Here is a 144,179-nt window from a genome sequence, read left to right as displayed (position 1 = left end):
ATTGAAATAAAAAACCGAATATACAGTAGTCTAATCGTGTAACAAATTTTATTGAAATCAGACCAAAATCTGTAGGAGGAGTACTGTTTTGACAGTTACAATTTTAAGTAATCATGGCAACACCGTTCGTTAGAAGCAAAAATACACAGAATCATTTAACTTAGTAGTCTACTTGTGTAGAAAATAGGATTAAAATCAGACGAAAACTGTCGGAGCAGTAGTGATTTGAAAGATTTTTCACAGAAATTTCTCTTTTTTTTCGCAAAATAGACTACATCAAGCAGTCAAACTGTTGGAATGATTGTAATAAGCGTTGAGCCCTCTACCAAAATTGTGAAATTCATAGCCCCAGGGTCAGGGGTTCTGGTGCTAGGGCGGGACTATATAGATCATATAGTGAAAGTGTATTATTTCTTTGAAAATCGTCTTCTCTTCTCGTGAATATTAAAGAAGCTTATAAGAGCATAGTTATGATGAAGAAGGGTTCCTCTTCCAAAATTGTGAATTTCATGGCCCCTGGGTCGGGGTTCTTGTGTTAGGGTGAGGCTCTATTGATTATATAGTGAAAATGCATTTACTAGTATTCTTTAAAAATCTTCTTCTCTGCTCCTGGGTATGAGGCCGACGAATTAAGTACATAGTTATGGTGAGGAAGGGTGCATCTTCCAAAATTGTGAATTTCATGGCCTCTGGGTCAGAGGTTCTGGTGTTAGGGCGGGGATCCATGTATTATATAGTGAAAATGCATTTATTCTTTGAAAACCTTCTCTGCTCCTGGGTATGAAGCCCATGAACGGCTCGTTGTTGCTCAGCACACTCGCCGCACAGTTTCCGGGGGCATGTGGAATGAAATACAGAAATCCAAGCACTGTAAATTTTCGTGGAATTAGACTATCAGAAGGAAGATTGCACCCACCAGGCGGAGTTTTGGGAAATTTTGTTTACATTGTTGTGACAATGGCAACAATTCATCAAAATCAACAACCGATGGATAGAAATATACATTTTAGTATTGTCTACTTGTGTACCAAGTTTTATTAACATCGGACCAAATAGCCTAGAGTAGCATTTAAAAAAAAATGTTTACAGACAGACGAACACGACTGACCACAGGGTTTTTTTTTTGGGGGGGGGGGGGGTCCTCTCCTGAAGCGCTTGTGTGACGGACTATCGCGTTTTCTTTTCTGGTCTGACCAGTAGAGGTAAAAATGGCACAGGTTATTGTACATTTACATGAAGTACTAAAGAACGAGGGCGCATATTTGATTGACATTCAGCCAGAATTTGAACGCACTTGAAAATATAATTAACCACTTCTGTGCCACAGGGCCGATTTTGGGCCGATCACACAGTTGCGTAGAGTGCCACTGGGCCGATTTTATTGAACTGAGTTGTGACCATGTACTTCTTTTACTTTTATTCAACGTAAATAATTGTTAAACGTTTGCACCTTTTTATTGCATAACATTAAAGTTTTTCATGACTTATTTGTAGAATATCATGAAAATTTCAGGCAAATATATGGATAAACGAAGTAAAATTCATACCACTGATGACGTCATGAAATTTTTCAGATAAATGAGTTGTTATTCATAATTGTTACTATTGAATATGCTCAATGAGATGTATATTGAACACTATTTCATTTCAAATGTATTTTTTTTCATACTATTATAAATTCAATTTATGAGGTACTCTCGTCTATTTTGCAGCAACGGTTAGAATCAACGTCATTTTACGTAATTGACGTCATAATAACGAGTACGTGTAAGCCAAACCTTGAGAAAGGTTCCGAGTTTATCGTTTACCAGTAATTCAGGCCGTTAGATTGTCAAGATTGATTGATTGTTTGTTGTTTAACGCCGAGTCGGTAATATTTTAACCGTATTTCGGCGGCAGACCCGTAGAATATTCCACAAATACGACTAGGCGAGGAGGGGTGGTTCGGACCCCCTTTACTTACTTAATTTATATAAATAAATGGCGTCGGACCCTTCAAGAAGCACAGACCATATACGGGAGTGTAAGATATATAATAAAAGTGACTCCCACCTCTCTCTCTCTCTTCATAAAATAGGATTTTGTGATAAGAGGATTTTTCCCCTAGTTAAAAAATCTAATACGGGTATAATAGGACATAAGTGATGTAATATTGTCATGTTTATTTATTTAATTTTATTATATATGTAGAAATTGCACATGTAATATTTTATAAATAACAAATTAAATATTGTTCTATATATTGTCTTGTTTCCTGTTTTCAATTACATTGTATGTTCAATCTATTTTTTCTGGGTGTTCTGTATGCCTATATGCAGATATTACACGCGGCTGCTTAACTAAAACACTTAATAATTAAATATATTGTAAAGATAATCAAAGTTAATAAGTTCATAGGTTTGTTTTTGCTGTAATTTTCATCTGAAATTCTCATCTTTACCAATACTTGTTTTTTTTCCGTATTAACTTTATATTATATATAACTTTTAATGTATAATAGTGAAAGGGGTAATCAGATGATTTTGATATCCATGCTTGATGATATGCCTGATATGATCCTTTTTCTTCCAGAATTTTAATGAAAAATAACAACGTAATTTTATTGAAATCTCTATCGAGGAAATACATGTACGGCCAATGAATGAAATTGTTCTTATGACAAAATGTTTTGGTTTTTGTTTGTTTATTTGTTTGTTTGTTTTGTTTATTCTTTTTATTTTATTTATTTTGTTATTAGGCAAATGATCTTTTTTTTTCTTTGTGTAGGATATCCTAAATGTATCCCTATCAATTTGACCGGAAGTACAAATTATTTAGATTTTTGCAAAGGAAATTGCACCTCCCTCTGATGATGACTTACAGATCAAGTTAACACGTGTACAAAATACAAAGTGTGGTTATATATTTTGCTGATTTTTTCTTTTGAATTAATGCTAATCATGCATCAGGTAATGCTATTTTTGGGACTATGAAAATTAAAAAAAAAAACAAAAAAAAAAAAAAACAAAAGAAAAACAAAACAATTCAATTATTTGAAAATCTAATTAAATCTGTGGTAGAAACTTTTCTTAAGCGCACTCTGGTGAAAACGGAGGGGGGGGGGGGGGGGGAGAGAGAAGAAAATGAAAAACAAGAAACAAAACCAATAAAATACAAACTGAAAAAAAAAAAAACTACAAACGTCTTTCATTTTGAGGTGATTATTCTGATCATTCTCACTCTTGTTTTTGGCCTCAACACAAAAAAGGGGGGGGGGCATCTTTGAATTAAAAAACAATAAATATCAATTTAATATATAGCAAATGACTATTACTTAAAAATTATATATACCTCGATCGAACCTACTCCCCCCACCCGTTAGTACGTACCTGCAACGAAATACGCGTTTTTAAAAATCGCCCTTCTCCTCACAAACACATGTGAGTTCCACATGCATTCGTATCGCTCGTTTAAGTTCAGTGTTGTATTTTATTTCATTGTTATTACTTTTTTTGCATTTCGTTGAACGAATTCTTTCCAACTTCTATCCCTTTCAATCCAGTTTTCTATAATTCTGCCTCCACTACACAATACTGATCATGATATAGTCGACATGATTTTCAATATGATATTTTGTTCAAAGTACTAAAAAGTGTTTAAGATTTTTAATTTTTTAACCGCAAGTGAAATTCTTAGATTACCATTCTCTTTGAGTGTTTTTCAAATATATCCGGAAATGCAAATTAAAGGTTGAGAAAACATGAATGGAATATGCACATGTACATGTGTGTACGTGTACCTATGAAAACGAATAAACAACGACAATTTCAGAGAGAGAGAGAGAGAGAGAGAGAATATAAACACAGTTAATAAAACATTATACAGTTAACACTTGTCGAAGCGTACCTAGGTTTTTTATAACCAAGCTTACAATCTTTTTATAATTAATTGTGTTACCATACATAATTATTTTTTTTTTAGATACAAAGTACGAAAATATGTCGACTTTTGTTTTAGTTTGTGTGTGTGTGTGTGTGTGTTAGAAATGTTTACATTTATTTGAAATATTGATTACGCCCAATATTCGGTCTCTCGGAATAGGGTTGAGCCGCACCAATTAAGAACCGGGTCCAAAAAAATTAATGTAATTTTTTCTCTCCTATTAAAAGATCGCAAGTGGTGTAAGCGATTGAAAAATAAATTAAGAGATGATTTGGCTTCGTTCGAGTATTGTAAGTTGATAATAAATCCAGAAAAGGTTTTTTTTTTTTTACTTTATTGTACTAATGGAGGGCGATTTACATGACTTGTTGTTGATCTACACTTGACCATCCATTAAAAATGCAGTTTTTGTTTAATCTTATAACAATAGTAGCATGAAATCGGATACGAAGCTTACGGATTGCAGGTAACTTGGGATGTAAAATACTAAAAACGTATGTTGGATTCATGGAGCGAGGGTGGGGAGTGTCGCCTCCTTTTGAAATTTTCCATTGCATGCAGTTATTAACTTTCTATGTAAAAATAACGAAAAAAAACCACCCCTAGAAATACAGAGCCCGCTTAAGAGGTAAGGGGGAGAGAGTCATGTATTTAAAAAAATGACTTAAGAAAGCCCCCCCCCCCTTTCCCCATCACACATATACGCAAAATATATTTTTCAGCTTTGAGCAGGTTGCTTCTTTTTCTTCTTTTATGCTTGTCAAAAATTTCCGAGACTGACACGTTGTATCCCCCTCTAGAGAAAAAAAAATTGAACCTGCCCCTGATTTCTGAGAATATTGTAAATTGTATACAAGGGCAGGTCGCTGTTTGAGGCCAGAAAAGCGCCGTTTTAAAGCTAGGCGTTTATTTATTTTTTTTTTTTAAAGGAAGTTACGCTTTAATCATTTATTTTTTCAAGTTAAAAAAAAAGAACATCGGACACTGCACACGTTAAATTTAGTGTGCACATCCAATTCGTTTAATAATTGTTGCATAATGCTTTAATATTGACATTTCTAGCAAAAATCTATGTATATTAATTAATTTACGTTTATGTACTCTATTCAGATTGAAAATAAAGTAACAAAACTTAAAAAGGTTGAGGTAGGACTCGCACAATTTACTTTGGAAAAAAATAGAGGCATACAATGCGAGGACTATTCTATTTCCCACTCTCAATTTTCAAAGTTCGTACTAGAAAACAAGTTTTAAAAAAATATGTAGTCAAAAATGTCTTTGACACATTTGATTTTTATTATTATATGGCATAAGTTATTGATAAAAATTTTATTTTTAAGTTATTTTAAGGTATGGTGATTCATGAAGACAACAAATAAAATCCTAACAGTATTTGATCTCTCTTAAACACAATTTTTAGCAAATTAAATACACGCGTTTTGTTTTAGGTTTTTAATTTTTTGATAAAGGCGTTAACCTCTCTACGTCTTCTTATCAGTGTAGGGTGTCAAACTGGTTTATAAGTAAACGAGTTTGTTGAAGCATATTTTTCTTTAGAATAAAAAATCAATTTTCATACAGAATATGTTCAGATTCCTTTTATTTTTAAACAGCAGGTATATTTTACATTCGTTTTTCCGTCATTTACATGTAAATACATATGCAAATTGGAAACTTAACCCATTCATATTCCGAAATAATCTTTATGGCTTTAACATAACCCATTTTCCACTAAATATACTTAACAGTAACTTTACCAAATTATCAATCATTAAGTAATTTAATATAAAAAACAAAACAAAAAACGACGAAGAGAGCGTGCATTCGCGTACGTATTGGAGATGACATTACAGACAACACAATTGTTTGGAAAATATATCTTTCCTTTAAAAAAATAAAATTACTTTGTATCAGATCATGTTCTAATATATACATTTGTGGTATCTCTCTATTATATAAACATGCAGAGAGCAAATATCTTCATACCTGTATGAAGTTTTTCGAAGGTCATAGGTCATTACGTGACCTAATCACACAGCGCAGTAATATCTCTATTAAAAAGACTTGCTCCACTAAGCAATATAGCATGTTTTTCATGCATAAAAATGTACAAAATACGCAAGTAAAATAATAATCATTTTATTTACAATGTAAACGAGTATTTAATACAGTTCTTGATCGATTTTACATAGAGAAAAGAAAACTACGTGTTATAAGTTTCATGTCTGAGCTGCATAGTCTCAACATTTACCCTTATTTTTCTCGCAGACCTCTGAATGCTATAATTTTTTTTCATTAAACTTTACTCACAATAAATTTGAAAATCTGTTGAAAAATATCAATGTAATGCAATCACGCCACAAACAGCTGACAAACACTGCACTTTGGAAGTTCAGTAGGCACACCTCCATCATCGAGATCGTTGTGACGTTGTCTTAACAATGTAAGCTGTCGCCAGTGTCTCCATGTCAACATCATAAATTAATAAATATGCCTTACTGAAATCGTAGAATTTATGTTTTTGATCAAATTTTGTACTTGATTTCAAGTTATCTGGTCCGGACAAGTGTCTCCATCCATCCCTTTCCGATCGAAATTCCTCCAACTTTCTAGTATCAAACATCGGACGTGTTTCTTGTGTTTTTTTAACATCGAATATGGGTTCTCATGAATACAAAAATTTCCAGACACCAATATGCTCACTATAATTGATCACAAGTAGCCTTTCACAGAATATTCCCTTCAAAACAATCCTTTGCCAGATGAATTTGAAGCGTAACCGCTTTTCAAGCCGATTTACACCTAGCGTAATTTGTCAAATTCTACGACGTACAGTTAGTGCAATATTTATATTCGATTACATTCGATTGTCCGTCTCAAATGTATATATAAGTAATAAATAACAAGTTTAAAAACTTCAATGGGAATTGAAGTGGGTCGGTACGTGATCAAATCTTCTGAGAAGGCCTTCGGCCTTCACAGGCTTTGATCACGTGACCGACCCACTTCAATTCCCATTGAAGTTTTTAAACTTGTTATTTATTTCTTAAAAACAAGGGATTTTCCTTGCCTTGTACGCCTTCATTTGTTAAGAATTATACATAACGCAGGTGCGATTTACGTCATGGATACAACGTAAACCCGCAATATTTTTAATAACGTCATAACTATTGTAACGTCATGTACGTATGACGTTACTTTTTTGGCAATTCAAACATTTACGTTGGCAGCTAAAGGGTTAAACAAGAATAATTATAAATATAATTAATTAATATAATTTAAAATTAATGTAACAATGATTATTATTATTATTGATGTTTTATTATATACCCAAGTGTGTATCACTCAATTTTACTGTAGATTTCGTACAATCACGTGACGGTGTGATCCGACTTTCCGGATCACCACACTGTGGTTTTCTGAATCCATATCACCCCTCTCTGAAACTGATGACGTAGTACACAGAAACATGACGTTATTTTTCATGCGCATCAAAAAGTTCCTTGAAAAATGCTTTGTTTAATGGAAAAATCTTATATAATTGATCTCAAAAGTTTTTTTAAAACTATATTTTGCTAGTTGTAAGGGAGGGTATATAATAAATTTATCATTATAACAGTAACTTGATCCGAAGAGCCGTATCACGTCTCGTTGACAGGCGCGGATCATCAGATCAAACTCGACGCTTCGCGTCTCGTTTGATCTGATGATCCGCGCCTGTCAACGAGACGTGATACGACTCTTCGGATCAAGTTACTGTTATAATAATGTATATTTATTTGGCTGCACCTTATTTCATCATTTGGTAGAAAGACTTGTTTTAGCACAATTTTATACCATATTGATGTTAAATACTACATGTAATTTCATATGATCTGTAACATAAAATTTTAGCATTATTTTGATAAATACGATTCCTGTGAAATAGGAATGGGATATTTTCTCGATATTGTGTTGTGATTGGCTAAAAAAAAAATTGAAATATGAATAGATGAGTCATTTGGTACAAAATGTTACATTTTGAAAAAATTTCTATCTATGGGTCATCTCTTAAAGTTATTTGTGTGCATTTTAATTCAAAGGAACAAGCAAACGTTTGTAAAAAAAATTGAGAAAAGACCCAAAGACCATAAAAAACTTTTTTGAACTATTTTCAAATGGGTAAATGCGACGGTGCCTCATTGTCGTTTTAAAATTCATATTATTCGTGAAGGGATGATAACACATGCGTTACGAGACCAGAGCATTTAGGAATCGAGAAGATTTTGGTTCGATCCTCTTATAGAGCGTTAATTATTTTCAGGCAAAGAATCAAGTCGTTTGTCATTTTAATTTCTTAATTTATTAAATATATAATTTTTAATTCGGTTGCACCGAGAGCGAAAACAATTCTTCCAACCTATCGACTTATATACACGTAATTGCAATGAACTATTACCTATTATCTTATAAGTGTTTATCATTTTATGTGAATTGTTACTATGCTATCGTAACTATTAAGATCCTCGGACTTGTAATCAAATATTATTATATTATCAACTATCAAACCAAATATCACAATATTACAATTTGACAAGGTATTGCAATGTAATGTAACATTTTATGTTACCAGGGACCTATATACTTAGTATATAGGTCCCTGATGTTACTCTGTGAAGTCTGTCCAGCTGTGGTCAGTTGACCATATTGTGGACATTTAAACTATAAATGATTTGTACACACGATTCCTGCAGAACACACACCAAATATGCCCATCTTCTTTATTTCATTGTTCAAAATGGCGTTTTGTAGCTGCATCCCAAGAAACATTGTAACCCCCCCCCCCCGAAAAAAACTCACATTTACCTTACCATCTCTAAAGAAGTTGTTCACTGTGGTGAATCACACAAATGATACCTTTCCCCTTGTAAATGATTTGTTTATATGTAATAGAGATTTATGCGTACATTTATTGTTTATGCAAGTCGATACCAGGATGTACAAACAAGACAAATCAAACACGTTTCGAACAAAATTAAACATTGGTACAACACTGAAGATTGAACAAAACAAATTACAAAAAATGTGCTCGGCTTCATCTTTGATAATTTCAAGGTATATTTTGTAATGAATGTTACAAAACACGCCCAAATGTCTCTCCTTAGTGGATCAACAGCTTACTTGGCCGTCATCATTGTGACGAATTCTGAAAGAAAACAAAGATACTAGTACTTATTCAGTAAAAATGTTTAGGTCACACATCACTTTTAAAAATTTATTTTTGGTAAATAAAGAAGTGGAACCCTCTCTCTCTCAAAAAAAATTGTAAATTAATTTGCAATGGCCATATTGAATGTGAAAAACTACCATATTAAGAAAGGGTATGTTTATTAATTGCAAGAATGACTATTAACATAACTTATAACAATAAGAGTGCTTGCTTCGAACAACACCAAAGCGAATTGATACACTTTAGAATACACAAAAATGGCCAATAATAGTGCTCGACTCATGCGAAATATGCTTCTCTTTTTAGGATTTAGAAACTACAACAATTTACATGCAAGGTCTTTTATTTTGTATTTTACACCATTGACATATATATAATCCAAAAACTGCTGTTCAGAAATCTATCCTCATTTTTTGCTGTTGATTCTGATTGTACGTAAGTATTGTTCATTAATATGAAAAGTTTTCTGCATTCATTCCGAAAGTTGATGGCCAAGAAACCCACAAGGGTAGTAACTCTTCTGCGTTGTTGTATGATAACTTTATCATTTTTTTTAACTTGTTTATTTTTATAACAATCTGTTTGGGATACATTTGTCAGAATGGTTTTTTTTCATCAAGAGGCCTTGATGGTCCCCAGAGTATAATGAGTTTTATGGGGCTGTGACCAACTATGACCACCAGCAGGGATTGGGTCTCTTGACTCTTGTGCTAAAAATTTCACAAATATTGGTTGACTCCATTTACATCACTATAATTCATGAAGCTTTTCAAAGAGATGCTCAAAAGTCCTTTTTAACAAAAAAATATTTTAATGCATTTAAAATACATGACCAACATATCCCCCCCCCCCCCCCCGAGACTGAAACCTAGACATGCATTTCACAATTTGTCCAGAAGTGTAAAAGAAGGTTCAAGAAGACTACATTTAAATCCACCTTTCCTGAGGGAGGGGGCATGAATTTCTCATTTATTTTTCCTATTCATACATAGAATTGGTTGAAATTGATAGACGCTGAAAATGTTCAAAAGTTTACGAACAACTGACGGAACCTGATAGCAATAAGTTACGATCTAAAAAATAACAACCTTTCTTTATTAACGTATGTATGATTCTATTTATAAAACTAAAAGACGAAAAGTTCCATTCTTTTTAATCAAATTGCATTAGTAAACAAAGTTCTTACCAGGAGATAAAATTCCTTTGGTGTAAGGGGGAGGGGGTAGTTAATGCAAGTACTCACACTGACGTCGGCAAATTCACATAAATACATGAACATTCATATGAATAATCATAGGATAAAGTTCCTAATCATTTCTGTTTCTTTCATTTTTGCTAGAATTTTGGTTTCAGAAACTCAAAACCACGTTATTATCATGATCTGATGGGTAGGACGAGAAAAGGAATTACTAGTATTTTAATTTTTTCCTATAATTTTAACAACAGTATATTGTAATATATGGTAATTATTTCAGTGCAAAACTTAGCACTCGAATGAAATATATCATGTCGCATTATCATGTATTAAAGACGATAAATTCTAGCATTGTGATTTTTACAAGTTTTGACATATATCCAGACCTATGCGTTCTACAATAATGAGAGGAAATTTGTTATATTACATTAAAGAATCGATTATTTCTTGACCAAATTGAAACATTTTCATGTTTTACATCCTTGCGTGCATTTATTGGTGCTCCGCACGGATACTAAAATTAAGCAAAACTCATTTCAAATACTGAGAGATTCGTTTGGAGGAATTTTATTTGGTTAGGGCGGACTAGATTTATGACATAATTTTTTTTATTGGTCTAAATTGCAATAAAGCTTGTATGTAAAACCATCTTTGAATGATGATTGATGCAAGATCAATGTAAATCAAGATTTACTTAAAACGAACTTGTTACTATTAGATTGGGAAATGCATTCTATATCTACTGAAAAAAAATTGAACCTTTAGTTAATAATTTGAAACGTACTCAGTAATACAACTTCCATTTCAACTTGAAAACAAACTTCTAAAGTTGAATTTGAGTGAAAGAAAAATAACTGGCATTCCTTGCAGACAACAGTCCAGTGCGTTGTATTGACCCATAAGCATGCGCGTGCTGGTCAATTGTTAGTGTGCTTGAACCAAGTTAAGATATCCGTTCGCCTAAGCAGATATAGCATCTGATGACGTCATGATAAAAGGGAAAGGAATGGTGGCCAAAGGAAACGTCATTTTGACTGATTGGAAAACAAACCGGAAGCATACGTCCGGAAATCTGAAAAAGACAAGAATGAACGCACGTGCATGCATGTTATCAAAGTACATCTTCATAAAGAAGAAAGAGAATGAACAACAAAAATAAGAGACATTTGCATGAAACATAAGAGGGAGATAAGATTAAACAATTTTTTTTCCTTCAAAACAAAAGATACTTTATTGTGCTATATATAGAATTTCATCATACAGGAATATGTGATCAACTTTGCAATTATAAAATTCACAAAAGAGGCGTCATTTAAAGATACGAATCCATTCCAAATGAAAGAAGTGCATTTATTGCTGTCAAACGATACAAGCCAAGATGCAACATGACACAACTGTTTTTTGTTATTTTAAGATTTAATTTGCACTGTATGTGGTCATGATCTACGTTGTTCCTTGAAAGCATGTTTACTGTTTCGTGAAAATTGAAGAAGCAAGATGCAATGTCGAGAACATGCTTCATGCCGTACCTTCATAGTTGACCATCCCGTCCCCGTCAAGATCCGCCTCCCGAATCATTTCATCCACCTCTTCATCTGTCAGTTTTTCCCCTAAGTTGGTCATGACATGACGAAGTTCGGCAGCACTAATAAAACCGTTACCGTCCTTATCGAACACTCTGAAGGCTTCTCGAAGTTCTTCCTCACTATCTGTATCTTTCATTTTTCTTGCCATCATTAGGAGGAATTCTTCGAAGTCTATCGTGCCATTTCCTGCAGAAATATCAATCACTGCACACCAAGCACTAAGCATTTTCCTTAAAACTAATGTTCAATGCATTTAATATAGGATCTAAGATATAGATATCCGCTATACAACCTAATGGTGAAATTTCCACCATTTAAAAAATTAAAAATCTTGGGATAGAAAGAAAAAAAAACACAAATGAAGACAGATGCACTTTTATGAGCATTAGTTACTATAAGGACAAGGTCATTTTTTCTCTAATCCTTTTCTTCAAAACTGTGATCTCTTCATAATGAATTCTACGAAACTAAAGTTGTCCACGAAACAGTTTGTGTTTTAGAAAATCATACTAAAATTTGCGTTATGACAGTTCTATAATACGATATATCTCTGTTGCCTAATTCATTTGCATCAGAAATACATGTGCTTACAGTATTAAGACATGTGAAAATGTTAATCTATTCTTTTTAATGAAGAAACTGCAATAAATAAATAAATGAACAAATAATAAATAAAGAGTTGCTCATATGATTATAACAAACTCAGATTCAAGCATTATTTCAAGGAGATAAGTGACCATGTTATATATCGTGTGATCCATGTATAATCCTCCACAAGAAACAACGAAAAGCCATAAATCAACTTAAAGAAAGAATGTTACAGCTACGTGATGTTTATTCGTTGAAAAGACAATCGGAGGAAAAAATCCCTGTGGCTAATGAAAAGTCGAAGCTCTATAATTCTGAATTTACGTGGATCACACGATTGCGCAACAATCCTCCTTGTACACTACTCATTCGCAGCTAGTGAAACAATTTATCTCTTGAAGCCATGTTAATGTAAAAAAAAATGCTAACAAATTAACTTTTCCAGTCATTTCACTCTGAAATATGCCTTTTGAAAGCACTTACCGATCCCGCAGCAATTCGTTTGTATTGGTCCAAAATAAGCAATCGCTTGATTCGAAAAAGAAATGCATTTTAATTTATCTTCTTAATTAACTGAACGAACGAAGGAGGAATAGAGCAGAGAACAGCTAGTAACCAAAAAGTCAGTCCCTGGGATTTAACAGTATACTCTAGCAATACAGTTCTTATATTTACACAACAGAGCTGAGATTTTTTTTTATTATGGAATACATTTAAAAAAAGTACTTGAAAAGAAAAGAACTATTTTAAATTTGAAGATTTCCCTTGCAAAGACTGATCTCTTCAAGAAATAATAAACATATTCAAAATACAAATTGGATAATGATAAGGTTTTATGTAGACGTTCAGCATGACCCAATATCCAACAAGTGTTTGAAATTTTTCCGCGGCTTTAGGGGGAAAAGTTTCTCTTTTTTCTTTTCTAATTTATTTTAAAAATTTGTGGTACGTTCATACGGAAGCCGGTAGGTGCCAGGTAGAAAAATATTTTATCTGGCGGCCGCCAGAAAAATAACTGGCGGCCGCCAGAAAGTTATCTGGCGGCCGCCACATAATTTTCTGGCGGCCGCCAGATAAAAAGATCTGGCGGCCGCCACATAATTTCTTGCGGCCGCCAGATAATTATTTGGCGACCGCCAGATAACTTTCTGGCGGCCGCCAGATAAGTTTCTGGCGGCCGCCAGTTATTTTTCTGGCGGCCGCCAGATAATTATTTGGCGGCCGCCAGAAAGTTATCTGGCGGCCGCCAGATAAAATATTTTTTTTACCTGGCACCAACCGGCTTCCGTACGTTCAAGGGTAGCACGAAGCAAACATTATAATAACAAGTAATAGCTTTTGAAAAGCTTGCCTGACTAATCAATCAATATCTATGGAACGTTTATGCAGGAGAGGTGCTAAACGTTTCCGTCATCAAGGAGCGACATAGTTGCGATACTTCATTATACAAGATGTACAGTTGACTTTCTCAAATTTCATAACCAAATACTACAAATTAACGAATATCTGAGACATGCCACTATTTGGTCATTTATTAGTTAGCCCACGGGCTGACTAGTTACGTTGGGATGAAACTGCAAGTGCGCTATAGCGTAGATTATAATCAAAGGCGGATCCAGCACAGGCGCGCCGGGCGTGCGCCCCCCCCCCCCCCCCCCGTTTGAATTTTTTGTATGTAGAACTTATATGTTCATTATCCTAAAATCAAGGAAAAAACACCTCTTATTTGTAAGAATTCGTCATCTTCCGGGGGCGAATCAGAGCTTTGCTCTGGACCCACTGGGGTTTCAATACAGCCCCCCAGACCCCATGCCTTCTACTGCGCCCTCCCGTTATGAAATTCCTGGATCCGCCACTGATAATTCTGGGAAAATAGTTAGATGATTCGTTTTAAAGAAATTCATATTACATGTTCTCTCTCACTAGATGGCGCACTTCTTCATGGTCAGTGATAGATTGATGAGACGGCCTCTATTTATAGACTGGTCTGTTTTCCGTCGTAGTAAATTATGAACAGTTTTAACTGGGAAAGTTGTCTTGAAGTGTTTGAGACAAAAATGCTTCAATGCTACTCTAGAAATCAAAGTAAATAACCTTTACACTTTATCATGTTTATAGCTAGCGCAAAACAAGATACTAATAACCCCCCCCCCGGACAAAACTCACGCGATGATGTTCTTACTATATACATGTATTATAAATGAGCTTAAAATACATCTTTATATACAGTTTTGAAATTGTAAGTTTTTCTTTTCATTCGATTTCAGGACCTTTCTCATAATTAAAATAATGTGCTTTTTTATGAAATGAAAACCAGTACAGATATTGATGTCTTCTTCATTTTGCCGATTCTTTACTTAGAACCTCACGGGATTGAAGCCCATTCCGCTACGGGTACTGACCTACACTCTTGTCACTGTATTAAAAGGAAACCCTTGTTCCTCACAAAGCATGAAATAATATGCTACTCGCTGACTTTCTACGCTTTTTTAAAAAACCCTTACCTTGTAACGTACATTATTAATAAATGTAATGTTGAAAGGTGGAAAACAGAATCAAGAAGGGATGTCCCATTTACTGGGTGGAGGGAGTTTGTTTATGATTAGACTAGTCCACTTATGGAATAAATAGTAAGAATAATCAGCAAATTCATTGCTTTAGTGTTGCTTGTCCATATACAATGTGTTCTCTTAAAAAATGAGATAAAATTTACTGTTAATAAAAAATCTGGAGCTTAAGAATCATGTTAAAAGAATAAACTTTATTTCCATAGAAGTTATCACACCCATTCAATAGAACAACCCAAGAAAAAGGCGCGAAGATAATTTACATGTGACACTTGGCGCGAAATGATTGTGTCACCCCTTTTGTAGAAGGCAAATGGACTGATCCAGTAGTTTAGAAACGCAGAAAAAATGTTACACGGACATGTTCGTACAAAGAATCGCAAAGAATAAATATGTGCATGCAAAAAAATTGAAGGAATTAAACACATCATTATTTTGCATCAGTTATATGATTCTTTCTTCTACAAACTGTATTTGTTTAAATGCAGGTAACAAATTCCGACGTAAATCAGCTTGCAGAAAATCTAGTTCATTAAGAATGATCGCTTAGTTTCGGATCCCTGAAATATTAATCCTTATACTGCCTGACGCACGTGGCGTCAGGCAATAAACGAAGTAAATCTATTTTAAGAACCTGTTGCGATTGATAGTTTGTGTGGGAGTGTAATTTCGAAGTTAAAGGAGGACATGTCTATTTTGTATACTACATACATTTAATACAGTACATTTTAGACATTATAATATTAAAATATAGATATAAATTATAATGTTTGGCACCCTTCCCCCCAAAAAAGTAATAATCAAAAAAATATTTTAATCAGTCAATTTTAGAAAGACCTAAATATTAGGTGTATAGTACTTGTTTGTATTCCAAGGGTAACCCATGAAAGCCAACTAGTAGTTGTAGACTAGATGTTAAGGAAATATATACATACATATGAACTTAAAAATGTGGGATTAAGTTGACAACACAGGTACCTGAAATGTGGATCGATACACCCCCCCGACACACTTTAATAAAAAAAAATTAAGAGCGTATATTTTCTCAAAAATATAAAAAATTTCCCCGTCAATCACATCTGTATGTCGGTCTATGCAAGCAGATTGTACTTTTTCTTCGTTTAAAGAATGGCCTTGTAAAGTATAATGAAAATACATTGTACACGTGTATTTTAATTACCGGTATACCTTACAAGGCCATTCTCTAATCGTAAGAAAAAGAACCATCTGCTTGCATAGAACGACATACGGATGTAACTGACAGGGAAATTTGATATTTTTGAGAAAATATACGCTCTAACAGTTTTTTTTATTAAAGGGATGGGGGGTATCAATTCACACTTCAGGCACCTGTGGTTGACAACTCAGTGATCATAAAAATTAATTGCTCTCATGAAGAAAAGACACGTATCTATCTCTTGTCTGTATTCTACTGTATCTTTTTAGAATTTTAGACCTTGCGAAGATGGGAATAATATTGAAACTTTACCGGAGCTTTTTTGCTATCATGATGAAAATATAGAAATTAACAAAATATTGCAATGCAAAACATCTCACAGCATGCTAGAGACAAAATATCGTTAGGGACAAAATATCGTTACACATCTAGTTACTTTTTTTAGCTAAATTCTCTGCAGTTGCGAGGTTATAACAATTAAGCAGCAAATTTCATGAGACAGATCACTCAATATGTTTACTAGTATAAAATATGTCTGACAGCTCTTATTGCTTAAAAAAAAGAAAACTCTGCAGAATTGATAAGTGTTGTTGGTCTTCGAGCCAACAGAACACTATTTTTTTTTAAACTACTCTATCTTCTGAATCATATGGGATGTTTTGATTCCCACAGAAAAACATCTAAAACGGTACAGATCAAATCTCAATTAAAAATCCAAACATAACCTAAATTATTTGGAGGGTAGGACTGGTCGTAAGATGTTAAGAAGGAAAATTCACTATAGATCTGTCCCAGGAGGACTAATGCCCCCGCAAGGCACACATTAAAATAGCTTTTAAAAAGGTAGCTACCATTTTGTCAAAAATTATACTGCAAATTCCTATGTCCTGAATCTTGTGGAAATGTAATGATGGGAAGACGGCTGTAACACCTCTGGTCGTGAGCACTGGTTGTAATACCGTACTACTAAAATTCATCTTCCGTCAAAGCATCAAACTGACATGGCCCAAAAAAAATAACTTCTCAGTCATGTGACCATGACTTTATGCTACTCCTCCAATAAAAAAGTTTGCCTTTAGGATTTTACATTTTTGAGATACTTCTCTAAACTCTTTGATTTTGACTTTTGTCTTAATGACGCTTGATCAGAGTCATATCATATCATATCGAGTAATCACAATCAACCCTAAGGGCAATATGACCTTTGGAAATTATTCCATTTCTGGTCACAAGCTACCTTTCTATCAGATACAAACCTCCGAAGTTTCTGTGCTACAAAGCTATGCCAAGACAAGAATTTCACTCCTCTTGCCTTGTTCTTGTTTAAGAAGTTAAGCACAATGAAATCTTTAAAAAGTCATCACGTTGTCTCTAAATTTTTGACAAATCAATAAAAATACCAAGTGCACAAATTCAAAAGATATATATTAACTCTACAAAGTTTGAAAAAAAACTGAGTAGTTTCAAAGTCATCTCTGGACAAAAGTGCATACAGACAGACGGGCTTGGTGATTCCAGTATACCCTCCAAACTTCGTTTGCAGGGATATAAACTGTAGCTGTCATCGTTGTGACTTTTATTAATGAGATTCATATACTTATTGTAAATTACAACATAGAAGATGAATAGTGCAAGAAAAATGTATAATAAAAAGAAAAAAAAGGCTGCTTGAACAGTCATCTCTTTCTACGTGCATTCTTCTTGTATCATTCATCTTTATTGCATGCTTTTGAGGCAAGACATCTCATATTGCAGCCAAGCCACAGCGACTCATATAATTGAATAATGCGAGGATGGTTACAGCTTTCTTTCAGCAGAAACCTTTCTGATTTTGAAATGCTTAATTTTTAAATTCAATTCATAAACGAATTTTGCAATCTAAAATAATTTTACAATATCTGGAGATTTTTATTTAAATTCAAACAATATTTTATTAACTAAAGTAAATAGAATTCGGCACATTCTATTTTAGTCCTCTCCGTAGAGAATTTCTGCATATTTATTTCATCCCTCTCCCAAATGGAGAAAAAATGTTAAACTTTAAAGTTTTTTTTTAAAGTTAAATGGGCTGTAATTCTGCAACATACTGTTTTCGCCATACTAAGGTGCTATTAGTATTATAATTTTAAAGTGTGCAGTAAGAGCCAAAGAAAGAAATCGGGCACGATATCCTTACCATCTGCATCAACTTCGTTGATCATATCCTGCAGCTCAGCCTCGGTTGGATTTTGACCCAGACTGCGCATGACAGTACCTAGTTCACTGGTCGTGATGGTCCCATCGCCATCTTTGTCAAATAATGAAAACGCTTCTTTGAACTCTGCAATTTATAAGAATTGTATACAGATTAAAAGTTATGAACATAAATGTTAACATTATGATTTTTTTCCTAATTTTTTTGAAGTAATATTTTGTTGAATGCATTCAAATCTTCAGAATCATGATTGGAATATATATGATTTCTCACTTCAGGTCTTTCAAAGAGAAAGAGCTTTATATTTTTGCTTATTATAATAATTGTTGAGTTTTTGGAATGTACAGTTTTTAAAACGCTTCTTTTTTGGGGGGGAGGGGGGTTCTTGGTTGCAGATTATATCAATGACAAACAAGTTCAGAATCCATGGGCCATGGTAAGTCAAGACTTTTACAGTATAGGTTTAACCCAAGAAATTCATTTATGATTAAAATAAAATCAATACTGTAAAACAGGTCTAAATTTAATGCACCAGTGTACATTAAGAATGAACGATATTAAGCAAACACAATGGCAGTCTAAGTCTCGAAAGAAAAAGAAAATTGCACTATAAGAAGAGTACACGTATATTTTCAATACAAGTCTGCGGTCGGTTGTTTCTGTTTGGTTAATGAGTAGAATATATAATTTCTTCTCTACAAGAAGTATGTCTGAAATGTATTCATCAGACTGCGTACTGACCTACTCCGACGGTTTTTAAATTTGCTCTAAGCCTCTTGGCAATGTTTGAAATTTGGCAGCTTGCCGACCCAAAATAGACTTAATAGCAACAATAAAAGCTCCGTCATTCTATTTTTGAAATCCCTGTGTACTATGATATCATTTTCTATTTAACGCGGGCGAAAATGATAAAATCTAAAATAATTGATTTAAATAAAATTATGCCGGATCGAATAAGCAAATACTACGAGCTGTGATTCCAGGTTTTACCCTGCGTGCTAAACAGATACATGTAATTTGGTTTATCATAAAAAAAAATCGTTAATTTTCACGATTTTCTACAATTAATGGCCACATATAATATTTACTTATTGTTACTTGTGGAATGGGATGACTTCATTAAACGGCATATTGTTGCTCTAATGGCTCAGGCGTTTTACCAAGCTCATTAGCTTTTATACGAGGAACAAAAAAATGGCTGACTCTATTACCGGTGCTTCTCTGCACCTACTCTACATGTACCTGCTATTTGTTCGTCTGTCAAGGTAATAATCTGCTCCGTCTGAAAAGAGAAAACAAGGCGTTTATGAACCATTAGATTTACAACCTATAACCTGTTCTAAGAGACAATCTGACATTCTTAAAAGAATACACTGACAGCTTTAATAATACACAATAATTGATACTCTTTAAAAAAGAGTTTGACAATAAAAAAGAATGAAAAATAACAATAAATGCTATTTGAAAAAAAAAGTCTGACAAAAAAAATGCACAGAGGCATCACGTTGGTTGAAAGGGAGTTGTGAAAACTGCAATTTAATGAGAGCTGTTATTTGATCAAGTTTTACTTTATTTCTTTTTTGACGATGCCATGAAAGCATCAATAAGGCATCTTGAAAAAAAAAACGTAAAATAAGATTAACTTTGATTAAAAATACAATTTTTCACAACGTAGACTTTAAATGATAGAAATCAGCGAGTATTTCTCAATGTTTGATTCTTTCTCTATTCTACAGCATACATAATTAAACAGTGAATAAAATCTTTCGTGTGATTAGCTGTTTTCCGAAAATATAAAGCATTATTGATCAACACTTTATGCGTGTTCCTCTTTGGGAACCTTGTGGTTAGTGCCACTTCATAGAAAATGAGCTAAGAGCAGACACGAAGGCTTAAACCAAATACATGTGTGGTCATCGCTTTGAAATACCAACTTTTGAAATATGATTTGTACATAAAGAAAACAATATATACCAGTTTATCATTCTCAATTTGTTCCCTCCTCGGACTTTTTCTATAGAATACATTATTTCTTGAGACTACCCATAAAACTAATCGAACACAATTACATGCATTTCTTTACTTTAAAGTAGTATTCTTTTGATGTAGCTAATCCAGTCTGCTTGCTCAGATATGTTATACGAGTGTGTGTTCTGATTAATGAGAGAAGATTGACTACAAGCTGCTGAAGATTACCAACATACCAGAGGTATCGAATTACATTCTAATGATTGTATGTTTTGCTCACTTCGTGCATGATCACACCCTCTTAATCACGACTTAAATAAATAAAAAATGTTGAAGAGTCGAAAAGAAGTATATTATTTTTGAATTTTAATCTAAGTCATCGGTTTCTTCTTTAAGATAAGCTGAAATTACTGTGAATTAGATTAAATTTTCAAATGGGGTCGAGGACACTAATAAAAGCATAGGGGGAGACGGGAAGTATTGCGTATTTCAAATACTCACCATGTCAACGGCTGACGGAACAAAACTCCGTTCTTTCTACTTCGATGATGTAGTCTATATTTAATAATTATATAAACAAAAATTTCTTCTCCGACGATCGGTCACACATAGGGTACATTCCCAGTCCTCCTTAGTCAAAGCAGTGTTCTATAGGGGAAAAAAATCCAAGAAAGATAACTCTTTATCTTCAATTTTTTTTCTCACAAGTCTAATAATGATGATAGGCAATTTTCATCAAAAAGCACTGAAAATCCCAAGCTCTCTACACAAGAAGAGAAGAAGCGGCGTTAGTGATCACCTACATGAGGGATACCGTGAAGAACCCCTATATCAGATTGCGTCCTCGTTGCCACCAAAATCTCCCTCGTGTAGCATTGCGGCACTCACCATCTGAAAGATATTATCGCCAGTACCTATCTACAAATGGCGCCCAGTAATTACACGAGTAATATCTGTACTACGGGAAATCTGTCCTTGCGATGGTTCTAATTTGTTGAAAAAGAAGAGTATTTAACACACGTCGTCAGTGAATCTAGATATTTAAATAGAATCAACCAATGGAGTGAAGGAAAATCGATGATACTTTCTTTTTACTCTCTTTTTCTCTAACATTCCTCAAATATTACAATAACAAGATAAACAGACAGTGGTATGAAAACCTTCCTGTTTTATGGTATTACTCACTTTCCTACAATGATTATTACGTATAACTAACTGTAAAATGCGTTATTTTTTTCTACCCATTAAATTTTTCATTTTCTTGAGATATTAATTTTTTACATTATAATGCAAGATGTTTTCGATCTTGATCTCATTTTTTAAAGCAAACCCTACATTGAATGTCAAATACAAGTGCATTGCTCTATTTTTAATGTCAAACAAGACGTGGATATTTCATCAGATTCAAGAAAAGTTTTACTAATATTACTCACATTGTAACATCTACATGCTGCACCTAAAGTCATCCGCATGCAACCGCTTTAAGATACTTTTGGCTGCTTCTACTGAAAGCTAGAATAAATCTACGTTGGATCAATTTAAAAACATTCATTTGTCATTATGCATTTGATGAGGGGCCAATATCTGTTTCAATTAATTCATAAAACATATCATGGACATTTTTTTTTTCAAATATTTGAAATAAAATCTTATACATTATTTCTATTCATTTTAAAAGCTATATCAATTTTGGATATCATTTTTTCCTTTTCTTTTTGTCTCTAACAGACTTTTTTTTCTCCAGATTTTCGAGACCTTGATATTTCAATTATTTTTTATTTCAAAAAAGGACGGACGGACATATTTTTCTATAAATATGATATATTTCTAGGTAGATATATGCGTACATATGTTTCATATTATCTTTTGACAACTGCGAGTGTTAACATCTCAAAATTTCCGTTTATCAAATTAACCCCGATGAATGAAAAAGCATCCTGACACGTAAAATTATATAATTATTGCTTATTTATGGCCACCAAGGATATTTGTAATCTGCCGCAGCTGTTCTATAAATATGATCGAGACACTCACGTGATCTGCGATCCGTAAATGGCATATGGGAAGAAGAAGAGATCGGGTTCCAAGACAACTCGGCTACGCATGCGTATTTTCTTTCGCAGCAGACGATTTCCAGTGAGAAAGAAAAATAAAAATTTGCTAATCTGAGCTCGGAGATATTAGAATCAAGATGGTGAGTAGAAGTCTTATTTTCAAGAGTTATATTTAGTTTTCCGAACGGTTCGTTAATTTGAAAAAAAAAAAATTAAGTATAGAGTAACTAATAACATATCATATATTTTTTACAGTCGGAATTCAAGATATCTGAAAAGCAATATACTGGTAAGTTAATTAATCATACGTGCCTAAACTGCATCAGCCTCCTTCTATATCTGATAAACTTGTCGAGATGTAGACGTATATCACCTTTTTAATATGTCTACATTCTTCAAAATTAAACTGAACATTGTGATATTTTACATACTTTAAGTCTTTATAAAAGTTCTTTTTTTTGTAGTATAAAATTATCGTAACTTTATTAATTACAATCATGAATGATCTCGAAATTCATCTATCTACATGCGCAGCCAAATATGGCGACTGCACGTACTCACGGTGTACAAGTCAATCAGAGTGCTATCCGCACAGACTTGCTGCCTCATCCTGTTTAGATCTGTTTCTCTGCAAGTGAATAAACATTCATCTGGCGCAAGATTATTTGCAAAGTTTATTAATCGAGCATCCTTTTAATTCAAATTTCAGTGTAGGTGCCATATGTTAGGGTGAACATTTTTTTTTCTGCAGCAGAGAATGTCTTAAAAAAGTAAAGAAAAATAAATCACGTCCAGCGATCATGTAGATAAACTTCATCTTCACTTAGTACCTGTAATTAACTTAGAACGCATCGATAGGTTAATGTAGAACATGTGCTGCATGTGTACAAAATGCACGTGAAATTGAACGAGTCAGAAAGACTTCTCAAATTGTAACGCAAATAAAGCAAACAATATCCTATCGTGGTTTCAATTTTTCCTGCACGAATGAATATGTATATCTGGTGATACTGGTTTTACTGTGTGTTTAATTAGATAAGCAAATGGTTTAAATTGTACTATACATTGTATTTACAAAGCCAGATTGGTACCATCACTAAAATTAGTTACGAAAGCACTTGTTCTTATAAAACCTTGCCAAAGCTCAAATATAACAAAAAGCAAATTCTCTAAACATGTTGGAATGTTCCTATTGCAGATGCACACAATACTTTTAACCTTTTCGACAAAAAGGGCGATGGTCGGGTATCAACAAAAGAGCTGGAAAAAGTCTTCAAAAGTTTAGCCCTTCAAATTAATGACGAACAGCTGAAAGAATGGGCTGACGAAATGGACGAGGAAGGTACGGCTATTGGTATATTTTCAATGTGAGAAATATCACTGTTTTCAATGTCGTTTGCGTATGGTTTAGAAAAAAAATAGTTATCCATCAAAGAGTACCGTAAATGATAATTATTTTTGTAACTTTGAACGAAATCAATTCGATGTTTATTTCACCCCATGTGTTTCGAAATTTCATAATCTCCAAACAAGTTCTTATCAATATAAAGAATTCTGGATTTGTTGTGAGTCCAGACCACTCGAATCACCGCATGACGTTTCGCGGTTTATTAACAAAATTATGTTAATCAACAGTAGTGACTTTGTGCGATATTATAAGATTTGACGTTAGGCTGCGATTGGTTCTATGTAGATAAGATCAAAACACTGACCGAATTTTTGAAAGAGTACACTCCGTATACAAATTGAAACATTTTTGATATACATCCACACTGAAGTCAAACACTATGCCTTCACAGACTTGGTTTCATACAAGTCGATCTACAAATCAATCTTACCTTCCTCGATAGTTTATCATCTTCTTATCATCTGATCAAGACAAAGCTCTAGTTATCCTTTACTTTCCAAAGAAAGTAATCGAGTCCCAGTTACATACAATGATACTGATTTTTTTCCTTGTTTTTGAGTATATTAATGGTATGTGAACTTTCAGGTGAAGTTATTTTAAGTAAAAATACAGAGCAGATTTAACAACTTACTATTATAATAACTTAAATGTGGTCTGTTGTAAATAAATACTAATTTATAGAAATAATTACTGACAGAAACCTCCTTCAGACGGTTTGGCTTTGATACCAATTCATTGTTTAAAAGATATAAAAACTACAAGTCTCGGAAGAGAATAAGCTCTACTGATTTAAGTAATGAAATATAAGTCTCAGAGAAAATGTATATTTATATTTCAATTAACATCTCTATAATATTTACATTTTACCCTGAAAAATTTAAAAAAAAACTTTCTTTAAATTCAATAGAAAAAGCAGAAGGTAAATTTTTATTACCTTTCCCTTCAAAATATTTTTAGCGATTTTTTTTCTCTCTACATTTTGTAACCCCAACGCAAAATTCGAATTAAACAAATATTAATAGTGTTAGCATACTAGTAATAGTGAGCATTATATATTTAATGCAGTCTTCATTCTACAAGATAAATTCCGATCTGACAGAAGTAATATTGAGAAATAATTACTAGTACATTTACATTCTCACTTTGAATAAGCTCCTTAGTGAGTCCTTTGACCAGTGCAGCAATACCACTCCGAAAAGATGTTGATTGATCAGTGAGAAAGTCCTAGGAATCTGGTTTTTATATTTATTGCTTATACTCCAAATCATTACCTATGTTTGTTTTACTTCATTGTATTTCCGAAAAAAGATAAGCTTCTGCATATGGATTATATATTGTGATAATTAATCGTTCAATATGATTTTAAAAGATTTCATTTAGATTGAATTATATTTTCCAAAATGGTGTGTTCTATTTTGCATAATATGTAATTTTTACAAACATAAGATTAACAAAAATATTTTTTTTTCCAGCTGAAGGATATCTGAATTGGGATCAGTTCAAAGTTTTGTTCGAACGTAAAATAAGGATGGACGAGGACGAGAGAGAACTTCGAGAAGCGTTTAGGGTACTAGACAAGGGAAATAAGGGAACAATTCCGGTAGAAGATCTACGATGGATTTTAAAATCAATAGGAGACGATTTCACGGAAGAGGAATTAGATGATATGATTGCAGAAACCGACACAGATGGTTCCGGAACTGTTGATTATGAAGGTATATATTTTATTGAATTCAACAGACAAATGAGTTTTAAAAAAATAAGACGAATACGTTTACGGTATTGCGCTAATTTTCAGTATTGATTAGTGGATTGCTAGTTGTGTTCCGTTGCATTTAAAGACTGCTGTGTTTGTAGTTCAGACTCTAAGCCTACTATCTAGAAAGAGATTAAGTGATTCTTGTATCCGTCATCTTTATATGTAATATCCTTTGGTAGAGTAGACAAATTGTTGGTGTACTTGAACCCTCAAAACTTTCGAACAACCTTATTGCACATGGTGATGTTCCTATTTTATTTTTTGTACAGATTTGTTTTGGAATGTAACTTAGTGTCGTAATGCATGACTATTATGTAGTATATGAGTTTTTGTTTTTTCCAGAATTCAAAGCCTTGATGACCTCTGAATGAGAGTTGGATACAGTTTTCGTCCTTTTTGCATCAGGCAACACAAATCTATCGTACGCTCGCGTCCCATTCGTCAGCTTGCTGTTTGCAATATTTTTGAAGGAATTTACATCCATATGAATAAAAAACAAAAATACACGTCCAGCTCCTGACGAATTTGGATCATTTTTGGCAAGAAATTGCGGCGTACCCTAGCCTTTTCATTTTTGCAGTTTTATTGTGAACTGATCATAAACGTCTTCCTATCATTCCATATTGTTTTAACACATGCGCACTAACCTGCTTGTAAAGATAAAAAAGATAATAAATATATGCAGAGGAGTAGTTCTAACATTTGTGTGTTTTATGTATCTTTTTGTTGCTGTTACGCTCGATGATTTTGCGCATTGCTATTGTTACGAATTATTTCAGCTTTTTTATGATAACTCTTCTTATATCATTTCCAGAATTCTTAAAACTGATGATGGGCGATTAAATATGCTGATTAAAGACTTTATTTTGACCGACTAATCACCACCGTTGTGCAGGGGAACACGCCTCTAGGAATTGCACTTTCCTTACCAACACTTGCAGTTGAAATATCAACTTTCCAATTGTCACTCACATTTCTTTCTCTCATTGCGTCATGCACAATGCTTGTTTTCGATCTATTTGACAACTTGTTTTTAAACCCTAATGGCAGTGATATTTCAACTGATGTAAATACCATTGTAAGCACGCTTGTTTGCTTTGCACCTTTTTTTGCTTTGATTTCACAGGTAGTTTGGTTTTTTTTTAAATAAATTGTTGACCTTTACGTTGAAAGGTCAAACCGGACTTCCCCGCCATGTATCTGGAATCCATATTCACATCATGCATGATTGGTTTCAAAGTGACAAGTGAAACCTCTGGAACCTTCCATTGTGAAATACTAACTTAACGTTCAAATAGTTCACGATCCCATTATACTTGAATATGTGTAAAAAATTATTAAATATAGATCTTTGAATGGTTTTTCAATTGAAGTGTATATATGTGTAGTTTTTGTATGAATGAAAATCGTTATGCAAACATACTTAATTTTCCACTAATAAAAATTGTTACTTCCTTCAAAATGTCAGTGTTATTCATTTGCTTCATTTTTTCAGCCTTATAAACTAACTTTTAATTCATACTTAACATCTTTCAAAAATCAAATTTGTAATTTCCATTCCAGTCACCTCAAACTTTCAATTTTTGAAATGTGTTTTTTTCTCCAAAGAGAGTATAGCAATTGACTTGATCTGAACTTTTGACATCAAGTGAGATTAAAATTAAATCTATAATTCGAAATCCACGTTCCTTTTTTAAGAAACTTTATTTCATGAAAGAAACAATATGATTTCAGTAATTAACATATCCAATTTTTGTTTCAAGTATATTGTTTAATGATTTACTATGAATTCCATATTAAATAACATCGGGATAAACTTAAGGTATTCAATGTATAACGAAGGGATATTGAACAGTTTTGAATCACTTTAAACTTTAGTTAAATATGCAATGCTAGATAACGATGAAAGTGAAATGAACCAAATTCACATGACTGATAATATATAAGAAGCAGGCCATTTTGCACCTTAAACGTTTTTTGAAGAGTAATATACCCTTGATGAAAAGAAGAAATTTTTAATTTTGTCAAAATACCAGTGGTTAAATTAATTTTTTACAATATCTTGATAAACACTTGCGCTGCCCATAGACTTCAATGTAAATTTCAAGGTGCAATTAATTGGACAATGATCAAAATTTTGTAAATTCCTTTTGTGGAGTATCTTTATTTAATAACACCTTCAAAATGCTACCATGATTAAAAAATCGGACCATTCATTGATTAGGTACAAATTACCTTAAATGTAAAGAAAATTCTTATTGCAAGTGATCAAACCGTCTCAAGATTAACCCTGTACCTCTGAATGTAGTGTTTATAAAGTGTATCAATGTAGAACAACTAAAATATTGACATAACGTGTCCAGGGGCTTCTTTATTTGCCAATTATATCATTTGGAGAGTCTGGTGATGCAACTGAAAAATGATAGACAGAATGTATCTATTCTTTACTTACCCAAGATATTATCGATTATTAATTTTCAAACAGGAGTTAAAACGGACATTAATCATTTCCAACTTCTGATTGAAAATTAATAAACGATAATACCAATGGAAGTGTCTGATTTTATTGGACATGATAAACAATCTTCAACAACGGAGAACTCGGTCGTCATATTTCCAACAAAAAAAAAAATCTGCTGCCTCAAACTGTGTAATAAATCGGTCAGATGTAATTTAGTGTACATGCACAGTCAAAATATTTGTTTTTTGTTTTTGTCGAACAAATTATAGTTTGTTTATCATTCATTAAGCTTATTTCATAGATGATGATAATATAATGTTATCCCTAACATCATCGTGTGAGCGTATCCATTGATCCTCTTCTTGGTGTAGAAAATATACCAAAAATTCATTTACATCACTTTAAAATTGACAATGGAACGCTTATAGGATTCTACAAATAGAGATACAATCTATAATGTGATCATTCTAGATAATAGTAAATTACTTCGTGGCAGCAATAAAGTGTACGAGTATTCAGAATAAAGAAGCTTGGTGAACATGATGAGCGAAAAGCCTATAGTGTGACAAACATGAAGGTGAAAAATTTAATCTCAATTATATCAAAATTTTCCTTGATATTTCATCTAACATTGAAATATACTTTATGTAAAATCTCTACAATTGGCAAAAATCTGACACAAATTGAAATTATTTGCCTACGAAATAGCATACACACACTAAAGAGGGCAAAAAGAGTAATTTCCTCATACTATAACACTATTTTTCGATATGAGTTGGTCTTCGCTCCATTTTTTTGAAAGTTAATCCTCAACGTTTGCATAAAAATATACATTTTTTGGTTACCAAAAATATGGAGCAAAGACCCACTTTACCTTAAAAATGTACTTTTATGACAAAACATTCGCATCCTTACGAGAAATACTTGAAGTCCATTAAATCAAGGGTCATATCACAAACATGATTTAAATGTCCCTATTCATCAGAACTTGTGTCGTCTGGTGGTTACATGTAGCAGGCTAGTCTGGAAAGAAAATGATACTCAGAATTTTTACTGCTAGGGTTCGAACCCCACGAATACCACATTATTTTTTAATAAAAGAATAAATTTTGCCGAGAAAATTTTCTTCAGAAAAGTTTTGTTTATCATAATTTCATAAATTCCAATAATGAGAACTTTACTTTAAATACTAAATTCACAAATTGAACATGATTTTTATATATCTGAAGTTAGGCTTTCTGCACGCTATGTTCGCCCATCTCCTTACAAATCAAATTACGATTGTAAAATTGTTCGCATAATTTGCAAAAAAACAAAAAACAAAAAACATTTTTTGTTTCATGAAACATTTTAAATGCTGATTAAATTTCTGAAAGTTTATAAATAAAAAATCTGAGATGTGTGCAAAATCAAGGCTAAAAAGAGGACTTAAAACTATTGAAAGAATAAATGTATATAAAGTAGAGGTAAAGAAGATATACATGTTATCTTGGTCTTTTTTTTTTAATATAACATATCTTGCTGTATATATATCCTATAAATATAATCAGCTGTATTTACTAATTCATGCCCGGTATATTCTTTTGATTGGCACAATCTGACAATTTGTAGAGACGGTTTTTCACCGTTTGAGCCAAGGTGAAAACAGCAGTATCAAATCTATCTTTCCCTCCTGGTAGTTTTTTCTCTTCATATACCGAGAACAAATTCATTTCATCAGCCATGAATACGTACATTTTTTTTTTTTTCATATTTAGGCCTATATCATTATAGAATTTAAATATTTTACAACTTTTTTGAAACTTGATGTCATAGGTATACGGCACACTGTCGATGAAAGTCTTAAAATATAGTGTCTCCAGAATGTTGGATATCAGTGTTCTTTATAACTTAATTATGTTCGTCAAGAAGAAATAAATTAATATTATTTATTATAAATAAATCATTAATATTATCTATTAGCCAAAACATGATTAAAGAAACAAATAAAATATGTAAACAAATGAATAAATAAATTTGAAAAATAAAAATAAACAAAAAGGGTCATGAGGTGAAATGAAATTGTCCACCTGGTCATTAAATTCAGATTGAATGCAAGGAATATCTCTGTTTCGCAAAGAAACAAGCGAATATGCAATGACTAACCGAAACAATGATAGAAAATATCGTTCTAACACTCACACTTATTCTGATAATTTCCATTGCAAGTTGCTGTGACTAGATAAAAGGTCAAAGTTGAGAACCTGTATACATAAAGTGTCTTTAGCTTGAACAGTATGCGCAATCTCACATGCCAAGAAAATGGAATTGTAGAGAAAGACCGTTTCCTCTGGACTGTATTCTTTTTCCAAGCATACGGGCATGAAATCGTTGAATCATTTGTGGAAAGAAAGAGATAAAAAGCCAAAGTGAAAAGGGGAAAAAAGCTTCATTATATTTTTTACAGTCTTTGTGATGATTTTTATTTCCTTCACTCGAGTGTAAAATTTCTCTCTAACCACGTGCGTTTTAAATGATCAAAAGTGGCCAAAACGTATATCGTGAATCTCTCAAAGAGATTTTAATATGCGGTTGTGATAATTGTGTGATTTGAGATAGAAGGCATGTGCGCCCGAACTCATTTTTATCTACAATTATTTATATTACACACAGCTGGTTCAATACAGCAAAAAGCTTTGCCAAGGACACTCTGAAATCGAGGGCTGCCGAGCTCTGACATCAGTTTACGAGATCCTTCTGTAGGATGAACGGGTGCATCAATATTTAAATGTAATTCCAGAGAGACAGGGGCTTCATTATGGATTTAGGCTTGTGTTGTGTATTTTTTGTCATTTTCTTTGGTTCTGCGTGGTCTGATGTCATTTCCAGCGGCCAATATGCGGATCCAAGCAAAGCAGGTTTGATATTTTCAATTTTTATTTATTTATTGTATTGTATACAAAAGCTTTAATTTTTAATTTTTCTTTTTGGGGGGGGGGGTGACAAAAAGAAAAGAATATTTAGAGAATTTGATTATTGATATTTGGCTTTTAAAGTGATTTTACTAAATTATTCTGAGCCGTTTTAAACGTCAGCTATATACTTAATATTTACTTCCTTCTTTCATTTCCACTTGAATTTTTTTTCTCGATGAATAACAATGTTTTAAACTGTAATTAAAAACTGATCAAAGTTTGAATCCAGGAAATATTATTATAAAATATTTTACAATTCTAAAGAGAAGTCAAATATTTTTTAATTAGAAAAGAGGATTATTCGGTACTTTATTCCTACCTATCAAACTTGACAATAATACAACAGAAATGTTTTGTATTTCTGACTCTTATTGCTATAAAAAAACATGCATCTTTTATTAATATTTCATCACAGAGATATTTCTAACGACACAGCAGGTGTGTTAATACTTCAAAACAAAAAAAGATATTGAGTATTCGTGCTATAAGAAAACATCCTCACAAGAAAACAGCAGCATACATTGACCAGTTTTAATAAAATGGTATTTTTGTAATATTTTTTCAATACTTTTCTTTTTTCAAGAATACCGTGTTACGGACATTGCCTGCAATTCTGGAGGCCTAGCCTATTACAGAAACTTGCTGCGTTCCCGCCAAAGTCAAAGCAGACGACCGATTCCGTAAGACTTAACAGAACACTCCCTGTTGTTTCACACTAATTGAAATACTAATCAAACAATGTCCATTTTGCTGAAAAGAATTTTAAGGTTTTCTAAGGAAGCTTTTTAATTTGAAAGGGAAAGAGAACCAGACACTATTACCCCTGTTTTTTCGCATGAGTCAGTGAGGGCTTGTATAGTTTTCAGAGCATTAAACTGTATGAACTGGGTTTTAATAGAGGCATGTTTTCTGTTTTGAAGTACAAATGTATTAATTGTTGTGCAGTCCATGTGGAGTTGAGATCAACAGTTCTTGAAATTTGGGGATAGGTCTTTCACAGAATAGTTTTTTGTAGCTGGCATTGATATCATTTTTGTCTAATCTACGAAGAAGCCCATCCCCTCAACTGAATGTATCTTGAAACATACAACGTATAAAATCTTTTGTTACAATATCACAAAAAGTGTTCCCATACGTATTAATCAGGGTCTTAGAAATGTTTGTAGTCTAAACCTTTTGAACATTTCAACATAAATTGTTCAGATCTTCCTTCAGTCTTTATAAACTTTATTATCACTTTTCAACTTCAATCAGAAAAAAATGCTTTGAATGCACATACCAATGTATTACAGGAAAAGACGTCTTGAAAACGTTCTATATGCATACTACAGTGTTAGGCAGAATGGAAATAGCTCTGTAGATTGGAATATTGTTTTTGTAGATATATACCCTCACACCGGATGTACCCGCGAAACTTCCGGAGACGTCGAGCAGCAACAGCCGACCCAGCCCGTCTTTGGCAACATGGCGTCATTCCGTATGAAATAGACTCAAACTTCACTGGTATATCATAGTATTGTGTATATCGTGCATGTGTAAAAAGGAATATCAAAGGAGATGGGCGAACATAGCGTGCAGAAAGCCTATAGCTTCAGATATATAATAATGATGATCAATTTATGAATTCAGTATTTAGAATAAAGTTCTCATAATTGAAATTTATGAAATTATGATAAACAAAACTTTTCTGAGGAAAATTTTCCTCTAGACTACGCAAGTCCTGATGATTAGTGGCATTTAAATCATGTTTGTGATATGACCCTTGACTTAATGGACTTCAAGTATTTCTCGAAAAGATGCGAATGATATATCATAAAAGTATATTTTTAAGGTATAGTGGGTCCTTGCTCCATATTTTAGGAAACCAAAAAAATGTATATTTTTATGCAAACTTCGAGGATTAACTTTCGAAAAAATGGAGCGAAGACCCACTCATATCGAAAAATAGTGTTATAGTATGAGAAAATGACTCTTTTTGCCCTCTTCAGTGTGTGTACAATATTCCATAAGCAAATAATTTCAATCTTTGGGAGATTTTTGCAAATTGTAGAGATTTTACATAATGTATGTTTTAAGTTAGATGAAATATCAAGGAAAATTTTGAGATTTAAATTTTCACCTTCATGTTTGTCACACTATAGGCTTTTCGCTCGTCATGTTCACCCATCTTCTTAACGTACAAATATTAATATTTTCGTCTATGATGTGATAAGGGTTAAATAAATCTAACCCATTAAGCATGAAGTGTACATGTACCGCCCTTTCATAAATGTTTTCATTCCATAATTCTGTGTTAACAGCTAGTTTTTGGAATTTATTATAACTATTCAAATTAATACTAGGAGATCTGTCAAATTTGTCAAGAGTCAACCAGTAATTAGAATGAAATTGATATGATAGTACCAACCAACATTGATAAATAGCTTAAATGTCTTTTTGTCCTTGTCAAGTCCCGATTAATGAAAGTTCTGTACATTAAAACTTAGCTTTCCAAAAGGTCATCTTTATATCTGCTATGCGCCACTGGGAAAATTATACTTGCATCACCTTCGTAGAACGAACAACAGAACCCGATTTCATCGTATTCACAAAAAGACCATGTGGGTGAGAAATTGTATTTTCTTACTTTGATATTTCTATTCAACTTTACAGTATGATCTCTTTCAATGATAAATTTGTCTTTGGAAGGTGTTGCTCATTTGTTGGGAGAGAATTGCGAGGAGCGCAAGCAATTTCCATTGGGAAGAATTGTGATAAACTTGGCATTGTTGTTCATGAATTGGGTCATGTGATTGGATTCTGGCACGAACACACGCGCCCGGATAGAGATAAATACATACAAATTTTGACACAGAATATCCAAGAAAGTAAGTCATGTACCTCGTTCCTGAATGTGCTTAATCTGATATTTTATATATATATATATATATATATATATATATATATATATATATATATATATATATATATATATATATATATATATATATATATATTTATATATATATATAGGCATTTGTCCTTTCAGATCATGAAAATAATTTTGCAAAGATGTCAACATCCCAGATTAACTCACTCGGCGAGGAATATGATTTCTCTAGCATAATGCATTATGCCAGGAACACATTTGCAAGAACAACTGACTTAGATACAATAAAACCTATACCACAACAAAACCAAACAGTTCCTGAAATTGGTCAAAGGCAGCGTCTAAGTATTGGAGATATCATACAAACTAATAAGCTCTATAAATGTCCATGTAAGTGTTCCCGGGATACATGAGATGACGAACAACCTAAAGCTATCTCTGTTCATCAATTTTATTAATGACATGTGTTTGATTTTATGCGATTTTCCTCTTTCTATATGGGTCTTAAACATCATTTCTTACAACTTATTAAACCGTTAGATCAAACATATGCATTTGATAAACAATAGCAATTAATTCTAAGAGTATGCTATGGTTTCTTTTAAATATTGAAGCTTGTGGAGCTACCCACCTAGAATCTTCGGGAACCATATCGTTTAACTCAACTCGAGGTGTAGTCAAACAGTGTCAGTGGCGGATAACGGCGGCATATGGCGAAGTAATCATCCTGAACATAACCTCACTTGTTACAGTGGACACCTCAGACGTGTGTTCGAACAGCTTTCTCGAAATTAGAGACGGACACTACAAGATGTCGCCTTTACTTGGTAGACTTCACTCCTAGAACATATTTTTCAAATTTATTTAATTACTTTGTTAAGTATTCTTTCTGTAATTTACTCAGAGTAACATGCATTATTAATTAAATAAATCCATTTGCATGCCAGGCCGCTATTGCGGAACAACGGTTCCTCCACCCGTTGAATCCACAGGGAACAGACTGTGGTTAGAATTCCACTCAAGTTATTACCAAGATTCAGGATTTGTAGCAAAGTTTGAAGGTAAAAAAAATCACGCGATAGGTACCTGATAAACCTTCCTCATCGTAAAAGGTACATGTACTATTACGTCAAACTTTTTTTTTGCCTCTGCAGCAAAATGTGGCGGTTTGATCAACAAGGATTCCGGCCATTTGACCAGCCCTAATTACCCTGACGAATACCTTGCTAACAAAATATGCGAATGGGTGATTACAGTGTCCGAAGGGTATAAAGTAGCTCTTCAATTTGATTATTTAGATGTGAGCACATTTTTCCATGTTAAGATGAAACTTCTTTTTTTCTCGTGAAGATTCTGATGTTTTTCTCTACGTTTCCTTTATCACTTTCCATACAAGTCCATGGTTAAATAGTTCTTATTTCCCCAGGATCTTACCTTACACTATTTTAATTCTCATCCCCATGAAATCTTTATTTTCAAGATTGAAAACCACGACGACTGTGTATATGATCACTTGGAAGTACGAGATGGCACCGACAAGAGTGCTCCTATTTTGGCACTACTTTGTGGATATTCTGCACCTAAAGAAATCTTGTCCACATCTAACCAAATTTATATAAAATTCTTTTCTGATGATAGTGTAATGAAAAGAGGATTTTCCTTGAAATTTTTTAAAGGTAATATTACTCATTCTAATTTTATTAAATTTAGATCCTTTGATCCGCTCACCTACACAGAGGTGAGCGGATTGAATTAGATTGCGTAACTTCCATACTATATTGTCACTGTTTTCGCAGAGTAGATAATTTGCTATTTTTGTAAATATGCTGTGGTTAGTGAATAAATTGAAAATGCATATTAAAAATGTCTCCTTTTTTGCAAAAAAGAAATTGATGAGTGTGCTTTGGGGACTCATGGATGTGAACAGATCTGTATCAATACTATGGGAAGCTATAAATGCGACTGTAAACTGGGATTCGAACTTCACTCTGATGGCAAAAAATGTGAAGGTCAGTAATTTTTCATGATATTTGCATGAGCTTATCCTCAGAGAGGATTGGACATTAAGTTGCATGGAGGATATTTTCAAATGGGAAAACAAACTTTTACAAATGTTGCTCGCTATGACACAATCAAAGAAAAAAAAGTAGCGGAATAAATGCACATACAGCTCTGTTCTTGTATATATTAACTACTAAGGAGCAGTGGGACAAATTATTAGCAGATTGGTCACGTCTATTTTCAAACAATGTAATGGGAAAACATTTCGCAGACTCTTTACTTTTGTAGATGCTTGTGGTGGTTACCTGGAAAAGGCTGCAGGGACAATCTTCAGTCCTTCTTTTCCGGATACATATCCTCCCTCCAAGACGTGCATTTGGCAAGTGATGGCCCCAGACCAGTATAAGATCTCACTCAACTTCACTCATTTTGATGTTGAAGGAACAAATGTATGATGTCTCCTTGAGTCACAAAAGTTGTTCACAAATATAATGTCTGCTCAATTTTTTTGTTGTAGTGGATGGTAAGAAAAACTAGCATGCCTTAAACTAAACAGAAATAAGCCGAACATCACTATTAAATTTTGTACATGTATGTCCAGATGATGATTTTGAATATATGTGGATTCATATTTTTAAATTTAATCTTTGTCAATAATTTGTAATGCAGTAATATATTGATATAACGTAGGTGTTTCATTTTCTAGCAAGAATGTGAGTACGATTATGTTGAAATCACCAGTGGAGATGGCTACAATAAACCTTATGGCCGATTCTGTGGGAAACAGCTTCCGGACACTATCACATCCGAGTCCAATTCACTCCAAATCAAGTTCAACTCCGACGACTCCGTCCAGAACACTGGTTTCCAGGCAGAATATTTCATTGGTTTGACATCCTCCATTTTCTTAATAAAAAAAATTTGCTCCGACTTTTTTGAAATTTCATGTTCAATTTAATGGAAATTGAATTTAGATGAATCGTGTAATGTATGCAATCATGTGTATCGCCGTTTTCTGATTGACAGTTGTTGATGCAAATTTAGGATGGATAGCTATACGTTATCGTTTTATTTGTAGATAAGGACGAATGTGCCATACGTAAGGGTGGCTGCCAACACCTCTGTATAAATACAATAGGAAGTTACATGTGCGCATGTCATAACGGTTACACACTTCATGAAAATAAACATGATTGCAAGGAAGGTTAGATTACTATTACTTTCTGGACAAAAGGAACAGCATGTAACAAGAGCCAAAGACAATCATTTTTACAATCAAGATTTTGATTTTTAAAATAAAAATCGTTAATATAGATTGATGTATTTCTGAAAGATTACAGGTACCTAGAATCGATTCCGACTAGTAATAGAAATAAAAAATTGACACCTGGACATACTTTTTTTTCAGACGCTGAAGGTTGTAGACATTATCTCCGCAATCATAAAGGTGTAGTAGTAAGCCCCTTGTGGCCCAAATTCTATCCCAGCAAATCCAACTGCGAGTGGAACTTTAAGACAGCCCCAGGTCATCGGGTCAAGGTCACATTCGATGAATTCTCCATAGAACCCCATGATCAATGTCTTTACGATTATATTGAAGTTTTCACCACACCTACGAATCTTTTTGGAAAATTCTGCGGGGGCATATCTGATGTTCCTGCTTACATCTTATCGGAGGAAGAGGAGATGATCATTAAATTCAAATCAGATGGATCGGTCCAAAGAAAAGGATTTCAAGCGAGCTATTCTTCGGGTAAAATGAGAGAAAATCAATGAATGTAATTGTTCTCGGTGTCAATTTTAACATTAAACTAGAAGTATATATAATCAACAGTAAATAAATAGAATCAGAGACGTATGAAAGAATATGATAGAACACGTATTAAATTTTTTTTTCTGTCAAGTACTGATTTTGGCTACACAATTACATTTCGTATTACTGGTGTATTAAATAAAACTTTACGCTCCTGTCGAAGTATAGTCTTCTTGGTCGAGCAGAACATAATCTTTGCATTTGATTTCTTTAATCAAGTCTGTGGAGGGAACCTGAACGCGACCTCAAAGGCGAAGGTCTTTTATTCCCACGCCAAATATGGTGATCAAAACTACCCCAACAATGAAAAGTGTCAGTGGAGTATCCAGGCTTCCCCAGGGGCCAAAGTCAGTCTCGAGTTTACCGTGTTCGATCTAGAAGATGGCAAGGAAGAATGCGGGTAAAGAATTAATTACGTTTTCTTTTATCATCCGATTTCACTGAATTTTACATTCTAAAAATAATTATTAAAATGAAAACGTATTTTAACAACACACTTGCATAATAGGTACGATTCTAAAAATAATTATTAAAATGAAAACGTATTTTAATAACACACTTGCATTATAGGTACGATGTTGTTGAATTGTATGACGGTATAAAGGAAAAATCCAAGCTTTTAGGAGCTTATTGTGATGTAGAGGTAACTCATTTGTCTTCTTTTTTTTTCGTTGTGGGAGTATTATTGATAATTACTACAACAATATTTTGTACATTACGTTGCATTTGAACTTAAAGAAAATTGTCATACACTTTGGATGGGTTTGGAACTGGTAATGTTTTTTTTTTTGGCGGAAATTTGTTCCAGGTGTTAGGTAAAATTGTTATTGGTGGAAAAAAATTGTTATTGTAGATCCCAGCCAAAACTGTGACGTCATCGGACACTTTGATAATGGTTTTCAAGACTGATAGCACAGTGGCGTGGAAAGGATTCGCTGCAGAATACAAGGAAGTCCCATAAGTTATGATGATCAAGTCTTGCTTTGTAAATACGTGTACCCTGAGACACAGTGTGTTTCTGACATCCATAAAAAAAACAATGCCTTTACATAAGAACATATCTTAGCAACACTCACTGCAGGTGTTACTGAATATAATACTTTTTCAGTATGCCTTTATGGTGAGACTTGTACTGATCTCAATTCAGTCACCACTGATTCCTAATTTTGATTTTTATTAAATCTGTATTTTAAGACAGAAAAGCAGGAAAATCACTATTTTTTAAATTACTGTTTGAACTATCCTAAATATTTGGCATGTACCACTAAACCTGTTTAGGATAAGAAACAAATTTAAACAAAAATATTCTTTTTTTGTTATGTAACATTATTTCACAACAATAACACAAGTATTTGTATTATCACAGATACAAAAATGATATTTATAGCTTAACTTTTTTTTTCACTTTTCCACAGAGTACTGAACCATTTATTACTTCAACTAAATAAATCTTCAGTTATCGTGGATTTCTGAAGATCGTTGTAACTGAAATCATTCACTTGCTTATTTTCAGTAAATATCTAAGTGCAATTTTTTTTGTTGTTTTTGTCAAGTTAACAATATTTCATTTCAATCATATCCAGTTTTCCTGTGGATATTTTTAGCTCTGTCTGGTGGGTGACTCCACTTTTATTTCTTTATTTTCCACTTTGAGTTGGTCCTCTGATGCATTAGGGGTGGGGTTCTTCCAGTCTGGCATCTTTTTGTCCCAGAATTCACTGACTCGCTGGTTGATATTGTCGTTTTCCTCTCTCCACTCTCGCTGCCACTGTCGTAATTCTTGAACCTCAGGATCTTTTCTTACCTATACAGTACAAATAATAAAGAAATGTGCACATTAAAGTTTCTGTAATGCCTATTTTGTAATAAGCTCTTTCTATAGAAGTCTGTTGACAGAACAACTTCTTCAATGTGTTGATAAACAATATTGACATGGTTTCATATTGTAAACCAACTATTACTGGAAATGTACTTCTTTCCACTGGGCCATATTTCTGCAGAATCACAATTTCTGTTCAATCTACTGGTAGGAAAGTACACAGATTTCTTGGTTTACAGTTCTTTATCTTAAATGCACTTTAAGTACACTGTGACAAATTTCTGCAGAAAATTTGTGACTGTGTCCATAGCATAAATTAACCCAACATTGAAAAAAGTACAGAATTCGTGATAACTTTTTTTTTTACCATTTCATGACCAAGGAGACATTCTACATTAAAAAAAACACACAATTAAATAAATGTTTCATGGCAAGAAATATTTCCAAGTAAAAGAAGGTTGTGAAACTCACTGATAGATCTTGCTCTTGAATAAATGTTAACGATATTAAAAGTGTATTGTTAGAATGATAGCTACAATAACTGACCAGATATCCCCTCCACTGTGACTGAATGACCAAAGCTGCCTCCTCCTCGGTCCAAATGAGGGAAAGTGGGAGTGGAGGCCTGGGGCTGCCAAGTGAGAAATCAATTGTAGTAAATATTCCAAATCAAGTATTACAAGAAATAAATTTCACTTGTACAAACAAAAACAAACAAACACCCCCTTAAAAAAAGAAAGACAAGCAACAAAAACTTGTATCATCCTATTAAAATACTGTATGCAGGGAAATTTTCGCCCCCGTTTTATTTTCCCCCCTTCTCACTACTCACAGGTGGGTGAATTTAAAACGGGGCGAATTAAATATAACATTTTATAATTTCTTAAACAGAACTGTGACAGAGCGAATTTGAAACGGGGCAAAATTGTTTGCAAGTGAGAGAGGGCAAAAATAACACAGGGCGAAAATAATCCTGTATACAGTAAATTAAATTTGAATGAATGCTGTGAAAAAGAATTTATCATTGCATAATTCTCTGAGTTTTAATAATAAAACTGTATGATTCCTATTTCAAAATCATATATTTAATTTTTTTAACTGTTCTGGCATGAAGCCTTTTTTTCCTTCAAAATTTCACATCATGTGAACATGACACTTACTGAGTTTCCCAATGCTTTGCAACAAAAGGAATCTTCTCAAACTTGATGTCTTGTCTGTCATCATACTTAGGATTATTTCTAAAAATAGACAAAAATGTGCTCATCAAACTAAGAATTCTGAAATACAAAAAAAAATGTAAAAATAAATGAACAATATCTAATTCCAAAGTCAATGATAAATTTAAAAATGCTCACCTGTACAAATGTTCTGTGATGTAGTCTAATGCATTAAAAGCTGTTCTTTTTCTCTGGAAATTTAAAGACAATAATCATTTTGAAATACTGATACAAGTTTCAATAAAACATTACAATCATTATGCAATTTAAGAAAATTACAGTAATACTTTTATAATATTAAAAAAAAAATCCATTGACAACTTTCACAAAATTTAGGTAAGTAAGTTTATTTTTTAAATTCTTACTTCTAAACACTTTTCTTTCTTTGCCTGTCTTAGCATATCCTCTAATGCAGGCAATAGCCAAGGAAAAACATAATGTTCTAAATACTCCCTTGGTGTACCTGAGAAATAATTAAAATATCAGACATAAAAAAAACTATCAGCGAAAATGGGACTTGAACCTGTAACCTCAAGCTAACAGTGTGGTTTTATTGCCTGAGCTGCCAGGTTAGTGTGCTTTAACATTTAACATTTTTTGTGAGGTTTTTCAAGCTGAAAACTTTATAAAATCTTCCATACAACCTTTTCATTTTAATTAAGCAAGTAAATGTATCATGTAGAGAAAAGATGAGCCAGACTTGAACTTAAACCCAGCAATTTCTGCCAACCATAAGGTACTCAGGATTCAAGTATCGTAATCAAACAGCGGCGTTGGAACCAGGGGGAGGGGGCTTACCCCCCCCCTTTTTTTGCAAAGATAGACATAATATAGGCATTGAAAATTGGGGCTTAGCCCCTCCCAAAAATTTTTTGCTGGTTTAGTCCCCCCTACCATATTGCTTCCAACGCCTATGTGAGTATACATTATCAATTATATAATGATAAACCAATGAAATCAATGCAGTTTCAATCTTAGTAAACCAAAAGTTCAAAGTAAGATTTTTTGAAGAGCAATTCTCTCTTATTTCTTAAAATATTGGGTAAACATTTTTAAAGAAAAAGAAAGATCATTTTCTCTACATAACCTTACCAATACTATACCACATCAGTATTCTTTACTTACATGTATCTTTATGAGGTGGTGATGGGGGAGGTGATTGAGGAGTTTCAGGAGGTTTATCAGTGAATGTGTACCCCACGCATGACGGGTGACTGGCAGAGACATCTGCATCTTTCATCACATCAGCGTCAACTTGTACTCGTTCATGCATCTTTCCATAGAAAACAGGATTATGTTTGGCAGGATCAAAATCCTGATACTCTGTTTTGACTGACATTTCATCTTCAGACCGTGCTGGAGCTGATCTTGCAGCGAATTCTAGGTTTCAACAACATTCAATATGATCAAATGGTGGATAATATAACAGAAAAATTGGTTGTGCTTGATTCACTTCAATTCAATTGTTCGAAATATAATAGACAAGTCTAAAATTTTTACCTTTACATATTTCTTCCCAAAGATTTTTCTCAGGAACCCGCGTTATGACCGCCATGTTGTTTACATTAGATGCGAAGATCTGCCTATAAATTAACAAAGTTTATCAAAGAAACCAAACACAGAGAGATTATTAACTTTCTTAACACGGCAACAAATGTCATATATTTACAAAACATTCACAACAGCAAAAGGTCTTTTATTTGAATGAATACACTAAAATGAAAATATTTTTTTTTCATTTATTGGTTACCAAGGACTGTCGTATGTGCAGGCCGATCCCGATCAAATTATGTCGAGTTACCAGCATTCTGTAAATTGAGGGCGCGTCATTAAGCTAACACTGACCTCTAATCTAAGGAACAAATTACATCAAAATTCTGATTTTGTTGTTGTTGTTAATGTGGGTAGCACGTGACCTGTGTGTACACACTGAGTTATCAGCTCACCGCTGAAAAAAGCCAAGGTCTTCCAGGATTCGAATAAAAATAACAAATACGGATGAAATATCACTTTAAGAAAATGATACACATGCATGTGATCTTGGCTCTTATAAATTAGTATTTTAGACAGGGAACGCATCACTAACCAAGTGTCCACTCCTCGAGGACCTAGGGGCTTGTTTCAGCGAGGATAGTCCGAAATATCTGACGTTTTCCGGGCGTTTTTCACGATTTTGATATTTGACGTGCCAAGTTCCTGTGTATTTTGTGTAAATACATTGATTAGAATAAGAGATATATGTCTCTGTTAAAATTTGAAAACATGATATTATCACTTTTTTTTTCAATGTACATATAAAAGAAAATTAATGTAGAAATATTTTTTTTTTAATTTCGAATAATCAATGTATTTAGATAGACACAGAAAACTTACAATACAATTAATACGCTTGCACCTTCCTGGAGTGGAGCTGATCAAAACAATTGGTTGAAGATGACAGCTTAAAGTTCCTGCTGTTTGAGATAGACGTGTTTTTTAACCTAGCAAGTAAGTTTATAATTTAATAAAAATAAACATCTTTCATACCCCAACATCCTGTCGGGGGGGGGGGGGGGGTAGGAATCCCAAAGACGAATATACAGATGTTTCGGGAAAAATGTACCGCCTGCAACATAATGTCTTGATTCACATCTCCTCGTCACTTATACACCCTCTGAGATTTTTAAGTTCCTAAAATATTAAAATTTACATCCACTGAATATAATCTCCTTTATTTTATAACATCTCTAAGTAAACCGCCTTTTTAGATTTCTCGTGCAGTGGCTACATACAATGAGGTACATATCAATAATAAGATATTCTACTTTATATGATTATTTATACAGGCATAGATATAATCAATAAAATGTTTTTCTTTGTTTGTTAGTATGCTAATGCACGTTGTAACTAAAATGTTCTTTGGCAAGAATCTTCCCAGCAGGCACACAACGTTGTTTAAACGTTGAATATTAGTTGAAAATGTGTTTAGACGTTGATAAATCTAGATTCAATCTTGATTCAACGTTGACTTTTCAACGTTGAAAATGTAACGTTGATTCGACATTGAATTCAAATTGAGTTGAATTGCCAACATTGATTTAACGTCGGATCTTCGTTGAGCGGGAATCCTATTTTTCTCTGATAAGTAATTCGGACTATAATAATGTCGGACTATAACATTGTCGGACCATAACGAGGTCGGACTTAACAAAGTCGCACTACCGACTTTAATAACTATTACAACAAACAAGAATGGTAAATATATGTATTTTACAAATTCAGTGATTAATATGAATTCAGTACGAATTTGCCAATGTACGAATTAAGAGCATGCGCAGTAGGACATCAGGAAAATATTCAAAAAGACAGGATAACAGTTACTGGTAAGTTTTGATAATTTTAAGATTTTATATATACAGCTGTTTTAAGATTTTAAAAATATAACTCGATTTGGCATTTATCTTAATTGCTCGTGATTATGGATGTTTTCGAATTCCAACTGACGCCAATTTCAGTTCAATATTTTTTTTTTTAAAGAATGCATGAAGACCATATTGAAAACTATTCCATTGTATAGTTTGGTTAATTGCTCTTCATAGTTTGAGAGTATTACATATTGTGTATGTTATGTGTTAGGATATATAGCATAAACGGATCAAAGATTCTGTAAAAAAAAAAAGGGGGGGGGGGTGGCCACTTGAACATGTTGAACAGTGTTGAAAGGGGAAGTCTACCATCTCCACCGAAAGCTTTCGGGCAGTTTTCACGGCACACCGAGTCCCGTTTACATCCCATTCTCACATCTGTAACATCTTAAGGAACCCTGAATTTTTTATTTTCAGATTCTTATGGATCTGTCTTTGTATAGCTTTACTGGGGGGGGGGGGGGGGGGGGGGTTTGCAGTCAGGAATTCCCCGTCTGTTTTCCAGTATACATGTATCCCTTTCCCCCTTTTTTTATTTGATGAGTAAATCATTATTTTAAAAGTAATTTCCTCTTTTAATGATTTTTTTTTCATGTCTTGGATTTGAGTTTTTCTTGTAAATAATTGTTTCAGGCCCGTAGGAAGCAAATTTAGTTTGGGGGGCACAGCCATACATTTTCAGTCGACAGTTGAGGGGGCACTACCAAAAATTTCCTGACAAGCAAAAAAAAAAGGTCATCAACTACCAAAATTCCTTGACAAGCAAAAAAAAAAAAAAAAAAAAATAAAATGTCATCAGAGATTTTTATTGAGGGGCACAAGGCAAATAGTATCTATGTTTACTATAGTAATCTACATATCGCCCCCCCCCCCCCCCCTCGGTTCCTACGCCCAGGTGTTTTGTGAAATATTGAACTGCTGCACAAGTTTGGGTTGAGAAATTCATGTGTAAGTCTTTTGCTTTGATGCAACACAAGCTTTTAACAATTTTTTTCTTTACTTTCCTGTTACACTTTCAATTTACTTCATTTTATTTTGTGTTTTGTGAACAGTAGGCATGGCTTATAAAGAAATGGAAGAGATAGATTTAATCTCACGGCCAAACAATGATATAGATGTACCTTGTAAATGAAGGACATTCCAGCACCTCACAGCCTCCAGCAAATTAAGCAGCTGATGAATGTTAACACATGGAAATTAAATGGTACAGTGCATTAACCATTCTCATTACACTTTAAAAATTTGCATTTTAAAGATTTATTGATAAATATCATTTGCAATGGCAAGAAATTAACTAATTTTTGCATATAAGTATTTTTTTAATAATTCGTTTTTAATAATTATATTTGTCTTTGGATTGATTATTCATAATTTGGAAAAAAGCGCAAGATATTAATTGTTTGTTAAGGAAGCTCTAAACACTGCACACTAAAGAGTTCTACTTATAGGGTAGTTTTATGCAGTTAGAGTGATCTGCCCTTAGAAGTAAGATAGAAAAAAACCCCGGTTATTTACAGTTAATTACACAATTTGTAATAGATCAGAATATTCCTAGCATTATATTAGATCGAGAATAAGTAATTGGAATTCATTTTTCCATTAATTTTCCCAATATAAGTAAACAACGGTGATTTCTGCTCACGAGTAGTCCATTGTCTTTGAACATTTTTCCTGCGGAAATAAGGCAGGTACCCTATGATGAACATGAACTAAACAGACTCAATATGCACACCTTTATATGATATATTTTTAATATATATATAATAATTAGTCCAAAAAGCACTTTTTGTTTGTGTATAGAGCTTCCTTAAAGTTTTCGTCAATTTTCACTGAAAGATAATTTTGGAATAAAAAGATTATGAGATTGAACACAATTTTAACATATTTCATTATACAAATATTTATTATATTAAATTGTACATTGTAGGGGTAATCAACTAAAACGCTGCACCAATCTGTCCACTCAGAAGACCAACATAATCCAGGAGAGAACACTAATCAGGAGATCAACAGCACCCCAGGAGTCCAACACCACCCACAAAGACCAACACCACCCTCAGGACTCCAACACCAGGACTCTAACACCAAGATTTAATTAAAAATATATTTTTTAAAAGAAATATTTATCAGATTTCGGATTTCCGACATTTTGGTATGAGCATCACTGAAGAGACATAATTTGTCGAAATGCGCATCTGGTGCATCAAAATGGCTACCGTATAAGATTTACATCTTTTCTTGGAATGTTTTCATGTATTGGACTATTTCTTGACCACGGGTGAAAATAGAAAACGTTTGTAAAATGTTTGGGTTTTGTACTGATTACATGTAATTTATAAAATGTATTTTTGTGAAATTCATTGTAACTGATCTATTGATAGGAAGTTAATTAAATGTTTACAATATAGATTTATATATGTTTTCCTTCATATAGTTATGAAGGCATCTTAGTTAATAAAAAATTAAAATTTTAAATAAGTAATCACCATCCACCCCCGCTCCCGAAAAAAAAAAAACAACAATGTTGAATTAACTTTTATTCAATGTCTAATCAACATTGATTTTCAACATTGAATCAACGTTAAGATTTCAACGTTGAACACAATTTTCAAAATCTTACATAAACTAAACGTTGAATCAACATATATAATCAACGTTGATTCAAAGTTTTTTTCAATGTTGTGTGCCTGCTGGGTTAATAGTTAAAGGAAATTTATGCATAATTTTGAAGATCTTTGCTCATAAGCATCATGCACATAATTTGCCTTTCGAATTTCAATGAGCAGAGTCTGTTTTTTGTTATCTTAAAATAAAGATACGATGTTTTTTTTTCAATATATGTTTAACTGGTTTTTTTTTTTTAGAAAAAAAATCAAAAATATTCCTTTTGAAACAAAATAAATTTGTTATTGATCTGTTTACTAAACAGATCAATAACGAATTTATTTTGTTTCAAAAGTAATATTTTTTGATTTTGGGGAAAAAAAACTTCCAGAATAAAAAAAATCTGGTGTAGGGGAGGGTGTATGCCTGTATGATCCCCCCTTCATCCCCTGTTTCCCGAATCCTGTGACGGCCCTGGGGTTCCTCGTCAAATTATGACTCGGTGTTCAGTTGGAGTGGTCTGTAATGGATATAGGCCGAATATAGTTAGTATAAAATAAGTTTGGGACCAGTTTTAAAGGTTGAAATATGATCCGCCTACTCCATTTATTAATGAGACGCATCTAATACCCAACTCAGCACAGTTTTCAATATATAGTATTACAAAGATATAAAAGTAGTGTATATAGGTGTTAAATAATCCAGTTTTAGATTAATTTAACGATATCAGAGGGTTGGAAAAAGGGGCCACGGTATTCAGCTTAAGTGGAAACATCCTATTATTATTGAATTCATTACGGCGAAATGTGGCAATTTTATTAACATTGGAAAAACAAGCGTTAGTCCGGATCTATGTAATTGTTTTCCACTCTGAAAATCTATAAATCCCGAGGACGCGAATCGGACATTTGCATTGTACTGGTCCAATGACGAACAAATAAACACCGTTTTTATATTCATGTAGTGAGATTAGCTTTCAGCTTCACTTTCAATTTTTGGTCAGCTTAAGCTGTTTGCACGTTCATTACGTATATGGGGATTTGTTTTTATTGCTAAGTAGCTTTAGTTTTGATAAATGAATTTTTCGGCATCACACTGCTTTTATGTTCAAATTTAGTCACTTGAAATTTGCATTCACTATTATTGTACAAACAATCGATAAGTATTGAATTTAGCTTAAGGTAAAAGCATTGCAAATGGTCAAAATTACCAGTTTGTAAAATAACAGGTTTTAAGATTGACGGATTTTGTAAAAATGTAATTTTAAACTGCGATTCACATTTATATTATGGAATTAGCCTGGAAAATTGTAATCTGTGTTTCTGTGCTGACCGTCGTTTCACAGTCAGTTGTTTCGCAAGGTAATGCTGCTTAACAAAGATTGAAGTAAAATATCATAATTTCTAGATAGTTTTTTACATGAATGTTTTGAAGAGTTCTAAGCAGAAAATATTAAAAGTCAAAGGAAGAGACGAAACAATAAAACAAACACGGGGGGGGGGGGAACCCTTGGATCTATTTTGATTGTGACTTTTTCTCTTTTTTATAATTCCTAAAGAGTGAGGTTTCCCGCCTTTTACCGCACGAGACGACCCCGCTCTTTTAGATATGATCTGAAGTCTTACAGTCCAGACTTAAAAACCAGAGAACGACTGTTGCATGATAATGTCTGTATATTGTAATTATTGGATGTAAATAGTTAGACAGTATTTCAAGGCAAAAGAGTAGCAAGGCTGTACAGTTTGGCGAATCATTTTTTTTTTCATGAAAATTACACAAAGATCAACTTGTGCCTTTTCTGGTGAAAGAAATATGATCAGAATACAAAAATTTGCATGACATTTCATTAGCAAAAGTTTTTAGATTTAATTAAAAAAAGGAGTAAGGATAGAGTATTTTGAAATAAGGTAAAGTGCGTTCCGTCTTTAAAGCCTTGACGTCCAACTATTTGTTGTGGAGGAAAAGAAGGGATCGAGGGGTTCAGTATTAGTAATCCACAATGACAGAGAAGCTAACAATGGGACATACGTGAAAATATCAGATCTGGAGAAAGGAAGCTGGTCAACTTATACACTGATTTGACACACAGTTTTAAATTCTAAAATGCTAATTAATATATGGTCTTCAGCATGCAAGTGATGGTGGAATGCCATTTAGATCCTTGATATTCCATGACGAGTATTCAAGAGAATATTAACTTGTGTTTAAAGAAAGAATTTAAAGAAAATAAAGATGTACTATTTTTATTTATTTGTTTTTTTTTATTTGTTTTTCTCAGATTACCTTTTCACTGGGTGGAACAGAACCCTTTTTGCGTTGTTTTTATATTTAAGGAAAATGATGGTGTAACTTAGTTTATGCTCTTTAATTTGTAAAAAGAATATCTGTTATATTATACCACGGTAAAAATTTCCTCCTACCATTCCTTGGCACTGAAAACAAAAAGGTGATTAACATTGGATGACTTTTTGAAATAAAAGCCATATTTCTAAAAACAAAGCATTCATTTCTTTCATAGCTCCATCGAATTACACACTTTCTGCATGGTCACCTTGGGGATCATGTGTCGATGTTTCTGGAACTGGGGGTAAAAAGGGTGAGCAGTTGAGGTCCCGGGACTGTCTAGACGATTTTGGTGTGATCGCCGACTGGAATGCTTGCAATTGTACTTGTCCCAGTAACGAGACCCGCACCTGTTTTCTACCTGGTTCGTCTATCATTATTATTATTTATTTATTTAATTTGGTCAATAATTTTGTTGTTTTTAAATAACACAGTAAGAAATTCCAAGAGTTCTTAATCAAAATTTGTAACAGTTCATTTATCAAATTAATAATTTCGTTTACTTTTTGACCGCCTTTTCTTAACCGCATTATGTATTGATGAACTATTTTTGTTTAATGTCTTGTTTTGATGTCCACAGTTGATGGGGCCTGGGGCTCTTGGGGGTCCTGGGCCTGTGTGAACAAAGAGTTTTACAGAGTTAGAAAATGCAACAAGCCAGCACCTGCTCATGGCGGCAAAATCTGTGATGGAGACTTTGACGATAAGAACGCAAGTAATGACATTTAAAAGAAGATGCTTTAAATTTCCTTTATTAGAAATTGTAGCATACGTAAAAAGATTGTGTTATACAAGAGATTGATGTTTAAATACGAAGTACTTTCTTTTTTTAAAAACCGTGTCCATTTAAAATTTAAAAAAAAAAACAGCAGTGAATACATTAGAAATAAAATATTGACGTTATGAAATATTTTTTTTTTATTCAGAAATCGAAGCACTCAGAAATTTTACACGACAGCGACATTGATATTCGTTAACTTAATTGGCATACATATTTATGTAATCTACATCCTTGTCACACAAACACCCTATTATAATACTAAAATATCGACTTTTAAGTCAGATAATTAGTAAAAGTCCATACTAGTATTTGAAAAGCTGAAAGTACCATATGCCGTCCGGAATGAACGTGGTGTAGAAAAATGCACATTATAGAATTCAGTCATAAAATTGTTAAGAGATAATTGTAAAAGTCGACAATTTTTTAAAGAATAAACTTCGGCCTATTGTGGGGTATTCGAAGCATCATTCATGATTTTATACCCTCTGTAGAACCAAAATCCATGATCTAATATATATCAATTAATTATAGAATATAGCGACCTTTTCGTACTATATTAAAGAAGGTAATTCATTTTTTTAATCACAGAAATCTAAATAATTAAGCATTTTTGACAACAAATCTTAAATTGATTTTACCTGAAAGCATAAAACTTCATTATTTTTGTGTTATTTTTTAACAATGAATAAAATCATTAGAGATCATTTTAATAAATTAGTCAATATGTAATGTTTATACCTATATGTAATGTTAACACTTATATATATACGCGATTTTTATGTCCAAGGTTCCGCTGAGTAGATAATTAGTTTTTTCATTCATCTATTTAGCTAAATACCTTGATGGAGGATGGACGGCTTGGTCTAACTACTCTGCTTGCTCTGTACCTATGGGCCATGGAATAAAAAACAGAACCAGGACATGTACAAATCCGGAACCATGTGGAATTTTAGCAAGTTATTGTCCGGGAAGTAATTTATCTGATGCCGAATGTGAAGGTAAGTGCATAAAATGACCAAATATATTATAGGCCTTATTATACCCCCTCCTCCGCTTAAAAGGCGGGGGGTATGCAGTGATGGGGATGTCCGTCCGCCCGTCCGTTACACTTTGGGGTACACATCTCTTATCCGCAATTCCTCTTACACCACTGAATAAAATTTAATGAGATTTCACAGAATCTTGTTACATAGTGCCATTGTGCACTTTCTATATTACTTTTTGATCAGACTCATATTTCGGGTTTCCTTTAGCAAAACATAGACACTGCCATTCTTTCTATAATATTGAAGGGTACCCATCTCTTATCCGCAACTCCTCCTATACCACTGCATAAAATTTAATGATACTTTCACAGAATCTTTATTACGTAGTGCCATTGTGACCCCCTATTTTAATTTTACATCGGACATGTTTTTCGGGTCTCCCATAGCAAAACATGGACTTCACCATTATACTGAATCATCTGGGAGGCGGGGGGGGGGGGGGGGTTTATCATTTTCTGAGCTCAGTAACTCTTTTTTAAAGTTCTACTGATCAGAGACCATAAGAACTTCTGTGATTGTAAAGTGTACTCCATCCGTCCGTCAGTCTGTCTGTTCGTCTGTCTTTTCTTTGCGTTTCAAATTGATACTCCTCCTCAATTTGGTCTGTTTTCAATAAAAGGTACACATGTAGAATACACTAAGATACATTATTTTGCATATCGTTTTTTCCCCCACCGAACGGTTCTGCCATAGTAACAAAAAATAGTAAGAACTATCTGTAAAACTTTCAAAACGCTATACTCCTTTTACAGTTTTGGTCCGAATTCGATCAAACTTTGTAAATACCCTGTATGTATGATGCTTAGTATCCTAAGTAATATAGTTTTGATTTTAATGAACGGTGTTTACATTGCTACTAATTATCGTGTAATTTATAACATAACCATTTATTTAAAACATGATTGTGACGTAAACTTTTTGTTTGTGTTGTCCATTCTATAGCTTGTTGTTGAGCTAACACCCCAAACAATCCATTAAGTTACCTGTAAGTGTCCATTCTTTAGGTCACCTGAGTCAATCAGGTGACCTATTGCTTATATCTGTTTTTGTCTGTCGTCGTGTGTCGTGCGTCGTTCTGTTAACATTTGAACACTTTCAGCTTCTTCTCTGAAACCGCTTAAACAATTTCAACCAATTTGGCATATAGTATCTATGAGTGACGGGGAAAAAAAATTATGAATTTCATGGTACCTCCCCTCCCCCCCCCCCCGGGGGGGGGGGCTGAAGGGGGGGGGCTAACACCAACAAAATTAATGTAATCTTTAAAAATCTTCTTCTTTACTGCTGGACATCATGCAGTCAAACTGTTGGTATGGTTGTACATGTAATAAGCATTGAGCCCTCTACCAAAATTTTGAAATTCATGGCCCCAGGGTCTAGGGTTCTGGTGCTAGGATGGGGCTATATAGATCATATAGTGAAAGTGCATTTAACCTTTGAAAATCTTCTCTGCATCTGAATAAAAAAAAAAATAGCTAAGTATATAGTTATGATGAGCATGACTGCCTTTTCAAAAAATATGAATTTCCTGGCCCCAGGGTCAGGGGTTCTGGTGTTAGGGTGGGGCTCTATTGATTATATAGTGAAAATCCATTAATTCTTTGAAAATCTTCTTTTCTGCATGGGTATTAGTACATAGTTATGATTAGCATAGCTGCTTCTTCAGTAATTGTGAATTTCATGGCCCCTTGGTCAGTTATTCTGGTTTTAGGGCTGGGCTGTATTGATTATATACTGAAAATGCATTGATTCTTTTAAAATCTTTTTCTCTGCTTCTGGGAATTAAATAAACTAAGTACATATTTATGATGAGCAAGAGTTCCTCTTCAATAATTGTGAATTTCATGCCCCCTGTGGGTTCTGGTGTAAGGACAGGGCTCTATTGATTATATAGTGAAAATGTTTTTTTTGAAAATCTTCTTCTCTGCTCCTGGGTTTTAAATAAACTAACTAAGTACATAGTTTTGATGAGAATGGCGACCTCTTCAAAAATTGTGAATTTCATTGTCCCAGGATTAGGGGTTCTGGTGTTAGGGCGGGGCTTTATCGGTTATATAGTGAAAATGCATTGATTCTTTGAAAATCTTCTTCTCTGCTCCTTGCTATTAAATAAACTAACTTAGTATATAGTTATTATGAGCAAGGCTGTCACTTCAGAAATTGTGAATTTCATGGCCCTTGTGTCAGGGGTTCTGGTGTTAGGGCGGGGCTCTATTGATTATACAGTGAAAATGCATTAATTCTATTAAATAAGCCTGTCTGCTCCTGGGTTTTGAGCATATAAACAAAGTGCACAATAATGATGAGCAAGGGTGCTTCTTAAATTTTTTTTTATAAAACTTATGGTCCCAGGGGTTCTGGTATTTCAGGGGGGGGGGGGGGGTTCTGTTGATAATATGGTGAAAATGTGAATTCTTTGAAAATCTTTAACTAATTGTTAAATCTGTAGTGAAAATGCATTGTTTCTTTGAAAATCTTCTCTGCTCCTGGGTATATTGGAGACAAACAAAGTAAAAGTTTAAATAAGCAAGGTTATTTTTACAAAAATTTTGAACATCTGGGGCATTTAGGTAAGTGTTCTGGTCCTGACTAGAGCTCTATTAATTTGTATTCTACAAGGGCGAAGTTATGTCCCTTTCCATTCACCATTGATAATTAATCACTGTAAATAATGTATTCGAAAGTTTAATAGAATAATTATGCAAGAATATTTATTGTATAATACAAAAAGTACTTTCATAGTTCAAATGTGGAAATAATAGATGAATAAAAATGAGACAAAAATAACTTGTCTTTTTAATTGTTCTTCGAAGGCAAAGGGACATCAATGTGAGAGGTAATAATATGGGGTAAAAAAATAAATATTTTGTTAATTGTCTGCATGATAATAGTGATAAATGGGAGCATAGATACTAGGCCAGTTATTTTGTCAATCCTAATCATACTATTTTTCTGGTCTTTGGGCAACTTGTTTTGGAAAACTGTCCATTATTTTTAAGAATGGACAGTTTTTTTACAAAAAGAATGGACAGTTAAAACAAACAGAATGGAGAGTTACAGGTAAACTTTGGAAAGTACCAAAGGAGGAACCAAAAACAAATACATTAAATACCATTTAATTTACATGTAAATAACACGGAGATCTAAGTTGATCCAGAAAACAGTGTCTGCACAGCATCTGCTCGATTTTACACTTTTAAATCCATGGATAATGCACATTATTTCAATACTCAAAACTCAGTTTTCACAAAACTGGAATTCAAATGACACAATTTCACATTTGATTTAAATTTCGGAAACATCATTCCCTGGAGAAGAATCCATTTTAAGTTTGGCTCATGGCTAATCCAACACTCGCAGCACAATTTGCCTCTCACCATTACACTGCTGCAGTGTATATATCCTCAAAAATTGAATTAAAATAAAACAATCCAAGATATGCTTCGAATTTGATTATCAGCTGTATTTTGTCGGAGAAGTTCATTGTGGGGTCAAAGTTTGGCTAATATTTTTTACTCCTAACTATTCTCTGTTTCCAGATACAAATATCACTGATTTTGTATATTTTTTGGTTCATTAGATTTTGATTCTGTCATATGCTGTCCATCGGAGTAAAACATGTATGCCTTTATAACGCAAACTATAAATTGATTTTGAAGCACCGCATACTTGTATCCCCCCAAATCTACCTGTATCTGTCCATTTTTTAGTCAAAGACCTTTTGTTATTTGAATCTGGAAACACCATAGCTATTCAACAAATTCCTGTGACTGTCCATTCTGTAAACAATGAACTTGTCATTGTATGTCTGCTACCTGTTATACCTGATACCAGTTTTGTACATTTTAATTTAATTCTCAGAACAAAGGAAATCATGGTTTAAGTAGGAGAAAGGCCTCGAGTTGTGCATTCTGTGAAAGAAAGAACTAATCGAGGGCCTCCAGCCCTCGATTAGTTCTTTCTCTCAGCCCTCGGTTAGTTCTTTCTCTCATAGAATGAACAGTTTGAGGCCTTTCATCTTTATGTAAACAATGGAATTCCTCTAACAACCTCTAGCCGGAGGGGAATACTCCGCTGATCTAGAAAATGTCTAATGCAACAATGCATCCACTTTGTTTGTGTGTGTGTGTGTGTGTGTGTTTTTGTACGTTAGTATGGTCATTGCAAAGAAACATTAATATCAAGAATGTAAATATAAAGTTTGCAACCAAGTCTGTGTTGAGGTAGAGTTGAGTACAAATAGTTATTAATAATTTTCAGAGTTTCCGCCATGTTTAGAGGGATCAGTGTTTGGAGGCAATTACGTGACAAGAGATGACCCTTTAGTACTGTATTCGTCAGCCAATATAGAAATTCTGCCGAAAACACAAATCAAATGTTCTCTGTCAAGTCTTTACAAAAACTGGACTTTGTACATGTGCGATGAACACTCTGAAAACGAGACTCTGTCCTATGTGTCAGAAGCATCAGTCTTTCAGATACGCCCTGGGGCGTTCCCATTTGGCCTGTATCGACTTTTTGTAAGAATTGAGTATTATCCAGGATCGTATGAATTTGTCGAGGGATATATGTACTTCAAACTGCAGTTGCCTCCCCCAAATGTCATCATTCAGGGTGGATCTGGTAGAATGTCGGGCCCCGGGAAAACCATACTTGATGCCTGGAGTGGATCTTATGATCTCACAAAGGGACCCGGTCATAGAGATGGTCTGACATTTTCTTGGAGTTGTTTGGAGTTTCCGACGGATTCTTTAGATATGTTGATGACATTCATTATTCCCGAATCTTTCACATTCTTAGCTAATGTAACCGTATCCTGGGACTTCATACAAAGCTTAGCTGACATGTCGGAGAAATATCTCAACCTTACTATTCAGACGAATATGGTGTATTTTAACGACACACACACTTATAGACATTTAAACTTAGAAAATATTACCCATCCCCAAAGCTGTGAAGAATATTCATCATTTGTAAGTACAACAAACAAAATCCCGAATCCATGTTACCTCGACAATTTGATGAGCGCCGAACTATATTCCTTGCTACGAGAGTTTACTAACGAGAACTATATTCAAGAAATATTAGACCACAGAGATGTTGCAAAAAGAGCCTATGCAGATATAAAAAATGGTTTGCCATTGCTTAAATTGGAATCAAACATTACAAAACAGGAAACAGATATGATAGAGACAGAATTTCTACCAAATATGAATTCCTTAATCAGACATCTACGAATAATGACGGAGGCTTTGACAGAATTAAATCGGATAATATATGGACTGCCTAAGGAGAATTTTACCATCTCGACACTTCAGGATTTCGACAAACATCTTGTAGAGCTGACAACTCGTGCAGAACAAATTGCAGGTCTGAATATCTCAGATATGATAGCGTGGGAGACAGAAGCATGGAACCTTGTGATTAAGCTGTTTGAAAACAGTAAATGCATCTCTTTCTCGGAGACCACCACGGGCTATGCGGAAGTAGTCACTGATCCGAATCATCGGACCAAAGCTGTAGGATATATCGTCACAGTCAAAGTAGCTATTCTGGACGCTGAAAACATTTATCAACAAAGAATCCAGATCGTATTTCCGAATTCTAGCTTCTTTGGTTCTCCCAGCGATACAGTTCCAGATATGAAAATACAGTAAGTAGTCGTACCTCTGAATTATGTACATGTAGGTAAGTAATCTTCTATGTAGTAATACATATATTTTCAATTCGTTTATGGCACTTTGACATTGGACATGACTGTATTGGCGGTTATTTGTTCAACGTTATTTTTTTGCATTAGATGTCCAGAGTATTGGTGATTCACTATTTCTGTAATGTTTTCTGTAATGTGTATGCAGAACAACTAGTTGTCTTATGCTTTTGATTGAAACTAACCTTTCAAACACCACATGCAGGTGCTTGTTAAATTGTAAAACAAAAGTGGCCACATCTATAGTAATGTCCTTAAGAGCAGAGTGTACAACATGTACTGCCAGCGATCTAGCAAAGCTTGTCTATAGTTGGAAGTTAATGGAATTCGACCCAGCAACAAGAACAACAAGCAATATAGGAGACTGGGAAAACTGGTTAGAAACAGGTTCGTGTCTTATTCAGTACAATACTTAAATCCACTTAAAAAAAGCAATCCATCCATAGAAATATTTTCCAACAGGGGTTTTTAACGTGGTTTTGTTTTGCTGGAAGAGGTTTCTAATACATTCCAGATCCATCGGAACAGAAATTCTTCGTTAAAGCCAATTCCTTCCGTCGTTTGTCTTATTATCTGCTGACGATGAGGATGAACATAGACGACAGATGGGCAGAAATGCAGATGATTCTTGAGACGACAGAACCTCCATATGGCGGATACTGTAGATTTGAAACATCAAGAGGTAACACCTCATACACTATTACCCACCCGCCAGCTGAAGAAATCGTTTAGGGGGACGCTTTTCAGTGTCGTTCCCTATTTTACCTTTTATGATTGATTCATTTTTTCATACAATAAAATTCAAAATTGCCTATAGAAAATTAATGTTAAACAAATGTTGTCTAAAAAATTTCTATTTATTTATGCATAGTTTTTATCAGTACATGTTATACATAAATCGTATTCTGTAACGTACAGGAACTTTGTCAGGTTGTCCAGACATATCTGTGCAAAGCCATAATTTCTTGCATTTTATCTCAATGTAAACCAAAATCCCATATTTCTGAAATCTGTAATATTGGAGAACAGAGATACATGCGTCTGTGCTTATTTTGCTTTTGTAAAAAAATATTTTTTTTTAGCTGGTGACATAATATTGGTCATTAATTCATGGAAAGATGAAGGGTTTAGAAAACAGAAAAACAAAGAAATAGACTGGAAGGAACAGATAAGTTTTCGGATATTCCAAGAAGATTCTCAAACCCAGGAGAAGACTCTCCTTTATCAAGGCAGTAAGTCATCTCGGATTGTTTAATAGTGCGAATTTAGTGTGTAGCTTACATGTAGCATTTTTTTAATACCTGGAAAAAAAATTATCAGCAGTGGTTAACCGAGTTCCCTCTTTCAATAGATGAAAGATACCTAGAGGGCATTTATTTCAACTACGGACACGAAGAAGACAATTGGTTAATAAATACATATGTGGAAGTACTAGACGTCTTTGATGATTTCACAACTTGTAACTTTCCCTCTATCCCGGTGAGTACTATTCAGGGAACAGGCACGCATTGACGTTAAGTGTTATTCTCTTGTATCAATAGAGAAGCTGTTTATTTTTGTGAAACCAATGCCATAAGCGCGATTAACGGGAAAAAGAGTTAGCAGAACGATATTAATGAAAACTTGTATTAAAGCATCATTTGCAAAATTATTTTGTTAAAAACATTCTGATTGTACACACAAGTACTCTGAAGTTGACATTAAAAAGATGCTTGGGTTTCTGATTGACAATATCTATGTGGTTTTTGGAGACCAGGTCTTCCAACAATCTATTGGAATTTCCATGGGTACCAATTGTGCCCCGTTATTAGCAGACCTTTTTCGTATTCATGTGAAGCAGAATTTGTCCAAAATCTTATATGTGAAAAGAAGAAAACACTTTCTGTGGCCTTCAACCTGTTATTTATCTCATAAATTATCAAAAATCAAAATCAAAATACTATGCACATCTTTGATATATGTACAATTGATCTGCAAAGTAGATCCTATCTTAAAAACTGTAGGAGAAGTTAACAAATGTTGTACCCCTTTGGCAGTACCTGCCATTTTCTCCATTTCAATAACCTGATTTTTCTTAAAAATTACGAAAAACACGGTAAAAACTTAATATAGTAGGCTGGATAATAACCAATCATTCGCTTCCTTTCAGATAATTTGATGTTAAAGGGATTTTAACAGCCTGACGTGTTTCATTCCAATTACATGTATTAGCCTTTGTTTTATACTGAATTTGACTAAGGAATGTTCCGTCTATCTGATCAATACATAGGGCTCACACGGGTGTGACCGGTCAACAGGGGATGCTTTCTCCTCCTAGGCATCTGATCCCACGTCTGGAATTTCCAGTGGTCCCCGTTTTATGCCCTCTCCACATATTTGTATTGTTTATAATTTTTTTTTTTTTGGAGTTCGATCACTGTTCGTTATCTTCACCTTTTTTCATTTTCTGTTTGAGGGCAACCTTTTCACCATAGCATCAATAGTCATTCTTGGAAGACTCGGATAGCTATAAGACACTTTTGCAGGTCTTTTCACCAATGATGGCTGTGAGCGTAGAAGACTATTTAAAAAATTCACAGACACTGATAGAAACTGCGATTGAGCAGGAGGATGTGGGTCTGGTTTCCATGGCAGTAGAAACAACTATTAGTACCACCAATCGGGAGGTATGTATTTGCCCCCCCCCCCCCCAGGCCCCATTGATCATAGATATATATCTTTCGTCCAAAATTTCTAGATTCCATCTGTAAACTTTTTTTAAGAAAGCGTTTATTGTTGTTATATCCCTATCTATCTTTCCAATCTCAGTTAGATTTCACATTTTTAGAGGTATTCAAACGAAAAATAATTTTGTTAATGATAGGCTTGGCTTTTAGATGGAAAAGGTTTCGTATAATACTACTGGCGATGATAGTTGGAATACATACACTTGTATCTGTTATATGTTAAATATTAGGCGAAGGCTTTTTGCGCGCTAGCACTCTATTATTAGGAACGTATTTTAAAGTGGTGACAAGTCGTACATAATCCCATTTCAAATCGGCCCTTATATACATGTTCCATTTTCAATTGGCCAAGAGAAGAGATTCTAGTGTGTGTATTATAACTTATTCCTGACAGCAGCTTCTAGTGTATTACTGTGTAATCGGAGAAAATGGTATAATTCTTAAATGTACAAAAACTCCCAATTCAATGGTCTTTGGTTGATTTTGTCCGCCAGTTTGACCAAGTCCTGCCTTCTTTCTCTTTGAAGACTGAAGCCTACTTACACAATCGATATTAATCCATTTTATGGATGTTATATGGGATCGATATTTATCAGGCGATTCTTTTGTAAACGTTCTCTTTCTTCACCATCTCTCTAGACACTTCCACCACCGAGTTTGATCGACACATTAGTGGAAGACCCAGGATCGTGGAGTAGCGTGGGTGACAACACAACATTTGACAACCTCTTTCAAGAACTCGCCACAGTCCCAGTAGATGTTAACTCTACCCTAGAATTGCTCACAGAGGTAGGATTAATTCATTATATTTCTCTCCCACCTCATACTTTCATGGCATTAACATAGGAAACGTTTCTAAGTTCATTTAGAGTTAATCTTGTCCGATGTCTGACTGTTCAATAAGAGCACTCAAAGAAATTGTTTAAAAGGCTGTAATCAAAGGCTATATAACAGGGAATGAAGAATATGACAAACCTTCTTTCAACGTCTACAAGTTCGCTTAGAATAGACAACACCGTAAGACAAAGACAAATGGCGTTTTCCTCGGGATCTGCCATGGAGAAGAAGCAACTGGTAACCAAAGAAGTTATGGTATGGATTGGCTGTACTGTTCTTATTGATTTGTGACCACTTTCAAATAAGTTCAGGTAAATAAGTTTTTATGAGCTAACAATTTTTTTCTTTAGGCCGCGGCGCTGAATGCTACGAATGACGTAATTGGCAACTTCATCAACACATCCAAAGAAGCCATGTTCCCTGTATATGAAGATTATCTATCTACCTCAGAAGGTTGGTGTAGAATAAATATTAAGAGATAAGCTTTCTGATCACATTTGGATTTCCGATCTTTCATGAAGAGTTAAAAAAACATTTTACGACTTTTTTGTTTTGCAGCTGTCTTACGATCGGTTGATAATCTTCTGAATGTTCTGATTCCAAAACTAAGTCAAGACATTCCAGAAACAAATGACATTTATGAAATAGCGAAAGAGTATTCCTCTACAGATCACATCAACGGGTACGATGGTTCCGGGTTTTCACCAGAAGAAAGAGCTCTCTTCACTTCCCTGTCTGTGGCATCATACAGGGAGAAAATGAACTCCTCAGTCGAAATGGTACGTAAAACTCCTCAATCGAAATGGTACGTAAAACTCCTCAGTCGAAATGATACATTTAAAACTGCTGAATCAAAATGGTACATAAAACTCCTCAGTCGAAACGTAGGTAAAACTCCTTAGTCAAAATGGTATCTAAAAATTGTTTGCTAGATAGAGTTATTCTTTATCATGGTACAAAACCAAGACAAACAGCTTTTAATGACAGAAGATCTTTAACCTTCCCACTACTCTTGTCATGGAACTGTGACTTTTCTAACTGGATTACTGGGTTTCTTCATTTCCTTTTTTTTAATTTGAAAAATGGTGTGGGGTCTTACATCTTTCGGGTTTTTATAAGTTTAATACTTTTTCAATCCATTCTTAAATCTGTTAGGTTTCATAATTTTGAGTAATATTCAATATGTTAGGCAAGTAGAACTGTCCCAAGCATGCAGAACTCCATTGTTGAGCTTGGAACCGTACTGAAGGAGATTGCCTATAGGAAACAGTTTGAAGTAGAAGTCACTCGACCAGGCTTAACAACAAGTATGGAAAAACGCCGAGTTGACCAGGAAATTGACAGAAAAGATTTAAAAATCAAACTTGATGTCAGTAAGACAGAACAAGATTATATACAGGTTAGTTGTTATCCGTTCATTCTCGATTTTCTTATGAGAGATAGTTTGACATTTGTTCATAGTTTCATTTTTCAGAGTGGTGTCCATCTCAGGATTACCTTGAACGGATGTTAAAAAGAATATCCAGTAATTGCCATTCCTTTCAAAGCATTGAATGTGTACATTTTTAACTAACGGTGTTTTAACTGCAATTAATTATAAACAACAAAAAGTTGAAAATGTGCTTGCATACATGTAGCACTGCGCAGTTATAATGTGTACAGACTCACTGGACTTGGTTTGCTCTAGTTTATAAAGGAATTTAAATGTTTGTATTTCAGGTTACCAAATACTCAAAAACGCCTTTCATATGGGATTCGGAAGCAAAAAACATACAGTCACCTACAGTACATATCGTTCTGGGCAACCATACTAAACTCCCTTCGGTGAAGACCAAATTCAGCGTATCTCCGTCGGTGACAAAAAGAGACGTCGTTTTAGCGTTCCCTGACGATCCAGAAGAGCCCAGTTCGCAGATTTTTTCTTATAAAATCTGGTGGAGGAACCCGTTGGATAATTTGGTCTTTAGTGTTGAATGTGACAACAGTACAATGAATACAACGTCGCACGTTGTATATGTCAAAAAAGACAGTATTCCTACCGTCGGTGACCACGAATGGACAAAAGTTATCGTCCCTAGTGACTGGACTGATGTTGGTTTCTCCTGTCTTCTTCCAATCAATTTCTGCCCTGGACCGTGCTTGATCTATATATCTGTCCATGTTGCATCCAGTAAGTAATTAAATAGTCCTTGAGTTTCTTTCATACTCGAACGGGGCGTAAAACAACAAACAATCAATCATTCAATCATCTTTCATACACATGAGTAAAGCAATCATAATGTCGCTAGCTTCAAAATGTTTATGGGACTTCTAAAATTCTGTAACAAAGAATAATAGTTGGCCCTCCCGCATACCAATAAACTGGATCACTGTTACATGAATGTGGCATTCCAAAGTCTTTCAAAGAATTAATGATTTGACGTAAATAATAGAGATTTTTTTCTTTAACATCAGTTCCCAGACCAAGGACTTCTAGGCGTCGCCGATCTGTTTACAACAGCACCACAACTGCAACTTACCGTATCAGTGGCTGGACCACGGGGTGTCGAGTATGGGATGGAGGCAAATGGGACAAAACTGCATGCCAGGTATTTGGCGTGATATTCGCTCAAAACGCGCCCTGTCACATTTCATGCTTCCCCTGTCTTGTCTGTTAGTTTTTTTTTCAATAAAAAAAGAACCCACTAAATTTGATGGATTTTTTTATCGGAATTTAACCCTGTGAGAACCTCCTTTTGTTCATTTTCAGTTAACTTCGGAAACGAATGGTAAAGAGACAGTTTGTGAATGCAAAAATCCTCCAGGAGATAACTTTGCTACATCCTTCTTTGTTCCACCAAATTCTATCGATTTTTCTACGGTCTTTGATAAATTTGACATCATTGGAAACGGTGCAGTATTTGGTACAGTTACAGCCATCATCGTTCTTTATCTCACTGGTCTTCTGATAGCGCGGCGTTATGACAAGAAAGATCAAGAAAAGGTATTAAGAGAGTGGTGGATTTAAATTCGACAAAAGCACTTATGTAGAAAATGAAAGATTTTTTTATTACTTAACGAATGGAAAGCGTCTTTTTAGTAGGATTTTAAAGAGTTAATACGGTCTATCTAAATTTCTGCTAGTGGAAGCTGTTATACATGAATGACAACCTGAAGACAGACAAATTCGTATATCTGGTTACTGTTTATACCGGCCTATCTAGGAACTCGGGCACCAAGAGTAACGTCAGCTTCGTCATGACTAGTCGCCTTAGAGACACCGGGGTCCGGCATCTCACAGACGGAGTCAAAAAGGTAGGCAGTCGGAATGCTAGAAATCTTATACCTGAATTTTTATCCAGCTCTTTGAAATGTTTTGATTCTCATAGAATGAATGCACTCTTTAAAATTTCAGGGTTTTGAGACCGGAAGTGTCTGTACTTACGTGATGACTGTGCAGAATAATCTCGGTGATTTAACTTTCCTGAATATTTGGCATGACAACAGTGGAGATGGAGGGGACGCTTCGTGGAATCTGATTAAAATAGTCGTTGAAGATGCACAAACAGGAAAGAGGTGTGATTTTCCTTCTTCTCGATACGTGAAAATCGCGATAAATATAAAAGAATATCATAATTCTGGATAATTTCTGATAACAATGTTTTGTATTATAATGTGGATAACCTTAATGATTGCAGAGCTATCCTTTGATTTGCAGATTTGTCTTTTTCTGCAATCGATGGCTAAGTCTGGATTCGGATGAGAGTTCCATTCAATGCACGGTGCCTGTATCAACTCCTGAGTCCCTTCGAACTTTCAATGTAAACTTTACAGAAAACAGTCGGGAAAATATAACAGACAGTCATCTATGGCTATCTGTGGTTTTTCGTCCAGAAAAAAGTGTATTCACTCGTTGTGAGCGCCTTTCATGCTGTGCGACACTGCTTTTCTTGACAATGATTTCAAATGCTATGTTCTACGGAAAGGGCGAATCTGTGGATCAGATACAAATTGGTCCTATCAAATTTGCTCTGTCCTCAATATATATCTCATTCATAGGAGTTATTATGACCTTTCCTGTTATTCTAGCAGTAACGATGATATTCAGGAAATCAAAATGGTCAGAAAATTCTCAAGGCCAAGATGAAGAAGATGTAGAAACTTTTAGGACTCGTAGTGAAAAAGAAAAATTCCGTTTGCCAAAGAAATGTGTGTTTGTTGCATATGGTATTGTTGCTGTTTCGATCTTGGCTTCAGGGTTTTTTGTGATTTTGTATAGCATGGAATGGGGCAAAACAAAGTCTGAAGAATGGCTGAAGACGTTTTTCATGTCATTTTTTGAATCAATGTTTGTGGTTGATCCAATAAAGGTTTGTTTCTCAATGCTTTGTTAATATATGAACGTTTTCTTATAAATTATGTCTTATCAATAGTGAAATCCCCATGGTAATTAAATCAAGTAAATATATTTTTTGTAGGTTTTTGCAATGGCTATATTTTTCTCGATCATCATCAAGAAATCGCTTGAGGATAGCGTATATGATACGACAAACCTACTGAAACAGTCACAAACCAGGGCCGTAGCGTTTGCTAGAGAAACCAACAGTTTGTTCCTGTTATTTCTTTTTGTTTACTATGTTCTGTACAATATAAAATGTCAACCACAATCGATACAAGTTCTCTTTACAAGGTCTCATTTGATTTTTTTTTAATTTCTTAACGTTATCGCTATCTTCCAAAAGTAATTAACTCGCAATTTCTTCACAGTCGAGACAGAAATTGTGTTTCTAAAGTCAGTGAAATTTGATGTCCATATGAGTATAAATTAAGGCTTAACGTTTTCAGTGTCTTTTATATTTTTGGACTTCCATGTTACAGATATTTCATTCTATGGAGCACCTTTCGAGGAGGAAACACTCGAAAATATGAAACGAAAAAGATTAAGAGAAATGAGAGTCAAGCGGATCTTCGTTGAACTACTGCTCTACCTCTGTTTCTTGGCAATTCTTTACTTCATCAGCTACAACAACAGGGATTTCCACTCGTATCAGATCAGACATTACTTGAACCATCGGCTTTTACACAGTCCTGACAAAAACAGTAGCCTTCAAACACTGCGTTATGACAAAGTAAGATAGACCAAAGACAACCATTTTTCCCCATTCACTTTTTTCCATATTTCTACACAGGTTTGTTGAATTAGCGAAGCGTGTCAAAATAATTTAGGTATTATTTTGACTTGTAGATTCGCAGTGTTGATGGTTTTTACGACTGGTTGAAAAACACATTAATTCCATTCACATTCCCTCAACAATTATATAACGGACAGCTTCTGAACGCATTCGAACGTCAATACACGGAAGACCAATTAAATTACAGACTAGGAGCTGTCCGACTTCGTCAGCTTCGAGTCAGACAGGGTGGGTCTTCATCAAGATACTAGTACTAACCATTTTTCAGGGTCCTTTTAGCTGAAAGTTTTAGTTAAATACTAGTAAATCTTTGCATTTTTTATCACCTGTTTTCGATTCACTGTAAACCTAATTTGTCTGTATTTTCAGAGAAGTGTTTCATTCCCTTGCTGCTGGATTTCACATGCTATGCCAACTACTACATTTCATCAGAAGATGAGCGATCTTACTGCCAAAGCTGGGAATCCGATTCGTGTGTAGATAACACAACACTCTGGTCCTCAAAGGCATGGCAGTTCACAAGCGCCACTGAAGTCTGGGGTGTACCGACCATCGGACTTCGAGGAACCTATGGAGGCGGTGGTTTCATCGCTGATCTTGGAATTCATTTAAAGTATGCCAACATGGTGGTGGACGAACTTTATAACAACACGTGGATAGATCGACAAACAAGAGCAGTTTTTGTAGAATTTACTCAATACAACAGCAATATCAATCTCTTTACATACGTATCACTCATGACCGAGTTTCCTCAAACTGGTGGTGTTTTTACGACATCACATATTTATCCACTGAGAGTTTATCAGCATATAGGAAACTTTGGTGTTTTCATATTCCTGTGTGAAATTGTTCTTGCAGTGTGTGCATTAATTTTCTTCATCCATTTCATTACGCAAATAGCCAAACATAAAAGAGCGTTTTTCAAAGACTCTTGGCGTTTGTTTGACCTCATTATTTTAGTATTAACAGTAATTGGCATACCCATGTACATAACTAGAATGCTTTTCACTTCATGGACAATCACCAAGTTTACAGAACAAAAATTCAAGTTCGTTAACTTTGGACACATTGCTTTATGGGATGAAATACTTAATGCATTCATTTCTTTTCTTGTCTTCTTAACGACCTTGAGAATTCTCCGAGTTTTGAACTACAGTCGAAACATAACTCAGCTAGCCTTGGTATTATCTAATGCCAGGAGAAACTTAATGGGTTGCTTCTTCATGTTTGTTTTGGTCTTCTTTGCCTATGCAGGTGTTGGGTACCTTCTCTTCGGGGCTCACCTCGAAACATACAAAAATATTTTTGTTTCCATCACTACAATAGTGAACTCACTGATAGGACGAAACAGTCTTCATGGATTAATACAAACATGTCCAATTATAGCCGAATTCTACTATTTTACATTTGTAATGTTCGTCATTTGGATTGTAATGACTATGTTAAATGCAACCCTTAACAAAAGCATCCAAGAAATTCGGACTAACATCAAAAGAAAAGAGGAAGCATACGGAATAGATGACCTACTGCACAGTTTTCTTACAGATGCCTGGCATATTATCAACTTCAAATCACACAAGAGCTCAAATGATACCTCCATACATCGTACAACTACATCTGTCACATCCGGCCGGGATGTCGGTCTTCTTTTGGAGGACTTCGATGGTATATCCTACAATGATGAGGAATAATATCTAGATGTCTTTATGAAACATTAACATGAAAATTTCAAGCTATCTGTAGCGCAATGACAAAGCATTTAAACAATTCAAATACACTTTTTTAATATCTGATTGGAATATGCTTCCCTGTTAAAGAGGAAAGGAGAAATATACCAAGTAATTTGTTGTTGAAAAGATTTATTTTTATACAACTGTTGAGGAATACTACTATTAGTACATGTTCTGTTAATGACAGAAAAAAATCAGTTTGTGCTGCCAACATTACTCAGACATAACCACATTCAACAAACCTGTTGATGAAGGCACATGTTGATTTAACACACAGAGTCAACATCATCAACAATGACAGCAAATTGGAGGAAAATGTGACCATCACAATACAAGAATAAATAAGAATAAAAATTCACAGAGGAAGAAGACATTGAATAATATGTGAATGCCAGAAGTAAACAACATTTATCACTCATTCTTTCATTAAAAATATATGACATATTTCATTGTAACAATGAAAAATGCATAAAAATGTGTACAAGTAATGTTACATGTATTAATGTTAATAATAAAACTGTTCGCTGAAATATTTTTAATTTGTTATGATTTTCACCAGGAAAATTGTAAATAATGAGGAACTTCTAGGAATATGCCATTTGAATACAATCAACAACTAATTTTTCTATAAAAATTCCATTTGCTCCACAGGACAAACAATAGTCCAGATTACCAAAGAGGTGCTCCAAGATTTTCTAAAAATATGTTTTGATAAACTGAAAAATAACTATCTTGTACAATCACAACCACTATATTTGTTGACAATGAAAATTGCTTGTTCTTGTTGCTCTCTACATATGTGAGAGAGCTAGCTAAGGTTAGTTTTAGTCACAACTAAGTAAATATATGTCAAATTAAATTAAAAATGCAGTTAAGTATATATTTATATATATCAAACTGTGCATCAAGCACATGCACTGGGTGACAATTTAAAAATTTTAGTAATAATTATCATAATTTTACATCATATATTTTTACAAAGAATACATCAATAGGCATTCAACTAAAAATATTAATTTAAGCAGTTACTTGGAAAACTGGTTAAAAACTTTTCCTTTGTTCAAATGTTCCATTATAAAATTTGCCACATAACTATGTTCATAAATTAAAAATAGTAGCACTGATGTATAAAATGTTTGTTAGAAAAATTGTTCCTGTGACTTAAAATATCTTGCTATTATCCCTCAAAACACTTGAAGTGAAACATGAAAATATGGCAGTTACATGTGTTTTCTGGAAAATTTCTCTTCAAATAGGAGTTTCTCTATCACAGTTTAATTTCAAAAATTGTGGAGATGAATTTTAAAATAAAAAAAAGTTCAAATTTTACATCAATAACTTTGGACGGTATCTAGCATATCAGCCCCCCTCCCTTTAAAGAAATTGCTTGCCCAATCTTTGTTTCCATTTTGCAAATAAAAATTCCCTGAAAGTGTTTTTATCAATAATCTTTTCTTTAAAAAAAACTTCCTGATTTTAATATCTGCTCTAAAACATGTAAGAAATGACAGATTCACAACCACATCAGAGTTGCTATGTAAACTAATTTGTTTGCAGACAGAAGTTCCTTCTTTTTTTTTAATTATTAAAAACCTGATCAAATTACCAATCGGTTTCCATGAGACATTTATTGACACTTTTTTTCACAACCTGCTGACTGCATTCTAAAACAATTTCTTTTTTTTTTAAGCATGCAAAATTAAAGAATAATAAAATTCTTAAAATTATGTCATGTAGGGCTTTTCAATCACAATATAAAATCTTGTAAGATTCATTTACACAGAATCACTAGCATACACTATCAAAATAAAACTGTACAACTTACAAATTTACCATGATTTTTTTTTCTTTCATTTTTGCTGTCAGAAAACGGAGTCACTTGTATGATACAATTTCTAGAGGTGGCAATAAAACTCTTAGGAAGTTCTGTACATGCAAAATATTCTCAATGAGTAAAATCAGAAATGTGTGCATAATATTATGAACACTGTACAAACTGAAAATGATGAAGTATATACACATATAATCAAATTGAAGTTGTATACTTTACATATATAATTTCTGGGACATTTGGTAAATTGATTCTGGAAAGAATATGGTCTGACTAGCATGAATTCAATGAATGAATTAGATTCCTGGCCTTTTTTATGGACAACCATGTTCAAAAGAAAGCTATATGTGTTCAATCAACCCATCATATCTGGTACATATCATACTGCAATGGCCCCCAAGTAGAAAAAAATGTGCATTTATATCATTTTCATACAAAATTAGATACTGAACTGAAATACTGGTGACATGTCTCTTAGTATTTGATTTGTATATAAACAAGTCTATGGGAGATCATAATTATCTTCACACATACAAAACTAAACAAAAATATAAATTTGATTAAATATAACAGATTACCAGGAATACATCAACTCGACATATACTGAACTAAAAAAAAACACTATGAACTTGAGTCAGTTTGATCCATCACAACGCATAATGCAGCACCAGATATTGATCCAACTGAAGGTCAGCTAAAGGTAATACAGTTTCTATCACTCCACCTGAAGGTCAGTGAAAGGTCACACAGTTTCTATCACTCCACAGCGAAACCACAAGTCTCCTCCACTGCACAGGATAACTTAGAGTACAGTTTCTCATAATTCTCATATGGTGGTATGTCTATTCTGTTGAAACTGAAAAAGAATATTCAAATAAGTATAAAATTTTAATTTTATTAGGAAAGGAAGAACTATAACTCCATCAAATTCTGCAGATTAGAGAAAAATGAGTTAACCATCATCATTCCAAAGATTTTTCATAAAGTGAAAGTAGATTTTTTCATAAAGTGAGGTAAGAGTTTTTTTCATAAAGTGAAAGTAACTTTTTTTCATAAAGTGAAAGTAAGTTTTTTTTTCATAAAGTGAAAGTAAAATTTTATTATTAGGTGAAAAAAAAGATTTTAACGTAGCCTAAGATTGTTATGCATGTTATTACCATGTGTGTGCCTTTGGAAGATTGTCAGTGTTGGCATCCACTTGATGAATAGTGAACAGTCTTGGACCTGCATTTCCAGTTGAACCTACAACAAGAATGATCTTTTTATGAACTGAAACAAACTGACCAGTACAAATAATTAAAGAAAAATCAGTTAAAAGATTTAAAAAATTCTCTTGTTCAGCCTTTATTTAAATCTCAGACTTCTAATTTGGATAATAGATTTCTATCATACTGACCTTGTAAGGCTTTAAAGCCTTGTAATGGAACACGAGAACTTCCTGTCACGAACTGAAGCAACCTGGCCCGCATCTCATCATCAAACTCCTCCACAGATCGCCAGAACCATTTGACAATATTGCTCTCTGCTGTGCAGTGTTTTAACCTTGTGTGAGCTTTCCAATCATTCAAATCAATCTTTCCAAGTCCACCAATCATTAACTTAAATGTAATTATAATAACTATTTATAGAAAAATTTATTAAAAAGAATTATTATACACTATTTCCCAATTCCATTTTTAATAATTCCAGTAAGTTTGTCCCATTTTATGTGATACTCAACTACTATCTCATAGTATAATTTCCAAAGTGACACCCTCACTCACTAGAATTATGCACTTTGTTTGTTTAATATCCAGGAGCACTGGGGCAGAGAGGATTTTTAAAGAAATAATGCATTTTAACTATATGATTAATAGACCAGGTGTTTTAAACAACAGGATATGTCAATACACTTGAACTTAGACCAATGATATTGAAAACTCGAAAAGGTTCAGTTGAGTGCTGCAAGAATTGTGACAGGTCTGTCAGTATTAGCGTCAAGAAACTCGTTGTATGTTGAAACAGGATGGGAACCTCTTATAATAAGAAGGGATAAAGCTAAACTTTTAACAATGTTTAAAATCCACAATAACCTAGTTCCTGGTTATTTAAAAAATATAGTACCAGTAGTTAGAAACATGTTTCAAATTATAATACTCATAATTCAAGTAATTATTTTTTACCGAAGTGCAGGCTTGAATTACTAAATAAGTCATTTGTCCCTGATACTATTCGCAAATGGAATTCATTGAGTAACGAAACAAGGGAAATAACTTCAATAGGAATTTTTAAAAGAAAATTGAATAATAATAATGACAAGCCTCCCAAGTATCTATCATACGGCAAAGGGTATTTGAACATTTTACATACAAGATTAAGGCACAATTGTATTTTAAATCATGACTTGTATAGATGTAACATTATAACGAATCCAAATTGTTCTTGTGGATATAAGGAGGATAGTCATCATTATTTCTTTGTGTGTAGAAAACATCTTGAAGCTAGACGTTTAATGTTGAATGCACTACTTGTAATTAATAATGTAAAAATGTTAAATGTGCATAAACTGCTATGGGGAGATGAATCATTATCTTTGCAGGAAAATGAAAAAATATTTGGTATTGTTCAAAAATTTATTCAGGATACTGGTCGTTTCAATTAACACTTACATGTACTTGTATTTACTACCTTTTGAAACTATTTTAATATGGTTATTGACGTCATTATAATCATCATTATATCAACTGATATTCCTTAGCAATAATAATTATTGTCTTTGTTCTTCTACGTTCATGTATAATATTGTAAAATTGTAAATCTTTGTAAATGTTGTATGGCTATTAAGATTTTATGTATGGGAGAGGACTATCTAAGTTTTCAGAACTTGTGTCCAATCCCTTTGACACATTGTCAATAAAATATGTTCAAAACAATGATATTTTTATAGCCTACCAACAAAAACGTTTGCTGGAAAATGTTTACTGCTGTTCGAATGGATGGGTCATGAATGAATATAAGCATTACATGCAGATTGACTGCATCAGTCAGTATATTGATAATAATTTTGTGGTTTTGCATTCATTGTCAAGATTTTGATTTACAGTAGTCTCCCTTAAACCATAGAACTATATCAAAAACCATGTATAAAATTTGAATTGTGCATGTATAGCACAGATATGAATGAGTATTATTAATAGATTTAACCTAAAAACTTCGGGAGCAAAAGTAGGCATTACTGACAACATTTGATAACTCATCAATTTCGGGTTATATCTGATTTTTTTTCAGATTTATTTACTCTCCAATAGCCAATAAACAAAGTCTATTTCTGGACAAAGTCTGTTTCCAAAATACCTAGAAAAGCTAAGAGGCATTATCATTGGATTTTTACAATGGTGTGTCTTAGAATAAAGAACAGTCTATGCAACTTTTTGAGGTAGATTGATATATGGATATTTAAGCACATCCAGGAATTTTTATAAGCGTCTGGGTTCAGTTGAGGCAATAGGTTTTTTTTTTTACTACATCATATTTTATTTAAAGATGTTGTTATATATACATGTACATAAAGAGTCTTTGATTGCAATCTATATATTTCTACTATGAAATATTACAGTCTTTATAACATATTCAACTAAATAATTACCTCCAGTTCCCTCTCATCAAAAGGCTTTAATAAATGTTGAGGAATTATTTCATTAAAACCTTTCTGTAAGGCTAAAAATTGAGCTTCAATTCCCCTCATAAATCTCCACTGTACATACAATCTACGAAGGCAAAATATCATATTATATTATGAACATAAGCTTTTGAAAGACTTGTCTCTTTTATAATATCAATACTTAAATAATGTAGAAGTACTTTTTTCACATGGTATTTATTTACGCTATGTACGCAGTCAGAAATTTTCCACAGAAATTTGTCCCAGCATATACGAAGTACATTTAAGGCTGATAGTGGCAATCTAAGAAATCAACATAATTTTCTACCCACAGATTGAGCAGAGATTGTGATTCCACAGAATTATGACCCTGTGGAAAAAGTATGTTTACAGTATTCTAAATGGTCTCTATGTGAAAACTAGGAATTTTAAACAACAAAGTAAAAATATCATAGAAATGCCAAACAGAACAAAAAAAATGGGCATCCACATTTATAGACATCCTCTTTCTAAAAATAATTGTAAAATACAGAATTTGAACTCATAATACTGTAACCTACTTGACATATTCTGATTTGTTTTCTTCTGTAACCTCCACATGTCTTCCACCTGGCTTCAGTTCATATTCCTGGACCTTACCGAAAGAATTGTGTTCCACTGAAAATGTGTGATCTAGCACTGCCTCAATGTTGTTCTCTCTGAAATTACAGGAAAAAAATATTCGCTGTATTCTCTCTCTTTGTAAGCAGGGTATAGAAATTCAATAATCAGGTTCTTGAGGTCTATACAAATTCGGTTACCATACACAAAAGCACTAAATCAGACTGAGTTTTATGAGCACACTCACAGTAACCAGACCAGACTCCTATGGAGTTCTGGGTCCACATTCTCTAGATCATTCAGAGTCACAGGTTTGGCAAGTAGCTGTTTGTAGAATGGCAAAGTGAAACCCCCGTCCAAATAATGACCATGGAATATTGCTATACCAATGATTCGGCCCACAAAGTGGAAATAGGACAAGTGTTCCTAAAAAGTAATCAGTCAAAATGTGTATCATGCATTGAACCACCTTGTAAAATACAGAAGTGCATTTAACTTTACATATGTCAACAGAATTTTTTTTCCTGAGAGTTTAACATTCTAATTCTACACTTTATATCATTAATCTTAACTAAGAGGTATTAACTTACAGGATTAACTCCTGAGTCTGCATTAATCTGCAGTGTATAAATATCATCTCTAGCATACTGGAAGAGACCGTAGTAAGGATTCAGCATCTCGTGGGACAACAGGTACAGCCACTCTCTGCCATTACAAAATAACTATCTCAGTATTACACGTACATTAACCTCAACATTCAATTATAAAGCCAATTTCTTTTCACTGTGCTCCATTTTATTTCAGATTACAGAGGCATCACTCTCAAGCACAAAATATATCAAAGTATCATGAAACAATTAAAATAAATGAACTTTTTCACAAAAATAAAGCTTTCAAGCATATTTTGTATTCATTTACAAATTCAAAAATCAATTTCTAACTTCATAGATAACTTGACATAGTTTCTAATAAATATTTACTGAATTATGATAAAAGTGATGATAATTTGGGTCTATAATTTTGCATCACATAAATTCACATAAACTAAGTTATACCTGGCCACCCCTCCATAATCCAGTCCCTCTTCTCTTTTGAATTTCACCATTAGTCTCTTTCTGAGGTCTTTGGCTCGTAACTTCATCACAGTTCTGTAGGAATCCTGTAAGGCATAACATGTCATGTTTATTGGGGTTTTTTTGTTGTTTTTTGTTGTTGTTTGTTTGTTTTTTGTTGTTGTTGTTGTTTTTTTTTTGTTTTTGTTTTTGTTTTGGTCAATACTTGGTGCAAACTAAGTAAAAATAAAATTAAAAGAGAGATTAGATATTTACAAAACTGACTGAAAACAAGTATATCAAAAAATAAAACACTTATGGGGATAAATGGGCCTTATTTATGATGGCTTATGACCTTTATAAAAAAAGGAATTTCAGCAGAGAAACTTGTTTCAAACTCTTTAGGGGTAGGGGGCTGAGCTCCTCAAAGGACATTTACATAGTTTGTAAACTTCTACCTCAAATATTTCCTCCCTTGATACCTCCATTCTGCAATGCCCCCCTTGGGGTTGGAGGTTCTGTAACTCGAGTTTGAGGATCTTAAGCTTCTGCACCAAATCTCTTTTGTACTTTGGGACTGGAGAATCATTTTCTTTGTCAATGATTCTTCTTGAAGTGACAGGCGGTGCACTCTCCTCTATCCTAAGTACAAAGTACATTAATTGTCTTAATTCATGCACTATCATCTGTCCTAAGTACAAAGCATATTAATTGTCTCATTCTCCTTAAGATGTACTCTAAAGGCCATCGATCTCATTTATATCTTAATGTAAAGAATTATCAATTTTAAATATCAAACTTTATTTCTTCATTGCATTAAAAAATGTGTTTTAGTTTGAATCTTTTTACCCTGGCATGCGGAATAATCATATAAACAAACAACTTACGTTCGAGTCTGAAGCCTGCGAATATTTGCAGAGAGTCTGGGGTCTGTAAACTGGGTGGTTCTGTTATTGTGGTCCACAAAGTAGACCCTCCCACTCCCAGTGTGACGGACTTCCCATCCCACCGGCAGATTCCCTAACTCCTCATCCTGGATTTCTGATCCGGACAGATCCCTGAAACAAAACAAAGATACATGTAGTTTTGGAAATTCACATGCATATCCTGCCAATTCCTTACTATGTTTCTGACTGGTGTAATATTTTTTTCCTCAATTTTAGGCCAATGCAATTAGTGTACAAGTTTTTTTAATACTTTTCCATTTTTTATTAAATTATTTTTATTGCTTCTGACCTTGGGACTCTGGGATCATGCCACGTACTCACACCAGTTCTGGTGTGTAAAAAGTACACTTGTCCTTGTTGAGTGGTTCTTTGTTCTAAAGAAAAAAAAATGTGATATCATATCAAATTCTAATCTTTCTGTTAAATATTTTTTAATTTGCTTTTTTTCCACTACAAGAAATATACATTCTTCATTCATCCCACTCTATAGTAAAATACTTAAAAACAAATACAGCTGAATTTCAGCATCTCGAACACCAATATCTCAAATGCCTTGGATATGTTGAAGTGATTTGAAAGTCCCAAGCACTTTTACTTTAAGTATTTGACCCCTCTAAATACCTTAAACCTTCGGATGTCTGATCAGAAGTTTTTTTCTCAATCTCATCCAGTTCGAGATAATGAGGATTGGCTGTAACTTAAATTTTCTGATCTCCATTTTCACAAGATTAAACATAGGGAATCGAAGATTCAGACACTGATGCTGATGGTACCAGGGCTCGACATTAACGCTTGTCCGGTACCAGTGAAAAAAAAATACGGACAAGTGAATATTGCTGGGCACTTGTCTGATTGGACAAGTGCATTTTAATGTAAAGAAGTCTCTAAATTTTAAAAAGAACGACTGTTGAAAGTTTACCAGTACTTTAAGACGGAAACAGTACATATAAACCGAACTTCGATCCTGATATAGATCGCTTTGTAATTGAGTACACTCCATCGGGATCTAAGTTAACAAATTGCATACTACTGCAAAGGCATGGAACTGACGAAGTTTGGATTCTGTTTTATGTTGACAGCATTTATGTTGTCAGGACAGAAAGTCTAGATAAAATTTTGTTTTATGTGTTTGTTGTATTTATAAATAACATCATGCATATGTAATGGACTTTATTTTTAGTTTTTCAGTTAACAGTATTAGATCTTTATTGAAAATTTTCGGACAAGTGAAGTTGAAGTTCGGACAAGTAAATGTCTTGGTCACTTGTCTGAATGGACAAGTAGGAAAAAAAGTTAATGTCGAGCCCTGGATACATGTATTACATAAGCCCCCCCCCCCCCCAACTAGGTTGTGGGAACTTAAAAAAAAAAAAGAGACCTCTTTACTCTGAACTGACTAGCATACAAGTCCTTACCATAACCATCTGGTAACTCTATTGCATTGTGAAGTTGAGACCGATTGAGATAGTTCCGATGTCTGGTGGATCGTCTCCTTGGTAACGGTGGGTTACTGGAACAGTCATTGTCCTCATTATTATTGATACTATTGTTATTGTTGTTGTTGGGAACGGCCCGATTATTGGGCCGACTACTGGGAGGATTTACGCTCTGTAGGCTGTTACTGGAGTTACTCGTCCTGACAGACTCTGTAGCAGGCCTACAACAAAATACTATCTTTTGTAAACTTTTATCCTCAATTGACAAATGTTTATATTTTTTTAATCATCTTTTTTTTTTCTCCTTACAAAATCAACATTTCTGTTTGGAAACTCCAGGAATCATATTATGATATATTTCTCCTTATTTTTCAGTAATTTTTATTCTATTCTAAAATCAACTTTGTATTTAATTGAAACCAAAACAGGCCCAATCATGATGAAATCTAAATATCAAACATAAACATATTATCACCAGGAGATCAAATACAGATTCTACACATGCAATAATATTTATCTACTTAACACTTAAATGGATAAAGTGACAGACAACCCCACAACAATCTCACAAAACACATCAAAATTATCTTCTTAATGAGCAATAAATAAGCTGTAAGTGGTCAGCTCCCCCCAGGAAAGACAGCCATAAAGATCAGGTGTAGGTAGAGGTCTGATTATTTAATTATTTACAGTCTTCAGAGACATAAGGATAATAAATTATTGTCACCTTGTGGGCCTCTCCCACTGTGTAGTCCTGGTAATGTGGTTTACATAGTGAACCCTTCCACTAGCCGTCTGTCGTTCCTCCCACCTACCAAAGTAATGAATGAAACAAATGTAAGAGAGAAAACAATGACATGAAATAAAGTTTCCTGAAAAGCAAACACATCTAAAAAATCTAGACTTTTTGTCCTACAAGTTTCATACATACTTTTTTTCTTATTATTTTTAAGACTGAACTTTCATTCCCCTCTGCCAAATCATATATATTACTTAATACTTCTTCTGACTATTAAAGTGACAAAATAAATGTGAAGTTATTTTTTATACTCAGATATTCTATAACACCTTCACAATATATAATTTCTTTTAAATGTCATCTTTCCACCCACTGTGAGAAATACGCATTAAATTGTTTACAGCTTTCATTTTTTATAAAATTAAGCCAAAACAAAAAGAATATGATTAAATATTCAATAAAAATTGCCTTCATCAGGGGTGGCACACAGTGGCCTGGTACATGTAGTTTTACATTTGGTTTGCTGTCATTTTTAACACTCTAAGTAACATTGTTACTGACTTAATTAGTCAATTTAGGACGGAAACACTTTTCCAAATTGACAGTCATGGGATAGAGTCTCAACAAATCGGAGTTAGTGTTCTCTTTACAAAAGGTTATCAGCTAAAATAACAGAACTTAGTCTTATATATAAATCAAATTTTAAACAATAAAATTGTTTTAAAATATCCCTTTAATCTTCAAGTGGATCATCAAAAAAAAAATAAATAAATAAAGAATAAAAAAAATATAAACTTTTTACTCAAAACTGAATGCTTACCCTTCTGGGAGTTCATTGGGATCCTGTGGGATCAGAGCAGGGGCATCAGTATTTACAGGCCCTGATCCTGAACCTCCTCGATCCCGCGAAATGAGACTGATGACAATCTGTCCCCTAACATTGTCGCTATCATCGGCACTGTTTCTCTGGAGGTCCAACCTCTGAACTGAAACAGAAACATGAGGGTGTGGTGATTGAGAAGTTCGGGGTCCATGCACACACACAGATAGGGTGTGTCCCTCCCTCGCCCCATTTCGAGGGATGTTAACCCGAGTACAATGATGGGCAGTCATCCATTTAAGATGAACATCCAAATCAAAGAAGTAAGTCTAGTACTTCAACATTTCCTGCATTTGAATTTTTTAATCCATATATTTAAACTGGTCCCGAAGCTCAGTTGCAAAAATAAATACTTTCCTTTGAATAAATAATAGTTCACACTTAAGTGGTCAACATCTAATTTCCTAAATCAAGGTTCCTTTGTCAAATTGAATGGCCTATGTACCTAAATAAGCCTCACTGCAGGGGATCGTACTACCAACAGGTAAAAACAAAGATGTCATTGTAATTTATAGGTAATATCAAATACAACATGGACTAGCACTCAAGCGGAACTTCTAACATTAGAGACTGGAAGCTTTAAAAAGTTGTGATAAGGCAGTAAAGTACTGTGACAAGGGTATTGTAACCCACAACTGAATCTCTTCAGTAACCTTTCATATTGTATTACATAAACTTTTTAAATATACTGTTAAAATGCATGAGCAAAAGGCATTCATTCGGCCCACACATTTTCAAAATTCTATGCTTCAGAAGAGACAGGCTGTCTACTTGATGCACATCTAACTCTTACCTAATTTTATTTACTATCAAAAATATTTGAATTTTAATTTGTCATTAACTTTTTTTCTTATTACAACACTTCTCTGCTAATTATTTACTACATTTGTGTATTAAGGTCTTTCAAATGATCTATATGTGTACAAAGTACATAACACAATTTCTTCTCTCCACAACTCCCATTCAAGAAAAGGTCAATAGAAGCTTATCTGATGAATAATTATTTTAAACTGGGCAAGTAAACCTGACAGATAACAGTGTTAAAATCTGCCTTCTTCAACAGTAATACAAACTAATGACTACTGTTTTTCGGTCATCAAGTTCATCTGACATTTCAACACTTAACTTGGAGTCTGAGGCCAGAAATACAGTATCACCAAAAAAAGTATAACTTCCGAGGAAACGTTCACAAGTAAATCCCTATTTTACTTGTGTACAATGACCGAAACAGGGGAGTTGCTTTCAAGATCTTAACTTTAAGATCTACATATGGTTTAAAAAATATATTCTCATGGCTATAGCTAAAACAGAAGTGAAATGATAGCCCATCACCACCCCATTCATATTCATAACTTCTACATTTTTACCTAAGAACACTGCATTTTGAATATATATATATATATATATATATATATATATATATATATATATATATATATATATATATATATATATATATATATATATACATATATGAAATATTAATTAAAAACAATTTTTAACTTTGTGTTCCCCTAACACTTAATTAAATCATAAATTAAAGTAGTTAACACATAAACTCTGGTCAATACTCTCTCTTTCTTTTTCTTTCTTTCTTTTCTTTTCTTTTTTTTTTTTTGATTCCTAACATATAAAACTTTAATCAAATCTGTTAAAACTTTGACCACAAAACAGCCAAGAGATGAGATGCCTAAGACATTATAAATAGGAGTGAAACGGTTCACCGCGGTATCGATTCACCGCGGTATTTTTTCTCGGTTCGATACACAGTACAAAATCTCTATTTTCGGTTCGGTTCGTTTTTCGGTCGGGATCGTCATTCAGTCGGGTTTGGCATAATGTATAAACATGCTTCTCAGTATAATTAGTTAAAAAACGTAAATTTTTGTGGACTTACAGTTTGTAAAATAATTTTTAACAGTCAAATCAATTAAATTGATTTCTTCTATCCATTTTTGCACATAAATTATTTGACTAGATCAAGTAAAAGGAAGCATAAAACATGTAAAACAACAGTTGAATTTGTTTCCTTCTATCAAAATGTATCGTATCGAAAATAACCGAACCGAGACCAAATTTTACGATACGTATCGAACTGTGAAGAAGGCATATCGTTTCACCCATAATTATAAAGGTTTTCTTTAAGTAGCTTAGTGTAATTACGGCAAGAACTAATGACAATCATTATTTTATTTGACTGCCCTAGTACATTTGCAAGGTGAATACCAATGTGTGACATTTGTCCACATTTTTCATACTGCATTCATTACTGTCCAGTGAAGAATTTATTACTCCTTTAAAGACTTACTTCATTTATTCAACATCATTTGCAAAAAGAAAAGAATGTGGAAGCCATAAAATAATAATTTTGATACCCCCCTTTAACTAAAAATGTTAACGAATTCCATGCATTAAGTATCTTTGTCTTCAACCTAAAATTCTATAGCAGAAGATGTTCTGACACTTTCAGTGTGTCTAATTATAATGAATACTTCTGCTTATATTTTTATACAAAATAATGTTCACAGAGTCTTCCTTTCTATGGATGTTGTTTTTTCTCTTTTCAGGCGATTGCGTGAATTGTAATGAATAAAAATCTGCACACAACTTAGCTTTATTTATATCTTGAATGTTGCTATTGCAGTTGCAGGCAACATGTTTTTCTTTGAACACTCAAGTTTAACAATGGAAAAAAATCTTTAACAAGAAGTCTGTGAGCCAATGCTCACTAGTAATACCCTCGCTCTCATGAATCCCAACATGTGGCATGCCAAAACAAAGAGTGTGCTAAAATTTCAAGCATCTGCGATAAGTAGTTGGTGAGAAAACTGCGATGGAAATTTGGTAGGGACAGACACACAGATAAACAGGAAGTAAAAATCGGATTCTTACAAAAATTAATCCCACCCTATGGCATGCCTAAACAAAGAGTGTGCTAAAATTTCAAGCATCTGTGATGAGTAGTTGCTGAGAAAACTGTGACAAAATTTTGGTACGAACAGATGCACAGAAAAACAGGAAGTTGACATCAGATTTGTACATAAATGAATCAAACCATATGGCATGCCTAAACAAAGACTGCTAAAATTTCAAACATCTGCAATGAGTAGTTGCCAAGAAAACTGCGATGAAACTTTGTTATGGACAGACACACAGAGAAGACAGACACACAAGGGTAAAACAGTATACCCCTGTCTACTTTGGAGCAGGGTACAAAAATGACTTCAACTGTGCATTGCTACAAATGATCAAATTCATATGTAGTAATTTTAATGCAAAAAAGAATTAAATATGTGGTGGTAAGGGGGGGGGGGTGTTTCTATGTTACATTTTACTTCATAAAGGAATTTTTAAAAAAATCTTTCCAAGAAGAAAAGGGTTACAAATTATTATAAATTTTAATGATAATTTCCTTGCGCAGTGTACTCAAATTTGTTCACATTTCTATTTTGAGCAAATGAAGATACATAAAGGTTCTTAGGTCTTAGACTAATGAAGAAAAAGAAAAATGAAAGTAATATTGCTCCAGACATGTCTTAAGACACTCAGGTGACTGTTTAAGCCCAGGGGCCTTGTGATAAAACAAAATCTATCTAAATTTTTAATTTAATCTACCTTATCTCTAAGTTCTTTCCATTTTAAGCAATGAATTTTTTTTTTTGGATGTCGCTGGTTGTTAAACAGTATCTGGCCATCCTGACGAACACTGCGTGTTTGTTTAAAACAGTGAGCTCTATAGACTAACCTGTCAGAACTGAGGAAATTCAAAATTAAGTCTGAATATTCATGAAGCAAATTTTTGTGTGCAGCTTTCCCAGAATTCTTTTGCTACCACAATTCCATGCAATGATGGCAAATATAGCATTACCACAGATAAATTTAGTGCCTTTAAGAACTGGTACAGCTAACAGATAGAAGAGCCATTTTGACAGTCAAAAGTTAAATAATGCAAATCATGAAATAAATATTTTAAGGGGAAACATTTAAATGTCAATTTTCATATTTTATATTTTTACAACAATTTCATTGGGTAATTGTTTTAATGGTGAGCAAAAACAATACACTAGTGTTCCTAATTAATTCAGGATAACTGCAGTACTGTTTACTTTTGTAGGGCAAATTAATAACGTTTGGTGAATTTCTTGTTGGTTCATAATCAAATGACGTTTATTAATCAATTGCTGTTATGTCAAATTTCACCAATCTTTTTAATTTGCTCTGCAAAGAGCAGTACCACAGTAAATGTAAAAGAGTTAATACATTTAATGTGTATATATATGCCCTGTTCACACGGAGAGTTCAATTCGCAGTAAATTAATGCGAAGTAAAATGACGCGAATTAAACTAATGCGAATTAAATTGCGTTCACACGACAGCTAATGCTAAGTAAACTAATGCGAATTATAATTTTATATCTACAACAAGGCTATTCAGTGAGGCTATTATGACGTCATTTACAAATCACGTCATATTGTGCACAACAGATATACATTTGACATAATGTCATATAGTGTCTGTACACATTTTAGTGATTAACATAATTTTCCTTTGTTTTCCACTCAAAATTGGCACAAGTACCTATATTTGACCATCGACATGTGGCCTGTGACTTAATTCTGCCCTTACGCATGCGTCAAAATTTAATTTGAATTAGCTTCGCTTAGCGTTCACACAGAGCTAATGTGAAGTAATTTAATGCGCAGTGAACTAATTCGAATTAAACTAATTCGCATCAAATTCTCCGTGTGAACGCGGATCAAATTTAATTCGCAGTACCTTATGTTTAATTCGAATTAAACTCTCCATGTGAACAGGGCAATGGTTTCTTTTGTGTATTCTAGTGCCTTTACAAGGTGTCTTCATAGGGAGCTAAAGGTTTTAGGTTTCAAATGGACTTCAACAAAGAAAAATAGGCCCATGGGCTACAATGTTCACCTGAGTCACTGTGACTGTCTTTCTTCATCAGCAGATTTCCTCCCCTTTATATTCCTATGTAAAATTTTTATTCCCTGTTGTAGCCCCTACCTACCCCTAGGTGTCATGATTTGAAAAAAAAATTTAATCTAAACTATTTGACGATGCTTCCATATTCATATGACCCTGGGGATGCTTTCATATCAATATGACTAATCATGGATTTGTTTGGTTCAAAAAGTAGGTCAAACTCCAAGGTCCAGGTCATGAGGTCAAAAATGTTAGTACCCAAAAGAAAGGCCTTGTCACAAGGAATACACATGTGATATATGAAAATCCTAGCCCCCACTGATCAAAAGTTATGGCTATAAGGTTAAATTTTTTTCAAATGTAGGTCAAACTCAAAGGTCAAAAGGTAAAAAATATTGGTACCCAACAAAAGGTCTGGACACAAGAAATACACATGTGAAATATGCAAACTCTAGCACCAACCATTCAAAAGTTATGGACAAGGTTAAAGTGTTTGCAGACAAAAAGATTAACAGACAAACAGGCAGAGACCAAAAACTTAATTAGGGATGTGCGATTTTATCAGTACACCAGTATATCGTGATTTTTAAATGCGTGATACGTATCGTGATACAGAAACTAAAATACTGGTATTTAGGTACATACTTATAAGATCCAGAAATTATTTTTTTATTTGTTCAATCTTTCAAATTACATTTACAGGAAGTGTAAAAAATGTTGAAAATGGTAAAAGAACGGCTTCCTAGCATCCACATTGCTTGATATTGTGAAAATAAAAAAATGAAAAGAAGTGAAGTTATGTTTTTCGGGGATATTTTTCAGGAAAATTATGGATATTCATTTAAATTCAGTGTAAAAATTGCTTGTAAAAATATCATGATATTATCATGATATTTTGGGGAAAAAAATGTGATATATCGTAATACAAAAATTTTTGGTGATACCCATCCCTAAACTTAATGCCCCCAAAATCTTTGATTACAGGGGCATTAAAAGGTCAAATACAATTTAATACCAATTACTTTGAAAAATTTAATAAATTACACTCAATTACAAGTTTTTTTCAATTACCCCATCCTTGTACTCATGTCTTGTAAAATACTCGAAAAAAGATGGGCAAACAAGGCAAGCAAAATGCATACTGTGCAAATAAGAAAGTGAAAAATTAAATCTCAACTTGTAAAAATTTTCTTTGATATTTTATTTAACATTAACATATACTTTATGTAAAATCTCCACAATTTGCAACAATCTCACACAATGATTGAAAATATTTGTCCACGAAAAAAGAGTGGGTCTTTGCTCCATTTTTTTTGAAAGATAATACATACAATATGCATTAAAAAAATACATTTTTCAGTTACCAAAAACATGGAGCAAAAACCCACTATACCTTAAAAATACACTTTTGTGACACAACATTGGTATCTTTTGAGCAATATTTGAATTCCATTTAGTCAAGGGTCATATCACAAACATGATTTAAATGCCGATGTTTGTCAAAATCTGTAAAGTGTTGCAGTTAGTGTGTTAGTCTTGGAAGAAATAATTGAAACTTGGGATTGTTATTGCTTGGGTTCCAAAAATATCACTTTTTTTTTTTTTAAATCATGAAATGATTTTAGTCCAAAGAATTTTTCACAGAAAAGTTTTATTTACCATAATTTCATACCTGTCAATAATAAGAACTTAACTCTAAATACTAAATTACAAGATGAATTTGACTTTTATACAAGCATTTTGCACGCATTGTTCGCCCATCTCCTTCAAGATTCTTTTGTCTACCACAAATGTCAACTCACTAAATCAAAGTACTGAAAGTACTCATGGGAGTTGAACATTGTAATGTGAAAGATTTAATAGGAAGTAAAGGAGCTATAGTGTTGGAACATTTTTTTTTTCATGCTTTAGATATAAGTCAACTATTGCAGATTTGACAGAGATACAAACCAAACATTAGAAATAATTTCAAAAACATTTGAATAACGAAGACCATGGGCCACAATACTCACCTGAGTAACTTTAATGACTTTAACCATGCTGTTCTTATTCAGATTTTCAAAGACTTTTACCACTTAATATTCCCATGCAGGGACGTAGCATCGTTTTTTAAAAGGGGGGCCTCGAAAATTAACTCGAAAATTCTATTTTTTGGGTAAGGGGATAGGTTTCAAACTTCTTTCAGTATCAAATTTTACTCATACACTACTACATCAACCTTATTTGAATATTCTGCAACAAACAGTAGGGGGGGGGGGACTTTCCATGAACATTTACAATATTAAAATTTTATAAAATTTCATGTTTGGAAAAAAATGGGGGGCAGACCCCTCCCCCCTCCCCGATGCTACGTGCGTGTCATGAAAAAAAAATGTGTCCGCATATATTAATATGGCGATATCAAACTCATAGGGGTCTCTAAATCTACACAATATTAATAACAATGTTTTGCAATTATGAAGATTTTTTTCCTGTACACATACATTCAACTTAAATCCCAATTTATTTATTTTATTAAATATCCAAAATTCATTTAAGCCAATTCTCACATAAGATCCATATAATATAAGAGCGCAGAACATTAATTGGCGAAATTAGAAATATGCAGCTTACGTCATTTAAATTTTCATCTGTTACAATCATAATGTTTAAAGAGAGACAATGAAATGGGCAGTTACAATTCAACACGGACGTCCGAGAAAACATTGGATTGAAATTCTAGTTTGAAATTCATTTTCAATCCACCTGAGCTGTTTTCAAACCTAAAGTGTGAATGTATGATCCGAAAGACAAATAATTTCAATTCACAAATACATATTGTTTGACATTCATATTTATATGAGTACTTTAGGCTATAATTTTAAGGATACGTAAAAGTAAAAGAAGACAGAGATTACTTTTTCAGGGACAGCCATTTGATTCTAGAAGAGGGGGCAAAAATTGTCGAGTCAGATCATGCCTTCACATGACAGAATATATTTATTTCTAGGATGACAAAAACTTTTTTTTTAGTTTTGTCTTCACTGAAAACTGTTTGATAAACAAAAGCAGGGAGGGGTTGTCAATTTAAAAGAAAATTTTCATATTTATTCCAAGATCGTTCAGCCCGCCTCCCTCCCAGCACACACATACACATACCAAACAGAAATCAAATATTTCTCCATTTATATTTCTTTACATACACTGGACAGAAAATTCTGATTTATATAAATTTCAAACTATTCCAAAATTGAAATTATTTGTCTTCTTGGTTAATCAGTAATACCGTACGTTCTTGCGTAGCTGAGGTGGATTGAAAATGAATTTCAAACTAGAATTTCAATCCAATGTTTTCTCGGACGTCCGTGTCAAATTGTACCCACCCATTTCATTGTCTATCGTTCAACATTTTGACGGTAACAGATGGAGATGATGTAAGTTGCATATTTCCAATTTTGCCAGTTAATGTTCCGCGGTCTTAATTTGTTAAGCAATCTGAATCAACACAACTTTGAATGGTTTGCATTCTAATGGTTCTATTGCAGCAAAGTTCTCTCAAGACAAACGTAACTTTTTAAGTCATTTGGATGTAATATATGAATCAATAAAATTTTAATGAACATGCTGATACAGCTCATCCCAATTTCTGAAAATAATTCTTTATCTTCTGGGCTCCTTTCTTTAATTTTTCGAACATTTATAATTTATTTCAAATACCTATGAAAGCATTTGAAGCACAACGCCCTCCCTACTCTCTTCTGAATATGTACAACATCCTTGGTGCCAACAACCAACTGGCACTTTTTATTTTCAATGTTACCATCAACAGACACTTAATTGTCATTTTTTTCTTCCTCTGATTGGAACACACAGTTGATATCATCTTTTGGGTATAACTGCTTCTTTTCGGACACAATAATTAATTTTTATAGAATTTTTGTATTTAATTTTTCTATCAAAATGTTTTTATCTTTATAACCCAATCATTATGTATTTTTTTTTAAAATCCCATAATTTTTAATTTCATGTCAAGAAATTTCTATATAGAAGTAAATATCTCTGAATACTTTGCCTTTTGTTTGTTTGTTTTACATCTCTTCGAGAATTTTACTCATAAAGAGACACTACCACTTGCCAATGGAGGCTAGGGCTGCAAATTTTTACCTATACAGGACACTCAGAACCATTGAGCAGTGAGGGATTTTTTTTTGGTGCCAGCATCTACTGCGAAATGGGATCTCGGTTTATACGGTCTCATCCGAAGGGTCCGTTTCTGAACGCATACCGCAGTGGGATTCGAACCCAAGACGTAATGATCAACACATTACTTTGAATCTCTAGAGCAAACGATTTTGAACAACTGTGCAACGCGAGTGACATTTACTATTTGTGATTTTGATTTGATGCAAATTTCAGTGTAATTGAACACTATATAGCTGAGCTGGACAAGTTTTTCAAACTTTCAATGAATTAAAACGATCGACTTGAATCTGTTTTGATTTTTTTTGAAAATCAGATGTAGTTTAACGAGCTATTGCAAGAAATAAAACTGTTGTAATTATGAGAATCGATCTTTCTCACATATCGATCACTGGTCTTAATAAGCCATTGTGTCCGCACACGCATGTATTCATTCATTTTAACTGTTTTATTAATAAAATCAAATGAAACATTTTTTTAATGATAACGTACTACTGCAATACACTTTTATATGCAGACGTGTTGAAATGCATTAACTAATGTAACACACATTTTTCAAGTTCAGTACTAGTGTTGTACACGTGACCCACTGAATGCTGACAAATTCATGAAATTTAGGATTAAAAATTAATGTCATCTGAAATTGTCACACATTTACTTCTTTCTTTATAAGTAATTCTTATCTGCAGACTGGTCAAAAACACTCAGTCTTGTCGGCAAGGTCGGAAAGGAATTTTCTGGACCGATAACGTACACTGAAGAAAACAGTGGTCCAAACGACCGTTTAAAATATTGAACGTGATGCAAATTTCTTAAACGCTGTGCCTAGGTAAGGGCCACAAAACGCCGAAAACGTCCGTATGGTGCCGATTGTCGATCAAAATTGTTAAAGCATGTCTCTGATTAGAGACTCTGTATCATAAGATAGGATTTTTTGTGAGATCGAATATCATAAAACTTAAAAGACATCTTATTTTAGTGCTATTATTTTTTTCTCTTTATCAGCGATCCAGCGTACAAAATAAGACGCATGTATCTGGTCTGACAAATCTTTGTCCAGTCTAACAGATCATTTGACTTTGTCAGACCAGATGTCTGACAGTGATTCAAAAATTTTGACAACTCTGCTCTGAAAATCACTGCACGGTAAATTCATTTACAGTTGTACAGACTTTACAGTTGTGTCTGTCCAAATGGACCTAGAAGCATAGGTGAAATATTTGCGAGATTTTGCCATGGTTTATTTCCTTCTTCACATGACTATTAATTGTTTGGAAGTTTGAAAAATAACAACAACAAAAACAGGGATAGACATTAACTTTTAGATTTACTTGCCCTTCGGGCAAGTGATCTCAAACTTTGACTTGTCCGAATGCAAAACTTGGTTGCCCAAAATAAGGAAAAAACTTCAGAATAAATTTTTATTACTGTAAATGTTACGACAAGAAAAAATGTGTATTTGGTTTAACACACACTGCCATATGTAGCAATAACGCTCCGTTTTATAAAATTCATATTTTTAAACTTATTTTCGGTAGGATTCTTTTGTGAATCGTGATTTTCTGAGATAACTGTGAAACAACGCTGAAGGAAGATAGTTGCTACGTAACATACATCGATCTTTACCTTAATGATCAGGATACATCGTGTTACTCTGTACTTATATTCTGTGAGTGAATAAATAATCTACTATCCAAATTTCCAGAGATGTTAGACGAACAGCATATTTACCAGGGAAAAAAACGGAATAACGAACCGGATTTTCAAATGAAAAGTATAATCCAGAAATGCTGACAAGGAATTCCGAATGCAAAAACAATGTCAGGTACCTGGCGGAAATCAAGTCTTCAATTTATTGGGGTTTTTAAATACAAATTAATGTAAACTAAATAAATATGTACATTTCTATGAGAAATATTCACTTGTACGTCGTAAGATTCACTTGCCCGAACTGAGAATTTACTTGTCCCGGGCAATCGGACAACCGTTAATGTCGATCCCTGAAAAAAGCAGTTTCAGCTTGTTATATGAATCTTACGTAAACGGTTATAATTTGTTGTTTTTCCCACTTAAAATTTACATGTACATGTAGTTCAAATGTCAGACTCGGCTGTTCCGACTTATTTTATCAAGAATTTCATATGTGAAATGCTTATAAATTTTATGCTACAACATGAAAAAAACTTGAAAACTCAAAAAGCTTAATCTAGTAATTTATTTTAAAGTTTCACCTTTCTGTGTACGTTAATCACCTTCTCTTCGATTTTCTTCCTCTTCGATGTTAAACGTATTAGGATTCAATATTAAACGAACAATTGTTCATTTATATCCCAATCAATGTACATGTAATTTATTTATTCTTTTGATATTTATTGTATTACCAAATAAATATTGTTGAAAACTTCGAATATTTATGGCTGAAAAAAAAGTTATAACATTGATTGTGAAATAATTTTTACCACACGTTAGTCAATGCAAAGAGGTTTCGCGCAGTCATGTAGTTACATGTGTGCAGAGTTGTCGTTAATTTCCTCTCATTGTTTATAGGTGCCGCTGTATGTGCTGCAAGGGAGGTTCGTGACGACAATTTTCAACATTTTTTTTTTAGTTCTGTATAGATCAATTTTAATTTAATCAAAATATAGTATTTAAATTAAGTTAAATGAAATTCAATTGCATTTAGTTTCATGTCATTTATCAAAATTAGATAAATTCAGAAAATTGAAATAGACTATTTTATGGCGGACGTTTATGCAAATTTACATTGAATATCACAGGAGTAAATTGGTCGACACAGAAGCCCCACGGACGGCCACTATATAATCAATACAAATTACTGCGCTTAGAAATCCCGTGATGACCAAGGGAGATTGAACATAGTTCAACTCCCAAAAAAGGCTTTATTTGCTAAAACAATATTTGCTTGTATTCAGTTATATTCTATACTATTATTGTCCAACTCTTCCTTACTTGATATGTCCATGTACCTTATACACCATTGCATGGTCTGAGAGTAAAAGTAACTAAAATTCAGAATTATAAATCTGTAAACTCTTGTTTTTCTCAAAGATTCCTTTTAATAAACATATGATAATGTATAGTTTATCTCAGATGAAGATATGAAGTACAGTGTACAGCAAGATTTGTAACTCAACACCAGAAACAAGTATGTAATAGCATCAAAGTAGATTTTAACTCATTCAGGAAGTGTGTACTGTGTACAAGTACCCACGGACAAAACTGATCATGAGTTTGATTTGATTAATACAACCACAGTTTATATAAAGGCATCAATTATTTATAAATCATGAATCAGTTTGTAAAATTTACCAACAAGATTTCAAGGAATGCCCCCCTGGGAAAACTTCATCAATATTCAGTGAATTGCTTTACCAGGAAAGATAATGATGTAACTATAATTCAATAATCCATACCTGAATCCAAAGTAATTATGTAATTTCAAAGCAAATAATATTTGATACCATTCTCAGTCTAACATGTGTGAAAACATTTGGAAGGACAGTTACCTACAGATGATGTTTAATCATTTTAACTTGTGGGGGGTCATTGTTCAAAAGCAATCAAAACTTAACTGGTTAGAGGGGATGTAATTTCGTTAGTAACTCGCATTTACAGAAGATTTAATAAATCAATAATCTGACAAAGTTTATTCATGAGGATGTAATTCATGGTTTAGGGTGACTCAAGAAATCCAAGAACATTGGTCCCCCAAGAACAATGATGATTCCTATCCACACAGTAAATCATTTGAATATCTGACCTCCATATATGGTATTAAGGTCTGTTGTTTATCATAACTCTTGATAAACATAATGTAACATCCAGTTGATGATGTTGACCCAAAATTTTAATGATTCTTTTGATAATCAAATGTATAATTATTAGTAAACAAACACATTTAAAGCCAAGTACAGGTGTTTTAATATAACCTGTGACATTCTCTATATATGAAAGATCTGTACTATATATTCGCAGTAAACCAATAAATTCGTGGTTTTGTTTTTTTAAGTCATGGTGGACAAAATATTGTCTAGAAGCACAAACAATTTCAGGCACCACTGTCCAAGTTCTACATTCTTAACAACAGTGGCAAAAGAAAGATCATTCTTGACTGATCAAATAGTTGTTCTGATTTGACAGAGGACAATTGGGAAAGTTAAATGAATATTGAATTTAATTGAAATCCTAGATATACTGTATGTGTACTTAAAAAAGCGGGCTTCATATTTTAGCAGCTTTGGCGCAGACAACGATGTGCTAATTCATGAATACATCTAAGAAATCATACATAAAATATACAGCACAGACATGTATAGCGCTAATTAAAGATTTCGCCAACAACTCCATACCCAGTGATTGCGCTAAATTTTGATATGTCAATTTATGTACACGCACAGTATAACAACAAAAACAGTAAAACACGCTTATAACAAAGTGTCAGGGACGGACAATTTTGCTTTGTTATAAGCGTAATTCCGTTAATTGTTAAATATATTTTAAAGTCAAGGGTACTAAAAATCACTTCGCTATAAGTGTCAATTCATTACAGGTGTGCTCACTGTAAGCATGTTTTACTGTACATAGCTCTATTAAAAAAAACAACTGAGCATCTGAACAAAGGTAATCTGTAGTAATGTACAAATATCAAAGATCTCTCTCTCTCTCTTTCTTCCCCCCCCCCCCCTCTCTCTCTCTGATACTTACATCCTGTATCTTTCAGCTGCTGGATTGCATTAGATTTTATTTGGACACACCCCAAGAAACCTGCCCCCTGCTTTTTGTGGATTTTTTTGTGGTTCCATACACTGATTGTTATGGAGTCTTTTGGACCGACATATCTTGAAAAACAGAGATTTATGAAAAATATATTTTTTAAAATAAGTTCTTATGTTTAATTTTAAATGTTAAACTGGATGTATCTCAATCACAATTAAGAATTAAAATAACAATATGAGTGATAATAAGTAATACTTTGGCATTTGCTTATATTTTAAATCACATAATGTAATATTAATTACACAAAATACTTTGTAAAAATAAGGGCAATTTGATTGGCATTTGGCAGGAATCTAAGCACAAGAGAAAATTTCATTGATTTGTCACATGAAATCAGCATTTTTTTTTATGTATAGGGTTCCAGTGAAATAGGAAAGGGAAATATTTTCCCGATTTTGCATTTTGATTTGCTAAAAAATAACTTGAAAATTTGACGGATGAGTCATTTTTAAACACATTTTTATGTTCTGATTTCATAAAATTTACAATAGATAAATTTTAGTTCAGTTGCACCAAGAAAGAAGCAAATTTTCCCAACCTAAAGAAACTTTAATATACATGTAATTGCATTTAACTATACCCCATTATCTTCTTTGTGTTTATTATTTAAGGGAAGTGTTATAATGTTATCATACCTATTAAGTAAAGCGAGCAAACTTAAATATTTCAATTTGACAAGATATTTCAAAGAAAATGTATAATTTTCCTATATGTGTAACTTTGTAAAGTCTATTCAGCTGTGGTCAGCTGACCATATTGTGGACCTTTAAACTATAAATGTTTGTATGCACATTTAAACTATAAATGTTTTGTATGCATGATTTCTGTTGATCACACACCAAATGTGCCCATCTTCTTGATTGCTATAAAGAAATCACTCACAAGTCATAATGTTGGTTCCATTTTGGATCCAATGAGTTTTTACAGGTATCTGTTGAATGGCATTGTCCAGATCCATCTACACTTATCTTGGAAAATGGATCAGGAAGACCTTAAATAAAAACATGGTACTTTTTAAACGTGCATGAGAAACATGACTTTTTTTTCATAACAGAAGAGAGACAACTCCTTTAATTTTCTTGAAAAAAAAATGGCCCCTTATTTTGTGATGACATGTAGATAAAAATTATGATTATGATACATTTAAAAATGACTTTTTCAAGAATGTTCTATTGAATTTCCATCGATAAGATGAATACATTATGGAGTTTGATGGACAACAAATATTAACATTTCATAGATGTTTACTTCACAAAACTAACAAAAAAATTCATCAGTTGCCCTGTTCCAATGAATACAACTATGATAACAACACTTTTTTTGTTCCAATAAAAACTATTGCTTATGCATTGTTTGATTTTCATTCCTTTTGCATAAAAATTGCATTACTGCATTTTCATTTCATAGTTGAACTTCAGTATCTTGAACTCTGATATCTCAAATACCACGGATATATCAAAGTGATTTGAAAGTCGCTACCACTATTTTTATTCACTGTATTCTGACCTCAATAACTCAAACTTTTGGATAAAAGTTTTTTCTCCAACCCATTAAGTTCAATGTAATATTGTTTGACTGTACTTCATTTTCCTCTTTCATATGAAATCCAACATTTAAAATTTTTCAGTTTTTAAAATCATCATAATTTTGACTAAGCAGAAAATTTTTTTATTGTTAATTGAAATATATATGCCAAGTTACCAACCTTTAAGAACAAAGAATAAGAATAAATGATTTCCTTAACAAAATTTAAATCATGATAACTAGATTATAACAAAGCTCTGAATATTCTATTTATTCAGGATTGTGCATAAGACTCAGGGGCCGGGAAATTTCACAGCCTATAATGACATTATACCCCCCCCCCCCCATTGTGACACTGTCCCCTCAACTCCCACTAGGAGAGGAACCCAAGACACCATTCTACTTTTAAAATGTCCCCTTCTATTTCAATTATTATCAACAACCCTGTTACTATATATGTTACTTACGGAAAAAGTCTTTCTTCGCCAAATTCTTTGCACATAGCACTAAAAGAAAAAAAAATATTTCTAAAAATTATTTCTAAAATGCATTAAAAACATACACATGATATACACACTGTACATACAATGAAATTTTAAATTACCAATCCACATACACTTTATGATTCTATTCAACATATCTTAGATAGAGTCCTCAATCCGTGCACACATTTGTCAAGCTAGCAAGTGTACAAGGAGTACATGCATTTCTGGAGTTTACCCAACCAATCATTGTCCAATCCAGGCACGGATCCAGGAATTGAAGTTAGGGGGGCACAAAAAGTAGAACCAGGGCTTCGTGGGTCTAGGGCGAAGCCCTGGTGGGGGTCCAGTGGGCGAAGCCCCTGGAAGCTCCTGGATTGTAGAGATTTTGTAGGGTAAAAATGAGGTCTATCAAGTAGACATTTTTACATTTTCTTAACGAAACTATGATTCATGCTAACTTGGCGTGCCCCCCTTAAATCCGCCACTGCAATCATCCTCATGAAAGCAGAATAAATACAATTATAAGGCTAGATAAATTATATGAAACTTTGTGTCCTATTCTAACCTGGAAAAAAAATTGGATAGGTAGGTAGAAAAAACATTTTATTTTAACAATTTATTAATTAACTTCAACAACAAACAATATTTTATAAGAGAAACAATGTTCACTTCTTTTCCCCAAAAGGACAGCTTACGGTTCCATTCATCCCGGGAAATCACTGGTGAGTATAGGATGTTTTGTAAAACAAAGAAATGACAGAGATAAGGAACCAGAATTTCTACATCCAGAAAGTATACAACATCAGAAAGATGTCCAGGGTTAGCTCAGTCTTGGAACACGCACTACTTATTTATCTAGACCTCATCTGAATATATTAAAGGTCTAATTATCCAACTTGACAGAAATAAAATTACTGACTCATATGAGGACAATACTGTCATTTGGGTACTTGAGAATGACAACATTTACCAAATCCCAGGGGTGAAATGAATATTGTTCTCCAAATAGCTAATTGATTGTACTGAACACAATCTGAGGGGTTTTTTTTCTTTTAAATTAAAGAGCATATTGTTTAGTAGATCATCAAATCAAACAGTTGAATAGTAATACATGTGGCATGTACATGTTGAAAGTCTGATAGTCCTGCTTGAAGTGTTATTCTATATAAATGACATCAAAATTATTGGTTGAAATCATCCACCCATACAAGAAATGCTGTTAGACTTCCAATATATATATTACAGACTGAGAGCATAAAAATACTTCATTTTGATAACATTGTTATCAAAATTCTCGTAGTCGTATTTATTTCCCTGACCTGTAAACTGTATGCAAGCATTTTAAAAGGGACACACTCTCCAATCAAAACTTCCCAGACCTTGGGTCTAAGCTGTGATATAAGGCACACATGTGATAAATTGGTACTGTCTAAGATGAAATAAAATTGTGCTGATTCAACATCACCCATCCTCTGAATACCATCATATGAATATGCTTATAATTAATTGATTTTTTATATACTGACGATATTACAGTATTAATTCAAATGCAATGTAACCAATTAAATTATATTTACAATAGATTAGGCTGTAATATGAAATTTCAATTGAAAAGAATAAAACTTTTTTGATTACTAAAAAAAAAATTATATTTTCTAAAAACTGGTGTAAAATTCATCAAGTTGGCGAAATTCAGTACCTGGGAGAGGACACATTATTGAAATGTAGGCCTAAAAATCTTTACCAAAGTTACACCACCCACCTCACCACCAGGCATGCCTAGCTTGTCAACTTTTCAAGTATTTCATAAATTCGTATGTTATTTATTTACAAGTCATATGTGAAATGCAAATTGACGAGCTAAAATATCTTAATTCATATTTGTTTACAAGAAGACTAGCTTGTCTGACTCAGATTAAATCACCTGTGAAGAGATGAGATCAGCCATATCATTCGCTGACAGAGTGTCTACACCACGAGTATTATACAAATAAGAATTCCCTCTCTAAAATTTTCACATTTCCCACAATAATGATGATACAGAAATTTAAAATATACATCAAACATTTTTATAAGAAATGAATGAATACAACGAGTTTAGACAGGGCAGCCATGTTTTACTTTCATTGTATTCAAAGATGGTATATCCGATCATTGAAGCATACCTGTTAATCTGATCTTTTGGACATGTCGTCTAGGCTCGTTACTAGCCATATCTTTTTGTGGAATTCATATTCATTCCTTTGTCATAGTCTGTCTCTCATTTCCCGTTGTTGTCTTCTTGTCTCTCATGCAAATGAGCTAAACTAGACAACTTCCGGTTACTGGCTACCGTTGGGAATGTGCTAATGAGCAGGTAGTCCCCGGAAGGCCGCCACCGTAGTAGTTGCAACAACTTACAAAGGATTAGAACACTCTTTTGGGGGAAAATTTTTTTCTTTTACATTACTATGCTTAAATAACAAAGTTTTAGAAGCAAAAGAAGCATTGCACAAATTGGCAAAGGCCCAGGACGTCATTGACACAATAAGGAAGGATATAAACAAACTTATTTGCACTTCTATCACATGAAAGTAGACAATACTTCATGTACTTAAGAATTCCTAAAAGAATTTTTGAAAAGGCTTACATTTTTGTAGAGTTTTGTGTATATACTTAGCTTTTCAAATGGATTTTAATTTCTTTTATTTATTTACCATGTTTATACAATGGCATCATATAACGAAATTCAAAAGTTTACATTCATTTGGAGATTTTATGTACAAACTCAACTTTTTAGTTTCGTTAATTTATTTACCATGTTTACAGTGACATCGCAAACGGATAGTATTTTTTTTTTGTTTACATAGCATTACAATTGTTCCATCCTTATACGTACATCAGTGTCCTGAGTCCACTATGTGGGACGGGTCGTCCCGAAAGACCATTCGCGCTGAGACGTTCGCCTCGAGACGATTCGCGCCAGAGGTCAAGTACACAATGATTTTCTTTAATTAAGTGGTAATTATCCCTTGTTGGTAGTAATTATTAACTTAAATAGTGACTTTCGTATTATTCCAAGAACCATTCTGTATTTAATTTACTTATAACTACAAATGTATTCTATATTATTGTCTTCATTAAATAAAGTATCACACAGCTTGTGAACACGGCCAAAGAAGAAAAAAAAAAACATTGACCTCTGAAAATATCAGAGAAGGATCATGTGCCTAGGAGATGTAAGCATTCCCTGCCGCGAGCCCCCTGTAGGTAAACGGAGTAATCCATTGTTAAAATTAGTATGAAAGCAATGGCCCAACACAAAGGCTGACACAGCGCCGGGCGTGCGCCCCCCCCCCCCGGTTTGAATTTTTTTTTTGAAATTTTATTTGTATATTATCTTAAAATCAAGCGAAAAAACACCTGGACCCCCACCAGCGCTTTGCTCTGGACCCGCTGGGGGCTTCAATGCAGCCCCCAGACCCCCTGCCTTCTACTACGCCCCCATTATGAAATTCCTGGATCCGCCGCTGCAACAATTGGTAAGAAAAAAAAAGTCAGTTAAAATACGACCCATCTGTATATTGTATTTGCAAACAAGGTCATTATAACTACCTTAGACTTTGCGAAATATGCTGACTTGGTGAAAGCCCTGTAACATCAACTTTTTTGTCAGTGTCCTGTCTCATTTAACAGAGCATGCTCTTGCATACAGAATCAGATGGGAGACTTAAACACCATATGCAGGTGAAAGTGGATTGTTACTACATGTATAATTAAGGGAAGTTGACGAGGAAAGCTGAAGTCGTCCCGTCTGTCCTATACTTAAGTTACAGTGTATTAGCTACATGTATCCATTAATGTCAGTTTTTTGTTTGTATGTATGTTGTTTAACGTCCCTCTCGAGAATTTTTCACTCATATGGAGACGCCACCACTTGCCGGTGGAGAGCTGCAAATTTTGTCCTATACTCGGCACTTACGGCCATTGAGCAGTGAGGGATCTTTTTCGTGCCAGCACCTACTGCGACACGGGACCTCGGTTTATACGGTCTCATCCGAAGGACCGGTCTCCACGTCCCACAGTGGGATTCGAACCCGCGACGTAAGGATCAATTCCTTACTCCGCGACTCTAGAGCAGACGCTCTAACCACTGAGCCACGCGGGCGACCATTAATGTCAGTAAAACATTCAAATATGAAACACATGTGGTGCATTCTGTTGTGTCTATTATTTTGAGTACACTGGTATATATCGAGTCGACATTCGAATGAAAATAACTGCAAGTGTATTGTTAATTGACAAAACGTCGTCGATATAGTTGAAGGCCACAGCAAGAGTTTCTTCTTATGTAGAAGTTTTAAAATAAATTCTGCTTCAAAAGAATATTAAAAACAGGTAGACTAATAAAGGGGCATAATTAGTGCCCTTCGAATTCCAACAGATTGTTGGAAGACTTGGTCTCCAATGACTACAAGGATATTGTCAATGAGGAACTCCGGCATCTTAATGATATCACTTTTAGAGTGCTCGAATGTAGAATCAGAATGATTCATAACAATATAATAATAAACAATAATGTTATAGATGACTAATTACAGGATATGAAAGTTTCCGAGTTCCATTAGATTTTTTTTGTTTTTTATTTTTTTTAAGAAACTAATTTGTTTATAATGTCAAAAAGCCAGGGGCCTGTTTTACAAAGAACTTACGACTAAGACCAAAACTTAATTCTGCTGATAACCTACTGGTTTACATTAAATTGAATATTGTTTTAATCTTTGAAAAAGGAGTGTAGAAAGATAATTTTACGCTGACAATTTTAAATCATTTTGCAAAATTTTACAATCAACTTAAGTTTTTGGTCTTAGTCGTAAGTTATTTTGCAAAACAGGCCCAAGTCTTTAGATTATCCTGAGGAATAGTTGTCCGAAATACGAAGATATGGAATATTGATCATGCTCAAAAGTCCAAATAAACTATACAAATTGAGAGCAGAGCAATCACGGACCCCGAAAGCTTCAGAGGTGGGATCCGGTGCCATGGAGGAGTAACCATCTCCTGTTGACCGGTTACACCCGCCGTGACCCTTTGTCTTGATAAGGTAAACAGATAAGTGCGTAGTAAGTTCAGTATGGAAATAATGGCCTAACAATTTGTTATATAAAAAGTCAGTCAAATTCGATCTAAAGACAGGTTGTATTTGGAAACAAGGTATCGACCATAGAATTTGCGAAATATTGACTTTAAACGAGATTGTTGATACGCTTGTAACATCAGCTTACTTGTAAGTATCCTGCCTCGGTTTAGAACATGCTCTTGCGTATCGAATCAACTTGGAGATATAATTAATATATTCATTTGGTGTTGGTATATTACTACATGACGATAGAAAAGTTGAAGCCGTCACGTTTCACATAAAGTTTAATTCTTAGTTTGCCATCCATGGCTTTCTCTAGTAAATCATCCAAATATGAAGCAGATGTGTCAGACTCTGTGATGTCTTTTATTTTGAATTCTGTGGGATATATTAAATCAATGTATTACGAAAAATGAATATTATTAGTTGATAGAACATCATCGATATATCTACATTTTCTTCTTTTCATGTAGAATGTTTTAGAAGTGTTTGAATAAATTCAAAAGTTGTCATTTCAAATTTTTTAAAAACTTCTTTGGATTTCTAAAAAAAAATCCACATTTAATTTACACCACTTCTTGAATAATCGTATCAAATACGTCGAAGTTTCTACTTCAACTGTTAAAATTTTTTAGAGGAATAAAGATAGGGGCTTGGTAAAACATTGAGGCCTAGCAGACCCTTTAATGTAACTTTGGTTGCAAGGATTTTTTTGAACCTTAGTATAGGTATGGTAATGCAAATTAACTCCCGTTGAATGGGTTATTAAAAGAAGTTAAACTAAAACTTTATTTTAACAAAAAAAAAATCATCCTTTGAGAGAAAACGATGGGTTTATAGTTGGAATACAAGAAATGTTATTAAACCCAAGTTCTTCTAAAATTCAGTTGTATGTTTATTTAAACAAAGAACATGTTTCATTAAATCCATTCTCCATCAACCGCTGTGCATATGGTAACGTAAAATATTTGGGAAAACTGAGTATAATCAATGATAAAATTATACGACAATTAAAATACACATGTACTATTGTGTCACAAAGTTAGAAGTATCTTGTTTAATATCTTGAACTTTCTTAAGTTTGAGGACAGAAAACTGAGCAATCGATAGAAAAGAGGTCATGAAAAGTACCAATGTAAGTAAAAACGCGAATTCTTTAACAAAATAATAATACGTGTGTATTTTAACTGTCAACAAAGTGCAAAGCAAAGCATTTCCGTGGAACAGGATTTTATTCGAAGATCACAGGAATCAATAGGCTTCTGGCAATGATACTTCTCTGGACCCTCAAATTATTAGATTTCTATCCCTGATCGTATTAAGACAGAAAGGTCAAATTACTAAACACGTATGATTCCAAATATTGTCGCACATACTTGTAGTTTCAGGCCGCTTACAAAATTTCCCTTGTAATTTGTGGGGAGAGAATACGGAAAGAGAAAAGAGAAATCTCTTTTAAAGCATTTTGTATAAAACATACACATCACAAGAGATTGTGTCGTCTTCCTCATTTTCACTCGAATTTTTGTCGCCAAATAAGTACCACAATACATAAGTGCAAGAACTATATCTGTATGTAAAGTTCGTACAAGTGTCTCATAAATTCCTATACACACACCGCTGTATTCTTCCTTTTAATAAGAAATGAACTTCACAAAACGTGCCGCTTATTAAGCATCAACGTAATTAAGTTACACTCAAAGGAATACATAATCCGAAACGTTTCGATATACCAAAAAAGAATACGCATATACTGTATACAGGATTTATTTTCGCCCTGAGCTATTTTCCCCCTTACTCAGTTGAAAACAATTTTGCAACAATGTTAAATTCGCCCAGAGAATCAAAGCGAGACTGAAAGTAGAACATCGTTTACAGAAAAAAAAACAGAACCATCAATAGAATGAAAAGGTTTCATTAGATACAAAAGTCTTTTCAGTTATAAATTTTCTTTAAACCTTTCTTCACCAATGCATTTTCAATGCATGTGTCATACTTGCAGAAAATCACTAGAATTTGATGAAAATATGCAAAAGTACGTACCATACATGCATTTCTTTAATTAGTTGCTATACAGATGCAATGTTATTTGAGAAATACTGGTTAACTGTCCATGGATAAATATTTAATTCCTATTATTGATATCAAAAATTCTAGACTTCTATACTGACCTCAAGAAAAACTAACTAAACAGCATCGCCTCGTTTTTGAGAACATGTGCCTTTAACCTTACAATGAATCCGAGATATATTGAGGATGCACCACGATAATTTTACACTTAGTACTCCGTCTACCTAATCAATACACAGATCACACGGCGGGTGTGACCGATCGACAGGGGATGCTTACTCCTCATTGGCACCTGATCCCACCTCTGGTGTTTCCAGGGGTCTGTGTTTTTCCCTGTTCATGATTTGTTTTGTTTACTGAATTTATGAGATTGATCACTGTTCGTTACTTTCACCTTATACATTAAGGATTCTCTATACACTAGTGAAAAATATTTTTTGGGCATTCAGAAAATGATATCGTATGAAGCTGTAATCATTGTTGTTCATGGGGGACCAATGTTGGTGGATTTTGTGGGTCACACTTACCCATGCATTTTATCTTCTCACACGATCAACTGTCAACAATATCAATTCATTGAATCTTCTGGACATACTCAGTATACAAGTTACATGTATCCACGAAATCCTCACCAATCGGTAAAATGAGTGTTGACCCCCAAGAATTAAAATGCTTTCGAATCATTCTCTGGTCATATGCTACCTTGAACAGAGAGACATGCAAACCTTAACAATATGCCCTATCTTTGTTCTTGGGAGGCAAAGAAAGAACACAGTCTACAAAATTACAAATAATGAACTTGTGACAAAGTGATCGAATGAAGAAATTTGATATTTGAATGAGAGAAGATCTATTATGAGAGAATCCCCACTCTTCAACTAGTTACAAAGTATCTCACAAGATGGTGCCGCTAGCTTGTTGGATCGTCCTGTAATTGATAAAAGTTTTCCTCCTAGAGGTAATTTGATATATATAAGAAAAATCTTTTTCTGATAGAAAAAAAATCTGAATGTTAGAAAATATAACAGAAGTCGAACAAACTTTCACATTGTCCCCTTGGATGTTTCTCATACCCCGGTCTTATACTAGTATTCAACTCAGTCTGAATAAATGGCGCTATAGATACCCCAAAACCACTATGGGTTATAATATACATGTATGTATAAATTAAAGATATGCATTTACAATGATGACAAGTAAGAAAAGTCTCTTGTTTCCAAATAAGTCTTAAAACATCATTTAGTTGTACTAAAAATCATCCGGAAAAGATTCTTAAATAAGTAATTGTATAAACTAAAATAATTCACACCACACTCTTTAAAATTTCCTTTTGAAAACGTAAACTTTTTTTTTTTTTTTTTTTTTTTTTTTTTTTTTATTAGAAAAAAGAGATATATCAAGTAACATACTGAAACTTTTTTTCACATTCTTTCACACATTCACACTTCCCCTTCTGACTTTAAACAAGAATGAAATAAAAGAAAATTATTAACAATGAGGTACAAGTATTCCATTTGAAAAAATAATTATTGTTGGTGCTTTAATAAATGTTTATAACTCAAAAATATTAATCCATGGTGACCATAAGTTTTCAAAATTGTTCATTTCAAATTGTTGAATTGATATGCATTTTTCTATTTTGTACTTAAGAGTTAAAAAATGTAGCAGCCCATTAATCATAGGTATTTTGTTTTGCTTCAAGCAGGAAAATATATATTGCTTTGTATAAAGAATAATGAAATTCATCACCCTGTTATGATAAAATAATGGAGTTTCACCAAAAATAATATTACACATGTTAAACCCAACTCTTTTAGAAGTTTTTGTAAAAATGTGCATACTAAGATTACTCCATAATGAAGAGATTTTTGTGCAATTCAAAAATATATGTTGTATTGTTTCTATCTCCTGTTTACAAAAAGTACAGTGGTCATCAGATAAAATATTTATTTTCTTCAAATAATACTTCACTGGAAGGATTCTATGAAGGATTCTATACTGTAACCATTGAACAGAAGTATCCATAGTTGTTCTAAAACAAACCTTAAAAACATCTTGAACACAAATATCAGATTCCAAAAACACTGACAGTTCCTGGTTCCATCTAAATATTGATGTAGGAGTGACAAGGTTACTATTCAAATATTTGTAAATTATTTTTGTGCACTTCTCGTATACAATAATATTTTCAAAATAAAAAGGAATAAAAGGTGTACATTGTCTCTTAACAGATGATTTGTCTATAGACATTGTTTTTAAATACCTGGATATAGCACAGATAATACTGTTGTATTGCATAATGCAAACATTAAACAAATGAAATCTATTTTCAAAGTCAGTGAGAGTTAAAAAATTTCCTTCATTGTTTAAGAAATCACAAACACTTTTAACACCATTTTTATACCAGGTTTTTATAAACATTACTTTATTTCCCATTTTTATATTGGGATTATACCAGACAGGTAAATTCAGATACTTAGTTTTCATATATGAATTGTTATCGAGTGTCTTCATGTAAAATAGCCATGAATTAAACACATCTTTCCAAAAATCATTATTTTTTACAATCAAACAAGATACAAACTCTTCACCAAAATCAAAAAGTTTAGTCAATATGTCTTTACCATTTATTGTCGAAAAAATATCAAACCATGGTTGATTGCTTTTTGTTAATCTTTTAATCCAGGAACACTTAAGAGAGATAATAAAGTTATTTATATCCAACATTTTTAATCCTCCTTGTAAAAAATCTTGAGTAATAATTTTTCTTTTTACTTTATCACATTTTGATTTCCATATAAACTCAAATATTTCTCTGTTCAATAGTGACAAGGTTTCTTTATTTGGATTTGGTAAGGATATAAAAAAATGGTTAAGTTTTGGTAAAATCAATGTTTTCAGCACCGTGACTCTTCCAATAGGAGTAAGAATTCTTCTTCTCCATTGTTGAATTAATGCTTTGATTTTTGGTATTTGAACATTATAGTTAATATCAATAATTTTATCTAGTTCTACTGAAAAATTAATTCCAAGTAAATTGAAAGTTGTGCAACCCCATTCAAGTTTCCAACGAGAATGGTGAAAAACTTGATTAGAGAATTTTTTTGAACCTATCCAAACAATTTTTGTTTTTGAGCTGTTAATTTTAAGTCCTGTGAACTTTGAGAAAAAATCAATTGTATCTAATGCTGCAAAAAGTGATTCAGGTGAACCATCAAGGGCAAGCCAGGTATCATCTGCATATTGAGATATTTTATGCTCTGTCTTGTTAATTACAATTCCTTTAATGCTTTGATTTTGTTTAATCATTATTGCAAGAATTTCTGCACAAAGAAGAAACAGATATGGTGCTACAGGATCTCCCTGACGACATCCTCTTTGGATATTAAACTGTTCAGATAAAAATCCACATTGAAGAACAGATGCACAAAATTCTGTATTTAAAATTGTTACCCATTCAATAATGTTTTTACCGAATCCAAAAAATTCTAATACTTTATACACAAAGGTCCAGGATATTGAATCAAAAGCTTTTTCAAAATCTATAAGTACAAGCAACCCCGGTATATTTCTAGATTCAGTGTAAGCCATAAGATCATAAAGAAATCTGGTATTTTCACCTATGTATCTTCCTTTTAAAAAGCCAAGTTGAGTATTTGATATAATATTGTCCAGGGTGGATCTTATTCTATAACTAATACAACCTGATATAAGTTTATAAAACACATTTAAAAGTGTAATAGGCCGCCAATTTTTCAGAAATTCTCTTGGCTTATCACCTTTTGGTAAGCATGTAATTATCCCTAGTCTTTGAGAGATAGGGAGTTCCTTTTTCTGAAATACATCATTTATGGCAGGTACTATTAAATGTTTCAAATCTGACCAAAAAAATTTAAAAAATTCAGCAGTGAAACCATCACTTCCCGGTGATTTATTGTTTTTCATATTTTTTAACACCTGTAAGACTTCATTTTCCATAATATTTCCCTCAAGTGATTTGGCAACATGATTATCAAGTTTTGGAACCTCAGTAACTGTAATAATTTCTGCCAGATCTATATCGAGAAGTTCTGCGTCTGCAGAAGTATACAGTGATTTGTAATACATCCTAATTCTGTTTAAAATTTCTGATTGATTGTAAATTACCTCGTTGTCTGTTTTAATCTTTTTGATAATCTTATTTAAATAGTTACAGGATTCTAGTTTACAAAAGTATTGAGATGGCTTTTCTCCATCTTCAACCCATCTGGCTCGAGACCTTATAACATGACCTTGTAGCTTTTCTTTTCTCAAATTCTCAAGATTTGTTTTTTTCTCTTCTATTAACTGTAGATTCAATATATTCTCTGCCTCTAATTTCTCTATTTGTGCAATTAACAAGACTTCTTCTTTATCTTTTTCTTTCTTTCTATATGACGAATATGAGATTGTAATTCCTCTAATCTCCATTAAGAGGACTTCAAGAAATGTACTGTTATCCATATCATCTATAAGCACATTATTCTTTTCATATTGTTTTCTAATAGACTTTATTGTTTCTTTCACCTTGTTAACATATGTTATGTCTGTAAGTAAAGAGTTGTTAAATTTCCAGAGACCTTTTCCTTTCTTAAAGGTATTAAATTTTATATCAAGAACCACTGATGAGTGGTCCGATCTGTACCCTGGTTTAATTGCTAAGTTTTCAACCAAATTACACATATTTTCAGAAATTAAAAAATAATCTAAACATCCTTGTTTCACTGGATTTTTCTTCCGCCAAGTAAACATTTTTAAGTTTGGATTCAAAATCCTGAAATAGTCAACTATTTGTAAATCATTCATAATTTCTAAAAGTTTTTCTCTCCCCTTTGGATTGTTAATGTTACAATAATTTTCTGTATCTATTGATGGGTCAAGAGCCAAATTAAAATCACCGCATAATATAAAATAATCATTGTCAAGCTCTAATAAAGTTTCTCTTACTAACTCATAAAACTCTGGATTATCTGTGTTTGGTCCATAGATATTAATTAAAGTAACTTTATTATCCTCGATTGTCGTATCGAGAGCTAACAGATTACCATTAATGTCCTGTTTCTCCCTGTGAATCTGAAATTCAAAATTGTTATTAAACAGAATGCATACCCCTCTTGAGTTTGACTTGTACGAATTGAAAATACATTTATATCCCCATTGTGTTTCAACGTAAGGTTCTATTTCTTTTGTAAAGTGAGTATCCTGAAAACAAAGAATTGAATAGCCCTTTTTCTTATAATAATTTAAAACATCCTGCCTTTTGGTACCTGTTGCCAAACCTTGACAATTCACCGTTGCTATTTTAATTGAGTCACTTATTTAGTTTGTAGCAATTTAGAAAAAAGCAATAAAATAGAAATCATAAAAAGTGATAGGCACCATCTTTTCAGATAATCGAAGCACATATTGGTAATAGAAAAACAGGGGAATATGCACACATTCACCAACACACTTACACATAGTCTTGTCCCATGATCCCTTGCACTTCGTTATTGGAACGAAGTGCAAGGGATCATGGGACAAGACTAATAACGAAGTGCAAGGGATCATGGGACAAGACTAATAACGAAGTGCAAGGGATCATGGGACAAGACTAACTTACACAAACAGTAAACATGATTTAATTTATAGTATAGTGAGCCCGATCTCACAGTCAAACGAGCCCGATCCCACAGTCAAATGGTGTCGAAACAAGGTCCGCTCCGCTGCACATTTGAACAATTGTATTCAGTATCCTTTCAGTTTTTCAGACACATTGTCCAGAATATCGAATTTGTGGCGGTTTCCTTCTCCGTCCAGAGCAAACACTTTTCCATTATAATACCAGGCACTGTGAATTCTCGGATCATTGTTCAAATCGCGCACTAGTTTAGCGTTCATTTGTGTTAAGTGGTCATGCATAATAAAGATGTCTTTTAGATTTTTCTCAGATCTGTTTTTAATAACATGGACTTTGATGTCGTTGTTGCGGAATTTTGCGATGACAGGACGTGGTCCTTTTCCATCTCCCCCCGGGATACGATGAATGGCCAGGATATCGGCGGGGTCAAGGTCAACATCCACCACTTCTTTTAGCGTTGTGCATAGTTTTTGTCTAAGATTTTCATTTTTCTCCTCTGCCCAGTTTGTAAATTTAATATTACTTTTCTGTGAATATTGTTGATTTTGATTTGCGAGGGTGATAGCTGACCCTGCTATAGATTCACATTTTCTTAGTCGTTCCTTCAAAGATCTAATTTCACTCGCCTGGGCACTGAGTTTTTCTCGAAGGGTGTCGAAATCGAGGTTAAACCCGTCAGAGATCTCTTTTGTTTGTGTTTCAAATTCTTTGTATGTTTTCTTTATTTTTTCTTCAAATTCTTCCTTAACTGTGTTTTTAATATTTCTTTCAAAATCCTCCTTCATCTCTGTGATTATTTCTTTTTTTTATCTCACCTTTCAGTTCATTTTTCAACTCTGACAAGATTTCCGAGACTAAAAGTTTTACTTCTGATTTCTTAACCATTGAGTCTCTAATTTCTGAAAGACTGTCTTGAATTTGTCTAAGATCGCAAGCGATTTCGTCATGCTGTTCTGATTTACTGTTATCATGATTAGGGGTGTGATCTCCACTACTAGTTCTAGGTTTTTTCGCCGCAGCCTTCTCAGACACAATAGATTTTCTGACGGACATAGGTGCCGCTTTCAAATCTAACTGAACTAATTTTTTTGGTTTTTGTTCTTTGTCTGGTGTCTTTTTTCCAGCTCCCGCTTTATCAGCCATTGTGAGGTGAATACGAGTTCACAACAAAGAAAGTCTTAAATTTAAATAGGGCGGTTGTATACGTATTGAAAAAAATCCAAAACTTATGTAACACTCACCAGATTGAACATCAGATTCCTTTACACAACATTTGACACACTTAAAACCACAAAGAAATAAAGTTTTTAAGATAAGCAGCGGAGCTAAAAATTTTTGGTCAAGCACAGACCATCACGTGACCGGAACCTAAACGTAGAAAACGTAAACTTGGATTCCCTAAGAAAAATTGGATTTATGTGGAGTACAGAATTTGAAAAAAACTTGTTGTAGCCCTAATCCTCAATACTGTAACTATGCATAAAACTTGACGAGAAAACAATATAGGTACAATTTTAATTGTCAGGTCAAAGGAGAATTGACTTTATCTAAAAGCCTGAACAGTAATATTTGTTAAATAATTCGATTTTTTTAAGGTAAAAAATCTAGCCATTTTCTTAGAACGGAATTTTTGATATCACAAAAATATCGTTTATTTTCCAACATCACAAATTTTTTTTTCTAGTATCAGAAAAAGATTTTTTTCATATAAAAATATTTTAAATACAGAATTTTTCGTATGAAAAAATACCTTAAAAATTCTAAACAGCGCCCCGTAGACATATCAAATTTCTAAATCACATAACAGTTTTCTGTTTACTTGCAATTTATGCCATAATTTTGATTCATTTAGTATTAAACAAACTTTTTTCTATGAAGTTTCTATGCGGTTTTTGAATGAATTCTGTTGTATAAGATACAAAAACAGGTTGACTACGTTATAAAGGAGCACAATTTGTGCCTTTGTAAATTCTAACAGATTGTTGGAAGACCTCCTATCAAAAGACTACATAGATGTTGTTTATAAGAATTTAATATAAACTTCAGAGTTCTTGTGTGTGGAATCAGACTGATTTCTAACAATTTTCTAGGTGACCAATCATAAGATATGAAGTTTTCGGAGTTCCAATTTTATTGGAGAAACAGTTGTCTATGATGTCAAAATTAAAAGTCTTGTCTTTATAATTTATCATGAGGAATGGTTGTATGATATGTTGAAAAGCCATACGTTTCGATAATGTCGATTTTTGACCAAAAAAATGTTTAAGTTTTCTTAAAGTATTTTGATGTCTTTAAGAATACAATTTTTTGAATATGTTGTCGCACAGTAGTTCTGAAGTTTCTCCTTTACAGCAGCGAGAAGTAAAGACGGGTTTGAAAGAACACTGGACTCTGCGATGCATCTTTGTACAATTCTCAGCGCCATATTTAAATGATTATCGGTATACCTAATTTAAAAAGGCTTTGTAATATAGAGTTCTTTGGCATCTTATTCATCCGGGTTGGTCTACAGATGAATCTTGTGAGGATTCCTCATCTTCTGTTTGTTCCTTAGCACTGCCGAGAGGTATGTCCACAGGTGTGGTATTGTCAAAACGAGAAAAATCAGTTTGATATTGTCCAGTTTCTGTTTGAAATGTATCCAAATGTTCGAATCTGTGTCCCCACAGTATCTCCCCTGGAAGATAAGAACTTCTGGCTTGGATAGTCATTCCAGTGGATTCCAAAATACCTTCCAAAATGACTATCAACTCAAACTGTTCTCTCTGCAGGTCCTCTTGAGACATTTCCCAGAATGGACTTTTTTGATCGATAATATGGCTAATGATTACTGGTTTTATTAAAAAGATTCTATCACTTCCATCATCAAATCCCAAATTTACATCAAACTGAAAGAGAGGCAGGACCTCGTTTTCTTCCGTTATTTTCTTTTTTATCAGAACAGCTCTGACATGAGCCTCTACAAGGCAAGATTTTCGCATATCTCCAATCCTTATGAGTAAACATAACTCTCCATCTTGCTTACAGATGCATGCGTGTTTACTGAACATGAGTGTTTCTGCTCTTTTTTTCGGTCGAGAAAGCTTTGCGAATACGATCCCAGTCATCAAAGCTTGACATATAGCCCCGAAACACGACTGAATCATCATTACAGTAATGGCCTCTGGACATTCCTCTGTTGTGTGTCTGGAACCATATCCTATAGTATGTTGTGTCTCAATCGAAAACAGCAATGCTGATGTGAAAGAGTGTATTTCTTTCACACATGGTATGTGGTTTGAGTTTTTCAGTTGATGGTCTAAGTCTCCATGTGAAAAACAGATCAACCACCAAATTGCTGCAAATGTGAGCCAGCTTAAAATAAAAGCCAATAGAAAAAGTAATAAATTGTATCTCCATTTTATATCAACCAAAGTTGTAAAAATATCAATTAGAAATCGGCGGCGACGTTTACGTATGTGTATTTGTGTTACATTCACCTCACCATTTTTGTACACAAGCCGCCGTTTCACAGATTTCAAGTGATGACGATTTGTGCCTCTGCAAAGCAAAGGTAACTTATTTAACTGGACAGAATCACCAGCGGTAAATTTCACAGTATGATTTTCTTTATTCTGTAAATCTGGAGGACTGTTATTCTGTAAATCAGAAAATGTTTGTGAGTTTAACTTTCCAGAACTTGTGTTCATGATTGTCAGAACTTTCACAACATCGAAATCCAAGTGATGATATCTTTATTCCACCAATGAAAGCTCCCAGCTACTCCACAATCTGAAAATATAAATGGAATAATCAAGATTATACGCTAACATTTTCTGTGGTAAAATGAACAGCAATAAAAAAAGGTGATTGGGATGCTTCCGTCGGAGTATTTGTGCACGTCGCTATTCGTCTATCTGCTTGATGGTCTTTTTAAAGTGAATCATAACATGCTTACTGAATGGAGAACTACCATAAGCAAGCTTGTGCATCTTGAGGGAAAGAACATGAACGGATCAGCAAAGAAAAATGCCCATGGTTGAAGATGGATGGCGAAAAAACCTCAACCTTTACAAAACGGTCTTTTATGTACACGTATCAGACTATATAAAATCTATCTGTATCGATGGTGAAAAACCCCTCAATCTGTACAAAACACTCTTTTATGTACATGTATCAGATTATATAAAATCTATCCGTATGGATGGTGAAAAACCCCTCAATCTGTACAAAACACTCTTTTATGTACACGTATCAGATTATATAAAATCTATCTGTATGGATGGTGAAAAACCCCTCAATCTGTACAAAACACTCTTTTATGTACACGTATCAGATTATATAACAGCAATTGCGAGATAGGAGGTTTTCTTTTAATCTTTTTAACCTAATCCGTGAGTTGAGACTCACGTGGTCAGCTATTATCTTTTTTGTAACATATCATAACTGCATAGTAAATATATATACTAGTATATAAAACCGTCTAATATACACTGGTTCATTCAAAGATTACTCTACCCCGTTAACTTGCCGTGTGGTGATAGAGTCTTTCTACATGTTTGAAGTAAACTGTCACTTTATAAGTAACTGTGCTCCTTTGTAAGCCGACCAGTTTTTATATTCCTATGAAGCAGAATTTATTCAAAAACTTGAAAAGAAGTCTCTTGCTTATGATTTATCAATTAACAATATTCATTTTCATTCCTACGTTGATTTGATATATCCCTTTGAACTCCAAATGAAAGATTCCACAGATTCTGACACATCTGTTTCATATTTGGATGTTTCACTGACTATAGACGATAAGGGCCAACTAAATTTCATGACAAACGAGATGACTTTCCATCGTCAACTTCCCTTATATATGTAGTAATATTCCACTATCACCTGCATATCGTGTTTACGTCTCCCAACTTATTCGAATTCGATACTCAAATGCATACTCCGGGTAAGATCAAGTTTAAACCGAGGCAGGCTACTGACAGATAAGTTGGTGTTACAAGAATTTCAACAACCTCGTCCAAAGTCAGCATTTCGTAAATTCTATGGTCGTTATTAGCAAATATAACCTATCACTGGGTTGTATTTTGGCTGACGTTTTATACCAATTATTAGGCCTTTGTTTTTATACTTGACTACGGAATATCTCGTCTACCTGATCGATGCATAGGAATCATGCCGGGGATGACCGGTCGACAGAGGTTGTTTTCTCTTCCTAGACACCTTATCACACCTCTACACCTCTCGAATTTCCGGGGATCTGTGTTTTATGCCCTGTTCACAGCTTTGTTGTTTGTAGATTTTTTTTAAAATATCTATTGCAGTTTGTTATCTTCTCCTTTTTCATGATAAAACAAGAACAACAATGACTGTTGAGTTGCTTGGCTTTGTATTTAAAGCATCGATCCCACTAAAAGTCTGACTAAAATTGAATCAAATTTTTATTTTCATTTCCTGAAATCACATTTTCTTCCTTTTTAGAATGGAGTGATTTATCAGAGTTTGTAGAAAAGAATTGATTGGAGCAACTTCAAACTATGTTTATATTAAATATTCTGCATTAAACATAATGTTGAAAAAAATATTCAATTTTGTACATAATGAAGACTGTAGACATTTCCTACACCTTTCCCACCCTTTGTTTCGAAGAGCGACAGAGTGCAATCCTAAAAAGAAAAGAAAATTAAAGAGTTTGTAACAGAATCGAAGCTGGTTATTGAAATCATCAATTGGAAAAGTGGTTGCTTGAACAAGATAAACCAGGAGAATCAGACAATATTCAACCAAATTCCCCTTGATACATCCCTTTATCAAATTACTAACGCCCATTATAGCACATTGTATATGTCCTGGAATAAAGAAATGCATGGTGTACTGCAGGAATAGACTACAGGAAGACAACTTTATAGATGTACAAAAGAAAAAGCAGCCAGTATGAAGGCATTGTGCAGTCAATATATATTGAATACATGTATATATGTAACCCAAGTAGCAATTATCAACTGTAAACAAAAATGTTGGACGGGATGGGAAGCTTAATTTTGCATACCAAAGAGAGAGAGAGAGAGAGAGAGATGGGGGCTTCCTTGTATCAACAAAGTGAAACAAGGCTGACTGATAGTAGAAATTTTGTGATAATGCTCAGATTATCAGAACTGGACTCTTTGGTTGAAGTAACCAAACATAGTTACATTCTATAGCGTCACTGATACCGAGGCGCAAAAAAATAAGATATTTTTGTGTGCAAAGAATTTAAACAGGGATCTGTGGACACAGGACGTTGTAAAACAAGAACAAATAATTAAAAACATATTTATGTGTCATAAGCATTGCAACGACATGGAAATCAACCCGTGTAGTATATTTGTTATGTTGCAAATGAAATCAACAACACAGCGGCAGAAATCTGAAATTGAGTTTAGCATTATCTTTTTCGACCCAACTGAAGAACTTACCATTTGAAAGGTACACAACAGAGAATGACACGTGAGTCGTAGCTTGCGACACAGTTAGCTCAAATATTACTCTCCATGATAAATCTTCACTAAAATCCTTCCGCGTACATGTAAGTAAACGTCCAATGCCAAGATCAACGATACCAGATAATATGTTCAAAACAAAAGTACATCAGGAATTATAATTAATACTGAACTTTGAAATAAAAAAAATGCATGCTTAACATACTTTCATTGAAGGGAGTAGTCGATTTCTATGTTCCTCTGTATATTTTGGATCCTTAATGAGGCCCCGGATTCCGTTTAATTTGTACACACTTGAAGATACACAACCAATGCATTATATTTAGGTTATTCAATATAAAATTTCCGAACGGCAGTTGTTCCGTTATTTAAATGTGACTGAAACCTTTAAATTATTGTAAATCAGCATAGTATATCTTCATTCATAGGTAAGATATAAGGTTCGATAAAATCAAAAGCCTTGTTTAAATTCAAAAACGTTTATAAAGTTACGGCACTGAGATTTTCTTGACCATATACATGTATATGCAGTCGGCTAACTGTTGTAAGAATGGAATTTTCAGACTAGGCCTAACAAGCCTTAATATTTTATTTTGAATAACCAGCAAATTTGGACAATTTAATTTTGTCACTTAGAATTCAAAACAGGTGGGTAAAATTACAATGTGCAGACCAACACAAACACATTCATTATGAAAACACAATACAACACTCAATATACTTTTTCTTTCGAACAATGAATAATCTATATATTAAATCAAATAAATAAACAGCTAGATAAATATGATTTCATTTCTTTTTATGATCAATGTTTTAATTTTACACGTAACAAATCTCCACTCACTTAAATGGAACTCTTAAATCTGCAGTTATGACATTTTTTTTCTACCAGGAAATTGAGATTAAAATGAATTTTTATGACAATTTTGTCTACCAGGAAATTGAGATTAAAATGAATTTGTTTTTAAAGAACTCTACTGGAGAAAATTGACACGTTATCATTATTTTTTTTAAGATGAAAACGTTAAAGGAAACGGTGGTCTTTCAATGAGGAGTTATCTATCTTAACATCAGAGAGTCATTCATCCTTAAGTCATCAGTACGCATCACATTTTGTCAACTACCTATAAATACGGGAAGGATACTGAATTCAGCCAATCACATGCTAGCTTCTTATGACGAAATACTTAATTCAACAAAGTAGGAATTAAATAAAAACAGCAAGTTTTTCTCCTATACATCAACAACCTCTGTATTATTCTCAAGCTTCTCTGTGTCTCTGTGACAAATATTTAGCCAAGACAAAAATGCCAAACTCATTGTAACTTTGACGAACTATTCTTGAATAAAGCGCACGATTTCAGCTTGTGGCCTACGCTAACCCATTATAATGTTTTGATTAGGTCATTAACGCAGAAAAATACATCAATTTCATATAATTTTTGGGAATTGAATGTAAGTTTAATCTCCCAAGGCCGTCACGCACAACCTGATCAATGGTATCTTGTGATCCTGTATACTCATTAGTGTACCATGACAATATAAATAGTATTGTACATTACTTGAAGAAATTAAACGCAAAATAATCTTCCATTTTCATCCGACATTTTGTAGAAAATAGGTTTAAACAAATTTCAAAAGAGTCTCTAGATTTGGTGTTTAGGAGTAAGTACACGTACAACATGAATAAATTACTTAAGTAGCATTGTTAGCAGTACGTTTCGAACTAATGTTTAATGTAATCAAACAATGAACTAATGTTAACTGTAATCAAACAAGAAACTAATGTTAACTGTAATCAAACAAGAAACTAATGTTAACTGTAATCAAACAAGAAACTAATGTTTACTGTAATCAAACAATAAACTAATGTTAACTGTAATCAAATAATAAACTTATGTTAACTGTAATCAAATGATGAACTAATGCTAATTGTAATCAAATAATAAACTAATGTTAATTGTAATCAAATAATAAATTAATGTTTACTGTAATCAAATAATAAACTAATGTTAACTGTAATCAAATGATGAACTAATGCTAACTGTAATCAAATAATAAACTAATGTTGACTGTAATCAAACAAGAAACTAATGTTAACTGTAATCAAATAATAAATTAATGTTAACTGTAATCAACTAATAAACTAATGCTAAATGTAATCAAACAATAAACTAATGTTAACCGTAATCAAATAATGAACTAATGTTAACTCTAATCAAATAATGAAGTAATGTTAGGTGTAATCAAATTATAAACTAATGTTAACTGTAATCAAATAATTAACTAATGTTAACTGTAATCAAATAATAAACTAATGTTAACTGTAATCAAATCATTTAATAATGCTAACTGTAATCAAATGATGAACTAATGTTAACTGTAATCACACAATTAACTAATGAACTGTAATCATAAAAGAAGAAGGAGGAGGGGAAAAGTAGGAAAATGACACAGTGGGATTTGTTCTTTGAATATTAGAAAAGTTTAACTTCCAGGAATACATTACGCACTCTGATTTCTATTACTTTCAATGTCTTTTTATTTAGCTAACTTATTTAAAATTTTTCGCCTTGTTCACTGTAAAAAGTTTTATCCCGGAAGTGGCGTTAATTTTTCTGCTCCTGATTTTGCACTTAAATTTGAAATTCTAGTTTTAAAATAACCTTCTTATAGTACAATTTCAAATAAAGAAAAGACATTGGTTTGATAATTGCCATGCATTATGCTTTTACCAAATGTTTTAAACCTGCTACATGTACCTGCTTAGGATCACATGTGCTTGAAGACATGAATCCAACCCCACCCCCCTTCCGATATAGACTCTCGGGTCTTTCCACTCTCTACTCATAATTTATCTTTCCATGACATATTTGTGATATAATCCTTACCAACAATTCGAAAAAATATCGAAAACATTTTATAAAAAATATACCCACTCTATATATCAATTAACAAGGTTGATTAATATATATAGTGGGGTAAAAATGTTAAAAATGTATTCAAAGATAAAAAGCAAGCTCAACATATGATCATTAAACCCATCGTAGGCCCTGACTCATAGACATAAAATTTCACTATATTTTATAGAATATTCATAGCTCTGTTTAGTAATGTAATTCTGCTTAATATCTTGGAGTGGAGGAAGGGTTTTCAAAAACCACGTATTTTTTCAGTATACAACTTTTAGTATGTTCAGCTTTGCCCACACTAACAAGTCTAAAGTTGGTCCCAGAGAATATAAATTAACAAGTTTGATAATTATAATGATTATTATCCTTACATTAGTATCATTTTAAGGAACTCTTTTGACATGACCTGTAGTTATGGCATGTCAAACGTTGAAATATTCGATCTTTTCCATTTGTATTGTATAACTTTCCATTTGTGTTCTACAATTTTCCAGATAGAAAAAAATACAATACAAATTGAAAATCTGAGAATACAAATAAAAAAATTATAGAATGCAAATGAAAAATTATATAATACAAATAAAAATTAAACAATACAAATGGAAAATTATATAATACAAATGGAAAATTATACAACTGGAAAAAATCGAATATTGCAACGTTTGAAATGCCACAAATGATTTTTTTTTTATTTAAAAAAAAATTATTAATTTATAAAGAAAATACACCACAGATATTTAGCTACTTTGACAGTTTTGTTAATAAAGCCAGAGTTTTGCAGTTAATTTTGATGTGGTTGTTCGTTAAGAGAAGTTGAAATACTAAATAAGGCTCCTTTAAACATATCAACAATATCACGTAAATCATATACGGTACCAATTTTGATACACCAGATGCGCACTTCGACAAATTATGTCTCTTCAGTAATACTCATGCCGATTTAAATTAAAAAGATTTTGAAGAGCTGAAAAAAGTTGCCAAAGACTGAAGCCAAATACGTCAAAGGATCAGAGCTATGCATGATATGCATGAGGGAGATAACCCTTGATTTTAAAATAAATTTCTAAATTTTATCACAGCAATTAAATATATATCCGTATTTTCAAGCTAGTACCGAAGTACTTAGCTACTGGGCTGTAGAGATCCTCGGGGGGGGGGGGGGGGACTAACAGTCCACCAGCAGAGGCCTCGGCTCAGGGTTCATATTGTAAATCATACTAGTACACGGTACCAATTTTGATGCATGTGATATTAGCTAACTATTCAGTGGAATTAATTCCTTGTATAGGACTAGGAAACAGGATAGGATTTCTAAGAACGTTCAAGATTTAGATATGCTTAAATTTAATTGGTATTTGGGTTGTTTACTAAACTATAGACGAAAAGGGCAAACGAACAACTAAACTGTATGACAAATGAGAGACTTTGGCTTCTCCGTCGTCAACTTTCCTTATTTACGTAGTAATATTCTACTATCACCTGTATATGGTGTTTATTTCCCCCGCAAGAGCATGCTCCGAATACGATCAATTTTTATACCGAGGTAGGGTACTGACAAATAAGTTGATGTTACATGGATTTTAATCTCCTTTAAAGTCAACATTTCGTAAATTTTATGGTCGTTTTTATGACCTTGTTAGCAAAATACAACCTATCACCGCAATTTGGGTCGTATTTTGACTGACATACTAGTATTTCTTACCAATTATAAGGCCTGTGTTTAAATTATACTAAATTTGACTACGGATTCCTCCGTCTATCTGATCAATACATAAGGCTCATGGCGGGCGTGACCAGTCGACAGGGGATGCTTACTCCTCCAAGGCATCTGACCTTCCTCTGGAATTTCCAGTGTCCGTGGTTTATGCCCTGTTCATAGATTTGTATTGTTTGCAGATTTTTTGAGATCGATTACTGTTCGTTATCTTTACGTCTATATATCACGATAATAATGATGATCCCTTACCCATATTGACAAAGTTTTGTCCATTGTTAAAGGGCGGTAATTTAAAGAGGACACATATTAAAACATTATCTTTTAATCATAGTATTTTTTTTTCTTTTACACAGCATTGTTGTACGACTATAATAAATAATGTCATAAATAAAAGAAAGGGGTATTAGTATGTCAAATTTTAACATGATATGATGATATATATAAATGATAACATTTTATTATGAAAGATTTTATAGCAGTTGTAACATTACTTTTAAATCGACCCTCGTACGTAACCGTATTTAACAGTACATGTTCAAATAAAATCAATTCAGGTTAATGAAATATCAAACGTTAAATTACCCCCCCCCCTCAAATATGATTTATTGATAGTCAATACAATGTTAATTTAATACAAAAAAAAATTTAAAAAGCATAAATAATGTAAATTGAAACATCGGTAAATTCATATTGGTTGTTTTTGAAGCCCTAACATGGTACTTTTTTTTAAATGTGAAGGACTGTGCCCTTCAAATTGACATTAAAATATATCGACGATGTTTTATCAATTAACAAATGGTGTTTATGTCTCCCAACTTATTCCATACACAAGAGCATACTCCGAGTACAATCAATTTTTAAATCGAGGCAGGCTACTGCCATAGAAGTTGATGTTATAGGAATTGCAACAAGTCAGCATCTAATTCAATGGCCGTTATAATGACCTTGTTCGCAAATACAACCTATCATTGGATCGTGTGTGTGTGTGTGTGTGTGGGTGTGGGTGAGGGTGTGTGTGTATGTGTGTTTGTCTAACATGTTTCATACCATTTGTAAGGTCATTGCTTTTATATTAAATTAAACTACGGATTACTCCATCTAGCTGATCAATACACAGGGTACTTACTCCTCCTACAGGCACCTGATCCCACCTCTGGAGTTTTCTAGCTGATCAATACACAGGGTACTTACTCCTCCTACAGGCACTGATCCCACCTCTGGAGTTTCCAGGGGTCCGTGTTTTATGCCCTGTTCATGAAGTTGTACTGTTTTAAAGAATTTTGAGATCGATCAATGTTCGTTATATTCATCTTTTTTTTCCATTTCATTGAAAAAACTTTCAAATCGTCGAGATGTCCAGCTTGCTTTGCAAAATATGAAATGTATTTAGCAATTTTTAGTATTTCCCCTGTTCATGTGAGATAATTGTTGAAACCTGCTGATATTTAATTATGCAGTTCATACAAGTAGATTTCTCACAAAATTTGTGTACAAACAGTGCAATCTTTTATAAATATATTTAAGATTAAAGAATGGCTGAAGTTGAAGGTATTGAGGTGACTTGGAAATTCAAAGTTGCATTAGTCACAAGTTTTTCAAACTTTTTTCAACACCCACAGCTATGGAATTCCATATACGACAGCCAACTGCTTACTGCCAACTGCTCACTGCTTACTGCCAACTGCTACACATATTTGAATAAATTTTCATATTTATATTGATACTATGTGAATTTTCATAAAACCAGGCGCGGATCCAGGATTTTTTTTACAGGAGGGGTCCACCCCATTAAAAAAAAATCCAACACAGAAATTTATTTGACAAAAAAAAACAAAAAACAAAAAAAAAACAAAAAAACAAACAAACAAACAAACAAAAACGTAAACTCCTTTCCTAAACGTAAAAAACCTATTTCGGCGGGGGAAGGGGAGGGGTTGACATTTTATGCTTCATATCTATGACTTTTCATATCAACTTAACACGGATCCACGTTTTCTAGGAGGGGGAGGGGTCCAAGGTCACCGTGGCTTTTAGTTGGTTTAGTATATACATTAAATAACTCTACAAATTCCAGGGGGTGGTCCGGACACCCCCCTCCCACCGACCCCCCCCCCCTCTAGATCTATGTATGTAAAACATAACTTATTTGGGAAAACAAAGAGATATAGATCTTTAATTTGAGAAAATATTTCACTATAGAAATTAACGGAAAATGGATATTCATTTTCAAAACATCTTCCCCGCGAAACAACAGATCCTTTTTTCAGTTTTTATTCATTCCAAAGGTTTTGTTGTCTCACGGGGGGGGGGGCACGTGTTTTTGAAGATTAAAAACAGGAAAATAGTCATTTTATTACCAATTTCAAATGAAATAACAAATAAAAAATGTACTTTATCACTTTATCAATCTCATATGTTAAATCTTACAAAAGTTAAAACATACGGTGAGATTTAAGAGTCATTTATCCATTTTCATGAAGGCGGGAATCGAGAGTTGGTGTGCGTAGTTCTTACAATAATAACAAAATTTGGCGGATTTAGGAATTTTTAAACTGTAAAGGCGAGGAAGGAGTAAATCGGAAGAAAGGGTTTTTCCTCTTAAAAACAAAACATTTAATTTCTGCATTTCGTTGCAGGCAAATAATTTGATAGCTTTTTTTTTTGACGCGAGTAAGGGGGGGGGGGGGTCACATACGACAAAAGAGCAAACTTTTAAAAGGGTCTTGAGTAACATTTGTTGGTATATGTATTTATAATAGAAATATTACTGAAAGTTATAATAACAAATAACTTTTGCCTAGTTTAAAACATCGAGTAATAACTTTTGGATTTTCTTTTTACCCTAGGAAAAGTACCTATGTGTGGGAATTTTTATATGTGTCTTATTTAAATCGTTTTAATGGCTAATGTTTGACCTGTTAGATCTGTAAAAAAACATTCGTGGTGGTGGTGGTTGGGGGGGGGGGGGGGCGTAAACACTAAATTTCCAACATATACTATATACAGTAGTTCTCCCTTACGGAAGCGTATTAGTGCCACGTAATGTTTTTTTTTTAAAGTTGGTAATTCCAACTTTAAAGTTGGAATTACCAACTTTAAAAAAAAACATTACGTGGCACTAATACGCTTCCGTAAGGGAGAACTACTGTATGTAGTATATGTTGGAAATTTAGTGGTTACGCCCCCGCCCCCCCCCCCTCCCCACAACCACCACCACCACGAATGTTTTTACAGATCTAAAAGATCGAACATTAGCCATTAAAACGATTTACGTAAGACACATATAAAAATTCCAACACATAGGTACTTTTTCTAGGGTAAAAAGAAAATCCGAAAGATATTACTCGATATTTTAAACTAGGCAAAAGTTATTTGTTATTATAACTTTCAGTAATATTTCTATTATAAATACATATACCAACAAATGTTACTCAAGACCCTTTTAAAAGTTTGTTCTTTTGTCGTATGTGACCCCCCCCCCCCTTACCCGCGTCAAAAAAAGCTCTCAAATTATTTGCCTGCAACGAAATGCAGAAATTAAATGTTTTGTTTTTAAGAGGAAACACCCCTTCTTCCGATTTACTCCTTCCTCGCCTTTACAGTTTAAAAATTCCTAAATCCGCCAAATTTTGTTATTATTGTAAGAACTACGCACACCAACTCTCGATTCCCGTCTACATTTTCCATCCATTTAATTCAATATAAATGGCAATTTGGACATAAAAACTTGTTTGAATGCAAAGAAAAGTTCATTAGTATTAAGTACTAATTTTAAAAACCAGTGACAAAAAGTTAATTGCTCTTATTTACAACTCCTTTCATAAGGGGGTAGAAAATTTTATTAATTGAAGTCAGGCTGAAAACGTCACCATTTTCAAATACTCATGAAAATGATAATGGATAAATGACTCTTGAATCTCACCGTATGTTTTAACTTATGTAAAATTTAACATATGAAATTGATAAAGTGATAAAGTACATTTTTTATTTGTGATCTCATTTAAAATTGGTAATAAAATGACTATTTTCCTGTTTTTAATCTTTAAACACGTGCCCCCCCCTCCCCCGTGAGTCAACAAAACCTTTGGAATGAATAAAAACTGAAAAAAGGATCTGTTGTTTCGCGGGGGAAGATGTTTTGGAAATAAATTTCCATTTTCCGTTAATTTCTATAGTGAAATATTTTTTCAAATTAAAGATCCATATCTCTTTGTTTTCCCAAATAAGTTATATTTTACATACATAGATCTAGAGGGGGGGGGGTCGTTGGGAAGGGGGGGGGGGTTCCGGACCACCCCCTGGAATTCGTAGAGTTATTTAATGTATAGACCTATACTAAACCAACTAAAAGTGACCTTGGAAACCCACCCACCCCTAGAAAATGCGGATCCGTGTTAAGTTGATATGAAAAGTCATAGATATGAAGCATAAGATGTCTATCCCCCTCCCTCCCCCCCTCCCCCCCGCCGAAATAGGTTTTTCACGTTTAGGAGAGGAGTTTACGTTTTTTTGTTTTTGTTTTTTTTTGTCAAGAAATTTCTGGGTTGGATTTTTTTTACTGGGGTGGGCCCCTCCTGTAAAAAAAATCCTGGATCCGCGCCTGGTTTTATGAAAATTCACATAAATATCAATAAAAATTTGAAAATTTATTCAAATATGTGTGGCAGTTGGCAGTAAGCAGTGAGCAGTTGGCAGTAAGCAGTGAGCAGTTGGCAGTAAGCAGTTGGCTGTCGTATATGGAATTCCATACACAGCTAATTTATTAGACGTTTTTCTCAAGATAGACGTAGAAAAAAAGGTTGCTTTGAAAAAATTCCTTATCAGGCGTTGAAATAAGGTGCAATGTTAAACTTGATGAAATGCAAAGCTGAAAATGTTTGTACATGTATTGCAATCTATCTTCAAATTTTGTTCTGATACTCAGATGTATTTAAACGATTTGTGATGCCCAGCAACTATTCAGAAAAATACAATAAAACACCGGTTTGTTCCCAAAGAAGATTCGAGAACAAAATATACTTTAAACAAAATTTTACATAGTGTAAAAAATTTGTACATTATAAATAATCTGCATTTTACGTGTTCATCTTTGTTGCTCGTGTAAAAATTATCGTCAGATATTCTCAGAGATTGGTGAATTAATGGACAGTGTATTAGGCTAGTACGTTCTTATATATCAGTGAGTACATTTATTCCATATCTAGCACGAGAAGAATTTCTTTTTCCGGATTCCCTCTTTAAAAATACTTGTACATGGAACCTCTAAGCTTATACAAGTATTATAAGACCCATTTCATTCCAATATAGCTTCTTACAAGGATAAAAGATTGCAATATAGCTTATTACACGGATAAAAGATTGATTTTGAAATCTTTTTTTAGTTGGATTTATAATAACTGTATATTTACTACTTCTAAAGACATATCCATATTAAATCAAGATCTGTTTAGGCGCAACATCCAAATAGATAAATGTTCTTGCAGTTTTAGAGAAAGAGGATGCTGTTTTCATTTACAAAATAACATGTATATTAATGTAAGACCTTGGATGATGCACGCATAAACACCTTATCACACAACTAGTATTCCAGAAACATGATTTTTATACAAACTATACGTCGTCTCGATATGTATTATATGCATTTTCTAATACAAGGATATGGAATGATTTAAACACGATTTGAAATTTCAAAATAAGGTAACCATAGGCATTCTTTTGGCCTAAATCGTCTCTGTTTTGCGGTCGAGCCAAATTGCTCTGATCTTCTCCGGTATTTGTCGGCTTTAAATTATGTGATCAATTGGACCAAATTTGATCAACTTTTGTATGGATGAAGATATAAAAAAAATAAAATTTCATGGTACCCACTCCCGTGTGGAATAAAATGAATCTTAAAAAATAAAAAAAACTTATGCAGACGTTAAAATATCTTTTGCTCAAACTTACAAATATCAGGAATTATGGTGAGCAAAGAATTATGGTGAGCAAAGAAAACAACTAATAACATGATACCTTGTAAAAATTGTCGATGTCGATATTTCTTCGAATAGATTAATGAGACTGTTTCTAGAATTCTGAAAATGTATTACTAAGCTAAAAAAAAAAGTTCTAGCTCTTTTTTTCTTTACTAGTATTAGAAGACCCGATTTTATTCTTTAACCGAACTATTTTTATGAATGATTCCATATAGGGGTGAATTTTAAAAAAATATGACCAAACACATATTTATTAACCTGCACTAAAAATGCAACCAATGGAAATAAATTTCTATATCTCAGCTAATGTCTTTAGATAATGTCTAAATGCCTGCCAAATATCTCATTGATATCTCAATTCGCGGAAAAGTTATGCCCAAAAATGATGCTAAAAATGTCAGGAGTGCAACACTTTTTGTGAAATTTTGAAAATTCAATATTTTTTTTGAAAATCTGTGAAATAAATAATAAAGGTTTATGTTGGAAATAACGACTTTCCTAATAATATTCAAAGTATTGAGCTTTAAATGTAGACTGTACAACTTTTGTTTGACCAAGTTGTGGTCATGACTGATGTTAAAAGATGCTTGATTTTCTGATTGACAATATCTATGTGGTTTTTGGAGACCAGGTTTTCCAACGATCTATTAGAATTTCTATGGGTACCAATTGCGCCCCGTTGTTAGCAGACCTTTTTTTGTATTCATATGAAGCAGAATTTGTCCAAAATCTTGTACGTGAAAAGAAGAAAACACTTGCTGTGGCGTTCAACTCGACATTTAGATATATCGACGACGTATTGTCAATTAACAATGGCTATTTTCATTCCTATGTCGATACGATATATCCTGGGGAACTTGAGATAAAATATACCACAGAGTCTGACACATCTGTTTCATATTTGGATATTTTACTTGAAAAAGACGTTAATGGTAATCTAACAACCAAGCTTTATGATAAACGTGATGACTTTAACTTTTCAATCGTCAACTTCCCTTACTTATACAGCAATTTACCTTCATCACCTGCATACGGGGTATATATCTCTCAGTTGATTCGATACGCAAGAGCATGCTCTACGTATGTACAATTTCTAAAACGAGGTAAATTATTGACAAATAAGTTGATGAAACAAGAATATCAGCTGTCTCGTTTAAAGTCATCATTTCGTAAGTTCTATGGTCGATACAATAACCTTGTCAGCAAATACAATTTATCATTGAGTCAAATGCTGACTGACGTTTTTCATACTAATTGTTAGGCCATTATTTACACACTGAATTGTCGACGGATTTTTCCGTTATTTCCCGATCATGACAAGGAGCACACGGCGGGTGTGACCGCTCGGCAGGGGATGCTCACTCCTCCATGGCACCTGATCCCACCTCTGATGTTTGGAGGTCCGTGTTTGCTCTGCTCCTATTTTGTATTGTATAATGGACTTTTGAGCTTGAATACTGTTCGTTATCTCCATATATTTCATGTTGAAAAAAAACGTCATACCATGTCAGAAGTGCAACAGAAAAATGTAGTGTTGTAAAAAAAAAAAAAAAAAAAAAAAAAAAAAAAAAAAAAAAAAAAAATAGAAGAAGCATCAATTTTAAAAATCGGAGAGACAATTAAGTCAAAAAAGAATTTTTAAAGTGTAAAACAATAACTGATATACAATTTAAAACTTAAAATGTTATATTAATCACAAGCAGCATTAATGAGAGTCAAGTATCTGTACATACCCAATAATGTCAGGAGTGCGACATTTGATGTTTTGCTCCCCAGCATGAAAAATCTTTTATCAGTATATGATTCTCTGGTTTTGATTTTAGAAAATAAAGACACCAAGAACATTTTTGCCAAATAGATTTATCAATTACAGGGCCTGTCTGTGTTTCAGATATATATTTCTATTGTCAGGAGTGCAACACATTTTTTAAAGATTCAAGTCATACGATGACAAGACTTCTATTCATTCTATAGAATATTCTTTAATTAATAATGATCTGTTTGAATAATTTAGTACTAAATTATTGACAGTTTTATTATCAATATCTTCTCTTTTTCAATTTTATAAATTCAGATGTGTTTTTATCTGTTCTTTGATTTTTTTTTTTTATAATGTAAAAAATAAACGCACTGAAAAATTGTTATAAAATTCAAGTAATACCACCTCAATCTCACTGAAACAACAGAACAAGTTCTGATGTGATTTTTGCTTTACAATTCTACTTTAAAGACTCTCATGCTCTTGGTCAGGAGTGCAACAAATATGTTAGAATTATTGCTGATCAAATATGAATAAATATAAAGAAAACATTGATGAGTAGAATGTTTCTGATTGACTTCGGTTGCTTACAGTGTTTCTCCTGTGAACTGTGAAGGAAAATATACTAGAAAATATATTTTATCTTCGAAATAAATATTTTAGTTAGTTTTTGACATAAATAGGGAATAATTCAAGATATAAAGCCAAGTTTAAATACTTTCATCCGATAAGTCCTTTAATTATGAAGTATTGGACTATAAACATTGCACAATGTCGTTACCACTTGATGTCGCCAACAAGTTATGAATTTTTGTGTTCTATGGTTTCAGTTTTTCATTTTACTGCAGTCAGAAGTGCAACAAAACTTTCATAATTATTAATGATTTTCATCTAACTTTACTAAATAAATAAATTGCAAAAAAATGTTCGATACTATTTGATGTACAAACCACTATGTCTATCAACTAATTACAGACATTTTACATTCAATTCAGAGAATAGTTTTCAACATTTAACACATATTTTTAAATACAATGTCTATATATTATACAATGTATATATATTATACATTGCAAATAAACATGTTTTAAAGTATTGAAAATATAAAAAATTGCCGTAAATGATAAAAAATATTAAAAAGACGAACTGATTTACAAACTAAGAATGGGTTTTTGTGTGTTACAATTTTTAAAACAATGTTAAATAAAATATATATTAGATGTCAGGAGTGCAACACAATAATGTAAAATAGGGTCACTTAAAATCCTAGTATTTTTTATGAGAAAACGTGTATATCATTTTTTTTTTTTTTTGGCTTAGATTTAAAGAATTGACATAAATGGGCAAAAAAGTGATTTTCGCGGAATTTTTCTATTTCATATTTCTTTCAATTAAAACTTTTCAAACCAGAATTGAAAAAATAATGTAAAATAACAATCAAAAAGCCGAATTTTTTCCACATATACAAGAGGGGAAACTCGATCAAGGTTTAGATCTAATCATTTATATCCCTGATACCATTTTGAAGCATAAAAAACTATTATTTCTTTTGATTATGTATTTTAGAAAGTCTTTTAGGATATAGTGGTATTTTTTTTCAAATAAAGTTTTACTAATCAAATTCTGAAACTTTTTTTATCCAATTGTCTATTCTGTAGCAACTTCAGGAATTTTAACTAGAATGCATGTACAATATGATGATATAAGTGAAAAATATTTCATGGGTAGTTGAAGAATTTGGTGGTCATTATTTTTGATTCACCCATAGCAAAGATAATATCTTTCTAGTTATGTGGCAAAGAAAAGAAACGCATTGTAAAATTTCTTGTTCTGTAGAGCATATTGGACATGATTGATTAAATTAGTTTCTGACAGGTAAAATAATTTGTTTGTACCAATATTCTTTTAATAATTCTGTGTTTATACTCTATCAGTCGTGTCTCTTGTGATTGTCTAAATATTAATATATATACACATGTATATACTTCTTGCTATTTTTAATCTTGTCAGATAGTCAGATGGATCAATATTTAGTAATATTTAGTCACTGGTTGTTTTCCTGTCTTTCCTATCGAGTACTCGGGTACTTGATCAATATTGAAGAAAAAATTAAACCTATCCATCACCAGGATCGTATATTGTTATTACGGGATCTATTCATTCTTCTCATTCTTTCTTTACAATTATCTATTTTATTAAATATTGCCATCGTCGAAACCCACGGGTTTTCTGTAACGGAGAGAAAACCCGTGGGTTCCGACGATGAGAGATTGCCTCCCGTTTTAAAGGAAATTCATCTTCACATAGTTGACATTTTTACGGACTAAGAATTGACGTTTCATTAAAAAAAGTAAGACTTAAGAGGATTGCTCAAGGCGATTTTCCTACTAACTGATTTAATAGAGACATATAGGATATTCAATGTTTTGTGGTTATGGATTTTATTTCACGATTGTGACAAGATTTATATATATACACACATATATATATATAATATATATATATTCACGAGTGTAAAGAAGAAATATTGCATGGTTTTATTTTTTCAAGTACTTGATCGTGTAACACCAGTGAAAAAAAAAATAAATGAATTGTCCTTGATCATCTTGAAAATAAATAATCTATCCTTGACTGGCAAGAAAATAAATAATATGACTCGAAGGCCAGTCCCGCGAACCTTACCCAAGTCTTACAAATCGATGGTTTCAGATGTGTACCAATAAATGATCATACTGAAGGAGATATCTGTGATCATTGATATCATAGATGAAATATCATTTTATGATAGTATTTGCACTTTCCAAGGGCTATCTACTTATGAACACTATCAATTGTACATACCGGAGTTAAACGTTCAAATAGCACCAATTAAATATTTAAAAGCATTAAATTAACTCAAAAATCAATGTTCTTTTTTAAAATATTAAATTTAACGTTAATTTAAAAATACTAATTGAAATAAGCGTTGAAAGCGTCACACACATAGACCCCCCCCCCCCCCCCCCCAATTTTCTCTAGTTCTTTTGTGTGGGTGGGTGTGGGGGTTGCACAAATTCATTGCTAAAAATTTTAAACAATGATCGTTTCCGTTCGTTTGTTCAGCTGCATTAATTGCTAATTTTGCAATTTTCATTTTACAGACGAATACAGGTAATTTTAGGAACCTGTTGAAGTGAATAGAAGACCCCCCCCCCCCTTGTGCACACACAGTCACCGAGTTTCGAAATGGGGTGCGGGGAGGTTTTTTCCCTCTCCTGAGCCAGATTTTTTTATGTGTACCATCTTGGTTAGCCGTGGTATCTTCTAGAAGTCTATTTTCGAAAATAAAGTAAACAAACTTTAGTAGCATTACATTAAACGGATGAATAATGAATGTATTTCTTTCAAAAAGTAATATTTTAAGATTATTTAACAGAGTGTGTGATCGAACACAACGCATCCATGGCCTAAGTACAAATCTTTGACGTATAATATATATGACAGATTTGAAAGAGAGTGTAGGTGGCTTGTATACCCATAAATTCCATCAAATTTACTGTTCATTCTAGGCCATGTTGGTTTTCTCCAACACCCCTTTTTTTGCAGAAATAATGTGTCACATTTTTTTTCAATACTTCGTTTCTTTTTTTTTTCTTCTTTTTTTAAGAAAGGAACAAATCTACACTTGATGAGAATTGACTGAATTAAAAACAAAACAAGACGTTTTGACATTTTATTTACTCTCCATACAAACACAAGAATGAGAAAATCAATACCAAATTTTTACCATCTTACAAAAATGATATCATTTTCATAAATTATCCATGTTTGATCTGTAACAGAGTCAACAACATTGTGACCTAGGGTTTTCTTTCTCAGTACTAAATAAAACGGCAACATTTTAAAAATACACGTGTATCTTCATTTTAGCCTAACAAGATTCTTTCTTTATATCAAGTCAAGAAAAACAACTCTTCCATTCTTTAAACGTAAGTAAATAACAGGGACTTTTCTGTTTCTGCACTAGTTTGCTTCCAAAGAAGATTCCAGAGAAAATAAATCTTAAAAATAATAAATAAAATAATAAAGTGTGCATATATTATAATTATAAACATCTACATGTTGCTCAAAATGAAAATAGCTTTGTTAATTTTCTAATGAAATAGAAAATCAAGAGGCAGTACATGTATATTTGCAGAAAGATGCGACGGACCAGACAAGGGTTCAAAACTGGACCCCCTGAATAACTAGTCCGGTGCTTTACCAACTGAGCTATCATGTCACCATGGATGGAACCTGCTTGACCGCCATATTCCTCCCTCCTTATAGGTTTCCGCCCCCAACCCATGCTCTTTACTTGTCACATCCTGGTCACGGCACCCAACTGTAACAAGAAGGATGCCACGGACCAGACCAGGCTTCAAACCTGAGCCCCCCCTCCCCCCGAATCACTTGTCAGGAGCTCTACCAACAGAGCTATTTGGTCACCGGCGATCAAATCTGCCTAATCTCCACAGATATTTATCAACAAGTACATGTATGTGCATTCCATCTAACATGTTAAGGAGCTCTTTTTCAGTCCCCCCTTCGAAAATGGAACCTCTTATCATATATGTATATTTCAAAATAATTCCATTTCATTGCAGTCTAGCTTATCTTATGGATAAAAGATAGATTCTGAAAATCTCATGTTTAAATCAGCTTCATTATTCTAATTAATGTATTGGTCACTACCTCTATAGCTAATAAAATCAAATTGAATAATTTTACACAAAATACATGTATTATAAGTAAATACCTATTTGAAAGACAATGATTCTTATAAAGAAAACCCGGAACAATAAAAAAAAAAGGCATTAAAACTCTTCAATAAACAAGAACATTTCCATCAAATATGGATATTATGGGACTGAGGTTTAAAAAAATCTTACAAAAGGAAGTTGTTCTGGACAGCACCAATAGGAAACAAATGATGACTATTTGAGACTTATATGTTAAACATTGGTAAAGGAAGCTTACAAAAAAAAAAAAAAAAAAAAAAAAAAAAAAAAATACCGGTAATCTAAAGTAACACCAAATAGCACAATAGGAATTGATGAGGAAAAAAGTTCTTCCAAGTTTGGAGTAATGCCAAATACAGCTATAGAAATTATGCGGAATAAAAATATATTTGTATGAAAGACAATTATACTTATTATATAGAGAACCCAAAGCAATTAAAAATGGTATTGAAAAAGTGACGTAAATTTAATATTAAAATTGTTTTTGGTATGTAAATGTAAAAAAAGAGAGCCAACAAAAGGAAAATTATCATGAAAGCATCAACAGGAAAGAAATAATTCTCTGAATCTTTCAAGTAAAATCTTTCATAGATTTGGATGATAAAAAAGGAAAATAAACTGGGTAGCACCAAAATGCAAGGAAAAACTTCAAAATACTGAAAACATACTTTTTTGCACAGGGTCATAATTCCACAGAATCTCAGTTTCTATTCAAACTGTGGAGAGAAAATTATGCTGATTACTTCAATTTTAAATGCGCTTTAAGTAAGCTGTGACAAATTTCTGCAGAAAATTTGTGACCGCATACATACATGTAGCTAAATTAATCCAATGTGGAAAAAAGTACATATGCAATACATACACTATTTAAATTTTTTAAAGCATCACTGCGCAACAAATTTGATTCCGTAAGAAACTTTGCTTCATAGTTTGGAGTTCCATAAATGAATAACAAAGAAAAGAAATTAGGTTATTTTCAAACTGAATGTTTTGAATAACACATAAGTATCATGAAAAAGGGTTATTTTGCGTAAATATACTTCACAGACAAGACAGCATTTCTCCTGATTTTCATTTCTTTGTGGTCATCCATAGAATACAATCAATTAATCTAATTAAACAAAGCATTAAAAAAAACAATTTAGCAGAAAAGCAATAAAACCATCTTTGAGTCTTGTTCAACAATTATAAATAACAAAAAAGCATACAAGCACTGTATGATGAATATAAGACATATTGTGATCAATCATATGAAAGTTAATTTACAATATAGAAAAAAAAATATCAAAAGAACTTGATGAATAAATCCATAATATTTTTTGGTGAAAATTATATATTTTTTGTAAAAATTCCACTTTCATTTATATATTTATTTATTTATTTGCTAATAAAATGTTGAACATTTTGCTACTATATGGACTACTCTAATTTAATCCAGTGAATTGGTGCATTCTACAAATATCAAGAATACGAGCAGTTTCTTGAAAAGCAAAGTACTGAGTATGCAAGAATAAATACATAAAAAAATCACATAGCAGATTTCTGAGACTCGATCCATTTACAAATAAGAAGTTACATATAAGGTGCTGCCATGGCAACAAACATAAAAGGAAAAATTCAAAATGGTGAGATTCTATCATTGTATAAACAAACACATATACATCAATTAAAAGCTATTTATAAGGAAATTAATCTCTGTGCAGAAACATTTTTTCTCAGATTGGTTAAAAATTATATAATTGTTCAGGAAAAACACATTTTATTACTCCTGTAACATGTAACACACAATCAAACTGAAACCAAAGTCCAAATAAGACTATACAAACTGTATAACCAATATGTTTCATTACGCAATTAAAAAATGCACTGTGATCAATTATGCATTGTTGAATTCAATGTCAAAAAATCATTGAATTTCTATTTAATAGCCAAATAAACTGATTAAAATTATACATTGAAACCAGGGAGTTTCTGTTCTAACTATTCAATACATAGATGATATCATAAAATTTAAAGTAATTAAATGAAAATCTATAATATGTATACAGCATAAATGGAAATGAAATATTTAAGGCAGAATCATTACATACATACAGAATGTTGTTGTTTCAAAAAAATATATATAATTAGACATAATATGTTATGCCACAATAAAAAATACTTCCCAATTAACAACCTGATAGCAGCAATGTACAAAAATAATTTTTTGTTATTTGTTTGACAATGCAAAAAAAATGCTTCTCCAAAAAGTCAAAAGAAATGATTTTCACTGTTTGTTAACAATATGTTGCTAACCCTTCTAAACCTTATGAAGGAATAAAAATGTTTAAATGTAAGTTATATTTCGCATTGTATTAATTAAGTTATTGAATTTACCATCCTACATATCATATATTTAAAGGGCTCTAAAGAAATAAAAGGTGGATAATTTTGCCTCGGGCGAAACATTAACAAAAAGGAACAAGAAAGAAAATTGTTACAGGAAAATTTCTTCAAATGTCAGTGAATGAAGAAAATGAGTCTTAATGATAACCTGAAAGAACATATACTATAGGTAATCAACCCTAAGTATATATGTATATAAAGTGCGAATAAGGGTAGGCAGCGCAGTGGACCTTGTTCTTTAATTTGTCACATACATCATTAATCACATCTTCTCTGATTTAGTCCCGTACAATAGCAGAGTCGGATATATTTATTACAATTTTTTTTTATAAAACCTACTTTCTGTAAACGACATAAATAACAATCATATATAAACCAATGATCTACTGTAATACTAACATTCAGGTTTAGAATCTTTCGTATACATACACCCCCATCCTTTTATCACAGGTTGCACACATATCTATTTTTGGCCACTCTATGTATGTATCTATTTCAATCAGAATTACATTTGAAAAACAACATTCATACAAACACATTTATAATCACTCTGTGAAAAAAGTGGCTTTAAAAAGATCCATACAAGCATGTGAACTTACAAATCACTAGTAAGCAATAAATTTATAAAATTACTAAGAAGCAAGTCCCCCAAAAATATTCTTCAAAAAATCTTGAAAGACAAGTTGATTCATAAGAAGGTTGATGACTTCCCTCCCAGAACAAAAAGAGTGATTAATATGAGGTCTATTTCTGGCAGAGCAATCTAAAATACTGGTAGGATGATACAAATTACATTTGATTCCTGCTTCTAGTGACCAGCAGTGATAGAGCTTAAAGTACAAAGTTCAAACTGCATGCAGTTCATTTTTCATCTGTTCTTAAACCCAAGATCAGCTAAAAAGCAGTTCTTATAAGTTACATCTTGATCTTTCTTTGACATAACAAAATAGCAGCATAATTGCTCAGCACCATGACAAAAAATGTTTCAATCTACATAAGACAACAAAAAGTGAAAAACCCATGGTCCACAATGCTCACCTGAGTCATGTTTCTTGCCTACAAAAATTTGCAATGTTACCTGTAACTAAATGCAATATTTATCATAATATACTGAATGTTTTATACAAATACATATAATGGTGAACCCCACACATAAATTCCATGCAGTCAACATTTTTTTTTCAATATCACCTGTCATCAAGCAATGTTGATTGTTGCTATAATGTTCCATCATGCTGGAGGGTGTAGTTTCATCATTCAAAAGGTAATAGTACTTTTTAACAAGTGTTTCTCAACAAATCAGATTCAACAAATTAACATGAAAGTATAATATCAAGAATAGAACATAGCAAGTCAACATTACATGACAACAGGTGATATTCCCCTCAAAAATGTTGACTGCTCATAATCTATGCATGCTCTGTTCATCATTATTTGTATTTTTATAATAAAAAACATTTAATATTATATAATAAAAATACTGCATGTAGCTGAGGGTAACATTTAAAATTTTAACCCCAAGAAAACCATTGTCAAAATCAAAATGCACGATGTTACCATCGATTGGGATATGCTTAATATACATATAAATTTGATAAAGCTATATTGATGAGCAGATTTTACAACACATTTCAAAATGCATGTTTCTGTAAAACTCTGATCCCTCTGCAGCCTTGAATCTCTGTTACATGACCATGATGTGGGTACTTGCATATCAATTTCATTATTTGCAGTCCTGCTGTTTGTGAGATTTTTTAAGTTTATTCCAATAAATTCCAAAGTATAACTTTGACCCCCTGCTGTGGCCACAGCTGCCCCACCCAAGTAACTGAAGCAATAATCTACATTACACTGGGATGCTTGCAAATTTTGACTAATTGAATCCTTTCATTTTTTGAGAGGAAGAAAATTGTTACTGCATATTCATTTGCATAAGTTTTGACACTATTGTGCCCCATACTAGTCCCAGTGAGCTATGATTTGACCAGTTTGATTCAACGTCAGATGGGGATGACTGCAAATCACTTAAATTTGTCATTTTGTTTTGGGGTAAGACTTTAACATGTACGTATGTTTCTAAGTATTTTGACTTAGTGGCCCTATCCTAGCCCAAGGACCTTAATTTGAATAAATTTAAATTTAAACTATCACCTTAATGTGATGATTGAGGTCCTGCTTCAATGGAGGATTTTAAAGATTGTTATTACATGTATATATGCCATTGCAAAATCACTAACCCCTATTAAAGCCCTGCCCCCCAGCATCAAGAGCCAATCTACATTTCATCAAATTGCTTTCATATTGATTTGACTAACCATGGTCCATGGTACAACTGTTCCTAGTGAGAATTCTCTATATTCAAATGTAAAAGAAGCATTTTGTTTTAACAAAATGGTCCCAGACCTAAGAACTAATATACATTTCGTGAAAATGCTGTTGTAGATGTTCTGTTGCAAGTTTGGCATAAAATGACTACATATTCTGGGGAAGACAAAGAAAATGTGAAAATTTACACTTGACATACATAGACATTGGTGCAAAAGCTGGTCAGCCTTTGATCAGAAAAGCTAAAAAAAATTTCTTAAAAGATTCTACCATATACTGTCACGGTAAACTGAAAACCTTGTGAAATAGTTCATGTACACAACTTTTCTATAAAACTGGGAAGCATGTAGGGCACAATTCTTACATCTTATATTCTTTACTTATGTGTATTAACAATATTAAGGGTGACAAGGAAATTCCTGGGATTCACAAATGTTTAAGCTGTAAAAGCATATCTGATTCCTCCGTAGCAATGCGACTTGGAATTGAATCATTTGAATCTAAGTCATCGTCAAAGTCAGTTTGAACAGCTCCATGCCTTTTTATCACATAAGGGCTTGGAAACACATCTTGCTTTTGTGAGCAAAGGGACATATTTTCAACTTCATCAATGTATGCATGATCCTGCAAAATATCCCCCATTTCTGCCAACTCTTTAGCACTGATCTGGGGTGTGTCCACAGGCATTGTGTTGTGAAAACGAGAGAAGTCAATTTGATACTGTCCGTTCTCTTTTTGAAATGTAACCAATCGTTCAAACCTGTGTCCCCAAAGGATTTCTCCAGGGAGGTATGAACTTCTAGCTTGGGTGGTCATTCCAGTAGATTCAACAATGCCCTCAAGAATGATAATCAACTCAAACTGTTCTCGATGCAGATCCTCGGGAGACATTTCCCAAAATGGACTATTTTCATTGATCCTGTGACTAATGATCACTGGCCATACTAAAAAAAGCCGATCACTGCCATCCTCAAAACCTAAGTTAACATCAAACTGAAAGAGAGGCAAGACCTCTCCTTCCTTAGTTATTTTCTTTTTGATCACTACAGCTCTGACATGAGCTTCCACAATGTGAGATTTTCGCATATCACCCACTCTTACAAGCAAACACAATTCTCCATCTTGTTTGCAAATGCATGCATTTTTGCTAAACATTAATGTTTCTGCTCTCTTTTTTGGTCGAGAAAGCTTTGCAAATACAATCCCAGTCATCATAGCTTGGCATATGACCCCAAAACATGATTGAATCATCATTACAGTAATGGCCTCTGGACATTCCTCTGTTGTGTGTCTGGAACCATATCCTATAGTATGTTGTGTCTCAATCGAAAACAGCAATGCTGATGTGAAGGAATGCATTTCTTTCACACAGGGTACATGTTGTGGGTTTTTTAGTTGTTCTTGTTCTAGGTCTCCATGTGAAAAACAGATCAACCACCAAATCACTGCAAATATGAGCCAGCTCAAAATAAAAGCCAAAGCAAAGAGGAGCAAATTGTATCTCCATTTGATATCAACTAAAGTTGTAAAAATATCTGCGAGAAATCGTCGACGACGTTTTCGTATATTTGTTTGTGTTATGTTCACCTCACCATTTTTGTACACAAGGCGACGTCGCATGCGCTTCGAGTAATGCCGATCTGCCCGTCTGCTAAGTGTAGGTCCATTAGGAAGGGCGGGTGCACAACGAGTCATAAACTCCGAGAAAGAATCATTGGAGGCTGTTTTTACATTATGCTTGCCATTGTCCAGTAAATCCGGTGATTCGTCAGGCTGCAGAACATTTGATGTTTCTGAGCTGATCTGTCCATATCCTGTTTCCATGACAACTGTTTGCATAAGTTTGAAAATGGTAGACAAAGCTTTGGCAATGCCGAACTCCTTGTTTTTGCTGGTCTGCTCCACTTTTGCTGATTTTCACTACAGTCAGGAAACTGCTACAGCAACAATTAAAACAGTCATCTGAAAAATGTAAAAAATATCAGAATATATACACAGCAAAATTCATAACAATTAATCGCATCCACAACTAAAGTAATACTCAAACCAAAGCCACATACTATTTATATGTCTATAATTCATAACATCCAGTGAATATAGCTTTATTTTGCATCTCCAGGGGACAAAAATGGCTTTATTGCACCCAGAAATACACTATTCAAGTTAAATATAACCACTAAATAATTTATAGTGTAACATCTAAAACATCACCATCCATCTTAACTGTTCATTGATTTAATTTGTACTCTGTACACCATGTACATGTAGGTGTATCAAGTACTTTGATTATTAAAGCTTAAGTTTTAATCTAAATTCATAGTTGAAAACACTTGAGTATGATTTAATAATCGATGACAATAGAGATCATTTTGATAGGTATTGTTATACTTTTCTCCCATTATAAAACACTACATGTACTTATAATGGATAATTCATGAAAGTGGCAAATTTTTAAATTTAAAAATGTCCCACGTTTTTCTGAAGGTATTGAATAACCTTAGAGTATCAGATATTAGTTTTAAAGTGTAATCAATTAAAATATTCATTATGTATTAAGTATTTGTGATCATGTTCTGTTCAAGCATTGCAACAATTTATGATTTTAAATTTTGGGATCCTCAAAATCTCCCATCTAAAGCTTAAATACTGAGATTACAAACTTCTAGCATTGTGAAACATTATATATTTTTCTCACAGTCCATAAATATACTGAATTCACAATGCCAGGGTTTATTGTTTTCCCTCATATATACTGTCTGTGAAATAAGTGGAGGATTTGAGGGACAGACATATAACATGTCTCTTGTTGTACAGAAAACCAAGCTAAGTTTTTATGAGTTTATAAACCTTCCAATAAATCTCATCAAAGACTAGGGGCGTGATAGATATATAGACAGGCTGTTGTTAAAGCCACTGAAATTCTGTAGGTCATTCTTATTCACTACAATTAATAGATGCTTAGCAGCTACATCTCACTCTTCTAAACATACACAAGAGTTGAAGTATTGATTTTACAAACTAGTGGTTTTAATCTATAATATTGATTTACTGAATTATTGAACTTTTTGTAAATATGGGCCACTATAAGTTTGGATTACAAGTTCATTGCAGGGTTGAACTAGAATATTTAATTTTTTTTTAACCTGAAAAAAATTCTTCCTCCTACATAATATGAACTTCACAGAAAATTTGTTTGGTTTTTTGCCTCAAAATCACAAAACGCAGGGGGTAAATATTGTGGTTTTTTTCGTAGGAAGATCACATAGAATTCCAACACACCATCAAATACTTAATACAACTGTGCAGAGATTAATTATCCAAGGACAGTCGAGATTGACTTATAGCTGACAGTTAACCTAAATGTGTTTACCCTAGAGTATTCTTAATCAATTTTGATAAAGACTGCATCATTCTCCCATTGACAAAGAATGCCTGGTGAATAGCTGGGCAGGTATTGCATCATTCTTGGCTTCAACAGAAATAATGCAAAATGATTGTCAGAAAAAAGACTACAAAGCAGATGATTTCTAGAGGTTACAGATCAAGGAAGAAACATAGAAGAGAACCGTAATTAAGGCTCTAAAGCTTTGACAGTCTTAGTAAATTGTGTATTGATATTCAGTGTAACTGGCCATGCTCAATCAATTCTGCTTAGTGCTGAACAGGTAACAAAGGTTACACAAAAACATTTTTATCTAGAACATTCACAACTATTTTGTTTTCTGAAAAAAAAAAAAATCAATAACATGTCTATTTTCATGATCATGATGATATACACCAACAAACAGGTCAATTCATGGTAAAATTCCATGTTAAGTCCCCTGGGCAGTTAGAGTCTCGTGACCAAAAAGAAAAAAAAACCTTATTATTAAACATTGTAACAAATGATTCTTACCTGTGGCAGCATCATTTGGAACACCTGAATGTACTGACAGTCATAAGGAATTAAAATGATGTACACACTTTTTCATCTCTTTTACTCTCTGGTTAACCAACAGAATGCTTTCCTCCCGATTTTTAAATTTTTTTTCCCTACATGTTTATCTTAAATTATCAATAACTCAATTACATAAAGATGTAGGAAATGTTAATTTTTGGAGAATTAAACAATACAGTTGGTTTATTTACATCCCGTGTTGCATATACACATTTAAATACACTTTCACAGCAAGTAAACACAGAGAGAGAAAGAGGCATAAAGTGCTACTCACTAGGCAATATCCCTAAAGATAACACGCTCAAGCGCAACAAATAAAAACATCAATTTCAAAGAGCTGAAATCTACGTACCTATTGTCTTCAGGTTTCTACAGTATGCTGAAAACTAGCTGTTTTTTTTTAAATGATTTTTGACAAAGTAAGGCATCAAAATTTTGGGATTTATGAGTGTTTTTATCATTCAAAAATGAACAGTAATATAAAAAAATAATAAAATAAATAAAATTTCCATATCATTTTTAAAAAAAATTCTTGATGATAAATAATTTTTCACTAGATACATGAAACAAGTCAATTTGCAATATAATATTGAAATTAAAAATATGTGCCCTGAAAGTACACAAATTTCATTTATATGAGCTGAACAACAATTTTGACCATTCTGGTCAATGTTTGATGCTCATAATATGTCATATTATGACATATATTTATAATGTTAGACATATGTAACATCATTATTACATCAACACATATCATTCATAACATTCTATCAATACAATTCTTAGTTGCACATTAACAGTATTTTATAGCATCATATTTCTTCTTTTACATGGGTTGAATTTATATTATTTGAGCACTACTTCAATAGAGGTAAACGACCCATTATATTCCTACCTGTAATGCTTTTAATGCATGTATAAATATTGATCACTTTCAATATACATGTAACTTACCAGTATTTGTGCATGTATTCTGAGGCACTTACCTAAACACAGAGTGATATCATAATCAAAGTTTGCATCAAAACAAAGTGATGCCTTTAAAGATTTCTGCTTCAGACTTATCAATTTATTTAATCTATGGAAAACCACAAACAAAATATTCTTATGAAAACTAAATCTGTTTTTTTCTGCAGTTTAAATGCAAAGATACTCAAGTTTAAGCATGTTTTATACATCAGTGGTAAGGTATTATGTTGTTTACTTTCTTTTGAATCCAAATACAGTACATATATTTTGAAATAAACAATTAAACACTGATTTATGTACACTACAACAATGCCCTGGGTCACAATGCTTACCTGTAAATGTAAAAGAATAAATATCCACACCTAGTGCACTAGCCTGGGTTAGTATTCCTAGGTCAATTTATACATCACTGCTTTATAGTCAGTTTATAGCCAGACCAAACATCAGTCATTATCACTGAATAAAATGAACTGCCCTTATTTGCAAATACAAAAATCAACTCAACAAACATTTGTGCATGCTTACTAGATGTGTCATGATATGGCTAAATGTATCGTAATATGTCATGTTTGGACTGTATCATGATACACGGTATGTATCAAGAAAAACCTTTTATAATTTTTTAAAAATAATTTGTGTGTTTCTGTTCTGAAATAAGAAATTCTCAGTCAAAATGTGAAAGGATAAACATGAAAAATTAATTCAATGCATTTTATTTTTAACTATTAGGCTCTCAAGACTGAGCATAATAAAAAAAAACAGCATATCTTTATAAAGAAAATCACTTTTATTTGGTTTAAAAAGAAAAATAACAAATTGCTTAGATTGTTATATTATTGTGATACACAGGTGTACAATACAGTACAATTTTTTCTGTAATCTGTATTGTGGTATTCCAGAATATTGGTATATCTTTACACTCTTAATGCTTACCAATTAAGTTAGATATTGAACTTTGGCATTATAATAATGTAAGTATATACATATAAGTATAAAGTATGTTTATCACTGCTTATAATAGATGACTTTCCAATTTTTAGTTAACTTTCTTTTGTGAGTGTAATAATCATTTTTTCTCACTGTATCATTTGTAACTTACCTGTAAATATTTTACTTATTAAACTGTAAATATTTTAAATCTTCAAACACTGATGGGCAATTTTTTTACTATATTCCTTTACTAGCATATTAACCTAGACAATATAATGAATATCCACATATAGATTTCCATTTGCTAGACACTCCCATGTAAAGTTGGTATTAAATGTAACTAATGTTATAGAAGGGAAACAGTAATATACACCAGCTGACCCCAGACTGACTCTGCAAAGGGAAATATTTATAACTTTTGTGTAAAAGTGAATGTCACCTTTAATTGCCATAGAATTTCAGAGACCCAAACCTTTACTACTGTTTGATTACAAAGATTCCTGAAATAAAATTCCCTCTACAATTATTTTTATGATGGCAATAAAAACATAAAGATACAATACATTGTACTATAGTTATCAAGTGTTCAAACATGTGACAAAATTAAGGCCATTCTAGTATTCTTATATTTTTGGCATCAGTTATATTCAAAGTGTAAACAATAAAGATTTTACATACAAGCAGCCGCCAAAATAGTTTGTTTGTGTTTATGACAATAACATCATAAATTCCTTTTTAGCACTTAAATTCAGTTTGCTAATAGGGATGGACTTTATATTATAATTTGAAAATTAATATATTCTGAGTCTGGGAGTCTATTGTGACCTGCATGTTCATATTGATCACTGTGATGTGATTATAAGCAGTATCATTCCTTTTGCTTTGGTTTGTTTGGTTTGTTTGTTTGTTTGTTTTCTTTGTTTTTTTTAGCTAAACTACATCATATAACACACAATTTACTGTGATATAAACCTGTATAAATGCCTTTAAGTTGTATAGTTAAGCTTGTAGCATATGGCTTAGACATCATATGTTATTCATATTTCTCTGAATTTTAATACAATAGTTGTATAGTTCAAGTGGGATTAGGGTCGGATACCGTTAAGGATGAAATGGTACGATACCATACCGGTATTTTTGAAATGATATGGTATTTTTAACGATACGGTACTATGCATTGATGAATAAGAAAGAGGGTTAATTTTATAACAAATGTGCTTTTACCATTCACTAACCTTTCAATGATATAATCTAAAATGAGTTTATAAACTTTGTTCCATGCTTTTAAGATATAAAAATAGATAAAAATAGATATTCCTAATATTCAAATTACAAATATTTCATTTCAACCTTTTGATAATGATCAACAAAACAAATCAATCGAATCCCAAACAAATTAATTTGCACAAATCGGCTGACTGCTTCACCCGGTTGCCAGGACCCCGTTTGTTTGGTCGCACTAAATGATGAAACATTAGATAATGGATAGATCACATTTTTTGCAACATTTTGCCTATTTAATTTACATTTATTATCAGTTTTTATTTGTAAAATTAAAATAAGATTCATGTGAATGTATTTTGATTTTTTTTTTAAAAATATACGTATTGATTTACCTCGAATATCGGCAGTCGAAAGCAAGTATCGTTCTAAGAATCCATTTCATTACATGTAGTTAGCCTACCCTTTCAGTGAGCGGAGAATTCGATTTAAGCAAGTTTGGAATGCTTTTTTTAAAAAAATCAAATTGAATGTATTAAAATGTTTTAAAGATTAAGAAGTACCGTTATTAGTACCGGTATTAAATGAAATGGTATTTTACCGGTATTTTTGAAGTAACTATTCGGTACGGTATTGGTACCGCGTACCGGTATCCAACCCTAAGTGGGATATTTACAGGATCAGATACAGTTATTGACAAAAACTAAATAAGATACCATCAATGTACTTTGACATCCTACACATAATATTAAGTTTGCTTAATGTACAAAAATGGAAACTAGTTTCAAAATTGTAAATTAAATACAGTTTTACAACCAAGTCTGAACAAACTTGAAATACTTCTATTTAAAACCAAAATCCAAAGTATTTTTAACAACTATGATTTGAATGTACTAATACATTTCCCTGACTTGTTTACCGATTATGCTTATGAAACCTTTTAATTAACTATATCCTCGAGTGCCCAGTAGTCGTTTGCTTAAGAGAGTAATATCATAATCATGACCTGTTCTACTTTTATGACATTCTCTATTGAGAAGTTGATGGCTCGTTTAATCAGTTAATACTCCCCCTCAGGGAGGGGGAGTAATAAACGAGCCATTAACTTCTCAATAGAGAATACTGTTACGAGAGAGTTGTGTTATTCACAATAACCAGGTGTCACGTCACATTCATGTTATTTTTATTTCTTTTCATTTATTATCATTTTTAATGTTTTGTTTTGTTTGATTGCAACAGGGACCTATATAGCAACTAGTTATAGTTATTGGTCCCTGGTTGCAAGAACCAATTTTCAAAGACTTCATAGTAACTTGGTGCTGATGTGCCATGTACAGTTATGACAATCGAAAGCTCTATAAATTTTGTTGAACTTGAGGTAATTTTAGAACAACAATTAACTTTCGACAACAGAATGGATTAAATAAAAAGACAATCTACTTACTGTATATTTTTATAGTTGGAGATCATTCGTAGACTGGTACCCTGACATTGGTTAACGGGCGTAATTCCTAGCGGCAGCGACTGGAATCAAGGGCAGAGAACCAGTGCTAGATCATTCGATGATGATTCTCTGTTGTTTGTCAGTTCTTCCTTAAATAATTCGTACTGTATTACAGAGTAAGTCGTTCAATTGAACGACTGGTTTTATAAACACATTATCATAAGACGATATGAAAAACATATATTTTAATTATTTAACACTCACTTAGTGAGAAAAAAAACTTTTTTTGCATGTTATGTGTCTGACATCACAACATCTGTATAAACAACCATGAATTATGCATGGGCCATTGGCTCACACTGAGCGTAATGCAGCCCTAGATTAAACCAACAAA

At 33.1% G+C, this 144,179-nt stretch overlaps 8 protein-coding genes across 11 annotated transcripts; 3 read left to right on the top strand and 5 right to left on the bottom strand.

Annotated features, from left to right (window-relative positions):
• Positions 1-8,852: 8,852 nt before the first annotated feature.
• Positions 8,853-21,396, bottom strand: LOC133200128 (calmodulin-A-like). Of its 3 annotated transcripts, XM_061335876.1 has the most exons (7): positions 21,209-21,396; positions 20,907-21,053; positions 19,680-19,719; positions 18,420-18,563; positions 11,855-12,097; positions 11,377-11,397; positions 8,853-9,106 (listed from the first exon to the last, which is right to left on the bottom strand). In XM_061335876.1, exons 2-7 carry the CDS (start codon positions 20,907-20,909, stop codon positions 9,078-9,080), a joined length of 480 nt encoding a protein of 159 aa, XP_061191860.1. In that variant the 5' UTR covers positions 20,910-21,053; positions 21,209-21,396; the 3' UTR covers positions 8,853-9,077. The 3 variants fall into 3 exon arrangements, with proteins under 3 accessions (XP_061191860.1, XP_061191859.1, XP_061191861.1); XM_061335875.1 differs by having other exon boundaries at positions 20,907-21,396; XM_061335877.1 differs by lacking the exon at positions 11,377-11,397 and having other exon boundaries at positions 20,907-21,390.
• A 1,075-nt stretch (positions 21,397-22,471) lies between these two features.
• On the top strand, positions 22,472-27,088 carry LOC133200129 (troponin C-like). 2 transcript variants are annotated; one of them, XM_061335879.1, is made up of 5 exons: positions 22,472-22,599; positions 22,715-22,748; positions 23,658-23,801; positions 25,340-25,582; positions 26,441-27,088. In XM_061335879.1, exons 1-5 carry the CDS (start codon positions 22,597-22,599, stop codon positions 26,467-26,469), a joined length of 453 nt encoding a protein of 150 aa, XP_061191863.1. In that variant the 5' UTR covers positions 22,472-22,596; the 3' UTR covers positions 26,470-27,088. The 2 variants fall into 2 exon arrangements, with proteins under 2 accessions (XP_061191863.1, XP_061191862.1); XM_061335878.1 differs by having other exon boundaries at positions 25,969-27,088.
• A 3,411-nt stretch (positions 27,089-30,499) lies between these two features.
• LOC133200141 (tolloid-like protein 1) lies at positions 30,500-39,254 on the top strand. Its single transcript, XM_061335894.1, has 18 exons — positions 30,500-30,984; positions 31,625-31,721; positions 32,423-32,544; positions 33,528-33,645; positions 33,730-33,908; positions 34,070-34,300; positions 34,525-34,737; positions 34,858-34,971; positions 35,065-35,210; positions 35,391-35,586; positions 35,797-35,919; positions 36,200-36,360; positions 36,618-36,798; positions 36,990-37,115; positions 37,320-37,664; positions 37,944-38,124; positions 38,295-38,367; positions 38,578-39,254. Exons 1-18 carry the CDS (start codon positions 30,885-30,887, stop codon positions 38,683-38,685), a joined length of 2,814 nt encoding a protein of 937 aa, XP_061191878.1. The 5' UTR covers positions 30,500-30,884; the 3' UTR covers positions 38,686-39,254.
• On the bottom strand, positions 38,989-42,414 carry LOC133200149 (IQ domain-containing protein K-like). The gene is made up of 7 exons (XM_061335903.1): positions 42,261-42,414; positions 41,886-42,140; positions 41,126-41,223; positions 40,899-40,951; positions 40,704-40,781; positions 40,090-40,174; positions 38,989-39,528 (listed from the first exon to the last, which is right to left on the bottom strand). Exons 1-7 carry the CDS (start codon positions 42,313-42,315, stop codon positions 39,325-39,327), a joined length of 828 nt encoding a protein of 275 aa, XP_061191887.1. The 5' UTR covers positions 42,316-42,414; the 3' UTR covers positions 38,989-39,324.
• An 8,367-nt stretch (positions 42,415-50,781) lies between these two features.
• Positions 50,782-67,073, top strand: LOC133200082 (uncharacterized). Its single transcript, XM_061335818.1, has 22 exons — positions 50,782-50,890; positions 55,199-56,591; positions 56,854-57,035; positions 57,163-57,330; positions 57,731-57,880; positions 58,000-58,127; positions 59,174-59,314; positions 60,014-60,163; positions 60,329-60,466; positions 60,562-60,664; positions 60,770-60,990; positions 61,401-61,610; positions 61,931-62,381; positions 62,666-62,799; positions 62,961-63,194; positions 63,335-63,505; positions 63,606-63,766; positions 63,909-64,560; positions 64,669-64,795; positions 65,069-65,319; positions 65,436-65,610; positions 65,752-67,073. Exons 1-22 carry the CDS (start codon positions 50,782-50,784, stop codon positions 67,071-67,073), a joined length of 6,771 nt encoding a protein of 2,256 aa, XP_061191802.1.
• A 151-nt stretch (positions 67,074-67,224) lies between these two features.
• LOC133200140 (E3 ubiquitin-protein ligase SMURF2-like) lies at positions 67,225-96,501 on the bottom strand. The gene is made up of 18 exons (XM_061335893.1): positions 96,332-96,501; positions 94,149-94,187; positions 93,040-93,148; positions 92,086-92,219; positions 78,178-78,343; positions 77,346-77,429; positions 76,598-76,839; positions 75,472-75,556; positions 75,123-75,293; positions 74,694-74,877; positions 74,239-74,342; positions 73,774-73,888; positions 73,431-73,609; positions 73,144-73,281; positions 72,569-72,689; positions 70,340-70,541; positions 70,101-70,185; positions 67,225-69,799 (listed from the first exon to the last, which is right to left on the bottom strand). Exons 1-18 carry the CDS (start codon positions 96,378-96,380, stop codon positions 69,700-69,702), a joined length of 2,307 nt encoding a protein of 768 aa, XP_061191877.1. The 5' UTR covers positions 96,381-96,501; the 3' UTR covers positions 67,225-69,699.
• A 12,605-nt stretch (positions 96,502-109,106) lies between these two features.
• Positions 109,107-110,749, bottom strand: LOC133200127 (G protein-activated inward rectifier potassium channel 4-like). Its single transcript, XM_061335874.1, has one exon. The coding sequence runs from the start codon at positions 110,680-110,682 to the stop codon at positions 109,486-109,488; it is 1,197 nt and encodes a 398-aa protein (XP_061191858.1). The 5' UTR covers positions 110,683-110,749; the 3' UTR covers positions 109,107-109,485.
• Positions 110,750-132,629: 21,880 nt separating this feature from the next.
• On the bottom strand, positions 132,630-139,472 carry LOC133200126 (G protein-activated inward rectifier potassium channel 3-like). The gene is made up of 2 exons (XM_061335873.1): positions 139,180-139,472; positions 132,630-137,246 (listed from the first exon to the last, which is right to left on the bottom strand). The coding sequence occupies exon 2, from the start codon at positions 137,121-137,123 to the stop codon at positions 135,711-135,713; it is 1,413 nt and encodes a 470-aa protein (XP_061191857.1). The 5' UTR covers positions 137,124-137,246; positions 139,180-139,472; the 3' UTR covers positions 132,630-135,710.
• Between the last annotated feature and the right edge of the window lie 4,707 nt (positions 139,473-144,179).

This window comes from Saccostrea echinata, unplaced genomic scaffold, assembly GCF_033153115.1.
Source record: "Saccostrea echinata isolate AGI-Se365-2 ecotype Australia unplaced genomic scaffold, CSIRO_AGI_Sech_v1 ptg000037l, whole genome shotgun sequence".
Lineage (NCBI taxonomy): Eukaryota > Metazoa > Mollusca > Bivalvia > Ostreida > Ostreidae > Saccostrea > Saccostrea echinata.
The sequence above is the reverse complement of the archived record's forward strand: the minus strand, read 5'-3'. Positions and strand labels throughout refer to the sequence as shown.

Bases quoted from the DNA above. Each gene is read 5' to 3' on its own strand.
- LOC133200128 (XM_061335875.1), bottom strand. The intron at 18,564-19,679 runs GTACATGTAGAG...TATAAATTGCAG, and splicing joins GACAGACGAACAAATAGCAG to AGTTCAAAGAAGCGTTTTCA. The intron at 12,098-18,419 runs GTAAGGATATCG...ATATTTCTGCAG, and splicing joins CAACGAAGTTGATGCAGATG to GAAATGGCACGATAGACTTC.
- LOC133200141 (XM_061335894.1), top strand. From the start codon at position 30,885: ATGGATTTAGGCTTGTGTTGTGTATTTTTTGTCATTTTCTTTGGTTCT. The intron at 31,722-32,422 runs GTAAGACTTAAC...TTGTTTTTGTAG, and splicing joins CAAAGCAGACGACCGATTCC to ATATATACCCTCACACCGGA. The intron at 36,361-36,617 runs GTATGATGTCTC...TTCATTTTCTAG, and splicing joins TTGATGTTGAAGGAACAAAT to CAAGAATGTGAGTACGATTA.
- LOC133200127 (XM_061335874.1), bottom strand. From the start codon at position 110,682: ATGAACACAAGTTCTGGAAAGTTAAACTCACAAACATTTTCTGATTTA.
- LOC133200149 (XM_061335903.1), bottom strand. From the start codon at position 42,315: ATGGCGGTCATAACGCGGGTTCCTGAGAAAAATCTTTGGGAAGAAATA. The intron at 41,224-41,885 runs GTAAGTAAAGAA...ATTATTTCTCAG, and splicing joins ACCACCTCATAAAGATACAT to GTACACCAAGGGAGTATTTA. The intron at 40,952-41,125 runs GTAAGAATTTAA...TTAAATTTCCAG, and splicing joins AGAAAGAAAAGTGTTTAGAA to AGAAAAAGAACAGCTTTTAA.
- LOC133200129 (XM_061335879.1), top strand. The intron at 23,802-25,339 runs GTACGGCTATTG...TTTTTTTTCCAG, and splicing joins TGACGAAATGGACGAGGAAG to CTGAAGGATATCTGAATTGG. The intron at 25,583-26,440 runs GTATATATTTTA...TATCATTTCCAG, and splicing joins CGGAACTGTTGATTATGAAG to AATTCTTAAAACTGATGATG.
- LOC133200140 (XM_061335893.1), bottom strand. From the start codon at position 96,380: ATGGCTAGTAACGAGCCTAGACGACATGTCCAAAAGATCAGATTAACA. The intron at 76,840-77,345 runs GTGACAATAATT...ATTTTGTTGTAG, and splicing joins CAGTGGGAGAGGCCCACAAG to GCCTGCTACAGAGTCTGTCA. The intron at 72,690-73,143 runs GTAGGTTACAGT...TTGCCTTCGTAG, and splicing joins AACAAATCAGAATATGTCAA to ATTGTATGTACAGTGGAGAT.
- LOC133200126 (XM_061335873.1), bottom strand. From the start codon at position 137,123: ATGCAAACAGTTGTCATGGAAACAGGATATGGACAGATCAGCTCAGAA.
- LOC133200082 (XM_061335818.1), top strand. From the start codon at position 50,782: ATGGGCCATGGAATAAAAAACAGAACCAGGACATGTACAAATCCGGAA. The intron at 57,036-57,162 runs GTTCGTGTCTTA...AATACATTCCAG, and splicing joins GGAAAACTGGTTAGAAACAG to ATCCATCGGAACAGAAATTC. The intron at 63,767-63,908 runs GTGTGATTTTCC...TTTGATTTGCAG, and splicing joins GATGCACAAACAGGAAAGAG to ATTTGTCTTTTTCTGCAATC.